The sequence below is a fragment of the Pholcus phalangioides genome, unplaced genomic scaffold (genome assembly GCF_987345545.1).
Source record: "Pholcus phalangioides strain wild (caught in Gottingen) unplaced genomic scaffold, Ppha-v1.0 ptg000040l_1, whole genome shotgun sequence".
NCBI classification, from domain to species: domain Eukaryota; kingdom Metazoa; phylum Arthropoda; class Arachnida; order Araneae; family Pholcidae; genus Pholcus; species Pholcus phalangioides.
Window position 1 is genome coordinate 6,765,149 of NW_028301626.1, and position 144,179 is coordinate 6,909,327.

The following is a 144,179-nucleotide window of genomic DNA, read 5'->3' on the forward strand; positions in this document are numbered from 1 at the left end:
GAAGAATCGATGAAATCATCTGATGCAGAAATGTGGAAAGCAGCTATGAAGGAAGAAGTAGAACAAGTGGCTGTTCAGGAAGCTAGCAAAGTGAGTGACGCTGTCGTTGAAGAGAAACCGGTAACCAGGAAACGAGGTCGGGCAGCTAGATCGGTTTTATACGTTCGCTTTGTGGGCTAAAGCAAGCTTCTCGATGCTGTCCAAGTTCAACAGAAAGAAAATGGGGGCATTTTCATATCTCAAGGCCTGTATGCTGAGAAAATCTTGCATCGTTTTGGTATGGAGCAAGCTAAGCCAGTAGCTACTCCATGTGAAACCACTAAAGCTCAGGAGGGAGCTGATCCTGTCGATGTTCGTGCTTACAGTATCCAGCTGTGACTATTCGCCCGGATATAGCTTTTGCTATATTTTGTGCCTTGAGCTTTCTGTAAACCAACAAAAGATGACTGGTTCGTGTGAAAAGGATTTACAGATACCTTCGTGGTACCACTGATTTGGGCCTGATTTATCGTTCATCTCTAAGATCAGGCTTCTGTGTTTACAGTGATGCAGATCATGCTGGTGATCAAAGAACTCGAAGCTGTCAAACTCTGGAATGGTCTCTTTGAATTCAGGTGCTGCTATCACCGGGTGGTCAAGACTTCAACACAGTGTAGCCATCTCCTCGACAGAAACTGAGTATATAGCCGCAAGTGAAGCTGCTAATGAGCTGGCGTGGTTGAAGCTGTTGTTCAAAGAACTTATCGGATTCTGTGGCATTCCAGTTCTCTATGTGGACAACCGAAGTGCTATAAAGCTGGTGCAAAATCCACAATTTCATCGTAGATAAAAGCATATTGACGTTGGATTTCATTCAGTGCGTGAAAAATGTGAAAATAATGTAATGTCTGTGATGTATGTACCGTCCCGAGATCAAAGGGCAGATATCATGACAAAGCCATTGTCAAGAGTAATTCTTAATTGTATTCGCATAAGAATTGGGCTTCAATTAGGCTTACAAAATTATTATCATACTATGAAAGTGTATGAACAAAAACATTCATAAATGATAGTGTGAATTACTTAAAAATTATGGTATAGGAGCTTATAAGTGCGCCCCTCTATATCGAATCTGCATCAGTTTCAGATTCTACTTCTGAATCACTAGTGGAATGTTCACTGCTTTATAGCCACTACATCCATTCGATTACAGCCGCAGTCATTTCTCGGCGTTATTAGGCTAACTACACACTGTTTCTACCCCCCCCCCCCAGATGGTCAACCATCAAACGACTCTCACAAAGGCCCCGACCGGCGCCAATAAAAGCATCTTTGTTGCAGAGTTTTTTTAACGATGGTGGACATCGTTAAAAATCAATAGAATGTTCCGTCTTTTTATTTTCAAAAAACCGAAATCAAGCTATTGAAATGTTCTTTGCGGTCAGCTGGGAAGGGTGCAGCAACCTCCAGTCACGTAAAGAACCTCCTTTCTTTTTTTCCTTCCTGACCACTGTACCAACAAACATAGATAGCTCTCTAAAGAAGATACTCTCCCCCCCCCACACACACACTTCTTTAGGGGATGATGGCTGAACTCTTGTTTTTCCAACACCTTCAGTAATCTGAAATGAGTGCTGGACGCCTACTCACCTCCCACCTTTACTTGTGACAATATTATTTGGGAAGGCGGCACACTGTAAATAGGAAGGTTAGACAATCATATTTTTTTACTTCAACGGCAGTCTGTGTGGTAAAAACACAAAAAATAAACAACAATATGGTTTAATAACTATATGTTATTTACGGTAGAAATGACACATGACACTTCTACACGTTTACGAAACGTGAATTAAAAAAAAAAATTCTCCCCTCTTTCTATACTCCAAAATTCGTCGCCCCTCCGAATTTGGCGCACTGAGCTATAGTCCGCTTAGCCCCCCTGTAAATTTATATATACAGTCAAACCTCGTTAATGCGTCACTCTTGGGAGAGCAAAAATATGACTTAGTAAGCGGAGTGACTCGTTAAACGGAGTAAGTCATAGCTGTGCCAATTCCTGTCCGAGGACAATCGGGAATTCCCAAAAGTGACCCGATTAGTGGAGTGACGTGTTAACCGGGTGACGCACTAACGAGGTTTGACTGTATATATATATTTTTTTTTTTGACCCACCCCGTTGTTATATTATATATTTTTTTTTATAAAAAAAGGTTGAATTAGCTAAGAATTGAGCACTCGAATAGACGAGTTTATACTTATAATTCAACATTATTTTCAAGTATCAATTAGAGCCAGAGTTTTTACGAAAACTTGACAATATTGGAAAAAATCACCATTTGACATCACAATTTTTCCCCAAGAGAATTAATTTTTCGGAATTTCATTTCTGTTGATTTTAATCAAAAAAATATCCTTTGAATACCAAAAGAAATTTGAGACCGATTCCATACATACTCCAGTCCAGGACGAATTAAGCCGCGAAAAAAGCGGAAGAATGACTTTAGAAGAACGCGAAGTGACCTTTTTGAAAATGAAACCGAGCATTCTATTCGATTTTTTGACCACCGCTGAACAATGTTCAGAAAACCTAAGCCGCTCGTCAATGAGAATTCCCAAATCGATGACCTTAGTTGCATCCGGGATAATGACACCATTCAACTCGTAAGAGAACCGTGGGTTGTTCGAACCAAAGTGAGCGACCATTCACTTATCAATGCTAAACGTCATGTTCCATTCATTTGCCCATTCCGCAATCCTGTTTAAGTTGGTCTGGAGCAACTCCTTATCGTTTTGATTCCCGATTACCCCCCATTAGCTTCACATCATCTGCGAATTCGCTAGTAATCCCGTCGATACACTGATCGAGTTTTTATGGATAAAAAGTGAAAAAAGTATGGGGCCAAGGACACTTCCTTGAGGAACTCCACTTGTGACGCATGTCCATCCAGAGAATTCCCCGTTCACAATAACTCGTTGCGAAGTATCTCTTAACCACGATTCTATCCCCCAATTCCAATTTCGTGTAAACGCTTCAAGAGTTTACCATGTTGGACTCGATCGAATGCCTTCTGGAAAAAGTAGTAGCAAGGTAAACAACATCTACATTCTTGCTCTTACCCAAAGCCTTAATCACGTGATCATAGAAGCAGAGGAGGTTAGTTACACATGACTTCCTCTTTCTGAACCCATGCTGATTATCCGACAATACATATTCTCGTCTATCCACTTCACAAACTGCCTTTTGATGATAATTTCCGAAATTTTCGAGAGGGAGCTCGTCATACTCACTGGACGATAATTGGACACAGCTGCTCTACTACCCTTCTTAAATATCGGAACAACGTTAGCAAGTTTCCAATCCCTTGGGACCATACCCTGAGCAACACTACTCCTGTATATCTGTACGACTGGCCTCAACGATTCATTAGCACATTCCCTGAGGACCCTGGTATATATATCATCTGGTCCTGGGGCTTTGCTTGCACATATATCTTTTAGAAGATTTAGGACCTCCACGTGTTCTACTTGAATATCGATGAGGGTTTTATTACCCCATGCAACACCCGTATATCGAATATCATTATCTTCATTAAAAACCGACGAAAAAGTCATTGAAAGCACTACACATGCCTACATTGCTCTCTAACCTAGAGCCTCCTATCGAGAGGGGGCCAACTGTCCCCTTACATACATTATTGACGTATCGAAAAAATGATTTTGGGTCAGAGCCAATGTTATCTGCCAACCTAGATTCAACTTCCTTTTTACTATCCCTTATCGCTTTCTTCAACAGTCTTCTTTTATCAGGAAACATCGATAGGTCACCTCGTCCACTTTTATACTCTCTGAATGCTCTTTTCTTTTCAAGATAAAGGTTCCGCACGCTATCCGTGAACAATAGAGGAACTTGGAACTTTAAAATTCGGGATTTTCACGAACCTCCCAGGTCTTCTCTCTGGGTATCAGAGTTAATAATTATATGTTATTCACCAGTGACGCCGGAAGTCAGAAATGATTGGTGTTGCTCAAAGTATATGTGAGTCATTTCTCTGTACAGACCATAATATTTATTTTTTGAAGTACAGAGCGTCCCTTTTTTTTCCCGAATCTGTTTGATTTTAGCGATGACCCGTTCTTCAACTTACCTCCGTAGTAGTAGTAAGATTTTTACTTCAGTAAAATGTAACAAACCTATGCAGGAGGGGGTATAGGGGTTCCGTGTCTGCCCCAAGACCAGTGCCGTGTTAATGCATGGGCCCGGGGCCTCAAGAGAATGCGAGCTTCACAAAAATGAGAACCAGTTAAAATTTTCGAGAATTTGCCAGGCCTGGGGTCCATAATGCTCTAAAGACGGCCCTGCCAAGACAATCAAAAATTTAAATTATTATTTTTTTGAATAAATTAGAGTATTGAAAGGAAATATATTTACGAACTATATTTTTCAATATCTGTTAATTTAAAACGTTTTTTGAAGGTAATGAATTCAAAATGTCTCTGGGACGCATGCCCTGTGCCCCCCCCCCATAATATTCACATAAAACTGTGAAATTCTACTTATTATAAATCGATAAAGTGGTGGAAAATGGGTTATTCATTAACAAATGATAGTTTTGATCATCAATTCTTTAAAACCATTACAATGCGTATTCTGAAATCGAATAGTTCTATCGTATGTATTTTACAGTTTTTAATCAATGATTGGATTGGATTGTTGTGATGATTTAACTGAATTCGCGTTTCAACTTCTCCCCGCTAATTTAAATTGACAGCCATCACCACACAGTAACGTTGCTGGTCCTTTGAGTATAGTGTTTCAGAATATTGGGGAAGCTTACATTTTGAAAACAGAAAGTACAAATGCATAATGCAGGGGTTCTCGAACTGTGTGCCTCGGCACCCTGCAAAGGTTTTCCGAGGAGACTGTTAAACTGCTCTGGGGAGCCGCGGATAAGCATTGATTAGGGAAAGAGGTGCGGTTTCCGAAGTGGAAACGCAAAAAAAATTAGGAAAACCTTTTTGCGCCCTCTCTAGGAGGGCGTTAAGTTCGGGGTAAAAGGGCGAAAAAATGGGAAAATGATTTCTGCCCGCTCTAGGAGGAGCGCCAAATCCGAGGTAAAAGGCTAAAAGAAATTCGACATATGTTTTGACATAAAATATCGCTGTTCCTTTGAACGCATCAAAACGAAGCGATTGAAACAAAAGTCTTTTTTTAATTAGGTAGGTCAGGAGGCCCAAATATAGGTCCCAGTCAGGTAGAGATTTTGTCTCGAGCCGACCCTGAGGGCAACGTATGCGTGTGTGTGGGAAAATTTTAACAAACCATACATATACACAGCTGAACATCTTTTCGGAGTTTCATGGATCTTGTTCCAGATACCCGGTGAGTAACGGTAAAGGCTCCTATGAGACTTCTAGACAGTGTCTCTGTCTAGGAGACCTTGGCAAGGTGTGGCCACAACGAGATTCTAAAAAGACATCTACATCTTTTTCAAGAAACTAATGAATAACGTACGTCGGGAATTCAATTTGATTTTTTTTCCAACCGACTTTCAAGAAGGGCCGAAAAAACCTCAATGTAAATTCGATCGAATGAAAATCTGGTGATCTTAGGGAATTTTCGATTTTAATTTTTTTTGTATTAGTTTTCTATGAGTGTTGTAAGAATTTTAATCATCTTAAAGAAAGTCATTCTGAAGGTAAGTCATTTCCCCGATGTTAATCTTGAATAAAAATTAAACAAAACCTATGGAATTTCGCTGCTTATAATCTGCAAACTTCGCTAGTGTGAGGAAAAAAAGGCACCACGTATAGTCCGCAGCGGTATATAACCCACATGAGAAAATTTCATTTATCAGTATAAAATCGCTCGCAAGGGGGGCTGGGGAGTGTTGTTTAACGCGGTTTTGTAGAGGAAATGTCAGTTTTTGTACCGGCATCCACTCAATCTATTAATATTAAAAAAAATGTTAATTTAATGTTAAGTTTTTGTAAATAAATTTTTAACATAATTATAATTAATGAAACCAGTCTTGGAGAAAAAAAATAAAGCAGTAGATAAGACGCAGCGGTTTATCCACACTAAAGCCACTTCAAAGTTAAGACTCTTCTCATGTGCAACTTCGACCCACAATAATAAATTCATTTCCGACGTTTTGTTTTTATTTCAACGTAATTTTTTTAAACGTGTAATCTACGGACTATACGCAACAGAATAGGTAGGCTAATTGGAACTTTCATGGAAATATGGAAATAAGGTAGTGTACCTCACATATTCAGAACAAGGAAGAGTGGGGGCAGCGTCAAATCCATTTCGTATAAGGGAAATTTCGGATATGTATCTTCGTGTATTTGAAATGAGGTTTTTTGAAGCTGATGAATTAAATGTATATTATGGTAAATGTGTGTGTGCGCGCGCGTTGAATGGGTAAAATATATTGGTAATACATAATCACCAATCGTCTCGGTAAGTTTGATAAATTTCGCAACATTACCGGCGCGATTATGCATAATTCCTTTTAAGCCCCGTTCACATGTGCAAGATTGGGGGTCGCTTTGGTGATAATTACCGGCATGGCAACTTTTTTCCGCTCGTAGGGAAGAAAAACGTGGGAGAGAAGCTCATCAAAAAAAAGCCCATCTTTCTTGGGGTGGATTGGAGGTCGACATCGACCTTCTCTCCCATAAATCATTTGCGCCGCGAAAACTGCTATAAACTCCTTCGTCAACCATCTTGAATCAATCACTTCCGTTCAACCTACATAACCAGTGGATGACTTCCGGAAAGAAGAGGTGGGATTACCGGCATAAACTTAACGTCTTGTGAACGGTTTGTAGCGAAAATCCCCGTTACAGGGAACTTCCCGGGATGTTTTATTGTAAATGTGAACGGAGCTTATAACCCTGTATGCACAAACGTGCGGGTTGCTTCTTTTCACTTAAGATTTTTTTTTAACTTCAGGGATGTTCAGCCCAAACTTCAAGAATTGTGCGTTATCGTTGAAATTAAAGCCGAAGTTCCTGAGGTTAAAAAAAATCTACAGAGAAAAACAACCCCTTCCTAATGCCGTCTTAACGCATGGGCCTACATGGGAGTGGCCCGGGAGCCGCAAGAATAGAGGGGCCTCACGAAAATGAAATCTAGTTAAAATTTTCTAGAATTTACTAGGTAGGGCCTCAGATAAACCACTTGGCTCGGGGGCCCATGATGCTCTTAAGACGGCCCTGCCCCCTTCCCCAGGGCTGTAGCGTGCTTTCTTTCTTGGGCAGACTTTTCTTGGAGCGTCCTTGAAATGGTTATGCTCAGAAAAAGGAGGAGTTACAAGCGCCTCCCCCCCCCCCTCATTCAGCTCATTTCAACCGCCCAAGTTGCCTCAAAATAGTTACGGACCTGCCCAAGTTGCAGGGCTCGGTGCTTCAGCTAGTGTTTGTCTTCCCCTTCCGTTTCTTAGTACTGGGTCTGAAAGGGATAATTTCAAATGAAGTTCACGAGTCTTATAAATATCACTTTTTTTTTAATCACTTTTATTATCAGTTTAGCCTGTACGTGTTGCGTGCACTACACCAATTTTACCATAAAACTCAAAATATGTATGAAGAAGATGGATCCTTTGTGATGAGTATCCTGCATTAAATGTGTGACGTTTTGCTTTTTTAAGGTTTTTAAATCTCTTAATTAAATCAAACAAGTTGGTTTTTATGCTTTTTTACAAGTTAAATAGCAGTAATCCCATTCTAAAAAAAGTTTTTCCGACTTCTTCGTCCCTTAATATCCAACCAAGTGGTGTGCGGGGGGTGGGGACGATCACCACACCAAGAGTCTGAAAATTCACTGACACATACATCACTCTGGATTTTCGCCTGGGGGGAGGGGGACGCTGACTACTGTTTTTGCACCGGGTGCCACTAGGCCTAAGACCGGTTATAGCTAGATGGCTATCTCTAGCTATAGATGACACGCTGGTTCTATTCATTCCCAGAACCACTCGAAGAAGGATCGACATAACTACAGGTTTGTATCAGAGGTCCTCATTGAAATATCGGTAACAATTCGACGGATCACTTACATCCGTGATTTTTAAAATTTTGCCGTCCATTTCACCCTTGTCTCAACATTTACCCACTGCTCCCCAGAATACTTCAAGTAGCGCTTCAAAGCACTAAGGGGCCGTTCAAGTATTACGTAAGCAAATTTTTAGCCATTTTTGACCCCTTGTCAGCAAAATTTCGTCATCAGCTCTGTCCCTCTGAATCCAACTCATATTTTCAGAGAGGTTGGTTGATGACGTAAGCATTATTTAAACCCCCCTCCCCCCCCTGTCATCAAAAGTCAGCAAATCGCAAACCCCCTCCCCCCCATCGATGACGTCGTACTTGAACGGCCCCTAGGGTGGGAGTATGTTTGTGTATGTAGCTGTAGTATTTCATATTATGTTCTTTTTCCGTATCGCCACTAGATGGCACCACTTACACAATTATTATCTATGTTATTTTTCCCGTGAGGCAGATGTTTTTTTGTATCGGCTCGAGTCAGTCGTACTTTTTACTCATGTCTGATTAAACGTTCATATAATTTTAACCTTTGCGTTCTCCATATATATCGACGCGTTCGTCGTTCGTATACACCTGGTATGTATCTAGGAATGTAAGCTTTATTTACACATGCCCCGGATAAAACAAAATACGAGACAAGAATATTATCCAAAAGGCATCATGAGCTGAAAGGGGTTGAGAAACGCTGCCCTGTAGAGGAGGTGCTTGTACGGTTTTGCAGTAGCAACCAGTCAGAAAAATTTATAGCAGCACTACGCACAACAAGCATTAACAGAATCAAACTTCACGTTAGGTTCACAACACGTACATTCCGGCATATACCAATTCGTTAGTAATTCTATAGAGAAATGTATATGAGGTGCATGTACGATGAAGTGGTAATACAGTAAAACCTGTCTTTAATGAAACCTGTATAAAGCAGAACCCTTTATTTAATAGAAAAAAATTTTAGTCCTGTGATTTTAATGCTAAAATACACATTAAAAACCTAGATTGTACGGAACCTGTCGAACGTGGAAATGGAAAAGACAATTTCATGTTCTTAACAGAGAATTTCACACAAACACTACGAATGTTTTCCAAACCCATAGACCAAGGGAAATACACTGAATGTTAAAGTGCTCCACCAAAAATTTTTTATGCATCATCCCCTCCTACATTAGCAAAAACTATTTCGTACTTGATGCTGTGAGTTTAATGCCATATGTAGTAAGGCAGTTACTTCCTGAAATTGTTAAAAAAATCATTTGGAAAAGCAGGCTTTACCACAGGAGAAATCAGTGCAAAGGTTGAATTTCAAAATGATATATGCAAAACTTACAAAAGTGCATGCAAGCTGCTTTCTATGATACATAAGCATAGACGACAACGTACAAACTGAACCTGACACGGCAAATATATACATTCCCATTAAAAATTTTGGAGAAAGTCAAAAAGAGGAGGAAGGTGAGATGAATGTAGTCATTTTCCGACCGTATCAGTGTAGGGTGAAGTTTTATGTAGATGGTGTCAAAACCCTCAAGGAACTGCAGAAATTCTGCTTTATAGCAGCATAATGACTGGCATTTTTTTAGGATTTCTGAAACAAAATTGCTTACTGAAAGTCAGACAGCAAAGAGTGTAAACTGCATGCAGAAAACACTTATTGACCACCGGGAAATAAAAAATTATTTACAGTAATTTTTAATCCCTACTCAGCGATTCAAATAGCTGATGCATGTAATGGACGGTTTATAGTATAATGTTGGAGTAAATGCAGTATGTATGTATTTTTAATAAATGATGTATATCACACACACATCAAGTGATATTTATTTAATAATTATTACTTACTAATAATTCATTTATTTTGAAATTATTTTTACTTTATTTTCAATTAATTTATTTTTACTTTATTTCAATTTTTTCAAGATTGTTTTACATAATTTTTCACATTATATCAATTGAACCTTTATTAACCTGTGTTCAACGGAAAAAAATCTTGGTCCCTTGTGATTCTGTTGAAGATGGGTTTCACTCTCTGTAGTAGCAACTAGTGGAATTCATACACAACTTAATTTCATCAAAATGCAAATAAATAACAAAGATATATATACAAATATTTTAATGTCTTCTCCCTCAATGCTATACATTCTGGTCGAGAAACGCACACATGTACACACAAATAAGCTTTCAAATGATGCCTTCAATGATAATAACAAGCAAAATTATAAATAGACACAAAATATTCACAACAAACGATCCAAAATGTGTCGCACTTGGATAAAATAAATAAAGGAACACTCAATTTACTCAACTAACAAAACAATATTAAGATTACCTAACTTCCATCGAATACTTATACATTGTTTATATACAAAAACAGATTATGTGAAAATGGATAAAAATGAAGAAATTCACAATTCATTGTTATCACATTTTTATGCGATGAAAAAATACAAACCATACTAAAAATACTTCAAAAAGGCATTTGAATATTGGACGCAGTCCACCTCTGTTTTAACCTCACCATGGTACATAATTTGCAGATTTTTTTAAATAAAATTCTACAAAATAATGGTGGGCATGATGGTACCAGTGATATTGCCACAGTATATCTCGGCACTTCATATCAGGGTTCTACCATATCTATGAACTCTTACAAAAGTTTTGAGATTAACACTTTATAGACATTTCTGTTGCATATCTGAGCGATGTGATGCAGCAAGAAAAAGTAATGTGGCAATGTCTGGAAAATATATAGTAGCGTGCTCTGAATTATGAGTTCCATTCACCCGACAACCGCAGCAAAATAAAACCCCTTGATGGCATAGGTATTTGCTGAAATTCCGATCTGAAAATTCCAGGGGAAGGGTGATCCTAGAACCCTGAGGATACAAAGTATATATATATATGTGATAGGATATACTTTCCAAACAAAATTTCTTGTACTTAAACTAATGAAGCTGGGAAGGAATGGTTTGATGCACGTATGTAGGCTATACTAATGCACATACTTGAATTTTTCCCTGCCTACAGAAGCTGCCAGTTGCCAGCAGATTGCTGATGAGTAAAGGAAGTGTAAGTAAGGGGAGTGTCCGATTTTCATTTAACTGGAAATCTGGTCTCTCAGGAACATTTTCAGCTTGGGGAAGAGCCAGAAATCACACACAGCCTTGTCAGGAAAGAAGGGACCCCTGACAAAGCAAGCACAGGCGTGTTGTGTTTGGCCAGGACAGACTGAAGTAAAAAATGTAAGGAGTAGGCGGGTGCCTTATTGTGGTGGAGCTGCCAATTGCCTGCAGCCCACAGGTCCAGCCATTGCATCTCATTGTGCCATGAAGGCAACTCAGAATCTTTTGCTAGTACCCCTTGGTGATTGTTGCGCAGTGTGGTACCTACTTGTGATGAACGTCGTCACTGGAGTCAAAGAAGATGGTCAGTATTACTGTGGTCTTTTTTTCTCGGACGTGCAGTGCTCCCAGGTTCACAGAGGCCTTCTGAATCTCGTGGTATGTTTCTATTTGGGAATCGCCAAGCTTTACACAAAATTTAATGAAGTAGCATTTGTTAATGTTTTCTGCCATTTTGTCAAAATGAAAATTAGACAGCACTCAGTTCCTCACTCATCAGCAATCTGCTGGTAACTGGCAGCGTCTGCAAAAACTTTTAATGTGGATGAGCCATCATGTTTACGTTCATAGATTTGGACGGTTTTGACTACCAATCACACAGGATACAGCGGTGATGTAATATCCCTAAAGTTTTTGCATATAAGATGGAGTTTGGGGGGGGGGGGTTACTTTTTAAAGAAAAGAAGCAGTGGAAGCAGGAAAACAGCAAATTCAATTCGGAAAGCAGTTTGTGTATGAGTAACAAGTAAAAACTATTCAAACAAAATTTTTTTGTAAACTTCATGCACGCAAACTTCATGTACTGAATTTTCAAAAAAAAACCAAAAAAAAAAAAAACCATCACAATCTCTGACTCTCAAACTGAATCATTGGCAAGCAGTCATTTCTGGTAAGGTAAGGGAGCCATAAAAAATTGATTTGCCCAGGACCCCCATTTATCCAATCATAAAGCACAAAGGATGAATTTACGTTTTCAAAGCATCTTCACTTCATGCGCACCCCTCCCCCGGACAATTGAATCCTCTTTTCCAGCATGTGTTTGCAAAAAATCTGCATATTGGTGATGAAAAATTGGTGTGTGTTGCAAAATCTCTACCTCCTCCTATATTTTCTCTTTAGACATGAAGAATGCCCGCATTGAAATTTACTTTGGGTTACAACAAACTTGGAGGTGACTGGAAAGATAAAATAACAGGAAAAAAAAAATTAGTGAAAGAAAAACGAGTTCGAAGCTCCAAAGATAATCAGAAATTTCATCTGCAGCTATACTCATGTGATTCTCCCCGTTCATATGCATTTTGGATCATAAAATCCAAGTTATATAAGAAGTACTTGGTTATGTTCATTTTCTAAGCTCTGGATTACTACATGTAATATGTTTTCTCTAACATTTTTGTGAAAATCAAATTTTGCCCCTTTATTCTGCTCATATATGTTTTCTTTCCTATTGAAGAGTAGAATTTAACATTAGCTCTATGGCATGCTGTTCGGGACAAAAAAACCAGGTTGTAAAAAAAAAACAATGTTCCTAAAGCGGAAGTTTGTAAAATTGAGCCTTAACTGTATTTTCAAGAAACAAATGTTTCCCAATTTCAAAAATGATCTCACTTTCTTCGAAACACGATTTTTATTATGAAATCGGAGAAGGATGTTTCAATTTTTAAAACTAAAACTAAAAAAAACCACTGAACGGGACATACAAACAAGAAAAAACCCACATTTTATCGAACTTGTGTATAGCAAAAATAACAAAAAAGAAAAACATTTATACTCACAACCATCTCGTGCATATATTTCACTAGTATATAATGTCCCTTAATAAACCGTATAAATACTATACACTGTATTTACAGCATACGCAAATAAAACACCAGAAGTTCTGGGAGAAATGTCAACCATTCATTTTGATTCGGTGTAGCAAATGTTTTTTTTATGCATAATAAGTTAACGGAAAACCAACATCCAATAATAACACTATTTTACATAAATGTTGTTACAGAACTGATCCACAGAAGAACCAGGATTTTCTCCTTTTGTTTGCCAGTCTGTTAACTTTCACGCATCTATCACCTGGACACATATTTCAGGTCTTCTTTCAGTTTGACCAACATAAGCTCCATACAAGCTGCCGCATCTTCATGACTGTCATGGCCATCCACTAAGATGACCAAAAAAAAAAAAATTACATGTTATCAAACAAACTATAATACACAATGGAAATACAAGGATTAAGATTACGGCTTGACATCTCAGAAGCCAGGCCACCGTGATAACTAAAAACATTGACACCTGAAATATCAGAGGGTATGGAAAAAATCAGTTTTTGATTAAAATTAACTGATTGCTTATTAATTAAAACAAATCTTGTTGATCATTAAGAATGCATGTTTCCACATCACCCAACTGCTTTTTGCCCGTAATTGCTCAAATTTAATTCAGCATTAATGAATAAACTACAAACAAAAAATATGAACACCAAAAATCTTTGTTTATGTAACATGAAAGATCATTGAGCCCGAATAAAAACCTCACGGATTAAAATTTTTCTTGTAGAAAGTGCTTTTATTCACGAGGGGCCCACCCAGCCTCAGTGTCACCTACTACAGATATAGAAGGCTTCCGCACAGGTTGCTCAGTTCATCTGTAATATCATTAAGACTATCTAGCAAGTTTGCCACATTGGTGAGGGACAATGCAAGGTTATGGTGTCGCAGGGAATTTTTCTTCAATAGGGTTGTTAATAAATGGAATAGCTTACCCCCGGAGGTAGTAAATTGTAACACAATTGACACGTTCAAAAAGAAATACGATAAACATGTTGGGGTAAATCGAGAAGCTTGATCCATACTTAGAATAAGACAACCATAAGTATTCTTTATGGGCATTGTATAATATTTTATGTGTTTATATTGTTTATAATTTTCGTTAATTGTATTTTTAATTGGGTTGCTGTATTTTTGAATTATATGACATCCATATTTTTATGGGCATCTTTTTCTCAGCCACCTCGTTGGGCATTTTGCCTGTTGTGGCGTTGTATTTGTATTTATTTGTATTTGTATTTTGAACCATAGCATCCTATTTTGTTTCCTCTTATTTTGGTGTAAAATCTTTCTGGTTGGCTCACAAATACAACATGGTGATTGGATGTGGGCATAGAAATCTGCTATTCTTAGCCAAATCATATCTTTTCCACGCAACAATGATACTGGCATGAGCAGGGAATATTTTTCCCTTAATATTCTGAGGGAAAATGAACTACTCGCTAACATCACAAGCAGCGTGTGGAAGCCTTCTATCTCTAGGAGGTACTGACCCACTCCCCATCAAAGTGAATGAGTGGTTGCAACTCAGTATCACATATATGGTACAGGTATCTTGATTCACTCGATGCACAACCAAAGGGTCATTCAGCATCCAACTAAATAAAACAAATTCCATTGACAAGATTGTTTCTTGATTTGTGGATGTGTTTCCGACTTGCATGATGGTGCTTAATACTTTACCCATTTTTATTCTTTCACATATTCAATGAGTGTTGATAAAAAAAATGAGCGACCTCAAAATTTGAATACAAAAAGTCAAAAGCCCAATGATATTTATGTTGCTACAACATCTATTATTATTTTGAATCAGCAATCAGTACAAAGAATTATTCCTCTGTTTTTTAATCAGGGCAACCATAGTGTCACATTGTATCGCCGCAGAGAGCAACAGGCCTACAACTGTAAAATCTTCAAACATTACACTTCGCTCATAGTTCAAAAAATATGTGGCAGATGGCAGCACTATAACAAGCATTACACAGAAACAAGCTTCATGTTAGGTTCACAACAGACACACACATCCCAACATGTACCAATTCGTTAGAAGTTCCACAGAGGAATATGGACGATGTTCATGTGTGGTTCAGTAGTGTTATATTGTGATGCACTGAAAATACTTAGTGCATTTTAAGTTCAGCTCCTTTAAATTTTTCTGCAATTTCTTCCACGCACAAAATGTAGAAATGGTGCAGCTTTTTTTTCTGCACTATATCTAAGGATTAAGTCTATTTCTCCCAAAGATCTTCTATACTTCTTTTAATCATCAAATTTACCATGTATCAGTACCATACCAGGGTACTTTTAATTCAATATCATTGGAATTATTTTTTATTTTTTTATTTAAATCGCATATCCTGAAATTTTATGTGCAGTTACTACTTTACAGCACACAAAACTTTGGCCATATCCCCATATGGCAATTTCCAACCAGTGGAGTTGGGTGGGAAATGAAGGCACTATCTATCGGTTGTTGCCTCAGGCTCAGTAGGTAAAGAATTTGCTTTAAATGTTCTTCCCCAGATTTTAACCTATGGTCCTTGATGGTAATCCTCATGACGGAAGATGAGCATCTTATTACAGGGGTGCAAGTGCCCCTCATTCATTTTGGAGCAGCAAACTTTAATTTTTGGAGCAGAAAGTTCAAAAATGGAGCAGAACTAAAAACTAACTATATCTACAAAATAAGATTTAATTTTTATATGAAATGCCAAAAGTTTTGCCAAAAATGGTTGGAACGAATAATTCTAAATAAATTTCATTCACAAATTAAAGTCCATTTAAATTTTTTCTGAAATATCTTATCTCTGTCACTACTAAAACATGCATTACTGAAATGATGAATAAAAATTATTAGACTCTTTTCAAATTAAGCACCATGGATGCATACTGAAAACCTAGGCAGCAAGAATTTCTGCTGCTTCAACACCAAAATCTTGTTTGTCCTGATATGGCAAAAAAAAGTGCATGCAAAATATAATAAGGGTTTCCAGGAAAAAAAGTTAGCTTCTCACAGAATTTAAAGAAATGATTAAATTAAAAGCAAAATGCAAAAAACGAGAAAAATATTTAAAAAAAATACCTTATTTACTTAAACAATATCTCAACATAATAGCATGTTAATAAATTTAAAAAAAAATTTTCTGCTGCTTTCTAAGCCTGAAGCCTGTTACAATATTTTCTACACGAATCACGAGTGGCTTTCAGAAGTTCAGCATCTTAATGACAATTTTTTTTAAATTTTTCATGCCTTTGAACATAAGATGTTGTGTGTCTAATTCTTTTAAAGCTTTGGATAGACAGATTTTTCACTGTTCAAACAGACTTTTGTTAACACTGAACTCTCTTTCACTGTCTGTATTACCATGTGCTAAAGATAAAAAAGGCTTCACCAAAACTGGCAAAATTTTGAACTTTGGGCTGCTTTCAAGGTTACAAAGTTTGAATATGTCTGCCCAATATCTATCTATTCTTTGAACTGATTTCACTTCTTGTAATTCTTTGCATTGTAGTGCAACAATTCATCACTCATAATTGATAGTTCTGTCGGTGATACAATGTTAAGTAACATCCTAGCAATACGTGAAGGAGTAATGTACCATCCCAGCAATGCATGCGAGGGAGTGCAAAAAACAAGAGAGGGTGCAAACATTTCATTCTCTCCAACATGTTTTGGAAAGGTAGGGCATTTATATATAATTGGTATCTCATAGAAGTTATGTATATATAAAATGAGCACATGCTCCTAGTACAAACTCCTTCCTTTGACTATTGTTAAGAGCATGCGCCTTCTTCACCAACGCAGGGGCGGACCGTGCGGCCATATTGGGCGCCGCTCTAGGAGGGGTGCCAAATGGAGTTGAAAGGGTGAAAAAAACTTTGTCTATCAAAAAAAGCATGGTCAGTAGCACCAAAAATAGGTTCTGCATGGGTAGAGATTTTTTCCTTGAGCTGGCCCTGTTCACCAAATCCGGATTTTCGCGATGTGAAATTGTAACGATCGGCAACCGCCGACGATAAACACACGACCGCATAGTGGCTAGACGACAAAACTATGGATATTTTAGCTGGAGTTTTTACAGATCCCGTTTTTTCCCAACGATCTCCGAAAAAATTCGGTAATTTAAACGAGTAAACCAATCCCCCTTTTCGATTCTTCGCAAAGGCGCGTGTGCAATCTTGCGGGAAATAAAGCGAATTCACGCCGTAGATACGCTGTCTCTGGACGCAGGTTGGTAGCGGAGAAATTACCGTTATTTTCAGTATATAACCCGCAGGAGAATAAACGCTCTCCGAAATCGGAAAATTTGTCATATTTCATTCAGGGACTTTGATAGCCCACGGGTTATACCAATAACGGTATAGGACCGTTAATGGACTACTTCAAAGTAGTACAACTACTTTCCAAGGTCACGAGACGACGTGATTGTGGTAGATGGTGGGAAGTGAAAAAAATTGAAAGTTTCCCCTTCCATATCTTTTTCCTTGTCTCGGAAAGAACGCGTTCCGTGCACAAAAATTTCATGCTTCTTTTTCCTAAATTCCGGGTATTTGACGCACTACATGCATTAGCGGTACCTCCGCGAACCACAAACAAGAATTGGCGCAAATGCGCAGGGATTCAGCGCACCATGTAGCAGAGAACCGTTTCAGCGCAGTTTGGCGCAATTGGCGCAGCTCTTGCATCCCTTTTATTACTGTGCAACTCGGACCCCATATGTAATTACTGCATTAAAGCCGGAGATCGTGAAATTTTTAGAAATTTTTTCAGTGTGTCAACCATCATCAGAGAGTTAGGTATAAATATAAACAAACTTCTTTAAACATGCTCAAGAAATAAGGATATTGTATTAGAAATTTCTTTAGAGCTATAAAATTTAATAGAGCAGTTAGAGACAACAGGGGAGAAAAAATTGAACTTACTGTCATTCTGTATAATTCTGTTGCATTTTTCAGCCATAAGAGTTCGAAGAGCCCTTTTGTAAGGAAGTCCTAACTTGTGAGGGAAAACAACAGAGGTATCTACAACTGTGTGGTGGATCAACTACATGATGACAAAAAAAAAAAATTTGTTTAGTGCACAGGAGAAAATTATTTTCAGCAATCAAATCACAATTAGGAATGGGACGAGTAGTGATTTGGCCAAATATTTGGTTTATGTTTTGACCAAATACTGAATATTCGGCAGTCAAATATCAATTTTCTTAGAATTCATTACAATTATAAATAAAATTGTTGTTAATTGAAAATAAAATTATTGAAATTTTCAAATGATTGAAATTGAATTATAATTATGCAATTGAAAGAATTTTATTGCCCTGATACTAACAATCAAATTTAACGATGATATATTTGTATTTTAAAGACTTGTCACAATTTCACATCTAATTAAGAAAATGTTAACCATTATTTGCATCACTCTCAACTAGTAATGTATCATAAAATATACGACTCATTTTCTTGTTTTTCCTCCTCAGATGCTCTTTTTTCTTTTGCTTTTTCAGTAGCTTAATATAGTGATACTTCAGCTTGGCTAGTAACTAATATAATTTGTTTCAGAATAACATTTTTAGTTGATCTATGAAATGATTTCGTTTATATATTTACACTTTATTTACAACGGATAATATTTACACAATATAAACGTAAATGCTGGTAGAGGAAAAATGTGGCCCGTGCATGGCGAGACACAGACACGCGCGTCAGTGAGTAGGACAACATCAACCATAAACAAACCGAGCCAGACGCCTTTGACTCCCGATTTTCATTGTGATGCCACTAGCAGAAAATACACTAATAATTATACAAGCTGGGAAGATACGCCAGCGCCATCGTGCGGGCAGCACTACAGTACCCCCCTCGCAGTCCGAAGGACGAGGACAGAAAAAAAAATTAAATTTTAAAAGTCATGTGCTTCGATGAACGTAAACGGTTTTTCCAAATATTTTTGCTGGTCGTTGTCTTTTTTAGGATGCGTTTCGGAACGATGGAGGAAGTTTTTGGCACGGATACATCTGTGTTTTTGTTGGTTGGCTGAGGCACACTGCCGGTGAGCAGAAAGGCAGGTTTTAACCTGTCGACCGATACCGTGGAAGGTTTTCCTTTTATGAGAAGGCAAAATGTCTTCTCACCACGTTTCAGCACTTCGTACGGTCCGTTGTAAGTGGGGGCGAGTGCTCGTTTCACTGTGTCTGATCGCAGGAAGACGTGGGTGGTGTTCTTCAGTTCCGAATGTATGTACAGTCTCTTTTCACCATGCGCCGTTGCAGGAGTTGGTTGTAGCTGCTGCATCTGGTCCCTTAGAATGGAGACGAATTCTGTGGGACACGGTACGTTGTTACTACTGTTGGTGATCAGATCGCCAGGCAATCTGAGCTCTGTGCCGTATACGAGTTGTGCTGGTGTGGCTTTGAGGTCTTCTTTGTAGCAGGATCGTAGCCCTAACAGGACTGTTGGAAGTGTGTTCACCCAGTTCATGTTTGACCTAGCTATCAGAGCTGCTTTCAGTTGTCGATGAACTCTTTCTATCATTCCGTTAGCTTGAGGATGGTAAGGTGTCGTTCTGATGTGCTGAATACCAAGTAGTTTGGTGAGTTCGTGAAAGATGAAGCTTTCAAACTGTCGACCTTGGTCTGTTGTTATTTTCTCTGGAGTTCCGAAACGACTGATCCAACCAGAATAGAATGTTGAAGCAACAGTGGCTGCTGTCATGTCCTTCATCGGTAAGACTTCGACCCAACGGCTGAATCGATCGATGCAGATGAGGCAATATGTGTAATCTTGGGATGACGGAAGTGGACCAATGATATCGATGTGAACGTGCTTGAAACGAGCGTCTGGCATTTCTATTTTTCCTGGAGCGGAAACAGTATGTTTGTGCACCTTTGACTTTTGGCAAGGCGCACAACATCGAGTCCAGGTGGTGCAGTCTTTCCGAATTGAAGGCCATACAAAGCGATCGCAGACAAGACGTGTTGTGGCTTTGATGCCTGGGTGACATAGATTGTGAAGAACATCGAAAACGTGTCTTCGAAGAGTATTCGGTATATATGGACGTACTCGATTGCAGGATGTGTCACACCAGAGCGGTTTGTCTATACCAACTAAATTGCAGATGTTGAGTTTTAATGAGGAGGAATGCTTGAGAGAGTCAAGCTCGCTGTCGGTCACTTGAGCTTCTGCGATCTTGGAATAGTCTATTGATGGAGGGCATGCAATGGCTTGTATTCTAGAAAGAGCATCAGAGACTTGGTTCTGTACGCCTGATACGTGTCGTATGTCGGTGGTATGCTGTCCGATAAAGTCAAGATGTCGTGTTTGTCGGGGAGATGTCTTGTGAGGCTTTTGACGAAACGCAAACGTCAAGGGTTTGTGGTCTGTGTAGAGGATGAAATGTTTTCCTTTGATCATGTGTTGAAATTGCTTCACTGCCGCATACGCTGCTAATAGCTCTCTGTCGTAAGCGCTATAATTCATCTCAGCTTTGATAAGCTTCCTGGAGTAGAAAGCGAGAGGTTGCCAGTGCGAGTTGACAAGCTGTTGTAGGCAAGCTCCGATTGCTGTGTTGGATGCGTCTACCATGATAGAGAGTTCGGCTGATGGATGTGGAAAAGCAAGAAGGGTTGCAGAAATGAGTTTTTTCTTGCAATCTACGAAAGCTTGATTTGATGTTTCCGTCCACTCGATCTTCGCGTTGCTTTTGGATTTTTTTTGAAGATATAAACATAATGGAGCTTGTGTTTCTGCTAACCCAGGAAGGAATCTCCGATAAAAATTCAACATTCCTAGAAAACGTCGAAGTTCTTGGATGTTTGCCGGTCTTGGAAAATCTTTTATCGCCTTCACTTTATCATGAAGAGGAGAAATTCCTTTTGATGATATTCTGTGTCCGAGAAATGTGACTTCATCTTGGAAGAATTCGCACTTCAGAGAGTTGATCTTTAGACCATGTTCGGCCAGTCGTTTGAAAACTATGTCCAGGTGCTGTTTATGCTGTTCAGAGTTCGCTGATGCGATGAGGATGTCATCTATGTATCCCGCTGAAAAATTGAGACCAGCCAACACTTGGTCGATGTACCTCTGGAATGTCTGGGCGGCATTGCAAAGTCCGTAGGGCATGAAAGGAAATTCATAAAGCCCGAAAGGCGTGATGACGGCAGTCTTGGGCACGTCAGCTTCTGCCACTGGAATTTGTTGATACGCCGAGACGAGGTCGATGGTCGAGTAGATTGCAGTCCCGTGAAGCATGTGGGTTAGGTCATGGATATGAGGAATGGGATATCTGTCTGGTGTGGTGATCTTATTTAGCTGACGGTAATCACCGCAGATACGCCACGCACCGTTAGGTTTCTTGACCATATGAATTGGACTGGCCCATGCACTGTTTGATGGCCGACATAATCCTTATTTTTGCATGTCCAGAAATTGCTTTTTGGCGCAAGATAACTTTTCTGGAGAGAGACGGCGAGCTTTAGCAAAAATTGGCCTACCTGTTGTCTCGATGATATGCTCACAGCATGGTTTGGAGTTCAGCGAAGATTTGCTGAGCAGGCTTTGATAAGTTGTGTCACCGTCGAAAAGTTTGATTGAGTGCACTTCTGACTTCTTTAGTTGACAGTTTGCAGTGAGTTTCGTCCTCATGTCGAGGAGGCATCGTCGTCGTAAGTCCGGAAGCAAATTGAAGTTGTACAAGAAATCGGCTCCAAGAATCGGTTTCGGTACCGCGGCCAAGAGGAAAGTCCACCTGAAGTCTCTGCTGAGTTGAAAATCTAAAGTGACTGTTCGCTCACCATAGACGTTTATTGGAGACGAATTTGCAGCGGAAAGTTGGAGAAGTGGTTGACGTTTGTCCGTGCTGCATGCTGGGAGTATTGAAACGTCAGATCCAGTGTCTACAAGGAATGAAATGTTGGTGCTCCGATCGACTACAAATAAGCGACGAGATGTCGTTGGCAGGGAGCACGTCGCGACTACTCTCCGCCCTCGTCGTTTTTTGTAAACCTGCATGGTGAAGTGCACCTTCTGGCTTGATTGCCAAATGTTTTATGGTACCAACAAAATTGCCTATCCGGAAACGTAGGTGGTGATGTTGATCTCTTTGAACGGGAGAAACGTGAGCGCGAAACACTACGGGAACGCACACGCAAAACTGTTTTCAGTTCGCGGCGTAGTTGGGCAATCTCTCCTTGGAGTTGTGCGATCGTGTCCGATTGTTGACTTTTGTTCACCGCGTCTACAAGGGTGGGCTTGCTTCTTGGATCTTGTCGGCCAGCTCTGCCGTTTTGTCAAGGTTTAGTGGGCTCACGACAGCGAGTATAGATCGAGTAGATTTGGGCAGTTGTTGCAGGAAGAGTTCTGTCAATAGTTCGTCCGAAACGCTGAAAGATTCCGCTCTTCGTTTTAATTCACGGAGAATGTCAGACAGTTTCCGATCTCCTAATGGCTCACCAGCGAGAAGTTTCCTAAGCTGTGTAGACGAGGATTCACTACAACGTGTGACTAGTTCGTGCTTTAGTTTTTCGTATGGCTCCGAAGTTGGCAGGTTCATGAGAATGTCTCGTACTAGAGATGCGTTATCTGGAGGAAGGTTCGCGACAATGTAGTTGTATTTTGTTTTTGACTCTGTTATCGGTTTCGGAGCGGCTAACTCAAAAGTGCTTTCACACATCACGAACCATAACGGTACATCACGCATGTTGAATGGCGGTATAACTACGGCACTCACCTCTGCCATGGTGGTTTCTTTTGTTTCACGTCCGATGTCGCCAATCTTTAGTTGATCTATGAAATGATTTCGTTTATATATTTACACTTTATTTACAACGGATAATATTTACACAATATAAACGTAAATGCTGGTAGAGGAAAAATGTGGCCCGTGCATGGCGAGACACAGACACGCGCGTCGGTGAGTAGGACAACATCAACCATAAACAAACCGAGCCAGACGCCTTTGACTCCCGATTTTCATTGTGATGCCACTAGCAGAAAATACACTAATAATTATACAAGCTGGGAAGATACGCCAGCGCCATCGTGCGGGCAGCACTACACATTCATTAGTTGAAACCTGAGATTTCCATAGGTTTCTATGGAAAATAGTTCAACTTGTTCCAGGAACTGCCCAAAATTTCAAAGCAACTTTCATAAAACATTAAGAACCATTGTAAAAAAAGATGAATACTGACCAAAGGTTGAAATAAACAACTTTACAATTGAATTAAGGAAAATTTAAAAGGAACATTGAAAAACTAAATATCTTTCTACTTTACACTATATTCCCTATGCAGTCGGGTTCGTGAGACAATGGGGAAAAAAAGCTGGCATGGTATGTAATACAGCTAGCTCATTTCTCTCTCACACATGTAGATGGAAAAAATAAGTTCCTGGAATGTCCAGACTGTTCAATTTGGTATTAAAATTTGATGTATGAACTGAAACAATTCAAGTCTAAGGAATTTTTTTAAATGCATTTTCTCTTAGCGATGTCATGCTATGGCATGAATCTTATATTTATTTGTAATTTTTGATCAATCCCTTATATTTGGGATAGACAATTTTTAAAGCGAGATGCGTATATTTTCCCTAAGAGCGTGTGTTCTGTACCACGTTAAGAATGGAGAAATCTATTTTTAGCAACAATTCCAGGAAATCCATTTAAAGTTTAAGACTACCAGTGTGTCTTCCAAAAGAGGTTTACAATGAAACACGACAAACTGGAGAAAAACTGATGCCTGACTGTGCCATCGCTGCACTGTAGTGATCATCCTAACTGGTTTCAAGTGCCTTTCCATACACTAAAGGTGAAACACGTAGCCCAACGTGATGAGAAAAACCTGTCAAAAAAATTGCCAAATTCACCAAACACAGAGTCATTGTAAGGTTTTCCCCTGCCAACGTATGCACACTTCACCATGTAGACGCGAAAGAGGATCCATGTTTTTCAGGACCTCTGGGTTCCCGGGGCTCTGCATCAAAAAAACATTTTTTGCAAAGTATCTCCCAATTATGTTTGTTCTTGTGCTCAAATGTGCCTGTCCAGATGTGTGTGTGTATTCATTGCGCTGATAAACTCACCAATAGTAATTAATATGTCTACATTCACCGAAAGTTATCAATAATTACCAGCATGACGAAATCATGATCAATGGCTTTTAAATAATAAACGAACTCAAAAATTGTGAAAGAGGTTGGCATCTTGTGTGCCTCACTCTCCGACTGTCTGCAGGCTGACATTTTGCGCGCAGTATCATCTTTACAATCGATATGACTTTCGTGAAAGGGCAATAGTTTGTGTCGCCAAGATGAAAGGACAATAGGTTGTGTCGTCGAGATTAAAGGATAATAGTTTGTGTTGCAGAGATACGGAGCAAAAGGTACCTAAATTTTTTTGAAGCGCTTCCTTTTTTATTTGTATTTCTTAGTATAGCTTTTTATTATTATTTTGCGCTTTTTTTTTATTTAAATTAACCAAATTAAATTGAGCAGAGCACCCTAAGTCAAAACTCCTAATTTTAATATTGAATATATTCCCATTGTTGATAAGGCTCATGATATTGATTTCGTATATTTAGATATTTGGTTGACAAATCATCTAGCTCACATATGTTAGGTCTTGCAAGCACTTATCAGAATGAATGTTCCCCCCCCCCCACTTTTTTTGTGTGTGTTTAATAAAGTATAATGTTAAATGTACTCCACTATCGATCTGACCCAATATGATCTGGTATGTCATCTTCCCTTTTTCCCATTTCCAGATGCACCTCATCAAGCTAACATCACCATCCATCAAAAAGTAAAAATTTCAATTGTATTTATTTCTTCTTCCATAACACTTAATCATACATTATACATCAAATGCCTCAAAATTGTTCTGAATGAGATGGATATTTAGGAAGCAATTCTGAGGTAGACAAACATTAATCTGCCTCAAGTGACAGTTACTCATCTGATTTATTTTGATTGGCACAAAAATTTAGCTCACGATGCAGCTGTTTTATGAAATACATCCTTCAGTGGTGATATTGACTTGTGTAATTCATGCTCCCTTTCACCTTATTGTTGTAGGATTCTATTTTCAGTTTTATATTTTCCCCATCCGAGAAATTCACACTGATGTAACCTCACCGAGGAGATATACACCACAAAATGAAATATAATCAGTAAATTTCAAACTTATGTGAAAAATTCCAATTAATATGATTTTTAAAAATTAGTTTAATGTACTTAGATTTACACTGATATTCGGCAAAACACCTAAGAAACATTCAGCCAGGCCGAATACCAAATATTCGTCTCATCTCTAATCACGATGATTGCCAAAATTAAAATACTATTTCATGTATTTTCTCTCTGCTAAAAAGCAAAAGAAAGCCTACTTCATGGAAAAAGATATGGCATTTTATGGGGTGTGTGTGTGTGTCTTAAGGCGTGTATACACTAGTGCGCGGATCGTGCAATGCAAGGGTTCGCAATCGGTTGTTCAGTAATTTGTACGGTGTTGCGAACGATTAACGAATCATTCTTGATCTGTTTGAACCGATTCAATAGGAGTCGGTTTTTTCGACGAACACAAAGGAATTCTTCCTTCTAGTTTGGATGGCGTCGTTATCAGTTTGCGTGTTTGTACGTGCTTCTGAGCCTATCTAGAGCCTTCATTTTTTTCCCCTCGTCTTATTTCGCGAAAGTCATTTAATTTAATAGTCATAATAATTGAAATTCGTCATTTTTGAGTCATTTAAATTCGTCATTAACAGCCATTCAAACTCGTTTATCATATCATGTTCCTCAATAGTTGTTACCGCCGCTCAAAACCTACAGCTGGTGTTGAAACAGCTCTTGGATGGAGCCATCATTAATGATGATTTGTTTCGGAAACCATACCCACTGAATGCATTGCCAATGCTTGGGAATGCTTGCATTGCACGATCCGCACCTTTAAACATACGCACCTTTAAACATTCTAACTAATATTTTTTGCACAAGAGAAGCTCCATCATTCTTCTTGTGCTTCTCAACTCTCTACTGGTTATGCGTCTGTAAAATTCAATACTTATTTTTTGTGATTTGTGGTTTTTCATTTACAAGTGATACTTTCACCACCTCAATTAATTTCAGTTGCTAAATATTTTGTCTATATACAATTGAAATTCTTTTCATTTTTATGATCATGTGTTATTGCAACTGCTCCATTATAATGACAATACATTAAGTCCCACATGTTTTCCCATGCTATTTTTATCCAATATAACAACCTAAAAAGACAATTTAATCTAATACAATGCCCTAACTCAGCACTGCAGTGCCTCTTTTCTGCAAAGAAGTGAACAGAATCTGCCTTTGGTCTCATTCACCCTGACCTTTGATATTGGAGAATGTACATAAGTGTGTGCATGCAATTGATTATCAGTTTTATAATTATACTCCAACCTGATACACTTTCATTGCAACTACATACATTATAACAAAATGAAAATTTTCCATATATGTGGACAGAACAAAAAAATTCTTTCTCTTAAGAACTTATTTTTTTCCCCAACTTTTGATATAACAATCTCTCAATATATTTAACATTTTCCATAGCATGATGACAGCTGTTATTATCTTTTATGCAATTCTATGCCTTCAGGACAACTATGTAATTCTCACCCTTCAGGAGTGAACTTGATAGATGACTGGGAAAGCATAAATGCAAAAACTTACAGTCAAAGGTAACTATTTCACACATTAACGTCACTTATTCATTAAGTAGTAAGACACCATTAAGGCAGCAAGCACCACCAAGCTACATAAAGAATTTTGAAAACCCCAGCAATAGACTAATTTTAGTTGATTTTTCAATAATGATAATATTTAGATTGGAATAATTTTAGTCTTTCATAAAATAGATAATTGAGATGCATCACCTTCAAGGCTTTGAAATCACTTTCAAGACTGTGACCAATGAGGATTGTCTTATCATTAAACATACACAATAGAATCGCCTGCACATCACGTATCGTAGTTGTAACCCCCACTAGGTCATCCTCTGTGATTCCACTGAACCTGAAAAGGGGTGAAACAGAATATTTTCAGTTTTAGACACATAATGACATTCAAAGCAAATACAAATGTAGATGACAATATTCAATAATTTGCATGAAAAAAAAATGAATAGAATAGACAATTTACAAAGATGAAGGATAATAACACGAGTTTCAGAACTCAATAACTACATGATGTTTTGGTTAAGGTATTAAGCTTTCCAAAGATAGTCAGAAATTTCACCTGTAGCTATTTAAACTGATGCAATTCTCCCCCTTCACCTGCGTTTTAGGTTATAAAATCATAAGTTGTAAAAAAATACCTGGTTTATGTTCTTGTTCTAACCTCTGGATTACTACATGCAATATGCTTTCTCTAACATTTTTTTGAATATCAATTTTTGCTCCAGTATTCAGCTCATGTTTTCTTACTGGGAATTTGTATTCAAATCCCAAGGCTTGCTGTACTACTTACGCTTCCCTTGAAATCTGCTCTCCCTCTCTTCTTTTTAGCTCTGAGAGCAGGGGCTCTGTTGTATCTTAATTCCAATCCAATAGGGGCCATTAATATATTTATTTTCCCTTTTGTCATGTCCAAAGCAGTCCATGTTTATAGCATTTATTTGATAACAGTCGTTCAAACACTCCCAGAAATGTTTGAATGCATACAAATAGCTACATCTTCAGAACTGGAATTAGGTTGTTTAGGCCAGCAACTTTTTCCGCGGCTTGAGAGGATGGCAATGGGCGAACCTAGGTAGCTGTGCATGAGGTTATTCTGAAACAATTCTACTCCCTCAGAGATACAAGAGTAAGCAGTCTTTGGACAGCCATTCAGGATGGCTACCGATCATTACTTTCACATCCATATTTTTTATGGGCATCTTTTTTCAGCCACCTCATTGCGCAATCTGCCTGTTGTGGCCCTAGTATTCAAACTCTGGATTAATATAACTTCAATGATTCTTTTTGGCTTTTCTAAACCTGCTTCAACATTAAAATTAATACCGAGAATTATGCCTATATTTCAAGAGGCTTACAAGTAAAAAGTTATGCTTTCCATGCTGACTTATAGACTTGCTTTGCTTCTGAGCCCTCACATTCGGAAAAGCAATGGTTTGATCATTTTATTGACAAATTTTAATATTTTCAAAGTTTAAAACATTATTGTGAGGTAGCTGGTCATTCAAGTTCCACCCTGTTTAGCATGAATACAAAATTTTGTAAGATTGGTCAGAACTTATAGATTCATATATATTAAGGACATACATACAAACACACACCCAGAAACAACCAATTTTATGTATATAGATATGGTAAAGTTTAAAAAGTATAAAAAACCTTAGGTGCAATAAACTTAATCAAAGACTTCAATCAGAAATTTCTTACATGTTTTGTAATTTCTTTCAACACTATTTATTGTTTTCTAGATTTAACTAGCACAGCATGCAAAAAATTTGCGCAGAATCAGTGCGTTACTCAAGAATTGTGTCTGTTTATGACTGAATATTGAATCTCTAAGAAAAACAAACTTACCTCGTATTGTAATCTAATACCCTGTGTTCCGGCTTCACAAAAGTTTCAAAAACAGCCTTCAAATCTGGATTTATCACAGTTACCCGAGTAAGCTCTATACCAGCTGTTGTGTAACACTGGGGGAAAAAAATTGACCAGTCCAATACAATTCACTCAATAGTTCATTAGTATGATTAGGATTCAAAAGAAAACAATGAAAATAAAATTAACACATTAACAAACCGCTTGATACAAAGTCTATCAACAAAGTCCCTAGTTTGAAATGCTCACTTTATTAAGTTCAAACTAAAAAACTTTATTTTTTACATACACAGACATATGTATACATTGACTTACCATTTCACAATCTAATGCATACACTCCATAATATTTATCAGGTGGAGGAGTTTTTGGCAAGGTTTTAACGAAGCCTCGAGTAATGTGATATTCAGATCCTTCAAATACATGACCCTGACAATATAGGCAAAAAAATTAAATGTTACAACAGATCATTAAAAATGAAAGATTTTGGATGCTCTATATATACGTAAATATTGCTCTGATTGAGCTCTTATGATGCTGCCATTTTTATAGCATAACACTAATCCACAGTATTTTTTACTTCCTCTTTTCTCTCATTTAACACAAAAATGTTTGTGTTAGATGAGAGAAATCTTTTCATTCTTATAACTAGAGAGACAAGGGTCACGACTAAAAACAAAAATTTATTCTGCCACCCGGGCCAGTATCACAATTTTGGCACTATCCTCCTCCTCGTAATTGTGAATGGAAAAAGAGTAAACTCAGTGTTTCCTTTACTGGCCTGATCCAAGCACAACAGACCCTCCTGCCCTCCCCTTTTTGCAGTCCTGCTGAAGATGCATGCTCACATCTGCAAATTTGGTACCTGGCATTATAAGGTAAAGCCTCATGCTAAGTTCTATTTTTCCTAACAAAAAAAAAAAAGAGTGTCAACTACTAACACCACTTAATGAATCAACCATATGCAATACATTTGGTTATCATACACTTCACACTCTTTGGTTATCAATACATCATAACACTTCACTCATAGTTAGAAAAACTAGTGGCAGATGGCAGCACTACACATACCAAGCATTACAGAGAAACAACAAAATTTCACGTCAGGTTTCACTACACGTACACTCACATTCCAGCATGTACCGATTCTTTGGGGGGATCCACGGGGGGGGGGGGGGAGTGTGGGCGGGGTGCATGTGTGGTGTAGTAGTAGTAGGTAGGGTCTCCAAAAAATGGCTCGGGGATCCATGATGTTCTTAAGTCAGCCACCTCGTTGGGCAATTTGCCTGTTGTGGCGTTGTATTTGTATTTGTATTTTTTACATCATCTCTATCAGATTTTTGGTTTTCGTTTAATTGAATATTTCATCCTGAGTGTTATCAACTAAACTAATCATTTTCAACTACTGTAGTCAAGCTCTGGTTCATGTAGAAATGAGGTCACAGGCTTTTTAAACAAAAGAATTTCACTACTTTGAGAAAAATGTCATAGTATAAGCTGCATATGCAAATTTCATCCACTAATAATAAACCTTAATCACTTCATGCTCTAAGTGCTGATACACTCATCAGAATAAAAATTTGAGCACCAAGAAAGAGTCGTCCAAATGAAACAAAATTTTATATATGCGAGTACAAAGTTGATATAAGTAATTACATAATTCAAGCAAAAGAATCATTTAAAAAAAACTACAAACGAATAAAGGCTCTAGTACTCTGTTGGGCTCTAGCTTGAATACACGATGCAATATGGGAGGGCATTGAGGCATACAGGGCTCATATGGTATCCTGCATCATCTCATTCCACAGATGCTCCACGCATGATGACGGTTGTCATCACTGCCCAAATTGAATCTCAATTTGTCGCTGAAAATGACCCAGTTCTATTCAATTGCTATCCAATCCTGTCAAGCTCGACAACACTCCAAACAGGGGTGGCAGTGAGTGGGTATCATTGGTAGCACACGTAATGGGTGTTGGGATGCCAAATGTTCTTCAGCAAGGCGCCTTGTGATGGTACGGACAGATACAGGGGCCTGTAGTGAAACCTGTGCTGCCTGTGTCAGAATAGCGAACAATGAAGTAGTTGGCACTGTGCATGCTTGTTGAGTGATGTAACAGTCTTCTTGGATATTGGTATGCTGAAAGCAATCCTGAGTCTGACCTCTCTCTCATCCACTATTCCCAACACCTCCTCACAGTAGAGCCAGATCGGCCTAAGTGGCGGGCTACTCGCCAAGCTAACCACCTGGCTTCCATCATCCTGATGATTCTTCCCCTCTAGAACTCGGACAGCCGATTATATTGTCTTTGATGGTGGCGTAACGGCATCCCTAATGAAAAAGCATCCCTCTGCAACAGATTAAGTACAGGCAAAATTCCTCTGCATACCTTTTTTATATGCCAAGGAGAACAAAGTTCAATGCCTTCTGGTGGCATTACACATTGCACAATCATGCTATGTATCTAATAATTTTCATATCTGCCAGACACGTATCTTCATGCCAAGTTTCGTTACAATTCGACAATTACTTCTTGGTATAACCGGTCAGTTTGTCGCACTCAACTTGTCTCACTCAACTCACCACGCCTCAGTTTGTCGTGGTACAAATTTGTCGCAGTACAAGTTTGTTGCGTAACCAATTCACTATGGTCTCAATTCGTCAAGGCGTCAATTTATCGCAGAGTCAATCCATCACAACATTGATCCTTTGCTGTACATGTGTTCCACACGATCTTGTACATAGGTATTTTGTCATACGTGAAATAAGAAACATGAAGAAAAGTGCACTAAAATAATTTTTTTGTCATTTTGAAAAGATCGAAATTAGAATTTCTATTCATATTAATATTTTATTATTTAATTATTGTAATTACCATACATCAATTATATTAAAAAATTTAACAATATATAAAAATTTAATAATTTAAAAATTTTCAAATGTTACAAAATTAATTTTTGCTTTAATATTCAATAAGTCAATATTCTTTGGAAAAATTCCGGTGTTTATGATATTTCCCAAACTACATTGGTGTAAGAAATTAAGAGAATTTGCAGACTTGGTCGATTATCTCTAGAACTACAGTACCGATTTTAATGAAATTTGATATGTACATACATTGATACAATACAAAACAAATAACTATTCAATAATTGTAATACACACGCATGATCGCGTGTAACACTCGTTGGAGTCGGAACGTATGAAACAGCGGTTGCAGAATAAACAAAAAAATGGGTTAATAGGGGGTATGGTCCCCTCTTACAGATATACAGGTCTCGCAGAGTGATTCCATACTTGAAATAAGGCAGTTTATCATTTCGTGTGGCAATTGGTCCCACTCGTCCAGCAACGCTGTTTTCATTCCCTGGATGGTTCCCGGAGGGGGGTTGCGAATAGCAATTGCCCTTCCCAGAGCGTCCCAGACATGCTCTATAGGGTTAAGGTCTAGAGATCTGGCTGGCCAATCCATCTGTCGAATATCCTCACTCTCTAGAAAATCGTTGAGCAGAAGAGCTTTATGTGGCCTCACGTTATCGTCCATTAAAATTAACTCAATGCGCCACCTCATTCCATCATCTAAACGTTGGTGGTTACTCATTTTTACTGTTACAATTTGAAATTAACCGATTGCTGCAAAATAATACCAAGAAATTCGCCGAGTTGTGCTAGTGAATGAAATGCGTCTTAACTTACCCGCGCTTATAAAGCCTGTTTCTCTACTGGCTCTGCCTACACATATGTGTACGCTTACGTATATGAAGTACAAGATTTGCATTTTTGTCTAGAGGCAGTGGTTTTACATTCAGTTCAGTTCTTTTCATGAAATTCGATGAAATATGCTAATTCTCTTAATTTATTTCACCAGTGTACAATGGAGTCTTTCTTCAAGTGCAAACATGCATCCAGCCCATGTGTGGGCAGTAGAGTCTCCACCAACATTTACCACTACAGTATCCCCTGAAAGTATCTGAAATACTTAGTTAATAATTTAATTAAATTAATATTTAATTTTCATCGTATAAGCTGCCTCTTGCTTTCTGCTGGGATTTCTATTTCTTGCTGCGAGGGGAGTTGGAGCACACACCAAGATATATATATATTGGAATGAAATAACTTTTAATTTTCACTGCATAAGCCACACTTCCTGCTTTCTGTCAGGATTTACATTCCTCTCAGCGAGAGGAGTTGGGGCGAACTAAGTCATCAGGCTGATGGCACTTTGAAGTGGACACTAAAATGATTTTTTTTCATTGCCTATTTTTGAGAATTATGGAAATGTGGCGAACCCCAAACCAAATAATTTTAATTTTCCAATTTTCCAAGAGGTGGCCATACTTCATGTTCCTTTCAAGTTTTTCCTTCTGTGTTTGTGTTTTGTTTCCTAGCATTATTTTGAAAGCATTTGAAGGCCCATTCAGACATTTAAGATGGCATGGTCTGCTAATGAGAAACTCATACAATAGCAGTTTGTGCGCCTCTATTTGCAGTAGAATTTTTTTTTTTTGTTCTGGTATCTTGCTAGCTGGTCACTTCGGATCAGCTGCTTCTAATATCGAAAAAACAAAAAAGGGGGCTTTCTTCCTTAGAACGTAAAATGAAAAATTTCAGGTAATTCGGAGAGAAAATCTGGATCTATGGAAAAAGTTAATTTTCTCAAAGAATTTAATCTCCCAAGTTATTTTTGAAGGCGGTTACACAAAGGTCTTATGAAAATAAATTAAATGTATTGCTTGTGAAAAATCTTCGGAAAAAAATGTTTCACTTTTTTTTGCCTAAAAATATAAGAAATTTTAATATTAAGTAATTTTGATTTGAAGATTAAAGTAAATAATATTTTTATTAAGATTTTTTGAGTAATGCAATTGATTTTTTATTTCTATGTAAGTATTCTTCACATTCAGACAACTTTTAAGCAGAATGTGAGAATGAAATAAGAAATTTCATTTGATAATTTTCGGGGTGTTTATTCCCATTTAAAACTAAATTTCGTTTGCGTGTTTCCGGCATTTGTACGACATTTTGAAGAAGACTTGTGAACGTTCACATAAACAGATTTCCACTGTAATTTATTTGAATGAACTTGGCATAGACAAGTCTGACATATTGGAAACTTCTGTTTTTATGGCTCTGTCCAATATATTGCACCTGTCAGAAAATTACCAATATTTTATGAATTGTTAGCTCAATTTTACAAATGAAATGTATATAAATGAATAAAACAATACTACATTCTGCAGTAATGGTGATATCAGAAGTAAAAATGGATTGGTTTTCCAGTCTGTAACTAGGCTGAGGCAACTGGGCCAAAAAAAAAAAAAATAAAAAAAATGCACATTTAGTTTGCATAATAACAACCCTTTCAAGGACCCCAAAAAGGCACACGATGGCCCTGTTGGCGTTACTCGATGTGTCCAGCCGTATGCTGATGTGTGGTCATACGTCTTGCTATGAACGGGGGAAGATGTCTTGTTTTATGTCTCGACATTTCTATTTTTCAGCAAATTGTATTTATTATCTTAGTATGCATAATAAAGCACCTGCCACCACCTAGCCCCCTCATCCAGAGCAATGGCTAAAATTGACAATTGTTGATAGAGCCTGGGATGTAACGGTATGAAATGAAATGTATTATCTTGGTGTGTTCCCCCAACGCCACTCGCTGCGAGAAATGGGAATCCCGGCAGAAAGCGGGAGGTATGGCTTATGCGATGAAAATTAAATTTCCAAAATTTAATTGATCTCAATTTATTATCTAGGTGTGCTCCCCTCGATGACTTCAATGAATACTTTCCTAATTATAAAATAGGGACGGAGAGAGCAGTGCAGTCTTAACGCATAGGCCCACCCGGGCCTCAAGAGAAGAGGGAGGTTCATAAAAATGAGTAGGAGTTGAATTTTTCAATAATTTAACAGGTAGAGCCTTAATAAAATCACTTGGCGTGGGGGACCCCATGATGCTCTTAAGACGGCACTGGGAGAGGGGGAAACATTTCCAATAAATGAGAAAAAAATTAGTTTAAATTTTTGCCTAAAGCGAAAACCTATTTATAAAAACACAGTAAACATTTAAAGGGATTGAAATTCGCTGCAGCAAAATGACTCTGTGAAAAATTTATACCGCGGCGAAATGATTTTGCGAAAATTTTTTATCGCAACCACTGACTCTGTGACAAATTTGTACCATGATAGGTCTGTAGCATGATGAATTAATGCTGCGACAAGTTAAGCACACCAAATTGACCTAGACCCACTTCTTGCTGCAAAAATTTATGGAAATTTTATGGAAAAATTTTATGGAAATGAGTTTAATTTTGGCTTCTCCTGTTGGAGAATGGGAGTGAAAGGGTTAAGAAATTGAGGGGGTAAAAGAAAAAAAGTTGCAGATAAATACGCTGAAGTGTATGATCCGCATCAAGAAATTTTGATGTTTTATTTGACATATAATCACAGCTTAAACACAAGAAAATGTGGAAGATCAGTTTGCGTCAAACTCTATAAAAAATAATAACACCAGTACCTGACCAACACAGCATCCATCAGATTCTGCATCTCCCTGACAACACATGTGTCTGCTTTCGATTGAGCCAGCAACTGCAGGGTGAAAATTAAGACAATCAGTCAATGACTTCATGAGATTGATGAATGCTTTTATATAAGAATGTTACATGATTGATTTTTATGTTCATCATATTGGAAAACATAAAAATTCTTTAAAAAAATTATCCCTTTGAGGGGAGGTGGTTTTGCTGTAAAACCTCCAGTTCAAAAATGTTTTTCTCAATCGGGTGGTGGTTCAGGAGTGGTTGATTTGGAAAAATATGTTTTCCAGCATTCAATATAGCTATTAGATGGCAGCACAAAATATTTTCTTTCTTTTCATTGATTTTATATGTGAACCAACTTTAGCTACAGGAAGATGAAATTTTTTTTTTATTTTCATCTAAAAAATGTTATCAATAACCTGGATAAAACTTATACATTTTTCAGCTGCATACTCTATTATTGGAAGGTTTTAACAGTGTAATAACTAATTACAAAGTAACTAATACATTAGTAACTAATACAAAGGTTTTTAACACACACACAGCTGGCTGATTCGAAGATATATTTATCTATGGACATCATCCTTGGATAAGTTGCCATTCGCAGGTTTTTAGCAGTGTCAGCAATTGTGAGCTTTGGCCTGAATCAGGTCCGATCGTCTATTTACAGTCCCATTCAGTGCATGCAAGCTCCAAGGAAAAATTGAGATATTCGTTGCCTTTGTAGTCTAGTGTGCTCTCCTGGCAGGAGAAAGGACATAGGTTTGATTCCCCGATAAGGCAGTAGAATTTTCTCTTTCCTAAATACATCTTCGCATAAGCCAGCTGTTAAAAACCTTTGTATGGATAGCAGAAAGTGACATCATCCTCTCAGATACTTTCTTATTTACTAACGTCATAAAACCAAGAAAAATTATAGGTGTAATTTATAATATATTTTTCCAAAGTTTTTAGGTGATTTCAAGGGTACACTGACGTACACTTAGATCTACGGAGTATAAAATTTTCTTGTTGCTAAGGTGTAATATGATACGTGTGCAAGTGGGGAGACGGAACTATGTATTTTTGGGGAGGTTGGTGTCTTGCCCTCTTACCAGTAAAGTGTACATCACAAAGACATGCCTTTAGTAACACCAAAGAGAAGCCCCATTGAATGATTACTATGTACAGTACTTGTAAAGTGTGGAACTGTGCTTTTCTCAGAAAATAAATTAATATGAAAGAATTTTGTTTTAAAACTTTTATTGAATAATTCTAGATAACTTTCTGTACTTTATGATTTTAGTTCACAATTTTTTTGAATGTTCACGATTGCTTGATACACAAAATTGTACGAAATTGAATACAAATAAATACTAAATTTATCACTACATTTTAAATAACCTAAAAGATTTCGGAAAATTTATTTTTTATTAATATTTGCAAATGAAATGAGTTTTACATCAAATATATGTAGGGATAATTATCTAACATCTTGAAAATTCATTAATACAGTCAATGCTCGATATAGCAACTACTGTTCGTCCTGTCGAAAACAGATCTTATACTGGGAGGGTGGTTATATCAAAAGCAAAAAATATCTGATAGTCGTTCTATGAAAACATTTGGAACTTATTCTACCCTCTGTTATAACGGAATGGTCATTATAACGAGCATCAATTATATCATGTTATACCGGAACGGCGGCTACACCCCACTAAATTACCACCCACCTCCCTTCTGAGGGATGCAAAAATTAATTTCTCACAACATGTATTTCCCATTTGAAAGGCCCAGACATTACATTTATCAATTTCATTAAATTAATTATCAAGTAATGTTAAATATTATAGAAAATGAAAAGCGCCACCTCAAAGGGTTAAAAAAGAAAACATTAGAGCAAGCAAGACTCAAAATATATCATCACAAAAGAATATCCAAGTTTGAAGAGAAGAAAAAATAGCACTTACTCCTTCTTTTGAAAATTCTGCCCCAATGGAAATCACATTCCTCTTCTTTCACATAGTCACCATCATCATCAACATAATATGTTTTTTTGCACCGACAGCAGATCCGTTTGTATCCTAAAATATTTTTTTGCAACTAATTAGTTCAACAATAAAGTTATGGGTAATGTAATAATTAAAGTATCATAATAACTCTTTAAATGCAAAAAAAACACTATCTTTTTTTATTCAGCCTCATTATTGTCTAAGTTAGAAAATTAGTTTATAAAACACATTTATTAACACTTAAATGACCACATATTATTTCCCGTAGGCTTAATCTAAGACTGGTGATTTTCTCGTTTGGAAATGAAAAACAAATACATATAGGAAATTAAAAATCGAGAAATCATGTTGCCGGTCTTTTACGTCTCAGCATTGAAACACGAGAAATCTTGTGAGCAGTGATTTAAGCATTAAGGAATCATTATCCCTGCGAGGAGTTGCAGTATATAACTTTTCAAGAAGTCATATCATTTGTTTTATTGAAAATGTAATTCTCATAATATCATGCCGATCATTCAATAGATGACTGAGCAGTTAGAGGGATAAGCAAGTAGATCTAATGAGTAAATTGATATTTTTGTCAGAGGGATGTTGCTGATCATGTTATATCATCATTATGGCAAACAATTCTAATTCACCTAATGAAATAATAGAATAAGGTGTCACTTTAAATGCAATAATGTGCGATTTGATGCAGTGACCACAACTATGGCAATTTTCAGTGGTGATAAGACACTAAATCAAAAACTAGTGCAGATAAATTAAATTTGCCCCCCCCCCCCATAGAAATAGATGCCAAAAAAATTAAATTGGTCCAGATATTTTATTGTGATCTGGCAACACTTTTGACTAATCTGCATATCAACAACGAGCCTGCGGGGCTAGTGCCACACCCACCTGAAGCATATATATATTGTAGCGAGTTGACAACATATATGCATATATATATTGCAATTTTGTACGTAATATAATATATATATTACATGATCATTGATGTCTTCTCGAGGTCATCCAAATGTGGTTTGTTGATCTGCGATCGTTCAAATGAATGGAGTTCATGATGTTCTGGTTTCTGTGATGTTGAACTGATGATTTCAATGAGTTTTGGCTGTGCTTCCCCGGGATATTTCGAATGCTGGTATGCATTTAGGATAGATTCCTATCATTTTTGTAACATTTAGGTAATTATATTATACATTCTTTTTTAGTTTTACTAATTTTTCTGAATCATGTTTATACCAAAAATGTTTTCAGAATTTCGGTGAATTTTCAAATTTTTGTTCTCGTTCCCTCGAAATGGCTAGTGTCATATTGATTCAGGAATTTGACATTTCTGATCCAAATGCTTTCTAAATTTATGCCGAGCACCTAAAATTTTCTCGAGGCAAATTACATAGACCATCCGAGTAAAAAGATTGCCACTCTGTTGGCTATTTGCGGCATTAAGAACTTGGGTGTAATTTAGACCTTGGTTTCTCCTAGAAAGGTCTCCGATGTCTTTTTCGATGAAATTTTAAGTTCGCTTCAAAATTACTTTTGTCCGAAATCATCTGAAATTTTTTGATGTTTCAAATTTCACAAACGAGTTCAGAGTAAACATGAAAGTATTAATGCTTATGTTACTGAACTGTGTAACCTTGAGGAGTGCAATTTCGGAGACATGTTGTCCGAACACTTGAAGGACTAATTTGTCTGTGGCATGAAGGACAGTGATGTTCAAAAGAAGCTCTTAGCCAAGTCTAAATTGGCCCTAGAAACTGCAGTTTCCATTACAGTTGCGGCCGAAACCTCGGATTTCCAGTCCAGGCATATCCACTTTAAGAATTCATCCAAGGTTGCCAATTGTGTCGATCATGTTGGATGCAATCACAAAGAAAAAAATTTGTTAAAAAAAAAATTCATTCAGAATTAGGACAGGAAATTTGAAAGCCAAATCTGGAAAATCGGTTTGTTTCTGTTGTGACAGTAATCATAATCAATCGGATTGTAGATTCCGAACAGCAGTATGTCATTCCTGTGGCATTGAAGGTCACAGAAAAAAAATGTGAAAAAAAAATCGGAATAGAAGATCCCCTCATGCTAATGAAGTAGAAGTTCAGGGGGAGTATGTGAATTCATTACAAAAACTAATTCTCCTTTCAAGCAAAATACAATGAAGAGCCAAAAAAAACTGGTACACCTGCCTAATATCGTGTAGGGCCCCGCGAGCACGCAGAAGTGCCGAAACACGACGTGGCATGGACTCGACTAATGTCTGAAGTAGTGCTGGAGGTAATTGAAACCATGAATCCTGCAGGGCTGTCCATAAATCCGTAGGAGTAAGAGGGGGTGGAGATCTCTTCTGAACAGCACGTTGCAAGGCATCCCAGATATGTTCAATAATGTTCATGTCTGGGGATTTTGGTGGCCAGCGGAAGTGTCTAAAGTCAGAAGAGTGTTCCTGGAGCCATTTTGTAGCAATTCTGGACGTGTGGGGTGTCGCATTGTCCTGCTGAAATTGTCCAAGTCCGTCGGAATGCACAATGGACATGAATGGGTGCAGGTAATCAGACAATGTTTATGTACAAGATATACAGAAGACTGGATGTTGTGAAGATATTTAGTATTTGAGATGTTAATTTTTTAAGGAAGGAAAAAACTCATCTCTGCCTCTACCGGGAGTCGAACCCGGGTCCCTCGATTGCCAGACGAGTGCTCTGACCACTAAGCTACAGAGGAGATAGAGATTTTTCGCTAGAGCGTATATATGCCGAACGGAACCGTGCAATGGACGGTGAAACCGATCAGCTAATAGCTCATGGACGACGAGCCACCAGAGGGCTATATATATGACATGAATGTCGCTCTCCACTTGTTAATACAAGATATACAGAAGACTGGATGTTGTGAAGATATTTAGTATTTGAGATGTTAATTTTTTAAGGAAGGAAAAAACTCATCTCTGCCTCTTCCTTAAAAAATTAACATCTCAAATACTAAATATCTTCAGAACATCCAGTCTTCTGTATATCTTGTATTAACAAGTGTAAAGCGACATTCATGTCATATATATAGCCCTCTGGTGGCTCGTCGTCCATGAGCTATTAGCTGATCGGTTTCACCGTCCATTGCACGGTTCCGTTCGGCATATATACGCTCTAGCGAAGGAAAATCTCTATCTCCTCTGTAGCTTAGTGGTCAGAGCACTCGTCCGGCAATCGAGGGACCCGGGTTCGACTCCCAGTAGAGGCAGAGATGAGTTTTTTCCTTCCTTAAAAAATTAACATCTCAAATACTAAATATCTTCACAACATCCAGTCTTCTGTATATCTTGTATTAACAAGTGGAGAGCGACATTCATGTCATAATGTTTATGTACCTGTCAGCTGTCAGAGTCGTATCTAGACGTATCAGGGGTCCCAAATCACACCAACTGCACACGCCCCATACCATCACAGAGCCTCCACCAGCTTGAACAGTCCCCTGTTGACATGTAGGGTCCATGGATTCATGAGGTTGTCTCCATACCCATACACGTCCATCAGCTCGAAGCAATTGGAACCGAGACTTGTCAGACCAGGAAACGTGTTTCCAGTCCTCAACAGTCCAATGTTGGTGTTGTTGGGCCCAAACGAGGTGTAAAGCTTTGTGTCATGCAGTCATCAAGGGTACACGAGTGGGCCTTCGGCTACGAAAACCCATATCGATGATGTTTCGTTAAATGGTTCGCACGCTGACACTTGTTGATGGCCCAGCATTGAAATCTGCAGCAATTTGCGGAAGGGTTGCACATCTGTCACATTTAATGATTCTCGTCAGTTGTCGTTGGTCCCGTTCTTGCATGATCTTTTTCTGGCCGCAGCGATGTCGTAGATTTAATTTTTTACCGGATTTCCGATATTCACAGTACACTCGTGAAATGGTCGTACGTGAAAATCCAAATTTCATCGTTACCTCGGAGATGCTATGTCCCATCTCTCGTGCGCAGACTATAACACCACGTTCAAATTCACTTAAATCTCGATAACCTGCCATTGTAGCAGCAGTAACCGATCTAACAACTATTCCAGACACTTGTTGTGTTATATAGGCGTTGCCGACCGCAGCACCGTACTCTGATTGGTTCCATACCTATTTATTTGCATACGCATGCCTGTACCAGTTTTTTTGGATCATCAGTTTATATTCATTAATGTTGAGGGTAAAAAATGATACAGATGGAGGTTGATTCCGTTATTAGAATAGGAGGTTATTCCACTATTTCGAATCATACTTTCAAGAACCTTTTTTTCCTGAAATCCAAAAGACCTATACTTTGTAAAACAACCATTAGATTGCGATATTTAAAAAAAAATTGGGTTTCCCTCATTGAAAAATGTGAGGCTGAAGTTGAGTTTAATTTTTGCCAGGTGAAACTTGAATTGCTAGTTTCAAAATTTCATTGTACCAATATTTTGAGATTTTTGTGGTTTAATCCTTTGGGTATTTGTTCCACTGGCATTAATGGGATAAAAGGGGGATTAATTTATCAAGTAGTTTTCACACACACAAGTACAAATATATTCTTCAGGAAGGTCTATGCACCTACACAGGCTTGCCAGTTTCTTTACCTCTCAATCCAGATTTTCCACTCGTTTGCTTTAAACCTTGTAATGTGCCTTTAGCAATGTGACCGAAAAGTGAAAATGCTCTAAATAAGCTCTTCTTGAAAGATGGGTTATATATATCAAGAAATTTCGAATCCTAAATGGTCGACCCCTGTCGTGCCCATAATAAAATCATCAGGTGACATACGACTATGCGGGGTATTACAAGGTCACCTTGAATAAAGCAATTAATGTCCACCCTTATCTAATTCCTGCTGTAGATCAGCTGCTTTCAAATCTGAAAAGGGGCGATTATTATACGAAGATCGACTTAGCTCAGGCTTATTTGCAGCTTCCCGTGGAAGAGGCGTCAGCCGAGGCACAAACAATCATTATGCATGACGGTGCATTCAAGGTGAAGCGTCTCCAATTTTGATTCAATGTGGCCCCGGGCATTTTTCAAAATTTGATTGAAAAATTGTTTTCAAATTTAGAGAAGGCCATCCCTTATTTCGATGATGTATTAGTCATGCCCTGAGAAGCAATTGGCTGAAAGATTAGAGCAGGTTTTTGATTAGTTGAGGTCATCTGGATTGAGGGCGAATAAAAACAAATGTCTTTTCGGTGTTAGAGAGGTTAAATTTCTTTGTTATTGCATTGATGGAAATGGTATCCATCCATCCCAATCTAAGGTTGAAGCTATTCATGGGTTTGCAGTTCCCAAAAATAAAGAGCAGCTTCAAGTCTTTTTAGGACTTATAAACTTTCACAATAGTTTCCTAAAAGATAAAGCAACAAAGGCAGAGGTCCTGCATAGGTTATTGGATAAAGATACCGAATTCGAGTGGCGTAAAATTCATAATGATGCTTCTGAATCTTTAAAAAAAACTGACATCAGAGGATGTACTCGTCCCTTTTGACAAGAAACTGCCCGTCACCTTGGTATGTGATGCCTCTGCATTTGCCGTCAGGGCCATAATGAATCATGTTTTTCCTGGTGGTCATGAAGCTCCTATTGCCTTCGCTTCTAGAACACTCTCACCTACAGAGAGAAATTATGCCCAGATTGATAAGAAAGTGTTGGGAATTATTTTTGGAGTTAAAAAATTCCATAATTTTTTATGTGGATGTCAGTTTTTCATATAATTACAGATCATCAACCTCTATTAGGGATTTTTACGAAGAATAAACCTAAAAGAGATATTATATCACCTCGTATGCTAAGGTGGTGTATTTTATTGGATGCATATGATTTTTCTCTTATTCACAGGCCAGGGGAAAAAAATTCAAAATGCAGTAGATTACCCGGAGAAATTGGAAATCTCATCCATTAGAAGTCCTTTTCACTGAGGAATTAGAAGACCCTCCTTTGAATGCTAAAGAAATTTCTAAAATGACTTTTTGTGATCCAGTACTATCAAGAGTACTCAATTGGGTCCTAAGGGGCTGGCTGAATGAAAAACCAGATTTTAAATTTCAAATTTTTTTTCGAAAAAGAATGAATTGTCTGTCCATAGAAATTGTCTTTTGTGGGGCAACTGCATGGTCATACCAGTCTCCAGGAGATCCCATGTGTTGAATGCCTTGCATCTCTGTCATCCAGGAATAGAAAGAATGAACGCTCTCACTTGTTCCCATGTATGGTGGCAAGGAATTGATGACGACATAGACTGTTTCATAAAATGTTGCAGTATCTGTCAACAGACTCATCATTCCTATCTCAAAGCTTCTGTACATCCATGGGAGATTCCAAGCAAGCCATGATCTCGTTTGAAAGTGGACTTTGCAGGTCCATTCTAAGGACAGCAGTTTTTCATCATAGTTAATGCATTTTCGAAGTGGGTAGAAGTGCATCACATGCATTCCACATCGGCTGGTGCAACCATTGATGTTCTTCGAGAGATCTTTGGAACTCGCGGTATTCCAGATGTCATTGTCTCTGACAATGGAGGCCAGTTCGTTTTTCAGAGTATAAGCTTTTCTTGCAGCGAAATACCATATGAGTGCTGATTTCTCCCAGAAAGCCTTCCAGTAACAGTCAAGCTGAACAAACTGTGCAGACAGTCAAAGATTCCTTTCGACGTATCATGAGTGGAACATGGAAGAAGAGATTGGCAAGTATCTTGCTTTGACATCTTGCTTCTTAGATAAGTTTTTAGATGCTGTTTGATGTGTGTTGTCTGCCTTTCATTTTGATCTCATTTTGGGTGACAAGTATTGTGTTCTGGTTAAGAGATCATACTTTCCACTACTTCCAGATACAGTCTGTGGGTGAATTGTATAATTCAGAAGAATCTTAAAATTTGCATGATGGTTTCTGTTTTGAAAAAAATTGTCACTTTACATTTTTATAAACTAATTAGAGGAGAATATAAATTTAGTATCATTCTAAAACAATGGGAAATGACATCTATGCTCCAGCTGGATTTCTAACCCATATTTGTTTAGTTTATGGTTGATGTCCTACTCCACAGGATTCTTCAACCTGTTTTGAGTCATTGTCCATGTTCATCCTTAGAAGTGCAACCATTCAGCAACTTTGCCATACGCTCAAACTCAAATCAACATAATGATAATCCTTGAATGGAATATTAAGTATTTGATCAGTGAGGCAATCTATAAATAACTTGCAGATAAAATATTGGGCCACACAGTGGTGATTATCTAAGCACCACAGTGATTGCAAGAAACTAGTTGAAGATGTGAGTGACAAACATTGATTTCATCAGAATACTTTTCACAAATATTTGAAGCTGGTACTGACAGCAAATCAGAATGAAAAATTAATCCACATCTGAAATAGTTGCAACAGGACTTACTATCATTGCACAGCATTTGCTTATTTGAGTACACTCCTGCCATGACAGCTCGACCAACCTCTGTTGCATGTGCAACTGGGAACCCATTTTCAATCAGTTGATCTTCCGTCATAATATATTCACTCAACGCATTGTACAATGCTATGCCTATGAATAAAAATAAAAATGTTAGATTGTTTTTGAGCAAAGGTCAAAAGGTTTTACACTTCACCAAATTTAAATTGGTCAGCATATAATATTATAAGGAGATCATACCTATATATATAATTGATTTTATGTCTGTGTGTTTGTGTTCTCTATACAAATCTACAATTTTAGACTAATCATAGCTAAATTTGGCAAATTCTTCCATGCTTCCAGTATATAGAGAAAACCAGACAGCACTGGGTATTTTTGCTGCTATAAAAATAATATGGCATAAGGTGGGAGATATTAATATATATATATTTGAATAAGGATGTAATAGTCCTCTTTTACGCTGAGAATGGCCTTTGAATTACTAGGGTCTATTTTGTTGTGGCGAGATACAGAGGATAATTTATCTGGGGTTGCTAGTGTAGTCTTGTTTTTTTTTAATAACAAAGTTGTTTTTACCAAGTCCTCTGTTTTGTTCTGTCTTGGCACTACAGACTAATTTTAAAAATAGTTCTGAAAACGCTAAATATAAAATAGATTTGAGTCTATTTTCATCGTAACATATCCATGGCAGAGAAATTCTTATTTCAGTCTCAATCTAGTCATATTTATTGAATATGTGTATATTTAAATTTTTGTCTTCTCTTTGAGGTCGGTTTCAATAATCATGTTTCGGCGATTGCTGCGGATTTACAATGTTACCAGATCTCCAAGATTATTCGACTGTGTGTGTGTGTAAGGGTTATGTGTTATGTAAATTCAGCTGTTATCTCTTGAAGCTGAATGAATCCTGTGGACCTACAAGGTTGGGAAATTTCCTTCAGGTTACCAGTTGTATGTTGTTCTTGCTTGCTCTCACTTTTGTTTTTAGCAGTATCAACTAAGTAACAGAGAAGGTGTCTAGTGCACTCATTGCGATGATGTCTAATTCAGAAGGTCGAACCATTCATAACCACCCTCCGATCACCATCTCACTGGTTCTGATGTAGATGATAGTGTTAGTACTATATTCGACTGCCATTTTGCCAATCTCTTGGCAAAATGGAGAGAAAATGGCAAAGAGAGAAAATCTTGGCAAAGAGATGTGACGGCTGATTGAATCCATTCTTGCAGTAATGAGGTTCCTACATTGTACACTTATGTGAATCATGTTGCATCCAAAATGAAGCTGATTAGCTGAAAATCCGGGCAGCACCAGGTATTTTCGCTCGTATAAAAATAATATGGCATAAGATAGGATATATACAACAAAAATACATTTGAATAATGATATAGTAGTCCTCCTATGCTGAGAATGGCCTTTGGATTACTAGGGTCTATTTTGCTGTGGGAAGATACAGAGGAGAATTTGTCTAGAATGGTTTTGGAGTCTTTGCAAAAATCAGTTTTTTTAATCACAAAGTTGTTTTCACAGAGTTCTGTTTTTTTCTGTCTTGGCCCTACAGAGTAACTTTTAAAAACGGTTGACCATCTTTGACATGGATGTAGCTGAATTTCTAGTCTTGTGGATCATTCATTCATTCTTCTAATTATTGCATTGGTGAGACTGATTTCAATAATGACTGCTATTTTAATTCAAATTTTATTAACATAATCATTTTTAAATTCTGGCATTGTACTTATGATTATTGAAATTGATTTCTGGAAATTAATGATAGGTTGTTGCTGTAACTAAAATATATTTAATATAATAAATGTTCAGATAGAAAAATCAGTGTCATTCCTTATTGCCATCTGCCAAAAGTTCAATTTAGGAAACCATACTGGGAATGCAATTAATGTTGCATCGTTTTTAGAAGATTATAACATAATTTTACGGAAGAAAAATTTTCTCTCATAGCCTTTAAATATTAAATCAATAAGAAAAACATAAAAAGGATTAAGTTTTTGCCTTAAGAACAAAACACCACATCACCTTTGAGCGTGAATTCCTGAGTTTTGTTTTTCTTTTTTTCAATACTGAAACTGGTTTTCTGTGCTCGAGGACCGGCTAAAACAGTTTGATGAGACACAGTTCCTCTTTTTGAATACTTGTCTTTGACACTACTAGTTGTAGATGATACTGCTGGAGCAGGCGGTAGCGAATCATCAGTGTTGATATCTTCTGGGATTTCTGCCGGGGGACCTTCAACGGCTCTGTGACGCAAACGGTTCAAGCTTATAGCAGCAACATTCAAGTATATGGTCTTGTTCGTACTACGTTCATATGCTTTCTTCTCTTCCTCCAAGGCCTGTTAACACATTAGATACATTTTTATTTATGGGGGGAAAAAGTGCGCATAATATATATGTTACTGTGCATAAACATATATGCTACTGACAAAGCCTGAAATTGGCCAGTTCATTGCAAACTATTACTTACAAGATCAGAAAACATATTAATGATATTATCAGGAACATGCTTCCAAACTTTGAGTTCATTGCATTGATGGATGATAAATCATAAACAAACTGAAATTCTCTTTATTTTAATAATATTGGTTAGAGAAAGACAAATTCAAAATCAAATTTCTCAAAATTTGACAAAAAAAAAAAAAAAAAACTACATACCTACATTATTCTATAAATAGTTTTTCCTCCCAAATTTTGCCTTTCCTCTCGTCACATGGAACTAATCCAATACATATACTATATATAGCCATGTATTACACATTGGCAACTAAAAAAGTAAATGTGGTGCCTACCAGACCATCTTACATACTTGCAAATCAAACAACCGAAAGGGATCTCTCCAGCCACTTCGCGAATTGGCCAGATCATTTCTGCAAATCAGACTTCAACCAAACCTCTTACCATTTTACGAATTGGCCACACTTCGAGCTATGGCAGTAACATATACACAAAAAAGTGCACATTCCCAGTGCAAGATATATTATCATGAACAAAACGGAATGAAAAAACCTTGAAATAACTAACATATTTGGCCAACAAAATGTGCATTGCCCTTACCATTTCAAACGCTTGATCCTCAGTGATGCAGAACTTCAGACATTCATCTATGAAAGTATTTAAGTAACGCTGCCTTACATTGCTGGGAACTTTAGACCCATATTCAGAAGGTATGATCGGCCTTGGCTTTGAAAGCTGCAAAAAAAAAAATATATATATATATATATATATACAATATTGCTTCATTAATTTAAAACATTCTGATTCAAATTTTGTGAATGGCGTATGATTTTCAATACTTGTGTAATACTCTAAGAGACATGAATGAAGATTTTTTTTTTTTTCACTTTAGAACTACAGTGAAACCTCACTACAATACTAGATATAACAATAAATCCTTCTACAACAATGTTTTTTCAAGTCTTGTTTGGAAATGTCCAACTATAATGTTCAACCACTGCCTTTCAATATAATGATACTATCTCTACAACGATATTTTTTCTTGGTCTGCTGAGTATTATTATATCAAGGTTTCACTGTATTAAAATGAAGACGACATCTGAGATTCTAGAAAATACATATAGGATGATTCCAAACTCACGGTACAAACTTTAAGAGATGATATAGCTCATGAAACAGGGTTGGTAAAAAAACACATTCAGGCCACTTTTATGAGACCTTTGAAAAAAAAACCACTTACACCATTTTATGCCATTTAAAGATATACCATCAAAATATACCCCAAGAATATAAAATGTGATAAAAATGAAAAATTTTGGCTAATAATGAACCAATATGATATTTTTCAAGGAAAAAATTATATTTAGGCCACTTTTATTTGACTTTTTGAAAAAAACCGAACTGGTTTTTTTAAAAAAACCACTTGGTTAAAACCATGGTTTAAACCAAACAACCCTGTCATGAAATAATCATTTTCTGATGCAACTGAAACATGAACGTGCTAGAAGGGCACCTGGTTTGGGATAACATAGCATACTGGATAAATGTTTATTTTTTTTATAAGTCTTCACAGCAAGAATTCTCTATTAATGTCTGAAGGAAATAAGTTTTGTTTGCATACCTTTCATGGTCATTTGTTGAATGTTCACTGACAAATTAGCACATTTTTCACAAATACTTTCACCTATAACTTGCATTAATTGTATGTAGAGACCAGGGTTGGCATGTTTTTGACACATGGAAGTTTTTGAGAGCTTAAACCGCAGTTTAAACTGTCACATCAAAAACCTTTGTCCAAAAACCTCAAATATTGCTTTTTAATATAAAAATTCCCATTGGAAATACGCAAATTAATTGCATGTAATTCTTAAAGTGACTATGTTATATGAAGAATAAATATTTAATATGATTCTAAAATAATTGCCTACTCCCTACTTTTGCACTAATATATATATATTTTGTGCAAAATTAATTTTGCACAATATATATTTTTTTCCTATAAAATATACAATTTGAATAAAGCATAGCATAAACACGGAAGGGAAAACTATGGAATGATTTGACATTCTCCGATTCAAAATGATTCTTGACCTTCTAAAATTTCTTCAACTGCTTATATATGTGTGTATTGATATAAACCATCTGCTGTACTTTTTTTACAACAGATAAGTGTTTAAAAAAACATTTATTACATCATATATGTAATGGTGATTTCTGTTATTAAATTATGTAGATAACCACTGATACTTTAAAACCATACTCTTGTTGCGCATAACATTGAAATATATCTAGAGATTAAAATTCAAAATTGTAGGACTAAAATGTCATTTAATTTGACAATGCTAGCTAGATTGTACATGAAGCTTAAGAAACTTCAGTAACTTATCCTTAGTCAAACTTAGTTATTCTTGTTTTTGCACTATGATATGGTAAATTTACCATATCATATTATAATGCATATGGTTTTCCAATTAAAGCTGTATTCAAACATGCAAAAAAAAAAAAAAAAAAATGCTTCAAGGCCTATCAGCTCTGCTTTGGTTGGAAATATTCTTTAAAACTCTGTGAATTTATACAAACTGAGCTAAGAAATTTTTAGGGGAAAATAAATGAGTTTAATTAGTGTATTAACAGATGCTTTGTGAGAATTTTTATGTGGAATAAAATTTTGGGTGGATCAGAAAATTAGGTATTTTTCCTGAGTAATTATAATTCTGAATATAAAGACCTTTAATCTACTTAAAAGTAAGTGTTTTGTTATTTAACTTATCTATCAGGTTACAAAAACTATTTGACAACATTGGCAATAAGTTTCTGACTGTTTTAATACTGATTTATAATTTCTGAAGTCTAAACCTAACTAAAACCTAACTCTGTGATGCCCCCTATCATACATATTTTGAATAAGCAGCTCTATTTCACTTAGCAAATTGAACACAGGTAATCAGTAGCTTAGATAAAATGAACCACAAAACTATATTTTATGTGTTCTAGACTTATGTTGAAAATTTCAAAATTGCAAATTACAATTGACTGTTTTAATTATTGTAATAAATTAATGTTTGAAAATAAAACATTGTAATATGCAAAAAAGTAAGTTTTTCATCATGCTATATACATATTGTGTTCAAAACAGTATCAAAAGGCATTCATTTAGGTTTTTGACAGTTTAAACCAGTTTTTGATGCTTGTCATGTCAAAAACCCTGGTAGAGATACATATAGGTCAAGGTACGAAACTCAAATAAAAAATCTAGCATTAATGCCAAACAATTTTAAGATACGAAGCTTCCACACAACACTCATTAAATTTTAATGAACACACAGCCAGCAATCAACAGTTCACACAGACAAGCACAATCATACATGAAATAAAGGTAGAATTCAACTCACAGTTTTGGGCACATGTGCGACTCTTTTGTTTTTTGGAAGAGACTCTTCCACACAAGAGGAAGTGCTGCTAGCTGATGACAACATTGATGCTTTATTTTTAACAGCTTCGATCAGACTACCAGAAGGCAACGTTATGAACTTTTTGGGACAATCGGAAGACTTATTTACGGCACTGAGGAAAGATGTGGGACCCTGAGAGAGATGGGGGGAAAAGTTAATATAATACACACATCTAAAAAAATGAGCAAATGAGAAATCAGAATTAAAAAATATATATTTTACCAAATTTTAAAAATCAGCAATATTGATGCATAGTTCATGAGAGACAGCACCAGCAAGAACATTAATACATGCACACACAGTTCTTACACCATAAATACATTAGGGCCATACATACATTCCAGCATGTACCAATTCGTTAGAAATTCCACTGAGAATGTGTAAGAGGTGCACTATAGTTAAGTAGTAGTCCATAAGAAAGAGAGAGACGAGGACATGTGTTATTGCCACCTGTCTCGTAACATTTTTCTATTACATGTACACAAAAAATTATGGTGAGAAAGTTATATACCATGCTAACTTTCTTCTCATTTTGTTTGTCATACATCTCTTTTAGCTGCAAGTATCGATTGTGCATCACTTGAACAGGATTTATCATTTTCCTTGGCTCTTGTTTCTGGTCAATAGCCTAAGAAAAAAATTCATAAAGGTGAGAAAGTATTGAAGCATACACCTACTAGAACTCAAAATTTTAGAATTACCCATAGCAAAACAGATTCTTCCCAGCGCTCTCCTCCTTAGCACGTCTTATTTTTCCCACTAATGATTAATACAGATTAACACTCGATATAAAAAACCATCTTATAAAGATCTTGTAGATATGACAAACAAAAATCTTAACTGCATTCCATAAGATGTTCTCTTATTAGATCGGATATAAAATGAATAAATTGGATACAATGGGAGTTTAACTGTAATATTCCAATAGATTGGGGTCATGCCCAAACCCCTTCATCTTCACTCATCACTAGTTTAGACAATGGAATGACATTTTGATTGTGATCATTGCTTATGTTCTGGCATTCATTCATTCATGCTTACAAGACAGTTCAACCTAATAAAAGCGTTGAACTTTGACTGAATACAAATACAAAGAACACAACAGACACATTGCCCAACGAGGTGGCAAAAAACTTATAACCATAAAAAATATAGATGTCAAATATAACCAAAATACCCAATATAAAAGCATACATCACCAAAAATAAAAATAATAATCTATGATACACTGCCCATAAAAAAAGATTATGGTTGTCTTATCTAAGTATGGATAGCTTCTCAATTTATCCAACTATGTTTATCATACTTCTTTTTAAACGTGTCACTTGTGTTAAAATTCATGACCCCTGGATGTGTGTATGTTGTTCCATTTATCAACAACTCCCTATTAGGGAAAAACTCCCTGCAACACCACAACCTGGAATTTCCCCTTACTAAACGATACGGATGTCCCCTTGTTGAAGAACTTGATTGACAGAGTATTAATAATTTATGGTCCATCCTATCAATCCTGTTGAAAAGTTTGAACACTTTGATCATATCTCCTTCACACCTGTGCTCTTCTAATGTAAACATATTCAAAAAATCAAGTCTTTATTCATAGCTCAAGCCTTGTGTGACAACAAGAGCATGTGAAAATCTCCTCTGCAACCCCCCCCCCCCCACCCCAACCAAGTCTGTCTACCTGTAGGTATGGTCTCCAAAACCTTATAGCATACTCCAATCTAGGATGAACTAAGCCTCAGAAAAGCAGAAGAATGACTTTAGAACAGCGGTTCCCAACCAGGGGTACGCGAGAGACAGTAATAGGGTATGCGAAAAGAAAATGATAATGGCGGCCACCCATCTAAAAAAAAAATAAAAGTATTAAAAAAGATTAAAAAGAATAACTAATATTGTCAGTTGTAATATATTGACCTCCCTATAAATAAAATTGTCTATAACAGAGGGGTTGCATCCGCTGGAAGGATCGGCCTCACTTCCTCTTGTCCACGATCCCTCTATGATTCTGATTTGCGCATTCATCCTCTCGGCTTACTTCTCTTCACCATTTTAGATTTGATTGTTGACACATGCCGGGCTGTGCATTAAAACAAAGAATTAATTTGTGTTGTGTTTAGCTTTTGTTGTGGGCGTGTTATTCCCACAATTTTCTACATCAACTTTTCTACTAAACACCTACTATTCACAAGATTTGCGCTATGGATCAGAGACCTAAAAGTGGATCTGTGCAGAAGCGGAAGTTGACAAACACCGAAATGAAGTACGGTGCACCTGTAAACATGAAAAAATATTATGAATCTGCCTAAAGTGATTCTGTAAAAGCTACCAAGACCTTCTACTACATTAGCTATCGTATTGTGAGACGAGGAAAAGAATCACACTATTGGTGAAAATTTAATTTCACTGTGCATCAAAGATGCTGTCAGATGCTCATATAATGAGTTTATACCTCTGTCAAATAATATGGTATCTCAAAGAATACAGGGCATGTCAGACGATGTTGAGAGCAATCATAAGTCATGTCAAAGGTTGGGAATTTTTTTCTATCCAAATCAACAGAAGCACTGACTTTGCACAATATTCTGTGCTACTTGTAATTGCTAAGTACTTGAAAGAGAATTCGAAGAAAATCTTTTTATTTGTTACTCATTGAATGATGACTAAGACTGTTAAAGACTTATTTGAAGCAATTGATCATTATTTCGTTAAAAAAGGAATTCAATGGTCAAAATGCATTGGGCTCACTACAGATGGAGGAAAATCCATGGAGGGTTGCTACTCAGGCCTTTGTGCACATGTAGCAGAAGTCGCCCCCAAAATGAAATGGACTCACTGCTATATTAACACACACAGCCCTGCATCGAAACCTTGGCCTCTAAATTTCCAAAACTTTCTTGATGAAGCGGTCAAATTGTCAACTTTATCAAGGTGAATCCCACCAACTACAGGTTGTTTAAATTGTTGTGTGAAGACATGGAAAGCCTTCACAACACTTTGCTTTTTCACACCGAATTAGGTAGTTGCCACAGGTTAAATTCTGACGCGGCTGTTTGAACTTCGGTATGAGGTAGCCCCATTTTTTTGGAAGTGTTCGAAACACTTAACGATTTCTTGTCACAAGCTGAGCGAAATTTAAGTCTATCACTTGAAAGGATTAAAATCCTTTCAAAGAAGAGTATTTTGAACTGGCTTCATTGTCAATTAAAGAAAAGAAGAAATCGCTAGAGCTCACATTAGATACCACTTTGAAGATCCTCTTCAATGGCAGAATGATGAACCTAGTCAGTTTTTGGGCTTGTCACGGTGACAAATACAACTTTCTAGAAAAGCCATAATGTTTTTGTTGCTGTTTGTTACCACAGAGTTTGTTGAACGTGTTTGTTCTTCGTATACTTACATAAAAAATAAATATAGAAGCAAATTGAATGCAGTTCCGCATGTATTTATCCTATTTTGAGCCGAATTTTTCAGAACTTTGTAATTCAATGCAGTCCCAAACATCACATTAATTTTTTTCCCCAATCTTTGTGTTAATTTGTTTTCTTACTTCAAATATAACAAACTATATAATGAAAAAACAGACCATTTAATACAAAATTCAGCATATATCTCTTTTAGCGAAGTTTTCGGAATTTGAAATGAGTGAAACAAATTGGGGGGGGGGAAGATGCCTGGAGGATTTGGGGTCCGGAGTATGCGGAAAGGAACCGAGACAGCTGGAGGTGCGCAGAGTGAAAAAGGTTGGGAACCGCTGCTTTAGGAGACTGCGAAGAAAACTTTTTAAGAATAAAACCTGAGCATTCTCAGGGATAGCATCCGGAACAGTAATTCAACTCGTAAGCGAAACATGGGTTGTGGAAGCCGAAACGAGCGACCATGCGCTTATCAACAGTAAAGGTCATGCTCCATTCATTAGATTTGGTGGCATGTAAAGCAGAGCTAGACAAATCCCGGATGCTGGGTTGTCTAGAAAATTGATATTGGTGTTTAAAATTTTCTATAAGTAACTGCTAAATTGGAGATGATAGCATGTCTTTTAACATAAGAAAAAGATATTGAGTTGTGGAAAAGCATTAATTAGGACCATTTTGTTCAAGCATAAGCCATGCTTCACTCATAAGAATTTGGCTGGTGGCTAAGTTTTTCTTCACATTGTCAAATTTCCTAAAACTGAATTTTTGAATTGTGTGGCAACAAGCCTTCAGCAGACTGGAAATGCTGGGGTGAAAATTCCCATGATAATGTTTTTTATATATTTTTTTTAAATTCTTCCAGATTTTTCTGCCAAAGCACTGATTGTTCTGTGACATACAAAGTAGTTTTCTGCATATTTTGCTTTGAGGGGGTGTCAAACCCTGGTTACAACCAATAATATATTAAACTCTTGAGTATCCACTCTAGTTAAAAATTCATACATAATACTTCTCAGTGATTCCAAAGCTGCACAAAAACATGTTTTTGAGTGTGGCTACACCAAATCTAACATTAAAATCTCACATGATGTGTTAGTCACACCTCAAAACTGGTTTTTGCGTACATTAAAGAGTAAGTGGAGTGACATTGCGTCAAGGAACAGAGCTAAAAGAACAAAGCCGTCATCTATCAAGGACTTTCTCAAAAAATTGAAAACTGTGAATTTTGACTCTTTCATCTCAAGCCTGCCTTTTGCCATTTGAGTAATCATTAGAGCTCGAAAGTTTAGGCACTAAAAATCGTCAAAATAAGAAGGCAAAATGGTACTAAAAATGCCTAGAATAGGCACTAAAAAAAAAAAGGCGTTTATAATGTTTCGAAGGAAGAAAAAATAACTACAAATAACCAAAAGCTAAGGTATTAGGGGCCCAAAAACTAGCTGAAAATCAATTGCATTTAATCTGTCTATTGCTTTAATTACAGTGTATAATAATGCATTATTAGCCAAGTTAAACAGATTTCAAGTCCAAAAAAAAATGTTACCAGACCCACAGGATTTGGCCAATTTCAGGGCCGCTATCACTAGGCGCAGAGTTGGTAGGGATAATACAAATACAACGCCACAACAGGCAAAATGCCCAACGAGGTGGCTAATAAAAAGATGCCTATAAAAATATGTACGTCATATATTTCAAAAATAAATAATAAATAATGATCTGTGGAGTTATCTGGACTTGCGAATGATTCTTGTTTATTTGTTGTATCATTTTTATAGTTAAAACATGGCTATCTTGTTCTATTTTTGTAAAAAGAAAAAATTAACCTTTTTTTATATTACCACGCATGCAGGACTCCTTCAAGAGTGGGGCCCTGCATGACTGCATCTATCACACACTCCTGATGGGAACTCTCGTCAATTTAATCGAATACTAAATATGTATGCTTAATAAATAGCAATGGTTGTTTGCAGTGCATTTATGGTGCAAAAAACAAAATCAAAACATGGAATCCCAAAGCCCTGTCTGCTCCTACCCCACGTTGTGTGAACCATGACGTCAATTCAAGATCTCTTGGGACAATCATCAGTTTGCTATACGCACACAATGCAGCCCAATACCTGGGCGAGACATATTATGTGAAGCCTGTAGGAAAACAAATTTCAAATTTCCCTCTGATTTTCTAACACGGGCTGTGTTCATCTGAAACAAAATCATTCATGTCTAACACCATCTGCTCAAAGCAAAATTAATGCATGTCAACAGCAATCTCTCAGATCACTTAGTTGTGTCTAAATGGGGCTTGAAAAAGGGGGCTTTCTGATGATAATTAATACTGACAATTGGAAAATTATAAAAAGGGCAATTCTTTTGAAGTTTTTAATGCCCAAAATATCTAAGTTTTATATTTTACAGTGTGGCCTCAGAAATTCACTAATACAGCATTTCTCAACCTATGGTCCGCAAGGATGGTGTAGGGGCTGGATGGAAAATTATTCATTTGTTGTAATTAATATTATAGTAATATCCATATATGGTTTCACAAATAAAACTTGTATTTCATACTTAGGTTCATTTCCTCATCAAGGAAAATGCAGGAACTTGCAATCTTAAATCCGGGGTATCTCTAATTTGCAGTCTAAAAATGATATTTATGACAATTTGCATTACTGTAAAAAGGAATGAAGGGTGGAGAAATAAAAGGTAGTTAAATATCGAAGTAAACAAAAATTTGACGGAAATGACCCAATTACTGTAAAATGTGGGACGTCGCCAATTGTCTTTAAAAACATTGCCATAAGTCAGCAAAATCCCCAAGCGTAGTTAAAATTGCTGAAAAACTGAGGGAAAAACAGTTTAACTTGACAATGTTAGATGAATATTTGTATTTATACCCAAAATTATCATGTTATAAATACAGTGTTTATTAACGATTTTAGTGAACATTATAAATTTGAATAAACATCATTAAAAAAACAGGACAAAAGTAAAAAAAATTAATTCAGAACCACCAAAAAAAAAAAATAAATAAATAAAAATAAAAAATAAAAATGTCCCATAATACAAGATGCAAGTGGTCCGTCAAATTGTTTCAGACATTTGGGTTTCATACATTGGGTTTCTGTATTTTTGAAATATATGACATCCATATTTTTATGGACATCTTTTTCTCAGCCACCTCGTTGGGCATTTTGCCTGTTGTGGTGTTGTATTTGTATTTTATGGGTCCTTAGGTTCAGAAAGGTTGAGAAAAATTGCACTAATAAATTTAAAACTATTTTAGGCATTTATGGCACGAAAATTTCAAAAAAGTCATTTTTACCAAAAAAGTTTGAAAATAGGCAAAAAAGGCGTTTATGGCATTTTGCCTGAACTTCCGGGGACTCTAGTAATCATTTATCAAACATAGTTAAAAATAAGTTCAAATAATTTTTTCAAAAAAACAAGTGTATGTTTTTTTGTTTTATTTATTCTGAAAGCATATGTATTCACACTGTACAGTGAACATGGTTTCATTTCTTCCAATCAAGTTAGACATAATATAACATATCTTAAAATATATCCAAATATTTTATTCTTGGACCATTTATTTTGTAATAAATTTTTTGAAACGTACAGTTCAGTACATAACAAGCATTCATTAAGTACTCGTCTGTATTTGGAGGTAAAGAATATTAATAAGAGTGGGTTTCTGTATAAAGAAGGTGTTTTTTATGAATGGGGGGGGGGGGCGAAGGTATTGAGCATTTGTAAAAAGCTGACATATCCCGCTTTTCTGTTATCTGGCCTACCCTTCAGCCACAATAGGCAGAATAGTCCATAGTGTAGTGTAATTAAAAGCATTAACCTCATAAGAGAAATAAACTCTGAAATAACATAAACTTTGAAGGTATAAATGATTTTTTTCCTACAAAGCACCCAAGGCTTTCATTACCATTATCACAGACATAAAGATTGCTCTGGTTGCTTAGTTGTTATATTTTAGAGTTCTTACTAAATCCCATGAAGTGAAAAACATCTCAAAGAATCAATTCTGAAGTAATCCAATAGAGGCCAGTGATTAATGAAAGCCAGCAAAGCATTTAATAAAAATTCTAATTCAAGTCAGAAGATATTAATTCTTGCAAACTTATGTTTGTGTAATCCAAACTGTGTTAAGAGCATCACGGGCCCCCAACCAAGTGATTTTTCTAAGCCCTACTTGGAAAATTCTAGACAAATTCAACTACTTCTCGTTTTTCTGAAGCCTCTCTTCTCTTGAGGTGTCTGGGTGAGACAATGGATTAAGGCGGCACTCGTGCAATCCTCAACATGCTCAAATGTCACCAAAACCATACAGAGCAACTAAAATATGTATTTCTATTCAGTCATTTATGATAATACAGTGGAAACATGCTTACCCTCTTGAAATCAGAATTATGAGCCACACGTTTCTTTGATCCAAATGATGTATCATTGCAACCTTCTTGTAATGCCTAAAAGAACAGGAAAATAGCGGTGAATGCAGGTTTTCAGAATGCAATAAAATCCCTCTTTTAAGAACACCAGCAAGACAAATAAACTTGTCTGTAAAAGAGGGGTGACTGCAAAAAAGTTGGTTCTTATTGAAGCCTTTAAAATAGAACTAAATTATTATTTGGTCATAAAAGAAGGGATTACTAAATAAAAAACACTTGTACATTAAAATTTCATTTCTGATTTTTTTGGAAATGGACAGTTCACTACAAACCCTTGCGGCACTTTGACCGATACCAAAATTATTGCTAAATGAATGGTCGATTTGGTTGATGAAAATACAGATGATGTTCCAGAGTAATAACACTTTGAAGGCTCAAAAAGCGAAAGATATGCACCAATCCAATCTTACAGATTATTTGAAATAAAGGTATGTAAATACAATGGTGGAAAATAAAATCCCAACACCAAGAAATTACTTTAGAGGAATGAAATTTAATCAAAGCAATTGTCTAGGTAACATATTTATTTGATTAAAGTTTCATGGTCACAGGTTAAAGTAAGAGCAAGAAGATCCATTTCAAATGTGAAATGGTGGTACATTAATAACCACTGTAGTTGCCACGATTGTGAATGAAAGCATGCAAACGTGCATGCATTGTGTCATACAGGTGCCATATGTCATTTTGTGGGATGGAGTTCCATGCCTGTTGCACTTGGTCAGTCAAATCAGCAACGTTTAATGCTGGTTGGGGATGACGCTGGATTTGTTTTCCAATAATGTCCCATACATCCTTGATGGGAGAAAGATCTGGTGATCTCACAGCCAAAGGCAACATGTCGACACCCCGTACAGCACGTTGGGTGACAGCAGCGGTATGAGGACGAGCATTATTCTGTTGGAAAACACCCCCTTGAATACTGCTCATGAATGCACAATCGGTTCAATCACCAGTCTGATGTACAAATTTGCTGTCAATGTGATAGGAAAAACGATGAGAATACTCCTGCCGTGATAGGAAATAGCTTCCCAGACAAATTGGTGCCATGCGCTCACCTGGCCTCCTGCTTACCAACGTACGACCATCACTGGCACCAAGACAGAAATGGCTTTCATCTAAGAACACAAGAGATCTCCACTCCATCCCCCAATGAGCTCTAATTTGACACTACTGACGTCGCAGATGGCAGTGATTTGCAGTTAGTGGAATGAACGTTATAGGCTGTCTGGCTTGGAGCTGTCCCTCAAGTAATTGATTTGTTACAGTTCGCTGTGTCACTCTGGGGACAACGGAAGCTCTAATTTCTGCTGCAGATGCAGTACGATGTGCCACAGCCATGCAGCGAATACAGCAGTCTTCCTTCTCAGTAGTGGCTCGTGTGCGGCTGGACCCCGGTCTTCTTGAGAAAGTGCCTTCCCGTGACCACTGCTGCCAACAATTATGCACAGTGGATACATCCCTGCCAAGTCTTTCCACAATATCATGGAAAGAAAATCCACCTTCTTGTAGCCCTATTACATGGCCTCGTTCAAACTCAGTAAGCTGATGTGATACTGCCTTCTTAGTCTCTTTAAAGGCATTCTTGACTCAAACGTAGCTCACAACGTCCAATTCAAACGGTAAATAACGCTCTCATGAAGTTTAAATTGTGTATTTAAAGCAAACGTGATTTGCATGATCACAGTGGTGCTACTAGCGCCACTGTTATTCGTCTAGTGAGAAATTTGAATAGTCGTCATCTTTCAGATATGCAAGCACGCCTCCCAAATTTAATTTATCTAGCACAACTCTTTCTTGGTGTTGGGATTTTATTTTCTGCCAGTGTAATAGAATTAAATGAAAAAAAATTGTATTTTAATATATTTGCACAAGTACAATTGAACATAAACTGCATGACTTGACAAAATAATTTAGCAGTGATTATGCAGTAAAATATAGCATTTTAGTTTTGGTTAAATGAAATTTTCTGTGTGTTTTTCATTTCTTACACAAAAACTCTATTTCTCGAAAACTATCTCGAAATTTTTTTCTGGTTCAGTCAATTTTGAGACAGTAATGTTTGACCGTCTGACATTCCTGATCCTCCACAGCATGGCCCAACCTAATAGGGTAAAGGGCTTATATCCTTAATGGGACAGCATCCAGGCCTTGTCTGGTCTTCAGAGAGGTTTGACCATATATCGGGTTCATTTTGTGGAATTCGCAAGTGAAAACACAACAGTTTGGTGAGAGCAACTTCAAAAGGCTTTCGCTGTAGATAACAGCCAGGCTGTGGATTAACAAAAGAAAAAAAGAAAGTGTGTAATACCATGATTCACTGAAAGAAATCAGAAGTAGGCCTAGGTCCAGGGCTGGACAAATCCCAAGCGTCAAGTCCCCATGGACTAGAAAATCTGCATTGGTGTCTAAAATTTTGTACACATATGACTGCGAAATCAGAGTCTGGGGATGGCTCACTTTTCTGAGCTCACAATAAACTGTCTTTCAGCATGGAAAGGGCTCATAAAGTCTCAGAAAAGTCGAAAAAACATTATTTAAGACACTTTTTCTTGCCTAAAATGAAATTTGGCTGGCGCCTGAATTTTTTTTCTCATTTGTGAGTCCTGCTAATTCTGAGAAAAGCTCTAACAACAGTGCATTGCAAAATGGCTCTGAGCATAACATTTGCACATAAAATAAAGACAACTTTTAATTTCATTCTGTGCACAATCTTATGCTATTGAATTACAAATCATACACCTAAATTTAAGGGGAAGTAATTCATCGCTTTTGTGATTAACTGAACATTTAAAATTTATATAACACTCACCAAACTGAACTTCGGTTGAGTATTCTTCCTGAATGTGACAATTTCTTCATACTTCTCTTCATTTTCACTTGAACTCTATAACATGAAAGAAAAAAAAGGTCACTTCTCTCATAACAACAAACGAAGGGAAAAAACCGTTTGATTAGAGAATTGCAATCACATTGATTTTAGATTGACATGCTCACTTCAAGCTTAGAGTATTTTCTACACATTGAATTTGAGAACATGTGAAAAAATGAAGTCATGCCTCAATGAGACTACTATGGTAGGTATTAAATTTTGACATTTGACACATTTGAGCCACATTTGACATTTTAGCTATGCCTGCAGGTAACTAAGCTTTACTACACGTGATAAAAAGAGCTTGGCAGGCCACAAGTATCCTGCCCCCCCCCCCCATGTAGTGATTTGTGCCGGTTTAGTTCTGAAAAACCATTTTTTTCTAGACTTTTTTGGGGAGCCATTGAGATGAGGCCAAGGGAGTGGGGGAAAAAGTTTGAGAACCGCTGAACTAAGAACAAAATAGGTCAGAGTAAAGAGTAAGCATGAATATGTAAGTCTAAGTCTGACACCTACCCATAAAAGTCCATTTCTATTTGTTTTTTGGATCATCCAAATTTCCTCGAGACGGCTTCGGTCCCGTTTATATCTCAGACTAAACAGACTACTGTAACTGAATTTCCAAGTGGGTCATTCCATTTCAAATCACCCAGCAAAATGCCAAAATGACACCCATAGTCTCAGATTTCAATGATTTTTTTTTTTATTTGTTGTTTTTACAATCCTTATAAACCATGAGAAATATTATTTGCATATCTCTTAAACTTTTTGAGGAAAAAATGTTGAAATTTATCACAAAATGATGCAGATGACTTTTCCGAGGCTCAATTTTTAAGTGGCATTGTTTGAGGAAATAAATCGTCACTTTTCAATTTTCAATATATTCAAGTGAAATTTTCACTAAAGTGTTCACAAAAACATACAGAATATGAATAAAAATAATTCATACGCTTACATTTGAAATTTGTATGCAAAAAAATTATGTAAACTTTGTTTTTGTGGAATTTTTCGTTAGGAAAAATACAATTTTTCAAACATATTTTTAGACCAGAGGCACAGCAGTTACCAAAACAACTTTTATTTTAAATTTCTCCTAAATATATGAAGTAAAATACTGGAGAAGAAAAATAATGGTTTTTTGAACGTTAATATGTTTATTTTGGCTCGCAACACAAAATTCATCGAAATAAGACTGGATCGCTCCGATTTCAAATCATTCAACTAGATACTGAAATGCAACCCATCATCCCAGATTCCAATTATTATTTTTTCTTTATAACTTCTACCATCCTTGTTGGCCATGCAAAATTTCATGTACATATCTCAAAAAATGTTTGAGAAAAAAAAATGTTTTCTAACCTCACAAATGACGTCTCTAAGGCTAACCCCATTCAAGCAATATTATTTGTGAAAATCTATACATATAAAATTGATTTTCTGTGTGTCTGTGTCTGTGTGTGTGTGTTCTCTATACAAATCTACAATTTTAGATAGATGGTCGCCAAATTTTGCATATATACCAAATGGGACCTGACTTGAACGATAGGCTACTTTAAAATTTCATCAGCCCAGGGCAAATGCCCCAAATGGGCGAAAAACTGTCGGACAACAATGGTTTTTGGGCCTCAACAATCACTTTCCGAACGTTTACTTTGGTTACTGTGGTTCCCTAGCAATGCGTTTCAGACGTGTATATGCCCTTACAATGGTTTGTCACTTCTTTAATCCTGTTAGTATATGTATAATAGTTCATGCCTTTATAACGGTTCGCCACTTTCTCAATCCTCCCAGTAATGAGGCTTTTCGAATAGACGTCATAATCATCATCAGCATCAGTTTGAGGGTCAGGCAAAGGATGATTCCCATAGAAATCAGTGTTAAAATTGCCGATTTTACTGTAAAAATGCGGAAATTTGGTGGGGTTTCCACCCCATCAATAATTTTAAAAGGTGTATTTAATCCTCGATTTTTGAAATATTCAGTTCGCTTAGAGATATACGAAGCCCAGGAGATTAAATACGAAGTAATTAGCCAAACCTATACTTTTGAGTTGGATATTCGAGCAATATTATTGATTTCATTTATATCTTCTCAAGTATGAAAATTAATGTCTCCATATTGTCTCTTTTGATATTTATTTGCATAAATTCATGTGGGTTAGGATATTTTAAAATTAGTTATGAGCCAGTGAAAAGTGCATCGAAAAAATTCCACAGCTTTAACTAAGGATTTTTGGAAGCTGGAACAGACACATGGATAACTTGAAGTTCGGGGGGGGGGGGAACGAAATACCTAGCGCCCCTTAAAAAAAGAAAAATATATATTCATTTCTACGTTTCTGTGTAAATCTATATTTGTTTATTTATGAATCGCGCAGGTCGCCATATTGGTTAACTTGGACACGGTTTGTATGTCCCTCAAGAAAAAAAGAGGGAGATATCACGTGATCCAAAAAAGCCTCATTGAAGAAAACCCGGGCAGCGCCGGGTATTATAGCTAGTATATCATAACTTTGCAGATTTTCAATACATTCAAATAAAATTTCCACTAAAATGCTCACAAAAAAATGTAGATTATGACTAGGAAAGAAAATTTAAACCTTTGCATTAAAAAATTAGATTGCAAAAAAATCATTGAAATTTAATTTTTGATTCTTTTTATGATAAAAACACAATGGCTCACCTTTGCTTTTTCATTTACAAAAGCTCTCCTGCTTTTCGCACAACACATTCAGTGACATTGAACTCTTCACAGATTTTTTTCCTTATTCCATGAAGCAGGGGCCAGAGTTAAAATTTGGAACTTTTCCCTTGTTGTGATGGTTAAACTGAGACTTTTTTCGAATTAACTCTATCAAAATAATATCATTTGCTTTCTGTTTAATATCTTCATTAAGTGTGCTTTAAGATTCATTTTCTGGTAATTCTTCTTCAGAAACTTTACAAACCTTTGAGTTTAAAGTGTTATAGGCAGATTCAAATTTTCTTTTGGCATAGTTTGACCTGCACTGTGGAGCCACCCTATGAAGTTTAACTGATGACTCTTCTATGTTCTGTAGAGATGAATTTATTTCTTCAAGTGTTTCTTGTTTAGAAATTGACATTTCCAAGTTAAATATTTCTACATCAATATCACTGTTCATCTCTTCACAGTATTCAGTTTCTTCACCTAATTTATTGATGTGTTTATTCACTTTGTCCTTAATAGCATGGCATATTTTTTGCCCTAGAATTGATTTTGTAAAACCATCTATTTCATTTATTTTCTGTGAAAAATACAAGTTTAATATCTTTAAACTTTTTGTTATTTTTTCTCATGACATTTAAAAGGATTGAAGCATGCTTTCGGGTATATTTCATACTTCTTTGAGAAAAAAGCTCTATGATGCTTACACACAGTAGATAAATGTTCAGAACTTTTGCTCCACTCCTCAAGATTAAAAGATTGATGTCCGATAGGTTCAATGATGTAATGGGTAACTGATTTTTCACTTTTGCATAACACTTTTTATGACAGTCAGACCCAGTTTCTTTTCCAACACTATAAATTTCAAGTGTCTTTTCTGACATTTTGCTTTGAATTCCAAAATATTAAATACTAGCTATAATACCCGCGTTGCCCAGGTTTTCTTCAATGAGGCTTTTTTGGATCACGTGATATCTCCCTCTTTCTTTGAGGGACATGCAAACCGTGTCTAAGTTAACCAATATGGCGACTTCCTGCGCGACTTCATGAAATAAACAAATCTAGATTTAAAGAAACATAGAAACAAATATTTTTCCCCCTCTTTTTAAGGGGCGCTAGGTATTTCGATCCCCCCCCCGAACTTTAAGTTATCCATCTGCCTGTTCCAGCTTTTAAAAATGCTTAATTGAAGCTGTGGAATTTCTTCGATGTACTTTACGGACCAATGATTAATTTTAAAACATCCTAAACTATGAATTTATGCAGTTGAATATTAAAAGATAATACGCGGAGACATTAATTTTTGCTTGAGAAGATATAAATAAAAAGTTGAAATCAATGTTATTGCATGAATGTACAACTCAAAAGTAGGTCCGGCTAATTACTTCATATTTGATCTCCTGGGCTTCGTATATCTCTAATCGAACTCAATATTTCAGAAATCTAGAATTCAATACAATTTTTAAAATTATTGATGGGGCGGAAAATCCCACTAATTTCCGCATTTCTACAGTAAAATCGACAATTTTAGCACTGATTTCTATGAGGATCACCCTTTTCCTGACTCTCAAAGCGATGCTGATGATGATTATGACGTCTATTCAAAAAGCCTCATTACTGAGAGTATTGAAAATGTGGCAAACCATTATAAAGGCATAAACTATTATACATAACTGGCAGCATTAAAGAAGTGACAAACCGTTGTAAAGACATAAACACGTCTGAAACTCATCGCTAGGGAACCACGGTAACCCAAGTAAACGTTCGGAAAGTGATTGTTGAGGCCCAAAAACCATTGTTGCCGGACAGTTTTTTGCCCATTTGGGGCATTTGCCCTGGTCTGACGAAATTTTAAAGTAGCCTATCGTTCAAGTCGGGTCCCATTTGGTATATATGCAAAATTTGGCGACGATCTATCTAAAATTGTAGATTTGTATAGAGAACATACACACACACACACACACAGAAAATCAATTTTATATATATATAGATTTAGCTCAAATGGAAATAATGGTATCATAAGAAATTTGTTAACCCTGGAGTAGGCTACTTTATGGAGCACATTCTCCGTCAAGATCTGCATGATCATAATTAAGACTTGCATCATTTGATGGGGGAAAGGCAGTTTAGTTCTAACACTTTTGTTTTAGTTTTCTCAATGAAGAAGCAGCAGTGACTTTATCATCACCTGCTGTGATGATAGTCTTGTAATTAAATAAGACACCAGCTGTCCTCTGAATGGACAAAGACCAGTGTGCCATAGTTTATATCTTCACAGAAGCTATTATATCTTTTACAATCATCATCACATCAAGAAACACATCTAATATATCACCACCAGGTATTATATACATTAGGTTTTAATTCTACTCTCTTCCATCTGCCTCAGCTACAACAATCAGGTTGTATCTGATAATTATTTCATTCTTTGTGATTTGATGCCTCATATTCTGGCTTTTTATCAGCAATTTTAAATTATTTCTTGGGAAAAATCTATAGGCCTGCATTAAATATTATAATGTAGAATTTTTTGCCACACATATATAACCATTTCATATTTATCATATATATATTAAATATATGTTTATTAAAATATATGCTGTAAAAATCAAATTAAAAAAAAATTTAACACTGTTTTGGTAAAATAACTTTATAATTAAAGTTAAAAAAACTTCAAAATACACCTATATATGATTAATAATATTATCTGGGTTTATCAAATACAAAATAATTCTTTATGCAAAAATATAACATCAGATTGCAAAAGTTTGCCTTTGTTGCATCATAAGAAATATTTATAGATCAATTAAAAGTGAAAATAATTATTCTTTTAATTATTTGGAATTTGAACACTTTTCTAAGAATCTGAACATAAAGGTTTAATTTAAAAAATTATTTTATTCAATAATAAATGACTTTATTGTAAGTATGAATTTAAAAACCAAAATATTTTTTTTCACCAACTCTGATTTGACACATTACATTAACATTTCTAATTTTCATGAATTCATTTAATCCTAGAATTTTAAAATTTATTAATTGTTTTGAATCATTTGCATTAACTACTCATGAAACTTAATTTAGTGAATACTGTAATAAACATATAAGCGTACATGAAAAATAAAATGTAAATTTGTTTTTAGTAAGCATGTATCATTATATTAAATCAAAATGTACAAATTAATTAGTCATATAAATACAATTGTGTTTTGTTACTCATATGTATCAACTGTCAAAATAATGTTTGTTCTTCTAAAGTCTTCCTTCTTAATAAATTAATAGGATTAAATTTAAAAAAAATTGAAAATTCATGCTGTACATCCAAAAAAGTGTTTAAAAAACTGTGTTAAAAATAAAAAAATTAATAATTAGTACAAAAATTAAATTTAAATGACTTTTTCCCTCTAAGGTTTACATTTTCCTTTCTATTCATAATCTGCATTTTTTTGTGAGCATTTTAGTGGAAATTTCTTTTGAATGTATTAAAAATCTGCAAAGTTATGATATATTTTCACAAATAATATTGCTTGAATGGTTAGCCTTAGAGACGTCATTTGTGAGGTTAGAAAACATTTTTTTTCTCCAACATTTTTTGAGATATGTACATGAAATTTTGCATAGTCAACAAGGATGGTAGAAGTAATAAAGAAAAAATAATAATTGGAATCTAGGATGATGGGTTGCATTTCAGTATCTAGTTGAATGATTTGAAATCGGAGCGATCCAGTCTTATTTCGATGAATTTTGTGTTGCGAGCCAAAATAAACATATTAACAGTCAAAAAACCATTATTTTTTTTCTCCAGTATTTTACTTCATATATATAGGAGAAATTTAAAATAAAAGTTGTTTTGGTAACTACTGTGCCTCTGGTCTAAAAATATGTTTGAAAAATTGTATTTTTGCTAACGAAAAATTCCATAAAAACAAAGTTTACATAATTTTTTTGCATACAAATTTCAAATGTAAGCGTATGAATTATTTTTATTCATATTCTGTATGTTTTTGTGAACACTTTAGTGAAAATTTCACTTGAATATATTGAAAATTGAAAAGTGACGATTTATTTTCTCAAACAATGCCACTTAAAAATTGAGCCTCAGAAAAGTCATCTGCATCATTTTTTGATAAATTTCAACATTTTTTTTTCTCAAAAAGTTTTAGAAATATGCAAATAATATTTCATATGGTTAATAAGGATGGTAAAAGCAAAAAATAAAAAAAAATCATTGAAATATGAGACTATGGGTATCATCGCTGGATGATTTGACATGAAATGACCCAAGTGCATCTGAGGACCACCAGTTTCATCTTCACAGGCCATGGACCATAGGTTGGGAAACATTGCTTTAAGTGGTTTCATTTCATTAAACTCACGTATTTATCATGTATCAGTTATAACAAATATCGGGTAATGCAAATTTGTTCATGTTCCCATGCAATTTTGTTATATCCAGGCCCGACTATACAATAGGGTGGATTGAAAAATCAAAATGTGGATAAAAGAATCGGCTTGGGATGCAAAAGTTGTCTTTTAATCATACTAGCATAAATTAAAATTATTTTCATATTCAATTAATGTCTTCTGATGCCCCAAGACACTTAAATATTTGCCAAAAATCCATTTTTATGTAAATTTTGAATTAAAAAAATGAGCTAAATAATCAATTTCACAGGGAAAATAATATAAGCAGAAAATGGAAAATCATTTATTGTTTATTATTAAATGTATAAAATTATTTAATACAGTAAAAGTTGGAAGGAATGGTGAAAATATTCATGCCATACCCAAGCAGTTGAAAGATGCATTCACCTAGTGTCTGAGGCATTGGAAAGTGTGTGTGGGGAAAAGACGGCTTCATATTGAATGAGATAAAATAAAGAAGCCATAGCCAACATTTTAATACCAAAAACCATTACAACAAATATGCAAATCCTCAAATTAATAGAATTAAAAAAGCCATTTATATAAGTTCAATTTTTAAAAGTTTTATGATTTATTACTTTGATTTTTCAAATTTATACTTCACATATTATTATAAAATTATTATTTATAATTTCATACTTTAATACCTGAATACTCTGCAAAATTGATAAACATTTTTTATTAATTTAAAATTTTTAATACATTTTCATAAAACTGAATTTTTAAATATTTTTGGGGCGCTAGGGCCACCAGAAGATATGAATGAATTTCAATAAAAAAATCATGCAAATTTATATCAGGGGTGCAAGCACCCCTCATCCGTTTTGGAGTAGCAAACTTTCATTTTTGGAGCAGAACTAAAAACTAACTATATCTGCAATATAAGGAGTAATTTTTCTGTGAAATGCCAAAAGTTTTGCCAAAAATGGTTGGAACAAATAATTCTAAATAAAGATTTCCTTCACAAATTAAAGTCCATTTAACTTTTTTCTGAAGTATCTTATCTGTCACTACTAAAACACACACACACGCATTACTGAAATGAAACTCTTTCCTTTGACTATTGTTAGGAGCATGCCCCTCCCGCCACCAATGCAGGGGCAGACTATGCGGCCATATTGAGAAGAGGTGCCAAATGGCGTTGAAAGGGTGAAAAAAGCTTTGCTTACCAAAAAAAACGTAGTCATTAGCGCCAAAAATAGGCTCTGCATGGGTAGAGATTTTTTTCTCGAGCCACCCCTGTTCGACAAATCCGGATTTTCTCGATGCGAAATTGTCATGATCGGCAACCGCCGGCGATAACCATACGACTTCATAGTGGCTAGATAACAAAACTAAGGCTATTTTAGATGGAGTTTTTACAGATCCTATTTTTTCCCAACGATCTCTGAAAAATTTTATTTAAATGAGTAAACCAATCCCCTTTTTAATTCTTCGCAAAGGCACGTGTGCAATCTTGTGGAAAATAAAACGAATTCACGCTGTAGATATGCTGTCTTTGAATGCAGGTTGGTAGCAGCGAAATTACCATTATTTCATGCCGTATAACCTGCAGGAAAAAAATGCTCTCAGAAAGTGGAAAATTTGGCATATTCATTCATGGACATTGATTGCCCACGGGTTATACTAATAACAGTACAGGATTTTGTTTGTACTTCAAGATTGTAGAACTACTTACCCAAGGTCATGAGACCACAAACAAGAAATGGTGCAAATGCGCAGCGATTCAGCACCTTGGCACATCATGTAGCAAGAAAACGTTTCGGCACAGTTTGGCGCAGCTCTTGCACCCCTGTAATATGCCTAGGACAGAACTTTCCCATCCCATGTTAAAAGTAATTTCAAAAAAAATTTTTTTATAAATTTTCATGAAAATGTCAATTTTTAACTAGTTTTGGGGGACTCTGCCACCAGAAGATACGAGTGGATTCCAATAAAAAAATTATGCAACATATATGTATCCAAGACACAACTTTCCCACCCCCCGCCATAAGTAATTTCAAACATTTTTTTTAAAATAAAAATTTCAATTTTTAACTATTTTTGGGGCGCTGGAAGATATGAATGGATTTCAATAAAAAAATTATGTACTAACTAATACAACCAAGACACAACTTTCCCACCCGAAGCCAAAAGTAATTTCGAAAAAAAAAATTTCCTATACTTTTCGATCCACCCTACTGTACAACCTGAATCACAAATATTTACACTCATAAAGAAATGGAATAATTTGCATATATTTACTTCATTTTTGTTCTTGGCGGCACTTTCCAATGAAGATTCTTGAAATATACGGAAGCACTCTTCATATGTGTCAGGATCCATGTAATCAGCATCGTCCTCAGCATCAGGTGGGACGCTCACCATATCGTCTGAATCTGAACTTTCTTCTTCTTCCTCCTCTTCATCGGTTTCTTCCTTTGTTTTCTTTTCTTTCACATCTTGGTACTTCACATTCTTTTTCTGGTCTTTTTGAGCAGAACGTGAATCGTCGCCCTTATTGATCTGTCCCGTTTTCAAATTCTCTTTGACTTTCACATTTTCGGAATGTGAACTTGATTTCGATTTGTTCACTATACTGCTACTTGATATTTTCCCGTCTTGAATTTTCTTCCTGACATTTTCATGAGAGTTTGACGACAATGAAGAAGAACCACCAGATGACTTGGAGCTTGACTCGCTCGATTTATGTTTAGGCTTCGACTTGTCTTTGTCTCCGTCGGTTTTGTTAGATTTTGTATGATGTTCTGATTTTTTGTCTTTTGACTTTGTGTCCTTTGAACTCTCTTTGGATTTATGAGTTGAATGTTTCTTGCTTTCGTCACTGATTCCAGATTTTGCTTTTGAGCTGCTCTCAACCGACTTACTTGACGATCTCTTTGTTTCGATCTTCTTATCCGATTTTGAATTCTTTTGATTGGTGCTTTTAGTTTTATCTTTCGTTGAAGTAGCATCTTTTGATTTCTCGCCGTGTGGTTCCTTCTCTTTGTTCTTTAATTTGTTGTGTTTACTGTCTATATGAGAACTACTACCAGATGATTTCTTGCTGTTTTTCTTATCATCTTCTTTCGATTTCTTGTTCTCTGATGAACTTGATGATGATGACGATGACTTTCCTTTAGCATTTTGTTCTCGTTTGTTTTCTGAAGGTTTCACGGAGTCAGTCTTTTTTTCAGACTTTTTGAAACTGACTGGCTTATTCTTGGACGTACTTGTATCAGAAATTTCTTTAAGTTTTTCTTTATCAGCCACACTCCCAGCGATTCCCGTATCTAAAGTAGAAGAGCTTTCTTTTGGCTTTAGCTTATTGCATAGTACTTTAATCGATTGGGGTTTGCTGAAGTTCTTTATGAACTCTTCGTTTTTGTTAACGTCGCCTAGTATCTTGTCCACCAACGAATACTGGTTCTCGTTTTCGGTCGTTTCTCCCTTCGCCTCTTTCGAATCGAAGTCAGAAGTCACGACAGAAGTTTTAGATTCTAACTTATTTTGTCCTTTGTTATAATCGTCTTCAACGTCGTCGTCACTGAACCTGGCATCGAAGCCAGCCGAATCTTCATCAGAGCTTTCAGATAAGTTTTGATTGCCATCATCATCATCGTCATCGTTGGGCAGAGCGAAAGTCACTTTCCTCTGTTTCACCTCCTCTGGGATGTATTCTTCATACTTCTTGCGTTTCCTAGCATTCAGGAGCAATGCAGAATCTTCTTTTGGTGGCTCTTGCAATTTGCAAATTGGAGTCGGTTTGTACTCTGGTATGGCTTTTTCTATTTTTATGATAGATGTCACCGGCTTGAGAATTCCCTGAGGCTTAACAGAACCGCACTTTTCCACGGGTGTCGGGATGTACGTAGCAGGGCCAGAAGAGTTAGGTTGTTCGAGACCCAAGGTCGAGCCTAAAACATTGAATAATTCTTGTTTCACATCTATTCTTGAAACGGCTGCATCTGAAAAAAAAGAGGAATAATTTATGGAATTATTACATTTTTTTTTCTTAACCAAAACTCTTCGAAACTTTATTTCAACCTCTGACAATAGATATGTAGTCGTTCTTGTGGATTTGTTCGGTATTTCTGTGAAAATGTTTTCATTAGGAATGTAAAATGCAACAAAACAGAATGCAAATTTTTTGCATTAGCCTATAGGGCTCATTTCAGTATAGGCACTGAAATGAGCCCTTATCTGACCAGAAATTTTCTCCAAAATAAATTCCCGCAAAAGTGTTTTTTCCACAATTTCTTCCCAAGATCGTTCTGCAGCAGTATATCAGTTTTCAGCATATTTTGCTTTGGAAGTGTAACGTATCAGGATCCAAACCCTCCACGTTAATGGTGATCTTGTCATTATGTGGGAAATTCCTCCTTATTTTAGAGACCTCTCAGCTACCAGAAACCACCCGAGGACCCACGGGTGCACAGGCAAGGGCCAGAATGTTCGCTTAATTTGGCAGTCTGCAGGTAGGGTCTTACGACTGTCGAACGAGAACAGGTCAGAGGTCGGGTTTCTGACGTCCCATATAAATAAATTTCCCTCAAGACAGCAATGTCATCATTTTCGTGGGGAGATCTGGTTCGAATTCCCGTATAGTTGGGACGAGGGTTAAGTGTATGTCTTAAAAAAATATTTTCTTATTTTTCATTAAGGGACCTCCCAGTAGAGGTATTACAATGTCTCGTTGTGTGGGAAATCTTAAGAGGTGTATTCCCTTGTTTTCAGTGAAGTGGGGCTGCAGACCTCCGTCGGAACACTTACTTTTTCAGTTTTGTTTATTCAATGTTGACGTAGTAGAGAGAGTCTGATGAGCTCTCCGGATTGCGTCATGTTGCCAGGTTTCAGATATATTTTCTTTGTGTGATATTTATTTTTGTAAATGCATGAATATGTAAATGTGATGTTTTTGTTGAGGCAGAAAGGCCTTACGAGGACATGTGGTCCTAAATTTTTATAAAAAATTTATGTGTATAAATTCTTCCCTCCTTGGCTAACCAACTCTTTTCCTTGATAGTACTCATTCAACTAAAACCCTCTAGTTGGGCGGTTGTCCGTCATACAACCACTTCATTTGGCCTTAGGCTGGGAAAATTACCCAATAGTTTGTTCATTATGATAGTTCAATTGCTTAAATCTGTTTCCTGGCAGATCCGGAATCAAAAAGTTGTTTTATTTTCATAGATGAAAAACCTTCTATAAGTGACGTTGGATGAAAAATAACAAAGGAGCTGGCCTCGTCAAGGGTATGTGCAATAACGTTTCATCTTGTCAATTCGGCCCTCAATCAAGAGGCCCTTGGTGCTGATCCGGCCCTCAACCGAGAGGTGCCCCTGGTGCTGATCCGGCTCTCAACCAAGAGGGCCCCCCCCCGTGTTGACTAGGCCTAACTCTGAGAACTGAGTAACTGGGCTACACTGAAGAGACTTCCTACATCGAGTGTCCGGCCGGCAGTTTATGGACGTATGGACGTTATGGTGAACGGGGAATTCTCTGGTTGGACAGACGTCACAAGTGGAGTTCCTCAGGGAAGTGTCCTTGGCCCCATACTTTTTTCACTTTTTATCGATAAACTCGATCAGGGTATCGATGGAATTACTAGCAAATTCGCAGATGATGTGAAGCTAATGGGGGTAATCGGGAATGAAAGCGATAGGGAGTTGCTCCAGACCAACTTAAACAAGATTGCAGCATGGGCAAATGAATGGAGCATGACGTTTAGCGTAGATAAGTGCATGGTCGCTCATTTTGGTTTGAACAACCCACGGTTCTCTTACGAGTTGAATGGTGTCACTATCCCAGATGCAACTAGAGTCACCGATTTGGGAATTCTCATTGACGAGCGACTTAGGTTTTCTGAACATTGTTCAGCGGTTGTCAAAAAATCGAATAGAATGCTTGGTCTCATTTTCAAAAAGGTCTCTTCGCGTTCTCCTAAAGTCATTCTTCCACTTTTTCGAGGCTTAGTTCGTCCTGGACTGGAGTATGCTGTAAGGTTTTGGAGACCATACCTACAGAGGGACATAGACTTGGTTGAAGGGGTGCAGAGAAGAGCTACGCGTGTCCTTATTGGCACACAGGGCTTGAGTTATGAAGAAAGACTTCATTTTTTGAATATGTTTACATTGGATGAACGCAGGTGTCGAGGAGATATGATCGAAGTGTTCAAAATTTTCAATGGGATGGATAGGATGGACCATGAACTTTTAGTACACCGCCAATCGACTGCTTTTACAAGGGGACACCAGTATCGATTGGTGAGGGACAATGCAAGGTTATGGTGTCGCAGGGAATTTTTCTCCAATAGGGTTGTTAATAAATGGAATAGCTTACCCCCGGAGGTAGTAAATTGTAACACAATTGACACGTTTAAAAAGAAATACGATAAACATGTTGGGGTAAATCGAAAAGCTATCCATTCTTAGAATAAGACAACCATAAGTATTCTTTATGGGCATTGTATAATATTTTATCATGTGTATATATTGTTTGTAATTTGTGTTAATTGCATTTTTAATTGGGTTGCTGTATTTTTGAAACATATGACAACCATATTTTTATGGGCATCTTTTTATCAGCCACCTCGTTGGGCATTTTGCCTGTTGTGGTGTTGTATTTGTATTTGTATAAATTGACTGATTATTGACAGACCACAAACCGGTGAGATTATAAAATTCTGTCAATTTTGAATCAAGGGTTTTTATGTGTTGAAAAATCTAATATTTGATTTGTGTAAACGTTAGTCCAAACTTAATAAATAACATTTTCATGCGAAAGTTGAGTTGTGTTAATTTTCCACTTGTCATTTGCTTCTACAAATTGCTGGATATTTCGAACCAGGCAAGCAACTCGCACAAGGGACGTTGCAGGAGGTAAAATGATAACAATGCATGTAAACCAATCGAACCAAAAGCTACGTTTTGGAAAGTATGGACCACTTCATTGGTATGAAAAAGTGTCGTGGGCCACTTAAGTGACCTAGAACTGTGTGTTCAGTCATGTGACTTAAGGAGCCATTGAAGTATTATGTCAGCATCGATGGGATGGGAGGGGATTTGTGACTTTTGATGGTGCAGGGCGGGGGGTTGAATGATGCTTACGTCATCAACCATCCTATATAAAAATATGAAATATTCTTAGTGGCATCTTTACTTTGAATGCCAAAAAATAGAGAAAAACCTTTCCTTATTTTGTGAGCATCTGAACAAACATACCCTTCCCCCCATTGATGTCCTTTATAGACACCTCCTTCACTACTCTCTAGATCTCTCAGACCTCTACCACTTGGGTTTCACCGAAGGTGTGAATGGTGATGATGGTCTACTTTCACACTCCCGCAGGGTTTAAGCTAGATAAAAAATTCCTTCAGCAAAAAAAGTGAAAATGAGGGGAAAAGTTTTAGCAAAATGCTACAATGCTAATGATTGATGGTTGGATGCATTGGCATACGTAAAGGGGGTTTTGGGGTTCTAACCCCTCTTCAAGCCGAGATTATAGTGTTACTTTGCAGGGAAAAATATAAACCTCCCCCCCCCACCCCTTGAGAAGAAAAAGAAATTGAAAGCCCCTCCTTGAGATAATTCTGATTACACCTATGGTTGGATGTCTACTCGTTTCGTACCTCCTGTATGCATTTTTGCGAAAGTGGCTACTACTTCTTTTGAATTCTAAGATTTTCTTTTGCATTTTGCGAAAAATGCGACCGTAGCTTAAACCCAGCACTCCCGTCCTATGTATATTCTCAAAGGGCAATCCCAATCAGGGGTGTATGCAGAATCGAGGGGAGGCACAAAAGACTTACGGTGTAATGTATCCATAGACCCCCCCTCCCCACAGAAGAGTCCTTATCTAGTCATTTTCATTGCTATTTATTTTTTCTTGCCTTTGTTGTGCCATCTGGGACCGATCGCGTGCTGCTAATCGGTCTTCAATGTTTATGTTTTCAGTGTTGTCATCCTGAAATATTTTACTTCCCGAAAACTTGTTTCTATATGTAAATTATTTGACCTTGAAGCTGATTGGTTTGTCTGACACATGCGGCTGAGAATTTCCCCCTTAAATATCATCGACAAATAAAGGAACAGTTCAAGATACAATTAAAAAAACTATGAATTTTATTGAAATATGAGCAGGAAACGGCACACAAGCCGCATGTTGTCAGCTTGGTCGCTATGATGATACTGAGTTACGCACACAGCTTCTCAAGGTGACAGCCGCTCGCCAACAGTATGCTGCTGCCATCTAGTGGCCGGAACAGTTGTGAACTAAATAACCGATGTTATTGTTCCCTGCTGGGGTCTGGTTGAAATGCTTTTAACTAAGTTTTAATTTTTCTAAAGAAAAATCTAAGTTTTGCAGTTCAGCTGTGACAGGCGACTGTCGCTTCTGATGGGTTTTTGAATAGTGAAACTCCAAGAGGTTTTAGGGGGTATCCTGCCCATTGACTGCTGATGGTGATGCCCAGTTCTTCTCCACCTTCTGACATCTGTGTGGTTTGATCCTAATGCTGGTCATCGATCATTTGAAGATCTTCTAGAGCCCCAAAGCAGAATGTGCCAAAATCTGTGACGTACATCGCAGAACAATTTGGAAGAATTTTAAGAAAAAGTGCAAAAAACACTATTACATATATGAGGATTTTTACTGCAGAACATTTCCAGTCAGCCAAGGGCTTGTCGCAGAACAGTAATAAACATTCTGCTTTGGGGTTCTAGAGGACGCCAACTGCCAATGACCTGAACTACCTGAACTACGGGACTCTGTTCCTTGGTTCGTTCCTTCATCTTGATTGGACTTGTGCCGTGTTTACAACCTGAACTTAGAGCTTCTGAGTTCTCAAGAAGAGATTGGATTCTCAGCTGACAATGGACTGTCACAGGTGAGATAGCAATAGTAAACTGAACTAAATATTGGAACGTAGATCTCAATGAAATATTTTGTTTTGAATCAAAATTAACTAAAAGTTTAAATTGTAAATGTAATATCTAAAAATATTTAATGAAAAAAAAGTAATTGAGATGAACAAAAACTTGTCCGTATTTCCTTCTTGTTGTCTCCTTTAATTAAGGATATTTCGAACCGGGCACGTAAATCCCGAGGGAGGTTACAAACTTCAGGTAGCGGGGTCACAATAAATGTTTTTAAAGAGAAGTCTTTGCCTTCAAACAGAATTGAAATTAAGAAAAATTGATCAAAATAGCATATAAAGGTATTTTCGTCTGATATTTTAATTAAAAAAAATATTTTCGGCATCAAAATACAATTTTGATTGTCTGGGGTGCTCATGTCCCACGCCTCCATAAGTCTCTGATCCCAATACAAGTTGCGGGGAGGGGGGGGGGCGGAGCAGACAAAATTTTGCTGACAAGGGCGGGTCAAAAGAGGCTAAAAATCTGCCAACATAATTCTTGAATGGCCCTTTATCTGTAAGTATGCCGCAGTTCACTCAAGTTATCTGGGAACGTACCACGGGCGAATTAGGTACACTGTAACTGTGCCCCATGTCACTCAAGTGATACCTCAATAACAATATTTTTTCAAGTCTTGTTAAGAAATGTCTATTCTGATGTTAAAACTGCTGCCTCTCGATGCGACAATATATTTTTTTCTTGCTTTGCAGAGTGTGCCGTTATATCAAGACTGTACATAATTTTTTGTTATTGAGGTAAAGTTCAAAGATATTGCTTTTGAGGTTGAGCTGAACATGATGCTCAAAATTTTTTACTGCACTGGCGCCTAAGTTGGATGCGTTCTACACCACGGCTTGACAAATCCCAGGCACCAGGTTACCCGGACGACCGAAAAATTGGCCTTGGAGCCTAATATTCTGTATGAGTGATGACTGAATTAGAGCCTGAGAAGAATGTGAAAATTTCTGAATTTATGCAAGTGTGTCTACCTACATGGGGAAAGGTCACTGCGCCAGTTTTTTCTGGGGAAAAAATATGGTAGGTGAAAAACTATAATACACAATCCCTTATTTCTTTGGCAAATTTTTTTCGGTGACTTCCTTTCTAGCTCATTCACACATTTTTCCTGGTCAGTAATGGTTGTCCATTTTCTTTCGTTGGTTTTTTTTTTCTGCCAGCTATTACTATTATTTTCCTCGTCTTGTTGATTGCCATTTTTTTTACTGTTACTTATTGTTAAATGATGTCACCCCATAGAGGGCGCTGTGGTTATAATATACTTTTGTATTACAGTATTAACTGAATGATTTGAAGCTTATTTTTCCTTCCTTCCTTGTACAGTATACACTGTTCACATTATCCCCAATGGAGTATGTGGAATATTACCTTTGATTTTTCTTGTTGGATAATTTCTGGATATCGTTCTCTCTCAGGTTACACCTTTAATGCTTCCGTTTTAATTACTATCTGGAGTTTTAATCCAGCAATCATGTTTTTATTGACCAAACCCAAAGAGACTTTTATACCCTGATCGTTTTGGGTGAAATGGACTTTAGATACCCTTCAGAAAGTCGCTAAATGTGGCACCAATTTGACTGTACATGAGGGTAGGACCTAATTAACGCCACAGCTCACAATTGCTGACACTGCCACCAGATGGCGACTTATCTGAGCATGACGATGTCACTCGCCCCATCCATACGAAGCAAGTGAGAGGATGTGGGTTCGATTCCCTACAAAAGGGAAGTTGAATTTTTCCTCTTTCCTAAAAATATCTTTACATCAGCGAATGTTAAAAACATTTGCCTGTCTTCTTTGACTGCTAGCGTTGTAAAGCTTCTTGATGAAATATTAATTAAAAGGGGGAGGGGGTAATAAAAAATTACATATTCTTTCTGATTTAATCAAATGCCGTCCAGATGTATCGAGCCGATCTCCCCTTTAAAAAGTCTCGCCACAGAGAGCAACAGACATACAAACAGTATAAATGTAATTCAATCATAACACTTCACTTCTGAAATATGGATGGCAGCACCGAAAAGTCGAACACAACACTACATACATATCAAGTAGACAATAACAATGGCATGCAAAGAGAGCGGATGGAAAAGTTGGGCGCTGCTATCATGTATTGATTCACAAATATCCCAATACATTTGCATTGTAATATAAGCCGCTGCATTTCATATTCACTATTTATGTTTGGGGTAAGGAAACGCGACAGAGTTAAAAGCAGAAAACACATCTATGGTTGCAGGTGTAAAAATTTCATTATGTTCCCTCTTATGTCTCATTTGCATATTTGCATGTAGTTATGTTGGCAATAGGACGAAACATTTTCTACACTATAGCATTGTTGAGCTTCGTGCCATTTTGCTTTCATCATGCATTGTATATTCTGCTCACATACAGTCAGGTTTCAACACCAATTTTTTTTGCCAATTGTTCACGGTATTGAACTGCTTCTTTCGGGCCGAGGCCTAGCAACTTCAAACCCTGCAGAACTGATTTTCCTGATGAGTTTTTCAATTCCAAATTTTTTCACGATTTTAAAAAATTTGGTAGTGCCAGTGTACCATCCATTCAATGCGTGCATGTGTGAATTATTTTGATTCATTAAATGGATTATCACAAGTGTGCATGCCCTAAGGATTATTTCGATTTATAACATGGATTATTACTGTACTGTGGAGGAAATAGGATGAAAAAACAGGCGAGCAGTAAAAAAAGTTTTTTTTATTCCCCTACATTATGTGTTGGATTGGAATAGAATTGTAACCAGAGGTCTTGGCGCCCTAAAAGTATTTATATTCAGTTTTCATCTTCGTTTTATTTAAAAGAGTCTGGATTTTTTCATAACTTTTTATCACAATGAATACTTATTTATACATTAGGAGGGGCCGTTGTAAGAGATATTGGTTCTTATGTCAAAAATCATGTTATTGTTTATGGAATCTTAGCCGGCCCCAAGCGATTGCGTAAAACAGGCTTCGTTTTTCACATTCATGAAATTTAGTACTAATAGCATTTGATGTATTACCTGGCCTGGAATGCCTGAAGTGGCAGTGTGGCCTCTCACACAGGCCGTTCTTGAAGAAAGGACAATTGACGTCCTTGAAAAAGCCCAGAGACGGCAACATTTTTAAAATGTTATTAGTTCACGCCCCGTGTGTTCAAATGTTCACTTCATCATCCTTGAATGGATGTTTTTCCCCTGCAGCAATGGAAACCAATCCTCCTTCAAACAATGAAGAATGTTATTGTACGTAGATCATGGCTTTAATGAAAACATACGTTGTTGTTTTTATAAGTGGCTCGAAATACTAATACCCAATTTCCCGCACCGTTCGCAGTGCAGGGATACTCATTCATTTTTGTTTCTAAAATATTTCTCCTCGTCTCCCGATAGTAAACAAAAAATTATTACAACAATGTTAGTTGCCTTCAATAAAGAAATATGACTTGACTGCACTGGAACATGTTGCAACATGTCGATACAATTTTTTTTAGATGAAAGTAATGGTAGAGGCCGCTGTATGGAAAGATCGATTATTTCTCGTGACCATAAGACCTTATTTTTACGAGATACCATGGAATTTTCTCTGTATTAATATTTTAATAAAGAAAATATTTTCGTGACAAAGCTGATTCGAATTTGAAATCTTTGCTGAAATTGCGCAAGAAAATAATTTTATAATTCATAAATTTTATTGATATTTATAATTAGGCTGTGCGTGACCATATCTTATAGAGAAAAATACAGGTGATTGCGATAACAAATAACGGGGCATTGCCAGTTGTTACCAAAAAAGATGCCAACTGTTAGCAAAAGTACTAGAATTACAAAAAAAATTCTTTCAGACCAGTGTGTTCCTTGACCTTCAATATCAATTTCATTCCTGCATGTTTAAAGCCACTACTTATGCATCAAGGAGGTGCTGCCATCTATGTCCCAAAAGATGAAAAGAGACGTTATATGCACAACAGATATTTCAGAAAAAATATTTGCTAACTGCTCGTATGGAGCAATCCCCGAGGAGCGAACAAGGGTGCATTTATAAGACGCCCACCTCCATTTATTTTCAGGCCGGACCCACGACTAAAACGGCCATAAAAAATTGTGTGCCGCGGGACCGGCGAAAAACTCTCTTCAGCTCAAGTTCGTTTTCAATCAGTCACTTACAGCAAGACCAGAACTAAAAGGGAGTGGCAAATTCGAGGGAGTAACTACTAATATTCTGCATAGATTTTACAGTTGAGGGGCAGAAAGATCCTGTATGACCCCTCTTTCCTCCCCAAAAAACAAATCCTACTGTAACTGATGAATTGTCCACTGCATGGCACGTTAAGTTGTTGTAATTAAGTTGCTATTGAAGCAAATTTGATTTGTGAGGATTTAAGTAGACTGATCAGAAGGTTTTGCTATCCATTTATGCAAATCTGATTAATACCATGGCAAGTTTTATTATTTAATGAAATTGATATCGTAGCAGGCCAGAACTAGGGGAACTGACCCCGGCTACAAATTCGAGAAGGGGGGGGGGGGGGAGAGAATACAAAAACATCAACCTTTCGCATATTGGAAGGGAAAACCAAATTATATTCAACGTGGGGAACTGTAATGCAGTAAATGCAATGGAAAGGAAAATCCACTCACACCAGTAGTAGCTAAGAGGAGATAAGTGTTATATAGAAGAGGTTAACACAGGTGTTGTTTGTTTCGCAGTGTGAATATGTTGACTATATTTACATTTTCACTCGTGTTAATTGTTTGTTAGCTTGGTGACCTAATTTTCTTGTTTTAAAATTCCTCGAGTTTTGTGTGTGAACTGTCCTGACAACTTTTGCAACGTATGTGGTAAGGCAAATTCCTTTCTAGTCAGATACAAGCGATCATGCCACTGATTGAAACGGCATATCACCAATATTTTCGTTTTTAAATCGAAGACAAGATAAATTATGGGCAGCGCATATTTTTTACAAAACGTGTGACAACAACTAATGAACATAAATGGCGTATGATGGCGACTCACTCCTTTAATCATTATCCTGATGAGTGGAGACATTTCATAGCTTTTTCAAGGAAGAGTTTGAGAGCTGTTTTTCTTCCATAAGGGTAATAAACTTCCATCCCCATTGGGTATGTTGGTCGCATGAAAGAATCATGATAACATGAGAGTGCTACTGAATACTATAAATTACAGATATTTTCAATGGAAAAATCTGTGGTAATCTCAGAGATACTTGATTAGATATTGCTCTTCTAATGAGATTGAAGTTGGGCGACATCAAGTATTGTTGATTCATTCGTAAATGGAACAGCAGGGTTAAGTACTTCATTTTTACATTAAAAAAGCCTGACCTGCAAAATAAACACACATCAACCTGGTACAAAATATAAACCATTGGTTGATTCTAAAAAGATTTTACTCCCTCCTCTATACATTAAACTAATGTAAAATTCTGTGCAGAGCATGCAACAAAAAAGCAAAGATTTCAAGTATTTGCCATCAATTGTATCTTAGTAGGCCCACAGATTAGCAAACTTTTCAAGGACAATCAGTTCCAGATTGTTCTTCAGGCTGACGAGGAGGCAGTGTGGAATAGTTTTAAGAGTATTTGTTCAGGATTTTTTGGGAAACAAGTATGCATCCAATTACGAAGAGCTGGTGGATGAGATGCTCTTGTGCTACCCATCGAGCTTATATTACTGGAGGGAGTATGACGTCAGCAGTCTTCACCTTGGCAGTGCTGAGAACGTTGTCCGCAACATAATTTGTCGGAAGACCATGTGACTTGGTGAAAACACACATAGTCCCTCGTTATTTTCTTATGGCATAAATAAGAGTTTAAAACAATAAATGAAAGAAATAATTTCAGCATTGATGAGATAATTCCAAAATCAATGAAAGCGCTAATTCCAGCATTAACGAAAGATAATTCCAGAATTAATGATTAAAGACAATCCCAGAATTAATGATTAAAGACAATCCCAGAATTAATGATTAAAGACAATTCCAGAATTAATGAAAAACAATTCCAGAATTAATGAAAAACAATTTCAGAATTAATGAAAAGCAATTCCAGAATTAAAGAAAAACAATTCCAGAATGATGAAAGAAAAATTCTAAAATTAATAAGAGATAATTTCAGTTCCAAAATAAATGAAAGTGATAATTCCAGCATTAATAAAAGATAATTCCAGAACTAATGAAAGATAATTCCAGCATTAATGAAAGAATTCCAGCATTAATGAAGGAATTCCAAAATTAATGAAAGAGATAATTCCAGAATTAATGAGATATAATTTCAGAATCAATGAAAGAAATAATTCCAGCATTACTAAAGGAAATAATTTCAACATTAATGAAAGAAATAATAATTAATAAAGGAAATAATTTCAGCATTAATGAAAGAAATAATAATTAATAAAGGAAATTCCAGAATTATTGAAAGAAAATTCCGAAATTTATGAAAGAAATTTCTCAGCATTAATAAAAGAAATGATTCCAATATTAATGAAATAAATAATTTAGCCTTTTTCATCTTAAGATGAGTTCCCTATCATTTTTTTTATTCTTTAAAATGCAATATTTAGAAACTCAATTGTACATTTCAATGGGGAAATTGCTAGGCACTGTTTTCACCAAGTCATGTGATTTTGTGTCATGTGTCGCTGCCATCGCGGCGGCTGGATGTTCCTTCCAGTAATATAAGCTTGATGGTGCTACTACAAGATTGAGGTTCATGTGTCTCTGAGGAATAACTTTCTCCATGTGTGTGGTCACCTTGACTTCTTCCCAAAGAACTGTGACACCATCAGTGATGAATACAGTGAGAGATTCCATACAAACATTGCTGCCATTGTGAAAATGTAAACAAAGGAAATGGAGAAATAATGAAGGGAAAAATAGAGCCCAGCAATGTTAAGAGATTACTGTTCAACAGTCAAGAGAGAGAGAGAGACTCACCAGAGATACAATATAAACCTCAAGCCAAGAGAAAGAGCCCAACTTGAAATTGCAATAAATGTAGTTATGTATGTACTGGTCCATGTATATAATGATAGTTTTCATAAAAGTTACCAATAAATATATGTAAAGTTTTTGCAAATTTCACCTTATAACCATAAATTGTATATTTCATGAATTTCATTGTCCCACATCCCATATTTCAAATACTAGAGTTAATGATTTAGAGATATGATAATATTCTGTTCCCTTACAGTCATAGAAATGTAAATAACTTCGTTTGAATACATTTACAAAGATTTCATTAAAATATGTTGAACAGTGTTATTATTGCCCAGCCACAGCAAATTCAATCGAAGCATTGAACGACGACAGTCATTTTTTATTTTCAAAAAATTCCAGCACCACCTTTTCATATGAAAACATCAAAACAGCAAAGTTGAGAAGTAATTACTATACAATTTTCTGAATTGGAAAAAAAAAACAGATATTGCAAATACCATTTCGAGAGATTTAATTTTCAGAATGTGTGTGTGTGCGCGATTTATAACAACCTCTTCACTATCACTAACAAAAACCAAAGAGCGATGCAACATCATCTTGTTCCTCTAACAGCAATAGATACATACTTTACATGTGAATTTTTTTGCACATTGTAATTATTCATCATGAAAATGGGAGAAAGAAAGTTGAAATATTCATTATACACAAATTTTATATGTACACCCAAAACATCTCAAATCACGAGGTCATTCATGGGGCAATCCAAAAAAAAAAAATCAGTGATTCTAAAACAATGTGCCCAGACAAGTTTAGGGTGCCAACAGAGGTGTATATACAGGGGGTGGGGAGGGTCGCTGCGCAGGCTATAGTCCAGGGTGGCAAATTTGAGAAAGGAGTGACCAAGGAAATCAGAGTAGAATGGGAGAAGGGCAGCAAAATTTATATAATAGTCCACAGATGGTAAAACCATCAATACGCATCTGCAGAGAGACAGAGAGACTTGGGTCAGTGAGTGATCTACAGAGTTTGCAAGTATGTGAGTGGTGAGTGACTGAAAGAATGACCTTAGAGCAATGTTTCTCAACTGCCGGGCCCAGATATCATTCATACTGGTCCGAGAGTGGTTAGCTGTTTAATTTTTTCTCATTCATTTTCTGTTGGTTGTGTGTTTGGCTGAGCCTTCGACTCACAAAAATGAATGAAACCGGGCCGCAGGCTTGAAAAGGTTGAGAACCACTGCCTTAGAGATCGAGGAACCAGGTCATTGAGCGACCAAAAAAATTATAGGAGATTTTATGAACATGTGAGTGACCTAGAGTGTGAAAGAACACGTGGGTGAGCAAACAAAAGAGCAACGAATGGAATGAGAAGGCATATGATTAATCAAAAGAGAAACCTAGAGAGTGTTTGAGCATTGGAGTGACCTAGAAATTGAGGGAACCGGTCAGTGAGCACCAAAAGAGTGAGGGGACCAAAAGAGCGATTTAGAGCAGTGGTCACAACTTTTAGAATCCCGCAGCCAGGGTGGATTCTTTTTGACTGGAAGGCACAAACATGACCAATGGGAAATAAATAGGGGACACCGATGAATTACCCAAGGCTCAGTTCTATTGATGCTAGGGCTGGGTACCGGGCTGCATCCTGACGGGTGAGAAAAATTGATTTAGAGTGCATAAGCATGCGAGTGACCAAAAAAGTGTGCAAGCATGTGAATGATCAAAAGAGTGATCTAGAGAGCAAAGGACCAAGTCAGTGAACTACTAAATGAGTGACTAAGAAAGTGTGCAAGCATATAAGTGACCATAAGAGTGACTTAAGGCCAAAACACACTACACTGACACGATTTTACATTATGTCAGAGATGTTGTGAATTCTGATTCATGCAAATTCTGTGACATGGAATTCCTCCACCACAGAATTTCTATGAATCAGAATCCACAACGCTTCTGACATGACATGACATGAAATCTTTGTCCAAGTTGGATTTGGCACCCTGTGTAGCTGAACCGATCAAACAGCACAGGAGCCGTCCTGACTTCTGTGTAAGTTCTAAAATAGTAAGTATACTCTATTCCCGGGGAATACCAAAAAAAAAAAAAAAAAGGACGAAGATCTCACACAGTATGATTCTTATGGATGCCATCAAAGTATACTCTATCAAACCAAATTTCCAAACAATGTGCCACATTTTTAGGGTACCACTAAAGTATTTCAAGATCAGATGTTCCAATGATTCCAAAATAGTATGGAGCATTTTAGGATGCCATCAAAGTATCTTGAAATTGGAAATGGGTGCTCATGCACCAGAAATTTATTTATTCAAGTCACTCCTGAATAGCGCACGAGTGGTGCAGTGGCATAAGATGCTTGCCTTCCACCATGAAGGTTACCCATCAAGAGTCATGGGTTCGAATCCCCAAGGAAGAATATTGAAAAAAGAAGTTCATTATTTACTGAGCCTGTAATGACCATCGATAGATGGCGACTTCACTTCCTACCTAACTCTGCTAGTTGTTAGTTGCTGTATGGTGATATGACCAGAGTTGGTGTGCGGTAAAGTAATAGTCACTCCTGAATAGCATGTTGCAGCATTTCAAGGTGCCACTTAAAAGGCATAATTTTAGACAAGAGGATTCATGTAGAATATATAAAAGGGAGCACATGATAGTAGGTGCTGGTGTTATTTCCCAGATATTTTTGGAGTTGAAATTAAACTGAAAGTGACTAAAATTACCGACTAGTGTGCCACAGTCTTTCAGAATGTCATTGTCTCAAGATTTACCAAGTGTTGCCAAGGTACAATGTTTGGGATCCTTTATTCCTTGCTTTGTGTTGTGAGGTTCAAATCAAACTTTCACATCACTGTGAGGGGTAATACAAAAAAAAAACTGATATAGGAAATAGAATCCTGACTGATCTTCACCTATCCAATAATGGAACGAATCTTAAAAGCATGAATAAAAATATGAAGATAGATGGCAACAGTAACGATTTGCATGGTTCATTCATTATCGAGCAAACGTTTTTACAATTCATGATAACACACATTATTATACATTTATATATATATATATATATATATTGCATTTATGTACAGAAAACTTTACAATATTTACATAACTTCATTTCACTGAATGCGAATAAGAGCATTTTGTTCCTTCAATGCAAAATAATTAACCACCAAAGAAATTTACCAGGTGTACAAGGATGAAATGCGGATTATTTTTCAAAAAAAACACGTTAGAATGATAAAAAGTGCTTTATTCAAAGTATGCTCTATTGATTGTTATACATTTCCCCCATCTTTCCTGAAATTTGTGAATACCAGGCCAGTAAAAATCTTCCCCTTTTGCTGTGAACCATTCATCAAGCTATTTTTTCACATCTTCGTACAAACCAAAGCATTGCTCAGAAAGTGTGTGACCCATCAATGCAAACAAGTGGTAATCGGAAGGAGCCAAGTCTGGTGAGTAAGCCGCATAGGGTAGAACTTCCAGCTGAGTGCTTCCAACGTGCCGCGATCCGCTTTTGCTGTATGTGATGGAGCATTGAACATTGTCAAGGAGCATTTCACGTTGTCATGGGGCATTGCGATTGGAAACAGCTTATTGACTAACGCCCAATGGCTCTGCGAGTTGTTTTTGTGTCTGTGTAGTATCATCTTCGTTCAAAAATGCTTTAATTCCACATCTTATTTTTTTTTTTGGCGGTTTTCCATGTTCCTTGTTTGCAACACCGAAGTCGCCACTTTTAAAACACTGAAACCATCATTCACACGTATCTTGAGATGGAGCATGTTCACCATAAGTTTCTCGAAGTAATCGGTATGATTATGCACACACTTTTCCAATTTATCACTCATGCGCATCTGACACTTGTTGATGACACAACAAAATTGCGCAGTGTCAAATCTTTATATCACAAACTGCATTGGTGCACCATCTGTTTTCTGAAATCCGCATTTCATACTTGTACACCTGGTACTTGATCAAGCTCCTATAAGTCGGGGGGGGGGGGGTCTTCAACTTATGGCCTGTGGGCCATATGTATCTCTTCGAGCGAGCTATTCTGTGTTGCCCTCCGACTTTTTTATGAAATATCCAAAAACCATTGAAAGATGATTAAAGGAAATAAAAGTTTAATTGATGAAGCCCATATCCTTAATTTTGGAATCAGTGACAAAAAAATAATCAGTGAAAGAAAAATGATTTCAGAACAAATGAAAATTTTCAATTTTGGGGGCTATAATTCCTCATACAATTATAAATACAGCAGTATGATGGTGTGGTGGCCCGCGGGCTAAATAGGAAGTTTGAATTTTGCTGGCAATATGTGAAAGGTTGAAGACCCCTGCCATATAAGTAATTTCCTTTTTGTTTACATGGCTGGGAAAATTATGCTATCCTACAAGCAAATTACTAAATGTGAGATCACATACAAGATTAGCCCTGTATATTAGAGGAGTTTTTTATGCACTTGTGCAAAAATTCCCTACTCACTTTATTTGCTTGACCTTGTATCTTTAGATTTCGGTTGGACTTTAAAAAAAAATAAAAAAATTAGGCATCAACATAACGTTTTAAGAGCCAAGAATAATTTTTCAGAGAAAAGGGTTTCAAAGTTTTTCCCTTGACTTTCTGAGGACGTTCTTAGTGCAATGATTCTTAACCAGGGGTCCATGGCTGCAACTAGGATTTTTGCGGGAGGGGAGGGGGGAATCACAAACATTTTGACGATCACTAAAATTCATTGACCTTAAAGATTTAAACTGCGTTTTTGTTCCCACCTCGAATTCGGGGGGGGGGGGTTCAGTTTCTCAGTTTCTTCATTTTGACATCATATATGTGTGTTATGTTCAAGCATTTCACTTATATAGCATCAGACATGTCTTCACTCATTCAAATGAAGCTGTGAGCTTATTTTTTAAATAACCAAATGACATAAAATAATTGAAGTACCAATTTGTGAAAAATCCCTTATCCAGGTACTCTCAGCCAGTAACATAAATTACAGCTCACGACATTGTGTACATCTGAATTTTCATGACATTCACAAAAAAAAAAAAAAATTTATATAAATTGCATTATATACCTGGCAACCAAATTATGCAAAAATAAAATAGATATTTCTTGCACGTGGGCAATAAAAAATTATTTACTAAAAGTATTCATATCTCATTGAATAAAGAATTATCAAATTCTAAATTCCAACACAGTGTCTCATGTACAGTGAAAATGTTTTGTGAATATTTCGTAAAAATTGGTTGAAAATGCCACATGTTATAAATGAAAAACAGGTAATGAAAATTGGAATTTCTATAGAAAACATTGATATCTTTGTGAATGCATGTGCTACTCTCACAAAAATGCACACAAGTGCTGCACAAAGTTAGTGCTATATTTTGTGAAAGTTACAAATCATTTGCATTCATCACAAATTTACATTTACAAATCATTATCATCAGGGCCCCACTCAAAAAATTAGAAAAGTAGGAAAAAGCAGGACTAAAAAGTAGGATGGGGAGGGTATCCAGTAGACAACATAATCATTATAACAAAAAAATCCTAAATTTTTTTATAAATTTTTTCTTCATAGCACTATTTCAGTATCCTGTAAGATTGACTGGAGCCAAAGCAAAATGACAAAAATGATTTGGTTACAAAAGCTATTTTTGGTCAAAGCAGTGTACTAACAACTACAGATAATTCTTTTCTGTTCTCACAATATATATACATTACTTTAATATATATTTCTTTAATTTAAGTCTTCCACAGTCCAGTCTATCAATTCTCTTCCGCAATGCACAGCAAATTATGAAGGCATGTAAGAATGACACTCCTTCGAGACCTTCGGCTTTCAAAAGCACAGTGCAAAATAAGCTCTGATGTTTATTTACATCAGAGATCAAGGTGAAATGGATGATTTCACTGCATTGCCATCCCCTTTTTAAAGGTATCTGTTTACTTTTTACTGTTTAATACCAGTGTAGTAATTTTTGAAAAATGAAGCACTTTCATTTCTAGCTCTTTGCTACTACTACTAAACCAGACATGCACCTCATCCATATTCCTTTGCAGAACTTTTAACGAATTGGTACATGTTAGAATGTGTGTATATGTTTAGTGAAGTTTGTTTCTGTGTAATGCTCATTATGTGTAGTGCTGCCACTTGCAATCAATTTTTTAAACTATGAGTTTTTTCTCAACTCATAGTGAGTGAAGTGTAATGAATGAATAATTGTAACCTTGTAGGCCTGTTGCTCTCTGCGGCGAGACTTTTTAATGGGGAGATTGGCTCAAAGTTAGGAACCGTAGAAAACCAGCTTCAGTCGACCTTCATTACGGCAACTGTGGGGTTTGAACCTGGATCCTCCCGATGTAAGTCTATCACTATGACCACTCAACCACCACAGCGGCCTAGCTCTTTGCTGAGTATTGTATACATCGTGTATGCTTCTGCATGCCCTAAAAATAAAGACGACAATGGAATGCTATTGGGTAGCATCAGAATCACCAACCCTAGAATAGGCCTATGTATCCAACTGCTTTGTAATGCAAACTGTTGTTTCACTTATACACAAAATGTGCACCATAATTTTCAATGACTGCTAGTTACTGTCCAAAACCATCAAAAGCAAATACAGTTTTTTTTCATCCAGACAGAAGTTTTTAATGGTTACTCTACTAGTTGAACCCCCAAACTAAGCAAATGAAAAATTAATAAACCAAATGGTCTACATACAACCCCCAAATAACCTTGAAAATGATACAATTTCTGCTTTGGCAGAATCATTAATTGTAATCTACAACATTTGTACTATTTGGCAATATATCGATGATTCCCTGCTCAATTGCAACCAGTTACATGAATTTTGTAGATAGGATTTGGTAAGAAAATTGGAAAAGTAGGACAAAAGCAGGATTTTACCAAAAAAGTAGGACGAGTGGGAGCCCTGTATCATACAGGGTTGATCAAAAACCTTTTTTTTTTATTTAATTTTTGTCGATCTCCTAAATGCACTAGACTAAATTTTTGCTGGAAATTGTGAGTACAAACATAGGGTTTACATGATTGAAATTTGAGAACGATTTTCCCAGCATTTTTCTAGAAATTTGAGGAAAATGTTTAAATTTAAAAAAAGACAGACTTTTGGAAACAGTGTATATAGGGAACTGTGAAGATATTCGATGATTCACAGCAGAAGTACAACCAAAAGAAATTACAAGGAACATAGATGTGCACGTGACACAAAGGAGTAGCTTAATTTTTTTGCATCACTGACAAATCGCTAATTGTTCAGAACGACTAAACAGTGGACGTCAGCACAGTTCAAAGGTGGATGGTCTATTTCATGAGCAGCATCATTAGAGCCAACGACAAAGCTCATTCAAAAAGACAAACAACAGAAGACAAAGATGTAGAATTCACAAGGCTCTCCCATTCATTGACAGCTGTAATACGCAAACGATGACTGGGATTACAGCAAAATAGTACTATAGAGCATTACTTTCGTGCCATCTTTTATCATTTATAAATCATTGTAATTTATAAATCAATTTTATAAATCATTGTCAGAGACTCCCATTCAAATTCCACTTGATCAAGCCTCACAAGAAGCATTGAAGGTGCTAAAAAAGATATAAATTGCCACGGTAACTGAACTTGCTTGCATCTAAATATGAAAGACCATCTTCTTGTTTCACCATCTGAAATACTAAAAGTGGTGCAGCAGTATATGAATCCTAGTTGACGTGACTTGGAAGGAAACATGTTCATATATATATCTGCCAGAAAAAACCCAGTTCACTATTAGTGTGAATGGATGATTTTCAGCATAACACCCTTCAGTTACAAAATATTTGTTTTTTTTTCTCGTTACACGATTCACATTAACAAAGAATTATGTTGAATTGACATGCCACATAAATTTTCTGCTGATGTGACAGGAAAATGTTTGCCACACAAGTATTGAAATTTGAGTCCGTCTCGAAGAAAGAGAGAAAAATATTACATGATGACCAGCTTATATAATTGCAAATGTTGTATCGGTGATTTGAAAAAAAGATTTCAATTTCAAGGATCAAACTTATTTTTCTTTAGATAATGCGGCGAAGCTGGTGTCAAAACATATATGAACAGTCAACAAGTTTCGACACCAAATGAAATCGAAACAACAGCAGGTTCACATGTGAATATTTACCCAATTAACCTGTTTTTACTTATGACACAAAATACATGTAATGGTTTGACCATTTCCAAAATGATGACGCTTATCTCTGCAAAAAATTTTGTCATGACGAGCTCTGTGCTCTCACAGAAGCATCGAATTGATCTTGTGGAATGTGACTGGTAGTGTGATATGTTACATTACATCCATCAGGTCATAACAAAATTTGTACGTGAATTTGTTTCATCACAGGTCCAAAAAATAAAAGTTCTCTGTGCAGTTTTTGGTGAATAAAACGGCTAATAAGTGGAGATTATTTAGAGTTCATCCTTGAACAAATTGGTGATAGGATCGATAGACTTCTTCTTACCCAACCACTTATTGTAGATCAACAAAGCAATGTTTTTGGCTGATATGGTACTCATTTCAAGAGCGCTCGCAGCCCACTCAATGGGATTAATGTAATACAAACCTTGATGCAGGATGAAACGAGGGATCTTTTCCGGCGGAGAATAATGGGGATAGGCCAACCAGTCCTTGAACTTCACAGCTCGGACATCGCTGAACAGGAAGTTCACCTGCTCCTCCGATAATGGCAACTTGCTGAACACCTTGTACACCCTGTTCCGGGTTTTCCTTTCGCTTCCGCTAACCGGAAAAGTAAGTCCTATGCTGTTGAATATCAATGAATCATTGTTCGTCAGGACAGCATTGGGAACAGATGACAGCTTGAAAGCAGATGGTTTCAATTTACCATTCACAAAAGTAGAAACTGTCCGGTGATAAGGTCTCTCAAACTTAGCGAAGTCTTTCGGAAAATTCACAAACTTTATGTTCTTCGCATCAGATATCAAAGGCAGAGCAATTACCACAATGTCAAACTCTTCTGTGATTTCGTCACGAGGAGGGTTCTGAAGATATGTGACTGCGTACGTGCTGCTGTTTAAGGTAACTCGCAAGACCTCACCAGTGATGCTTCTGGCGTCAGTTACACCCAGTAGACCGATGGGGACTTGGTTGTTTCCACCTTGAACACTCCAGAGCCCAGACTCCGATCCAGCAAGAGATACAGTACCTAGTTGTAGAAAATAAAATATGAAGTTGAATAACTCTGGTGGAAAATTACAGTCTTTGCAATAGGATAATTAAACTGACTATGAAATGCATTAGATCTGAAGATCCTTATATTTATGTAACATAAATTCATGGCAGTGAAGCAACCAAAACAACAACAACAACAGAAAAGCATGATATGTAACCAATAAATACATTGTTATAAAGAAATTCAAAAGCGTCTTTCCATTAAACATCAAACTTGATTATATATAGCCATTAAAAATGTTACAATGTACATACCAGCAAATGCATTCATGTCAGTCGTCTGGCCATAATTGACTAAAGAGATCGCTTGTACAAGTTCACTGATGAATATATCAGCAAAACCGTTGTCCTTCATGAACTCTGCTAACGAGTGCTTGGTCATGTTCGCCAATCTCGGGCTCATATAACCTAAAAGTTCCTTGACGGTCGTGAATGCCAGACCCTGCTTCTGGGCTTCGTAAACTCTAGAAACAAAAACAAAAATTAAATTTAAAAAAAATTCTGGACAGAAAAAAAAAAGGTGAAAGAGAAAACCAATCAGATCCATGGAATGTAAACTGTTGAGAACACAGGTAAGAGCTTCTAATGGGGGCACTTCTAAAAAGGGGGTTTAGCAGGAAGAAATATTCAATGGTCGGAGCAAGTAGTTAGAACTATCAGGATAAAAGTAAGGTGGTTCCATAACTGAGGTTACACAGTGCTTCCCACTTAGTAAAAGAATTTTTATTCTGACGCTTTTTTTATTTTATTAAGCACTAGCTAATACCCGGCGACGTTGCCCGCCCCGTAAAAAATTTATATACGCATAGCTTATTAATTATTTCTTAATCAAAAAAAATTTCTGCCTCAAGTAAGAAAAAATTACTTTTATTTTAATTAAAAACTTGAGGCAATCGCTCGTGGATACACAATATTTTTTGTTTTTCCATCTGGTGTGTAGATGTACAAATTTTTGGGATTACCACCACGCGAACAGGCGACGAAAAGCTGTCCGCGAGAAATACAGGCTCAAGTAGGTTAATACCTGCCACTGCTAATGACTGGCCTTGCGCTTTGTTGATTGTCATGGCAAAAGTTAAACGAATTGGGAACTGTAATCGCTTGAAAGTGAATGGCATTTCTTCAGCGATAATTGGGATACGTGGAATGAAGACGTCTCCTCCTTCAGCACATCCAGTTAGAATCGTTGCTTCAAGGATGTAATTGTGCAATTTCTTCACACAGAGTCTGCTGCCATTCAGAGTCTCTGTGTCTCCAAATTTCTTAAAAACATTATAGGTGCTCTAACTTTGAGGATCAAGTTGTATAGTGACATACCCAGAATGTCAAAAGAGTTCAGAAATTCTGCAGGATACAGAACTGTCTGCGCTGAGTTTGTGACAGTGTCAACCGATTTTAAGATGTAGAGTCTTCTGGAATAATTTTTAGGATTTTTTCGTAGATCTTGTTCACACTGTCATTTTTCGGTGCCAGAATCGCTCCCTCACAAAGCCACTCATGGTTTCGTGATTTTGTGTAATGTTTGGGAAAAATTTGTCTGCAAGTTCTTGAACTGAATTTAACAACTGGCAAAATCCATTTGGGTAGTAATGTTGGGTCTCAAAATCCGTACTTGGGTCTACGGGAATTCTTCCATTGCCAAGTTTGATCAACTGGTGTGAAAATGATAGCAGTGCTGAGTCATTTTTCAGTTGAACTCACATGTTAGTGGATAATGATAACTTTTTTTAACTTCGTGCCAGAGTGTTGATGATTTGAGGCAAGCATTGAGTTCATCAGCTGGCTTTAAACATTTTTATCCCCAATTTTGTCATCGTAGTAGTTGTCCTCTGTTGTTAACGACGTCACACGTCCAGCTTGTGCAGCGAATATTATTCAAACGCCTTTTAAGCATTTTTTAAATTGAAACTATACCTCTACTACGATGGGCGGTTGATGAGATAAAGGCAGCATTAGCACTTACAGGATACCCTGTATATAGGCTAGCAGAAATACCTGGTGCTCTTCCCGGGTTTTCTTCAATTTCTGGGAGGATTGGAAAACTTACAAACCGTTATAAAGGAATAAACTGTTATAATAACAGAATTAAAGGTGTGACAAACCATTGTAAAGGCATATATACACGTCTAAAATGCATTGTTGGAAACCACTGTAACCGAAGTAAACGTTCCGAAAGTAATTGTTGAGGCCCCAAAACCCTTGTTGCCCGACAGTTTTTTTGCCCATTTCGGGCATTTGCCTTGCTCTGATAAACTTTTAAAGTAGCCTACGGTTCAATCCCGGTCCTGTTTGGTATATATGCAAAATCTGGCAACGATCCGCCTAGAACTGTAGATTTGTATAAAGAACAGACATACATACATACAGACAGACATACTTTCACATTTATATGTAAGATTTGATTTTTATAACCAACAAATCTAAAACCGAAATTTTTAAATACTGTCCACGCCTCTTAACAGTTTAAAGGCCGAACTATGAACAAAGTCACTTGTTGTTTTGAAATTTAGAATTTGAGGTCCTTTTGCATGCCTATACATGGATCAACTATGAAATTTCAAGAAAAAAATTTTTTTCTTTGTTTTTCACGATGTTCCATAAATGGAACATTGGCACTTGGGGAGAGATAAAAGCGGAAACTCTCTCTGGTATCACCTATATTCTAACAATTATTTACTTCTGGAGTATAGTTATCACACGAAATTTTCTATTTTCTCTACTACAAATTGAAATTCGTAACACATACTGGTTTTTTTAACATACAAATGAGTACAGAAAATTCAATTTTTTTTCTAATTTATCTGTGATAAAAGGAGGAAAGCATACATATTTGATGGACCCGTTTGCTATATTGGTGGCATTTATACATAATGTTTTTTTTGGCAAACCGCGCACCATTCTTTCGTCGCAGACAATATGATGGCCATCAGATGACCTGACATCTTTTTTTCAGCTGACAACGTGGACTAGATAAATAATTAACCCCTCTTTCGTTCATAGAATGTTCAATTGTCACATCTCTTCGGAATTCCAAATGTGAAATAAGATCCGCTTCTCGGAACTCTGAATGAATTATCCAACGTGCTGTAATGGTCATATGGCAAATTTGTTCCAGTGGAATCCAGAGCCGAGGTTTTGAGCAGATTCTAGAAAGAATTTTTTTTTTATCCCATTTAATAATTTTTTTTTTCTGATCGCTCAAAACTGTTTTGCCTTTTCTTGAAATTTGAGTGTTTCACTTACGTTTTGCTCCTTTTTTCTGCCCTACATCTTTTGAAGAACACATTTCAGGAGATTTCTAACACCTCATCTTCGTTGTTGCAAACTGAACACAACAAGACTATCTAGGATTGTCGAACTCGGTTTGATTAGTCTGAAGTTCGCAAAAACATACATTTCTAAGAATGCAAGAATAAAAAAGTACTCACCCAATATTTATTTACAAACAATCCACCCCAGAAAGCACACGCCTCTGTGTCATATTACCCAGAATTAGCCCCTATACACATGTAGAATGATAACAACACCCTGGGGTTCGAACGGGAAAAATCAAAGCAGCGCACTGCACATTAGATATCCCTAGAATCCGGCTCTCTTGAAAGGCCAATGTTTCATAAATGAAACATGCAGTTTTGAACGCACGTCACTCTTTAACGTTTAATAGTACAAAGAAACTTATTGATTTACTTTGATTGATACATTAAGTGGTAGAAACACACAAAATAATTTTCAATTTACTTCAAAATTGAAATTTTGGCAAATTTTTATCAAAATGGGGAAAAAATGCCCAAAAAAATGTCAAATTTCAAAATTCTGTCAAAAATGTTTATATCAACCTGAAGTTTCCGAATTTATTTCAAAAAAATACTTTGAACACTCGTCTACATACGATAAAAAACTCGAAATGTTTGAACCAATTTTCATCTGACATTTTTGTTAATAAAAACTATGTTCCATTTATGGAACATTGGCCTTTAAACGGTTAATGCTATCACATTATGACTGAGGGTTTCTGATAACAATAACTGAATGATGACTATATCCGAAAAAGTCCTGTCTGCAAGTACAGTGACCAAACACAGTGCCGTCTTAATGCATGGGCCTCAAGAGAAGGGGGGGGGGGGCATCAGAAAAATTACTTGGCACAGAGCCCATGACGCTCTTAACACTAGAACTGCAGAGTAGGTCAATTTGAGCCAAATCAAACTTTGTTTTCATTCATATCAAAAACTTAAGCAGACATGATAAAAAAATTTCATGACATCATATATATATGAATATTAATTCACAAAAATTTTATTCTCTTTACATTTCGTGCTTCAGAGCTATAAGCACTTATACCTAGAACCGCAGTTTGGGTTATTTTGACCAAACATACTATTCAATAGGAAAAAGAGGGGTGTATACTTTTCTTGGAAGTGGTTACCCTTTCTATTATTGCCGCTGTGGTGGTCGAGTGGTTATAGTGTCGGACTCGTGATGCGAGGATCCGGGTTCGAACCCCACAGCGGTGGTCGGCTGAAGTTGGTTTTCTGTGGTTCCCAACTTCAAGGCGCAAATGCGAGCCGATCTCCCCGTTAAAAAGTCTCGTCACAGAGAGCAACAGTCCTACAACGGTAAATCATTCAACCATAACACTTCACTCATAGTTAGTAAAACTGGGGGCAGATGACAGAACTACACATAACAAGCATTACACAGAAACAAACTTTACGTCAGGTTGCACTACACGTACACGCACATTCCCGCATGTACCTATTCGTTGGGGGGTTCCGCGGGGGGGGGGGGTGCATGTGTGGTGTGGCAGTAGTAGGTAGGGGCTCGGGGATCCATGATGTTCTTAAGTCAGCCACCTCGTTGGGCAATTTGCCTGTTGTGGCGTTGTATTTGTATTTGTATAAAAAAGTATTTCTAAATGACGATAGTGAAGAATAAAGATGGTCAAGGTAAATTTATTGTCTGAGATAATCATTTTTTTCAATGAAGGGATGGCAAGTAGAGCTAAATATTTTTTTCCTTTGTAAATATGACTGAGGATTTGGGAAAGTGAAAGCTTAACTCTAAAAAAAAACATGTAGCTGAAATTTTTGTAGGCAAACAATGTCACAGAAAAAGAATAAAATTATGGCTTGCATCAAATATGTTTTGAATAAATTTCCAAACCTTGAAAAGGATCAGTGTACAACAAATCTCTTTCTTTCAGAGCACAGTGATGTAACTGATCAAGAAATTTGAGAACAAGAGGACAGAAATGCCTCAACCGACACCTTCTTTCACTACACTGAAGCTGACTCAAATGCTAAAAGCCAAAAATACAACCTTAGTAGGGAGGGTGAGACAAAATCGAAGAGCAATGTCATCTGACGCAATGAACATAGAAAAACTACAGTTGTATAGAACATCGCTACTGTAATACAATGATTTTGTAATGAAAATTTATCAAAGAGATAAAAATGTTTTATTACTCAGCACGCTTCATCTGAAGCGATATCAGCAGTGGAAGTCCCAAAAAGCTTCCAGAAACTATTTCACACTACAATTCAACACAGTTTCCCAAAATTGTAGCCGATCAAATGGCCAGAAAATATTCTGTGAAAGTTGCATCACAGGGGGTGGCATGTCCACATTTTCTACAACATCCCAGATCTCACTATAAAAAAGTTCCTGGATTTTGTATAGAGCAGTACAGAAGGCCAGAACTATTTAGCAAATACAGTTTCTCTAAAATCTTATTGAAGAGCTATGTTAATCACACGTGTTGCCCTTGCGCAAGAGGAAACATTCATGGGCTCTTGAACATGTAACTGTTTGTGAACCATGAAAAAAATAAACAAATAAACGAGTCTGATATCGGGTAACATCAAAATGTGAAAATAAAACTTAATTTTTGCATGGGATGTGCAACTTCAATATGCGGTGAATGTGCAAGAATAATGACAGAAAATTGCTCCAAACTGTGCACCATAAATTCCACTTATCAGTAAGAAATCAATGAATATTTGACAGAATAATATTATAGACATTCTCATACAGTGGAATCTCGATAACTCTACATCTATTATTCCCTTAGTTGGCACAATAATGTAGGGGAAACTTTCTAAGTTGACACATGTTTGGCTTAACTCTGCTTCAGTAGACTACAATTTTTGTCCCTTTACCACGACTGATTTTTATGATTGCCTGTGTGTTAACCAGTTATAAGAATTTTTTGATACTGTTCGCGGGTATTTTGCAATCTTTCGTTTCTTTGTTTTCTATGATGGGTCCCTTTTATGCATTGGGGGGGGGGGTATGATTGTGAAGAATGAATGTTTGAAACCTATTGACCAGCTTATCATTTTAGTGGCGTTTATAGGAAAGGTCTTTCATTCTTTTCATGGTCAAAAAAAGTGAGGATATTGTCACCATCCAATAGGAATAAAAATCTCGTCTATTGGGAGTTTTGATATTATCTATTGCGGAGAATGTTTTTGGCGGAACTCAGGTTTAGAAAGTTTTGTTCTTGGAATGATTTCTTGGAAAAGGAGTAAAAGAAAAAGAGCTAAAGCCTGCGGTTAGACGCTGAATATATCATTTGGTTTTCATCACGAGTATCGCCAGCCGTGAATGCAATGGCTCCATGCAAACTTCATACTGTAAGTAACTTTAAAATCAAAAGTTGAAATTTTGAAAAAACTAGAATTAGGAGAAAAACTCAGAATTAACTTGCCAAAGAATATGGAGTTGCACGGAACACCATTTCAACATTTGGTAAAAATAAGGAAAAAATTTTGTCAGCATTTGAATCTTCTTATGACCAAGCAGAGAAAACTAAAAGAAATCAGACTTCAGTGATGTGGAAGAGGCAACTCTTTTGTGATTCAAATCCGTTCGATCTCCCTCAATCCCATTAACTGGACCAATAGTTCAAGAAAAAGCAAAAAAAATTGCAAAAAGTCTCAATCAAGGTGATTTCACTGCAAGCAGTGGATAGTTGACCCGATTCAAAGAACGCCATGGGATTGTTTTTAGGAAAGTTTGTGGAGAGAGCATATCTGCATCTCAAGAACCTGTTGAAAATTTTAAGAATGATGTTCTCAAACCAATGATAGAAGAGTATAAAGATGTAAATGTGTTTAATTGTAATGCGACAGGTTTATTTTTTCGGTTTTTGCCAAAACAAACTCACCTTCAAAGGAGAAAAATGTGAAGGATGTAAAAAGCACAAAGATAGTTTGACAGCTCTTTTGGCAGCAGAGCAAACTCTCAGACGGGTCGGAAAAATTGAAACCATTAGTTATCGGAAAATCAAAAAAATCTCAGTGCTTTTAAAAATGTTGAAACTCTGCCTGTGGACTATGATGGCAACAAAAAGGCATGGATAACATCAGAGATTTTCGAACAATGGTTGAAGAAGCTAGATAGAGAATTTTCAAAAGAGAAAAGATTTATTTATTTTGGATAACTACACCGCTCATCCAAAAATATACTTGATTATTTTCCATGAGATAAATATTTTTTTATACATTTTGATTCTATTATGAAACAACCCTGAATCAAAACTAATAAGAATTAGCATTTTATTTAATGTAATTGTTCGAATGTGTATAATTACATACACAAAAGAGATCGAACAAAAATTTAGAGTGAAACCCTGATAACTCGACTACCGCTTAACCTTACTCAACGTGATAGGGAAGCTATCACGCCTGTCAAAATGACAGGGTGAGGTTTCGCCACTATTTCTCGTGCCCGTGATATTTCCGGGCTGGAGTGTTTGAAAGTAACGCACCAAAAAGATGAAAAACAATCCATTTCTTATACCCAGAAAGTTTTTTATTTCTTATTTTACATACCATATGACAGTACCAGACTATTTATAACATTATCTACTGTCCATACAAACGACATGCTAGATGTACAGTGCCGTAGCAAAGTCGGGAAAAACCTACAGTTGTAACAGATCACAACAAAAATATGGGAGCAGTAGATATTTTAGACCAATATCTTGGAGATCACTTTATTGTTCGAAAAAGGGGAAATAAATACTGTAAGAAAATATTTTTTCATCTGTTAGATCAAACTATTTTGAATTCCTATCTTATTTACAAAAAACAAGGTGGGGAAAAATCCAATTTGATGTTTCGTTTGTCTTTAGTAGATGAACTTATTGAAACGTATCGGTCATCAGACACTATTCCAAAAAGAGGCCGGCCAAGCTCGGAGGATAACCCCTAACAGTTTGATTGAAAGGCATTTTCTTAGACAAATACCTCCACATGATAAGAAAAAGCAACCATGAAGAGAATGCAAAGTTTGTTGTTCGAGAAGAGATGCAAACAATAAGTGATGTAGGAAGAAAACTCTGTACTACTGTCCAGATTGTGATGTTGGACTTTGCATCTCATGCTCTGAAATTTATCATACAAGGAAAAATCATTGATATTCATTTGTATTATGTATAAGTTTCATAAAATTTTCTTTTAATGTATTTAAAACACATATTTTTTATTTTTTTCTCCACGCTGGAAAGCCAATATTCCGTCACAATAACCCTGATTGTTGGTTTTTCCTGAAAATTTGAATTTTCTTTATTTCAAGTAAAAAAAAAATCCAAAAATTAAAAATGAATACATATAGTGTTCATATACTTATTTTTATACAATTTTCTTGAATAAAAAAATAGGCACTTTTATTACTTTTGAAACCTTTCTTGAAAATTATGTGATCGTTAAGGGGTGAAGTCAACATGTTTGTCAATACTTTTATGGTGTCGAGTTACAGAGAGTCTACTGTACTTAATTTGGTGTGTGCTTATTTTACATCTTTCTCATATTGTGGGATTACTGAAAAAGTTTTTGTAATGAACAGTGTAAACAATGTATACAAAATCTTATTTTTAATGAATTACTTCATTCTTTAGTGAATTTTAAAGCCATTTTATATTCGTAAACAAATATAGTTTCCCGTTATGAATACACAATTAAACAACATTGAATGAAAGTAGGGGAAAACCCAGGAACCAAAAAGAAATACCTGTTTTCCCTATGAAATGCTGTTTCTTCATGGTTTGGGCCAATTTGACCCAGTTCGCAGGTCTAGGTATACCGAAAAAGTGCTGCGGTTCTAGTGTTAAGGCAGTCCTGACCATACATCCCGTTAGTTCGAAAGGGTAGTATGGTAAATAGGTAATGTTAAAATGGGACAACTGTTTTCCTTTCCCACATAATTGGTTGTGAAATGTTCAATCATTCTATTTTTTTTTCATTTCATTTCAAAATGGGACGTTTCCCCCTTGAGCTAAAATCCAGCATTTTTGTTATTCAATCATTGTGAGGCATGACAATGGAGCTGTCCAATGTATATCAGGAATTACAATATATTGTATTTTTTTATGTAAAGTCTCTCGGAAAAAGAAATTTGAATCTAGTCAACTGAAAGAAACTAAACAAAAGAGTTTTTTTAACACCATACATTTGCCTTTACTATAGCAAGGCCCATTGCAAAAGTAGCTCCACATGTACATGGATCACAGCAAATACTACAGGGTGATTGTAACATTAAGTACAGAAATGTTTGTCAACAAAAGGCAGACACCTTCTGGACTCCTCAGTCCAGAAAGTGTCTGCACTGTGGTAAGGATAACTAACAGGGCAAACATAAATATGGTTAAACCTTAGCTTCAGAATGTGCAAAATAAACTTTCAACAGGGAAAAAAGTTGACGCTATCCGAAGTGCTGATAACTGTAAAAGAATTTTTTCCCCATGTTATGATATTGGTCTGTTCTGTTCTTCACAAAAGTGATAACAATACCCAAATAACAACATTATCTGTGACTAGAATAAGCTGCACAGCGACTGTATGCATTTTTGAAAGAAAGTAAGAACATGATGTATTCTACACTGGTAGATTGACACTTGTGTTAGTGAGTAGTTGTAACTACCAATTCAACTAATTAAAATAGAACATATATGTTATAGAAATGGATTACCTTTTGGGTTTGATAATACGATTAAATAATCGACATTTGGGTTTACCCAAAATTCCAAAAAAAAATTCAATTTTTACTTTACTTTCAACGGCCTCTTAAAGAAATACAAAGGCCACGACGGGCAAAATACCCATCAAGATGGCTGAAAAAAGATGCCTATAAAAATATGAATGTCTAATATATCTTAACTATATCAAAACACAGCAAACCAATAAGAGCAATAAAAAACCAATAATTATGATATATCTTAACTATATCAAAACACAGCAAACCAATAAGTTTGGAATTTTGGGTAAACGCAAACGTTGATTATTTAATCGTATCATATATGTTATAGCTGTTATACATGAATATATGCATGCTACATGAATAGCTCTTGCACATAACACAGTATACTGCATTTACTAATGTTCTAAAGAAAAAAAACTATGATTACATTTTCTTGAAGTATTGACATAGATAAGATTAGTCTGTTTTGTAGGGTTATTATTATTTTCTTGAAAATTAATAGAAAGTTCTATAATGCTCATTTTCTGCCATTTACTCCAACATTTGTTTAAGAATAAGCAAAGCTTTTCAGGCATCAGCTGCTGATGGTTTAGGTACTTTTTTATCTTGATAGGTTTTTACACTCCTTCACCAGATACAAAGTTGCATGTTTGTTTCAAAATATTCAACGGTGCTGTCAGAGATGTGCCTAATTGTGAGGCAGTTTCTCACTGACTTACATTTTGCAACTCATTATACTTTTTAAGAATCTCTTGTTTACCTCTCACATTAAAATCTTTTTGCTTAGACATGATGCCTGCTCTCGAAGATTGGGTTAAATGAATTGCTGTTTACTTATAGAAATTTTAGTTTCCCACCCTTTATAAAAACCAGTTTTGACTATCTGAAATTTAGCAAACCTTACAAATCCAACTCCACCACCTCGTTCAAGCTGCTTTTGTCACTTCTCCCACACACTTCTTGACTACACTTTTTTTTAACGTTGAATCAATGAAAATGTTTCCAAACAAAGTCCAGGTGCCAAAATTGAGACAAAATATTTTGCAAAGTCAAATTTCCTGTAGATAAAATTCAGTCTCAATTTTTTTACTTTTTAGAAGCAACACAGTTGATTTCATTAAGCGGAGGTTTTATAATGTTATTGGTACTGATTTGATTCCATTTTAATAATTTGATTTTATAAAGCAGCAATTACTGTACTAGGGAGCCTCTTCAAAGTTCAAGTTTCATATTACATAGATTTCAAGAGTTTTATCACAAAAGTTTCCTGCAATTCAAAAAGTTGAGAAATATATTGTTGCATACATACATATCATCAAAAACGTTTGCTAGCTGAATCTGTATTCATTAGCCAAAACAGAAAAATCACGAAAAAATCTTCATTAGTCAGAAAATTTGTAAGTCAAAGCATTCATTAGCTGAGGTTTCACCGAGAATCAATTTTTTTTTCCAACACTTGTTACAATTTTACATCTAATTATGAAAATGTGAACCATTATTTACTCTCAAGTATTATAATGCATCATAAAATGTACAACTTATTTTTCCTCTCTAGATGTTCTTTGTCACTTTCAGTAGCTCAATACGTTTTTTGTCTAGGTACATCCTTCAGTTAGTAAATTTGTGTAATTCATGCTCACTTCCACATTATTACAGTAGGATTTTATTTTCAGCTTCATGCTTTGGTTCTACTAAAAATTCACCCTGACATAACCTCTTGCACAGAAAGGGATAGATATGCACCCATGCAATAAAATACAATCACTAAATTGTTAATTCATGCAAAAAATTTTAATAAATTTAATTTTTAAAATTAGTTTGTTGTACTAAGATTTACACAGATATTCGGCCGAATACCTAAGCAATATTCGGCTAAACTGAATATTTGGCAAAAGGGCTGAATAGGCCAAATACCCAATAGCAGCTCAATATTAGTCCCATCTCTAGTAACAAGTACATATTTGTGGTGATGGACTGTTTCACCAAGTGGCCAAAAGCATTTCCTGTTCCCGAAATGCTGGCACAAGTGTTGATGCAGAATTGGGTGTCTCGATTCGAAGTTTCCTTGCTGATCTATTCTGATCTAGGAAGAAACTTTACGTCATCAGTGTCCCCCAGGATGTGCAAACTTCTGGGAATGGAAAAGGCGTGATCTACTTCGTTTCATCTGTAATCTGATGAGATGGTGGAGAGATTCAACAGAACCATTCATGGTCCCCACATCCTGGAGCAGGGTCCCCAAGACAGACCTTTCATGGGCCCTTTTACAGTGAATTTATAGCATGATAAAACAAAAAATGATGGCAATTGTCCCGAGCCCCAAGGCCCCGTCAGCCCCACCCTTGTGGAGGCTATGAATCATCTCTTGCTGTTCATGTCAAAGTACCCACAAGATTGGTATTCAAAGTTACTACTGCTCTTGCTGGCTGATAGGAGTGCTGCCAACGAGAGCACTGATTTTTCACCATCACAGATGCTCATGGGAACAGGATCTTTGGCTGACGAGTGACCTGCTGTTTGGGAGACCACCAGATGCTCCTCTTCATATGGAAGAATATGTCAGGGAATTTCAAGAGCCCATTAAGGATGTGCATAGAATCGCCAGAGACAGGATCGACATCAGCTCTGAGAAGATGAGAGTTTGTTACGATGGGCAAAAGCCACATCTCATGATTTCAAGGAGAGAGACTTTGTCTGGCTTTGGAATCCGAAACGTCGAAAAGGAAGGTGTCTGAAACTAAGGAAAAGAGGGTGTTCGGAACGACGGAAAAGAGGGTGCCTGAAACTCCCGACTTTATGGGAAGGACATCATCATCTTAGGAAGAGACAACAATGCTGTGACGTGGATTCAAAGGACACTGAAATTCAAGGTGGTCTATGTCATCAGACTTGCTTATTACAACAAGGACTACGGAGGACTCACCGATTTGAGGATTACATTGCCTGGGAGGAGCAACTCTCAGAGGGTGGGGAGGGGGCAAAGTTATGAAGTAGACATTTGAAAAGGCTTGGTTAACGCATAAAAGGTTCACGTGGCATGCAATTGTGAGAATAGAAGAACAAGATTCTAAAGGAACTCGGATGAAGAAAGAAGAGGCGTATGTTTTGATGGTGTAATATGGCTTTGTCGGCGCTCACATGACCTTTACTCTTATATAATAATGGTGCATATGTTATGTTTTATTATTGAGTTTGTGTTAGATGTTAATAAATAGTAGAAATAGTAAATCCTTATAATAAGTAGATTTTGTTCACTAAAAACAAACTATTGTTACTTACACACGTTTTCGGTGCCGATGTATCATGAACTGTTTTAGGAAGAAAAGAAACTAGTTTGAAAAGTTGCCGCTTGGAACGCCAATGTCAATGGGGGCGCATGTGAATTACTCCTCATTTGCATGCTTAGTGATTTGGGAGCTATATATAATCATGTCCGTGCTACAAATCGGTCTTCAGTCTCAAGTAGCAATAAACTTGCAAGTCAACCGAACAATTCGGCTGGTCCGACGTTCCTGTCACAGAAGTTCCCATCAGTTGCTCTTCAAGGATGTCTAATGCTTGTCTCAATCTTAATACCTTCGCAGATCTTGCAGACTACGATCTGGTTTTGGCTGGCTTGGTCTATAGCTGTGACCTGATACCGCCTCCTCGTATGATGCAGATATCAGTGATCTGATTCTACTTCTTGATCGCTGAATTTCACGTGTGGCTCTGCCAATGTCCGCGACCTGATGCTGCTTCCCTATCAATGCCTTGGGTTCGTCGCCAAGTTCCATGTGTGACCCTACTGACATCTGTGGTCGAGCATCATTTCCTGATGACCATAGTCGAATGTCACTTTCACCCCGGCATCTTCATTATAAGCATAGTTTGAGTTTTTTCCTGCTAATGAAGGGTTTTCCTTGATTTAATGTTTTGACTAATGTAATGTCTTAATTTGTAATAAAAGTAATAAATAGTTGTTGTTCAAAACTGTTTAGTTCATTGGCAGTTAGAGACATGCGTTGCAATGACTGCTCTAGATGAAGCAAGACTTCTAGTTTCTGTGAATAAAGATGTTTCCTTGCTCTCAAATCGTTTTCCCTGTGAGGTTTTGCCCATCTTCAAGTCCCTGGCAAAGAACCCTGGGAGAGATCCGCGCAATGGGATGAATCTGGTGACAGAGGTTCGATGAGACCCGCTGGCAAAGCGAAAATATTTATCAAATCAAAATTAACATACTTCCAATATACACTCGTGTGCAAAATGAACAGAATTAGCACATTATGTCGAATTTCTGAAAAACTAGTGGACAGATTTTAATGAAATTTGGTAAGAGTACACAGTTATAACAGACAAAGAGATGCACCATACAAAAGTCATAGTATGCACGCATGATTGTCAATAAAACTTATCACTGCAGGAATGTCCAAAATCCACATTATGAGATCAAACTGAAAATGAGTCTAATATGGGGTAGGGTCCCCTCTCACAATCAGACAGGGCGCACAGCATGACAGTATGCTGGACATGAGGCAGTTGAGGAGTCCCTGTGGCAATCGGTACCACCCCTGCAGCAATGCAGTTTTCAGTTCTGGGGTGATTCTCAGAGGGGGATGGCGAGATGCAATTTGCAATTTCCCTCCCAAGAGTGTCCCAGACATGTTCTATAGGGTTTAGGTCAGGAAATCTGGCTGGCCAATCGATACACAGAATATCCTCACTTTCCAGATAATCGTTGACTAGGTGAGCCCAATGTGGATGAGCACTGTCGTCCATGAACAGGAACCGAGGGCCAACTGAAAAGTCAAACATAGGGCTATAAGATCTCCTCTCTATCTCCTAGCAGTCACAGACCCTCTGCCAAACACATGGAGGGGTGTGCGGCCATCCAACATGATGCCTGCCCAGACCATGACACCTCCACTATTCACAGTGGTTCATTTCTCTGATGTGGGAGGGATGGTATCAGGTGCCAGGCTCTCTCTAGATGAGTGTATGTCGAGCATCAGTGTCCAGGCTGAATCTCAACTCATCTGTGAAGAGCACTGTGCTCCACTGAAGTCCAGTCCAAGGCTGATGTTGTTTGCACCATGATAAACACACTCTCTTGTGTGCTGCAGTTAGTGGGATGCAAACAGCGGGTCTTCTGGCATAAAGCCCTCTCTCATGAAGCCTTCAGGCAAGAGTAAACTGTGAAATTCGAGTTCCAGTGGCAGCATGCAGCTCACATTAGAGCTATGATGCTGTAGCAGTCCTGTGATGCCGCGCTGAACATGCCAAATAACGATCCTCATTGGTCGTCGTGGCTCTTCGATGACCTTGTCCAGGTCTTCTCGATATGGATCCAGTGTCCTGAAACAGTTTCAACAAATTGCATTCGACACTGGGCGTAACATTGAACTCTGTAGCTACCTGCACTTGTGATTGCCCTGCCTCCAATTTACCAATGATTCTCCATCTCATTCCTGTCATCCATAGATTTGCGGCTACTAATTTTACCTCATAGCTTATAAAATTTACCAAACTCTTGCAAGAAACATAGTGAATGTTGCCAAGGAGTACAAGCATACAAATCATGGAAAACGCCTTGTGAACTTATCATTCTTTCCGTGGTCACAGCTCCACCCACACACACGTTTTTACACACTTATGTATTCGACACTGAATATTTGCATATTTCTTCAGTGCCATTATTAGTACCTTTGGTTTAGTACTTTTTGTGAAAATAGACACAATAAGCAAATTCTCTTAATTTTGCACATGAGTGTATCATTATGAGATATGCTAGTAAATAGGTTCTCAAAGTCATAAGTTTCAATAGATTGTATATTCTCTTTACTTAGGAATTCTAAAACGTTTTTATTATTGTTAACAATGAATCTTTTATTTTCAGTATATATATTGCTAAGAATTTTTTTGAGAATGTGAAAGAATTTCAAACCAGCCTTTTGATTAAAAGTATTAGTATTGCACGTAGCGAATCTACATTTAATGGGAATTTTATGAAATTTGACATAAATGATTGATTGATTGATGACCGCTCATGCACAGATCTGTTGTGCAAGACAACTTCCTCTCTTCACCCCCTAGAAGGCTGGGTCATTTCGGAGAGCATGAATATTCATTCAACAAATGAAATTATATACATTCTATGGAAACAATTCATCAGAAGACATTGAGCACAATAAAACCTCGGTACGTCATCCCCTCATGTTATCGAAAAATTCTGACGGCTAAAGCGGAATGACGACTTAAGTGGAGTGCCGTCAGTTTTAATGTGCAATCTTGTGAAAATCGTAAAAATTTAAAGTAATATGACATTTATTAAAGTATGAATCAAAATAACAATATTAATAAAATTTATAGATTGCAAAAAAAAAAAAAAAAGCTATTTTTTGCATTTTCTTATTTCTTATTACTTAACTTATTGTGGTAAAACATACTGGCATGGACGGAGATACAGGGGGGGGGGGCACAGCCCCCAGCATCAAAGGTGAAGTCGACTAGTCTAATGTATATGTGTATATGTAAATTGACATCTTCTTGCCCCCCAGCAAGAAGAGATCAGAAGGTCATTATATGACCGTGCCCCCCCCCCCAAAATTCCAAGTCGATCTCCGCCTATGTGTACTGGTACACTTTGATTTACACTAGTAATTTTCAATTTAGACTAACAGAGCAACTGTTAGAATAGGTAGCTTTTCTTCATGACAGAGCTCTATATTGCACATTAATTTTACATATACATCAAATTTAATATATATATATATATATATATACACACAGACAGAAAATCAATTTTATATATATATATAATTGATTTTCTGTCTGTGTGTGTGTATGTATGTTCTCTATACAAATCTACAATTTTAGATCGATCGTCGCCAAATTTTGCATATATACCAAATGAGACCCGACTTAAAAGATAGGCTACTTTAAAATTTCGTCAGAGTAGGGCAAGTGCCCCAAATGGGCAAAAAACAATGGTTTTTGGGCCTCAACAATCACTTTCAGAACGTTTATTTTGGTTACCGTGGTTCCATAGCAATGCGTTTCAGACGTGTATATGCCTTTACAACGGTTTGTCACTTCTTTAATCCTGTTAGTATATGTATATGTATAATAGTTTATGCTTTTATAATGGTTTGCCACATTTTCAATCCTGCCAGTAACGAGGCTTTTTGAATAGACGTCATAATCATCATCAGCATCGTTTTGAGGGTCAGGAAAAGGGTGATCCTCATAGAAATCGGTGTCAAAATTTCCGATTTTACTGTAGAAATGCTGAAATTTTGGGGAGTTTTCTGTCACATCAATAATTTTAAAAATTGTATTAAATTCTAGATTTCTGAACTATTGAGTTCGATTAGAGATACACGAAGCCCAGGAGATCAAATATGAAGTAATTAGCTGGACCTACTTTTGAGAGTTGGACATTCATGCAAAAACATTGATTTCAACTTTTTATTTATATCTTCTCAAGCATGAAAATTAATGTCTCCGTATTGTCTTTTGATATTCAACTGCATCAATTCATATAGTTTAGGTTGCTTTAAAATTAATTATGGGCCATCGAAGAAATTCCACAGCTTCAATTAAGCATTTTTGGAAGCTGAAACAGGCAGATGGATAACTTAAAGTTCAAGGGGGGGGGGGGATCGAAATACCTAGCGCACCTTAAAAAAGGAAAAAAAATATATATTCGTTTCTATGTTTCTTTAAATCTAGATTTGTTTATTTCATGAAGTCGCGCAGGAAGTCGCCGTATTGGTTAACTTAGACACGGTTTGCATGTCCCTCAAAGAAAGAGGGAGATATCACGTGATCCAAACAGCCTCATTGAAGAAAACCCGGGCAGCGCCGGGTATTATAGCTAGTATATATATATATTTCAGTGTTTCAATTCTTCATCAATAGTTCATGATACAAATGCAAATATAACGCCACAACAGGCAAAATGCCCAACGAAATGGCTGACAACTACAAAGTAATCTCGAACACTTTTCACTTGAGGGAGGGGCTCTGGGCAGGGATAAGTAAACAGAAGACACACACTTGGAAAAGAGTGTCTGATTTTTTTCAACAAAGATAATTAATTAAAAGATAATAATTTAAATTTCAAGCCCTAAATTAGTAGGGCCCATGCAGAAATGAGATCTAGCTCGATCAGTCCCTAACATTTCAAAAATCTTAATCTGCAAATGAACTTCTCCGGCGTAACTATTGTTACTTGAACTGTTCCATTTGGGTATATATGATTTTATGATAACTTTTAAGAATATGGCTATGCTGTTAACAAGCTTTTTTAATGAGAGCCATAAAAATAGTCTGTTCTTCTTTCTCAAACTTTTTCATAATGATGAGTTTACCAAAATTAGCGGTGAGTAAATGAGGGTTAATAACATTGTTGTCAGTTCGAGCCCCACCGTCACCACAGTGATGGTCGGCTGAAGTTGGTTTTCTGTGGTTCCCAACTTCAAGGCGCAAATGCGAGCCGATCCCCCCGTTAAAAAGTCTCGCCACAGAGAGCAACAGTCCCACAAATAGTACAAATATTCAGTCATTACACTTCACTTCTGAGATATAGATGGCAGCACTGAAAAATCATACACAACACTAGATACGCACTCAGACTGTTAGGTACACATACTTACACTTCCGGCACACCTCACTAGGTAGTAAATTGCCCATGGCGATAGACCTGAGTTGTGCTCGGTATTTAAAAAAAAAACAAAAAAAAACATTGTTGTCTATGAAAGCTGGAAGGGCCTGAAGAAAAATTCTGTTTACTGTAATAATGAAATATATACCAACAAAAAAGATTAAACACATTGTAGTGACCGATCATAAACGATACTCTGTGACGTCATGATGTCACGTTTTCTCGTTGTAGCGCTTTTCGCCTTGTGATGGATGGTAACCTAGCAACGGATGGCCAGAGAGTTTTTCGAACGTTTTAATCAGTTGATTGTATTTCGTCGTACAGAAAGGATGTCGCGTATAACTTGTCCGTGTGTGTGTAAATAAAATGTTCATGTCTTTAAGAATGAAATTTACATCTTCTCATTGCCGTCGCCTTTACTGGTGACCCGGACGTGATCCCGAACCTGCCAAGAACTTATCGCCATGGCTGAACAGCAAGAAAGCGATCTTCGAGTTCAAGCTGTCCACGCGAAACTGCCGACGTTCTCGAAGGACAAGATCAAACTTTTTTTCGTCCAGCTTGACGCTGCCTTCAAGATCAACCATGTTACTGCCGAAGGAACTAAGTATAACTACCTAGTCAACTGCCTAGATGTGGAGATCTTGTCAACGGTAAGTGACATTGTTTACGATCCTCCCGCATCGGATCCGTTCTCGAAACTCAAGGAGAGACTTCTCGCTGTATATAAACATTCAGCCGTGAAAGAGGTCAAGATATTGTTAGAAGACCTATCCCTAGGTGATCAGAAGCCTAGTACGTTGCTACGTAAAATGCGCGAGCTTTCGACAGGGCGAATTAGCGATGAGACTTTCCTCAAAAATTTGTGGCTTCAACGGCTACCAAAGAGTATACAAACAGTGTTAGCTGCCAGCAGCGAAGAACTGGACAAGCTAGCCGAGTTAGCTGATCGAGTAGCTGAGCTCACCGAACCCAATTACGGTTATGTAGCAGAAGCCTCGTCTTGCTCGGAAATAAGAGACCTTAAACTGCAAATCTCGGAGCTGACTAAAAGAGTTGAGCAGTTGGGCAAATATCCGAGGAATAGCCGGAACCGCTATCGAAACTCCAGTCGAGACCGACGTTATTCTGGTTCAAGGAATCGCTCGCGATATCAAGACTCCGATGAAAACTCTAACGTGTGTTATTATCATAGCAGGTTCGGAGATAAAGCTTTCAGATGCAAGTCCCCCTGTGCTTACAACGCTCAGAATATTCAGGGAAACGGTCCAAGCCCCTCGCAGTAACGGCATGCGGTGGCGGCGATAACAGTCTTCATCATAGCCGTTTGTTCAGAATGGAAAGGAAAAGCGGCATGAAGTTTTTAATTGACTCTGGAGCTGATATATCAATTTTACCTTACAAAGGCAACGGCAAACCGACAACTTTTGAGCTTTTCGCTGCAAATAGTTCCCGTATATCTACCTACGGTTTGAAACTCCTGGAATTGGACTTGAACTTACGGCGAAATTACAAATGGCATTTCACCCTCGCTGACGTTGAGAGACCAATTATCGGATCGGATTTCCTTGCTCACTTCGGACTCATCATCGATATCAAAAACAAGCGACTTATAGATCCACTCACTTCTCTCACGTGTAAAGGTTTTCAGCATATCAACAACCGATTTTCAGCAACCGATTTCAGCATATCAATCTTGACATAGTTGGTCCATTACCATTATGCCAAGGTTCTCGGTACCTCCTAACGATGATAGACAGATTCTCCAGGTGGATCGAAGCCTCTCTAATGCCAGACCAAACTGCTGAAACAGTCGCCAAAACATTAATTGCCACTTGGTTTTCAAGATTCGGCATACCGCACAGGATCACCACCGACCAGGGCAGATAGTTCGAGAGCCAGCTTTTCCAAAGCTTGAGCAGATATCTAGGATTCCAACATCATAAAACGACTGCTTATCATCCACAAGCAAATGGGCTGATCGAGAGACAACACCGATCGCTGAAAACAGCCCTGAGATGCCGTATTCAATCGAATCCTGCTTGGGTTGATGCTCTTCCATTCGCCCTACTGGGTCTAAGAGCAGCAGTGAAAGAAGACCTGGGATGCTCTTCCGCAGAAATCCTCTACGGAACACCATTGCAGTTGCCCGGCGAATATTTTTCGAAAACACCAGACATTATACAATCCGATTTCGTCCATCAAATACAAAAGCTAATGTGTTCAATGAAGCCGGTGCCTACAACAACTCACGGATACACGCCGACGTATATTCCTAGTGATCTGCAATCCGCGTCGCATGTCTTCGTACGCAACGACGCACCACATCCTGCCTTACAACCAACATATCAAGGCCCGTTTCCTGTCAAAGATCGCAGAGAAAAAATTTTCGACATTGGCATCAATGGGGCAAGCAAGAGGATCTCCATTGATCGTTTGATTCCAGCTTTCCTTGGAGATAGCTTTAAGGTACCTTCAGAAGTGCCCATACAGCCATCCAGTACAGCGTTGCCAGCACAAGCAGTACCAGCAACTGTGACTCGCTCCGGTCGTCACGTCCACTTCCCCGACAGATATTCGACCACAAATTTCGTTGACACTAGAGGGGAGTGTGTAGTGACCGATCATAAACGATACTCTGTGACGTCACGATGTCACGTTTTCTCGTTGTAGCGCTTTTCGCCTTGTGATGGATGGTAACCTAGCAACGGATGGCCAGAGAGTTTTTCGAACGTTTTAATCAGTTGATTGTATTTCGTCGTACAGAAAGGATGTCGCGTATAACTTGTCCGTGTGTGTGTAAATAAAATGTTCATGTCTTTAAGAATGAAATTTACATCTTCTCATTGCCGTCGCCTTTAACATGCTAATTTGCACTAATTAGCAATGCGCTATTATATACATTCTGTGGAAAGAATCCACCAGAAAACATTGAGCACGATACAATCAAGATGAACTTCTTTCAAAGAAAGAAAGCAAAGTTTATAATTTACCGATCAAAATCATCCAAAAGTGACGAAACAACAGAATTCAGCCGGAATATGTCCCAGCCATAGCGCCAGTACAAATGACCCAAAGTGACAAGAGACCATTCGCTGTCTTGAAATACAAATTTCTCGCCATTATATATTCCCCAGAGACTTTCATGCGGAGTTCGCGGCTTTAAACCTGGAAATAAAAAACAAAGGGAACATAAACTTCATGTTGAATTGTCTCTAACCCATTAACATTCTCGACTTTCGCCAGAAATCAGCAATGGATACAATTTTTTTTTTCAGCTGCAAATAAATTAAAATATTGGCATAAGAGTTTCTAACATCTTGAAGTTGCTGAAAATGCCGAGCTGCAAGCTGGAAAATATGGCATAATGCCATCATTCAAAGGAGCGAGACAATGCCAATTTGATTTCACCAAGGCTAAATGAATGAATGCCAGAACTTTGCCACTGAAGTTATCCCGTTGCCGAGATCTCTTCCAGCCCAGCTTGGTGGCAGTCTGGAACACTTTATTTTGTGTCAAAAAAGAAAAAAAAAGATTAAAAAAAACCATACGAAATTTTTACAACATTTCCCCCGCACAATTGAAAACTGTCACGATTAACAAATTTTGTGGTGATTACAGATGAGATGGGGTTGGTAGTTGGAGAAAAGTTTCGGGGTTTCGTTAAGATGGATGAATGTATACATATTAGAATGGAAGTATGTTTTAAAAGCAATTGAGGGCCTCCAATGCCATCTCATCTGTTATCTTATACTTGACATATTATATGCACAGGATACAAAAAAAGAAAAAAGAAATGAGAATCTTATTGTGAAAAAATATATATATCCATCAGAGCGAGTCATCTCGCTTAACACCTTATTGGTAAGCAAATGGGTTTGACAACTTGCAGACTAGAAGCTAGCATCAGTTTCAATGGGTTAAGTTCGCTCGCTCCGGTGGATCTGATGAAAATATGCAAAATAGAAATATTGTGTGGGAGAATATATACAATTAGGATCACCCGTGCCATCTTGCTTAGCACCTTACTCGGTGAGCAACATGAATACGACAATATGAGTATGCACGTGTGTTGTGGACATGAAATGCATGAAGAACTTAAATACAGTATCACCCTAACCCTGTTTTGGTGAGCAATGTGGGCCTGGTTTAAATGAGAGATTGTCTGGAGAAAACCTTAGCTAAGGATCAACTTCGGTCTTCGTGTTTTGGTTGACTCGCTCTGGCTGGTTATATCTATATTAAAAAAAATTTATATATATAAAATATAAACTATGTGTAATGGTTATTATGAAACCATTCGTGTCCTCCGACCTAGCACTTTCGCTAGAATAGAAAAATGAAAAGACACTTGTGGTTATCACATTTACATCATTGTAACGGGAATGTCATAAAAATTCCTGTTCAGGTCCCGTTAGTATATATGCTATATCTTGCACATGTAATGGTTATGTATTAGTAGTGACAGTCATGTGGATATGATTTTTGTTGTTTTTATCTATTTGTTCCCCCTCCCCTATTTTCGTAATATTTAAAACATTATTTTATAAATCTGGTGGACAGATTTTGTATTCGTTGCCATGTATATATCTGACAAGGCTTGTAATCCTTGCTGCTGTATTTGTGTTTTGAGACTCAGTAAAAAAGTTTACGACCCGTCATTTTAGAGGCTATAGATTCGTTAAAATGGGTTTTAAATAAAAAATACTAACCGAGTAGTTTCGAGAAATCCATAAGATATTTGTTCCGAGGATGTATGACAGATGCACCAGATTCATAATACTCGCCAGCGACATTTATTGTTGCGACTCTGCCCCCAATGACTTCTCGCTCAAAGACGGTAACGCTGACATTTTTGGCAAAAAGTTCTTTCAGGAAATAGGCGCAAGCTGTACCTCCCATTCCTCCACCAATGATAGCTAGAAGAACAAATGACAAAAACACATGTAATAAAGAATAATATGATGTAGAACAAGTACTTTAATAATAGTCAAACTTGGCTCATGAGGAAAGACCTGGAAGCATGTTGTGGCAATCTGTTAGATTTGATATACGGGTCTGAGGATTGGTCTCAATTCTTCAACATTTTGTGCTGCTTTCAGCCTGCAAATTGTTAACTACATAAAGAAAATTTTTTAGGTGCCATGACGACCTGAGATTTGTCCAGCCCTGCAATAAATCTTTGGAAGCACCAGAGTTCACATGGGACAATGTGCTGAAATAACTGGGTGTCTATCAATTATCTCAGTATCCGGCCATTCAAGATTGATTTGAGTGTATTTAGCGCCTAAAGTAATTCTCTTTAGTACCTTTCTGCTGATGTGCCTCTCAGAGATTACAACATGAAAGAAACATTGATACACCCCCCCCCCCCCTTCAAAAGTTACCAGTCACTCTGTATTTTCAGGAGGAAGGGAAGTACGCTGCATTGAATATTCATTAGCTATTTGAGAGAGCCTAACTAGTCTGAGTCCCCAGGTTTTGTTTTAGTGCCTCCAGCTACGCAAGTAATACTATAGTGACAAAAATTATGGGCCTTGGGAAACAAAGAAGAATGTAGGGTGTCTGCCGCAAGTTCGTTTCCACTTGCAATGAATTTTCCAATGAGGGTTTATATGAGAGCACGTCAGTACTTTGAACAAGAACTTACCAGAGGGCCTCTTGCTGTCAGCCCATATAAATAATCATCAACAAATTAAACCTGCTGGGGCTTCCGGTTGTCGTGGCGGCAGTGACCGGCCGGGCTTGTGCACTATTTCTGGCTGGAGATTCCCGGGGTTTTTGGGATTGAATCACTGGAGGCCCAATCAACAGCCAATGGGGAGGGAATCAATGGAACAGGGAACAGGCATTGTGTCTGTAACCAAGACTTGAGACAGGTTTGGGGGAGTAGGGCACTCACAAGGAACTGTCTCATGGGCACCCCAGGTCTAGCTTCTTGTTCCTCTCAGCATGGCCCAACTCACCAAGGTAAAGGACATATCTCTAACAGGACAAAGGGCCTCTTGGGCAAGCACTAAGGGAACCGAAGAGACACCCTTGGAAAATATCACATATATAGCCCTGCTGGCTATATTTTCCCTACATCTTACAGACCCATGGGGATGACAAGGCTACCTTTATAAAGTCGAAACTCGTTATAACGACCGATATGATGAGTCCTAAATATTTTAAAATAACTTCACTATAAGTTTTCAATTTCGAAACAACTATCCGATATAACGTCGGTTTTTTAAGGAACGATAAGGGTCGCTATAATGAGCGTTGACTTTAAACCCATTAACCGACTAGCGGTTCGAGGTGTTGGCACAAAACCACTTCAAAAATGCTTGGTCTCCAGGATTAAAATAGCTTTGAAAACGTTTTGGCTATTTTTCCTTCCTCCCCGCACGCACAGCAGGACAGCGAGGACTCTTTGTGAGATTTGATTCTTTGTACTGCCTTGATTGTCACAGAGATGTCTACAATTTTCGCGGAACAACATACCCTCATTGTACTGCGGTTGATAATGTACAGCGTGAGATTTCACTTCTAAAAAAGAAGAAAAAAGAATTTTTCTCTTACATTCAAATACAATAGTATTAAGAATGTCTAAATAAGCTCAGAACGAGTCTGTTTTGAAATCTAGGTGAATATTTGTAAAGGAAAAAAGAAAATAGAGCATATCTTCTCTTTTTCTAAATAACCTGGATTTACACATAAATGGGAATTATATACATACAATGCTATGAGCCACAAAGGATAATTGACTTTCCGAGTTGACCACACACATGTGGCAACAGCGATTCTCGCTCAGTACCGTGGGGAGCCCAATAGCTTTGGGAGTGTTTGTGCGAAGAAATGAGAGAGGCGTGTGCTGAACCATCATTGTCATGTTTCAACAAAGACGTTGAGGGGGGAAGGAAAATCGGTTTTTTACGTTCAGAAACTTTTAGAAACGGATTTTCTGAATCGTGTTTTCACATGCAGAACCTTTTTGATGCAGACATTTTTACCCGTATATCTACGTGCAGATCCATCGGTCGGTTAAACAACATTATCGTACTGGGAAATGGGGACTCTGGTCCTCCTTCCCTAGATCCTGGGGCCAGGACCCCATACAAAGATTATCCACGAGCCCCAATTGCGTGCATTCATAGTTTAAAAATATACATGGATAATGGAGAGTTCATTTCTGTCCTTCCCCCACCTCAGGCCTTAAACAAGGATTTAATGAGTTTATGATAAGATTAGCGTATCACAAGAACAATAGAGAAAATATACAAGGTAAATTATTGGAATCGTTCACAAGCAAGAATTTACCGATCCTTTGATGAGTGAAACTCGAAACCATCGTGAAAACTGAAACAGTCATCGTCACTACCAAATAGAACTGATGAGACCTCATGATGTTTCTGTTATTTTTAAAAATCTAATACACAAACACCGGCCATTAGCATAAAGTAAACAAGGCTAGACTCAGTTCTTCTTCTTCCTCAATTATACAGGGCCGTATGCCAGCGGGCCATCTCCTGTTTCTGCGAAAATAAACGACTCAGTTAATGAAAGTAAGGCGCAATTCTCAAACTCGAGGCATGAAAAATTGCAAAGAACTATATAAAATTTACTTAATTTATTATTATATAATCACAAAGATTATTACTATACAAATTATTAGTTTAATGAGTGTGAGTTTAACTTTCAAACTGGAACCTTACCTTTTAGCTCTATAACTGAACTTGATCAGAAATAAGAAAATGTAAACAAAAACACGATGTCCCGGAATCAACAAGGTCGGAATTTTCGGTCGTATTATTACGACAAGGTCGGTTTTCGGGTCGTCGAAGAGAAAAAATCTCTGGAGAAGCTTCTGAACGAGAAGCCGATTGACAAAACAAAGTTGTCCAAGTTTTGTCTAATGTTCTCGATACCGTCTATGTATAGGGAGATTGTGTGGAAGATACTGTTAGGTGAGTTGGTGTCTCGTTATTAGACATTGTTATCGAGCACCCAGTAACTGTTGAAGATTGATACAGCAAGTTATGCTTGAAACTGGATGAACCAATGATGTAAACAACACTTTAAGGTCTGTTTACACGCGTTAAGCGATGTAGTAGTTAAGTTTGTTTACATGATGCAAGTGATTTTAGTTAACTTAATTTTAAGTTGTCAAGTACTTTAAAATGTATGTAGATGTTAAGGGCTGTTTACACGCCGTTAAGTTGTCAAGTGATTTGGTTGAGAAGTGCCGGATTCTATTTTTTTAGTTAAGCAGGCCTATGCGCCAGTGGGCCTCCTATAAAAATCTTCCAATCCACTTAACGTGTGGCCACTTTTTTTTTGAAAACTTGCCAACTTAAAATTTAGTACACAACTAAATTACCTAATGCACGTAAATGAGCCTTCTATTTTAAGTTGTCAAGTTTTAAAAAAACCAAATCCACTGTAAATTCACTATGGAGAGGCTCTGCCGAAGATCTTGCAAGGAAAGGGTCGGAAGGTGTCATCCTTGAAAAAAGTACATTCATCTTACCCAGCCAAACACAAAAACATAAAATTAGCGTTGGAGTTCAATTATTAAAGCCGCAAAAATATCTTATATATAAATGTGAAAGTATGTATGTAGGATGGGATACAGTTTTGGACCGATCGTCGCCAGATTTTGCGTATATACCACACAGGACCGGGATTGAACTGTAGGCTACTTTAAAAGTTCATCAGAGCAAGGCAAATGCCCAAAATGGGCAAAAAACTGTCGGGCAACAAGGGTTTTGGGGCCTCAACAATTACTTTCGGAACGTTTACTTTGGTTACAGTGGTTTCCAACAATGCGTTTTAGACGTGTATATATGCCCTTACAATGGTTTGTCACACCTTTAATTCTGTTATTATAACAGTTTATTCCTTTATAACGGTTTGTAAGTTTTCCAATCCTCCCAGAAATTAAAGAAAACCCGGGAAGAGCGCCGGGTATTTCTGCTAGCCTATGTACAGGATATCCTGTAAGTGCTAATGCTGTCTTTATCTCATCAACCGCCCATCGTAGAGGTATAGTTTCAATTTAAAAAATGCTTAAAAAGCATTTGATTTGCCGCACAAGCTGGAGATATGACATCACTAACAACCATGCGCGTACGCAGAATTTTCTCGAGAGGGGTTTCAGATTTTGTTTCCTTCTAAAGGTAGATTTTTACATTTTTCCTGCAAAATGACACTATAATCTTTGTGCAGGGAGGGGGAGGGGGTTAGAACCCCCCCCCCCCTTGCGTACGCCAATGCTAACAACAGAGAACAACTACTACGACAAAACTCAGAATAAAAATGTTCAACGCCAGCTGATGAACTCAATGCTTGCCTCAAATCATCAACACTCTGATATGAAGGTCAAAATTTATTATTATCTACCAACATGCAAGTTCAACTGCAAAATGGCTCGGCACTTCTATCATTTCCACATCAGTTGATCAAACTTGTCAATGGAAGAATTCCCGTAGACCGAAGCACTGAACTGATTACGTTCCCAAATGGATTTTGCCAGTTGCCACACAAAACTCAGTTCAAGAACTTGCATACAAATTTTTCCCAAACATTCAATAAAATCACAGAAACCATGAATGGCTTTGTGAGAGAGTGATTCTAGCACCGAAAAATGACAGTGTGAACTAGATCAACGAAAAAAATCCTAAAAATTATTCCGGGGGACTCCACATCTTACAAATTGGTTGACACTGTCATAGACTCAGCACAGACAGTTCTGTATCCTGCAGAATTTCTGAACTTTTTGGATATTCCGGGTGTGCCACCACACAACTTGACCCTCAAAGTCGGAGCACCTGTAATGCTTTTAAGAAATTTGGAAACACCAAGACTCTGCAATGGCACCAGACTCTGCGTGAAGAAATTGCACAATTACATCCTTGAAGCAACGATTCTAACTGGATGTGCTGAAGGAAGAGAGGTCTTCATTCCACATATCCCAATTATCACTGAAGAAATGCCATTCACTTTCAAGCGATTACAGTTCCCGATTCTTTTAAATTTTGCCATGACCATCAACAAAGCGCAAGGCCAGTCATTAGCAGTGGCAGGTATAAACCTACTTGAGCCCTGTTTTTCACCCGGACAGCTTTTCGTCGCTTGTTTGCGTGTTGGTAATCCCAAAAATGTGTACATCTACACACCAGATGAAAAAAACAAAAAAATATTGTGTATCCACAAGTGATTGCCTGAAGTTTTTAATTAAAATATTTAAAAATAAAAGTAAATTTTTCGTACTTGATGCAGAATTTTTTTTGATTAAGAAATAATTAGTAAGCTATACATATATACCTTTTTTTACGGGGCGGGCAACATCGCCGGGTATCAGCTAGTTATTAATAATTGCAACAGTTGGCTAATTATTGCCTCTCGAGCTTCTTGGCGATGTCTATGAAGAACTTCTTTTTCAACATTTTTCACCACCACTGTGGTGATTGCGTGGTCATAGTGACGGACTTGCATCACGGGGACCCGAGTTTGAGCGCCACAGTGGTGGTCGGCAGAAGGTGATTTTCTGTGGTTCCCAACTTGGATCACAAATGAGATCCAATCTCCCCGTTAAAAAATCTCACCACAGAGAGCAACAGGCCTGCAAACTATAAATATTGTGTCATTTCACTTTTGAAATATAGATGGTAGTACTGAAAAATCATACACAACACTAGATACATACTCAGAGCATTACGTGCACACACTTACACTTCCGGCACAACTCACTTGGTAGTAAATTGCCCATGGCACCTGAGTTGTGCTCAGTTTAAAAAATTTCTCCCGTAGAAACTCTATTAACAGTAGAACCTTGTTTATGTGATGTTCAAGAGGCAGAGCCAAAACATCCTGTTAATGTGTAAGTCTTTTAAACAGACTTTTTAAAGAAAATGTCTCTCCCCCCCCCCACACACACACACAAGCTTACAAAATATTACAAAATTCAATGTGTTTAATTGCATCTCCAACTCTTATTTAAAAAATATTTTAATAACGCTTGAGGGAAAAATAAATTGTGAATTTCAAATCACTTAAAGAAATAATATGTAGTTGGAAAACATTACCTTTTGTGATGCAACAGTGGGTAAAAAATTGCAACAAAATCTTCTCGACTTGGGAAAATTTCCCATCGTGGACTCTCATTTCTTTGGCAGTAGATAATTTGCAACTAACAGCTTGATCTTTGATTTTGTTTCTTTGCTTTACAATCGTTTTCAAAGTTGCCACAGGGATATTCAACTGTTTTGCAAGATCAACTTTCGTCATAAATTTAAAATTCTTTTTGAATTCTTCCAAAATTTCCAGTTATTTTTTTAAAGAAAGTACTTTTCCCTTTTGTCGACATTATGAACAGTAGATTTGACACAGAAAACAAACAAAGCACCGCAACAAAAATAAATTCCATGGGAAACGATCGAAATAACTTATTGTGTGTGAGTATCGTATGTCTCTTATCGGCAGACTTGGGCCTATACCCTCCAAATGTTTAAATTTCTTAATGTGTGGACTTTCTTACCCTTTAAGGATAATGCTGAAAACATTGGGAGAAAAAAAATTTGGAAAGGCCATATGGGTGTCAAAACTATTGAAACCAGTTTCTTTTCGTCTCACCGCATCTGCGTATTCTCAGAAACAAGCAATAAACAAATCGCTTAAGAGTCCACTCTAAATGATCATCAGCTAGTTCACTGGCCATTTTCATATATGTCGGCAATCATCCTAAAATGTATGGCTATTGCGATCACAATATGCAAGAACTAATGCAGTAATGTGTTTTAACTGTAAACAAAAATTATATGAGTTTGACAAACATGTTTTCAAACGATTCGGTGTATGACTATAAGTGAAAATGTCAAGTAATTGAGGTTTTGCAGCATATAAATGAATTATTTTGACATTAGAATGTATAGGAACATATTTCGATGCAAGCCAAACTTTGTATAAATGTGAAAGCCATATAACCGTATACCGAGCGACGTGCAAATGAGGTTCCACTTTATTTCTTTTTTTTATTTCTCTATCTGTGCTGTACCTAATCATATGTTGTTTGAGTGACGTAACTCCAAGACCGTAGCATTGTGGGATTTATGGTCTCTATTGGCGTTCAAAAAATTAATACTTAAAATTTTTTTTGAGTGACCCATAATATTTCTGCTGGATATTTTCATATTTCTGTGCATAATTATTGAGTAGTAGAATTAGTGGTAATTTTTTCGAAGCTTTTTGAGGATGACACCTTCCGACCCTTTCCTTGTCGGTCCAGCCCCCCCCCCCTCCTCCCCCCACTGCCAGATTTGCGGATCATTCTTCTACTGTTTCTAACATAGATTGATTTTTAGATTGTTTCAGTAATTTTCATGCCTATAACATTTGAAAAACATTTGTGGCAAACATATTCTTCTACAAACTGGAGAATTGTCTCCTCCAACCACTTTGCTGCTATATATTTCCGAGAAATCAAAGCTAAAGGGAGAAATGGAGTGTAAATAGTGGGGCTCCTGATTGTCTTACTTTTCAGTGTTGTTATTCGCATTGAAATAACCATCTTTGTTACATTTTTTACAGATGTGGTATCCGTGAATACAGGAAGCCACCAAGCAGTGATGGGCCATCGAGAAGGACAGTTCAAAGATCTCCGGGAAGCTCTCGAAGTCACTCGAAAGATTAATGAGAATACACCTGAGCCATTGATTTACACATTAATGTATTTGATTAGTCTCGGGAGACCCAGTTTCTGTTTAGAAAAAGAAGTAAATATTCAACATTTTCTCTGTTTGGCATGGTTTTCGTATTTTATTTGACATGAACTAGAAGTGAACCATTTTTTTCTACCTCTTTACATGTTTGAACACAGTTTAGACAACACATCTTTAACAGCTGTCCTCTAAGAAGCATGAAATGCTTGTGCCAAAGTTTATAATTAAATTACCATTTTTAGATCAGGGATGGCCAACAGCGGTCCCTCAGGCTGCGTGTATCCCATGAGGTGATTTTGTGCAGCCTACGACTAGGCAAAATTATTGTGTATTAAATTGATTTTCTTATCATTATTTAAGTCATCATTTTCCACAGCAGACCTGATTAACAGACTATTTGCTTTCATTACTTCTAGTGATGGTAGTAATTAGTTATGTTCTCTCTCTCTCTCTCTCATCACACTGCCTTTTCATACATACGTATTACTCTTAAAGTTTATTGGCATTTTTATCCCATTTCTTTCCTCCATCTCATTAGGCAAGTTGTGGCTTCTGTAATTGTTGCTGAATGTGTATATTTGGTGCTGTCTCACAGTGATGAAACTTTTTCAAAGTGGATGCCAACACAAAATGACACCTCGAAATTACAACTGACTAGGCTACGCAGACCTTAATGATTTCAAAGAGCAGAAATGTGTCATATGGGATGGGTGGGTTCATATTGTGCCAGTGAAGAAATGAGTGCCACACCCAGGCACAAGATAGTATGACACCCAGACACAATGACTTTTTGTGTTGAAAAAAAGTGATTATGAATAGCTCATCATTATGAAATGAAACATCTTAATGCTTTATTCGTAGGAACAGTTTTACCTCGTTTAAAAGTTTTATTTTGGTTGTATTTGACATTCAAATATTTTTATGAGCATTTTTTTTAGCCACCTCGTTGGGAAATGTGCCTGTTGGGGGCCTTTGTGTTTGTATTTAGAATTTTATAACTAACATATTTCCTTGTAATGAGGCAATCAGTCAAATTCACTTACTAAGTCTTTAAGATATTGTGAAAATAATCGTTGCTTGAGGCCTCCAGATCATGTGAAGTTCAAAGTGTTTGTCACAGGCTTGAGAACATTGCAGCTCATTTTCAACTCTTTGCAGCAAAGAACCTGCTGATAAATTACGCAATGGATAAATTGCAGTTCAAGAATTTTCCGAATGCATTTCCTTCAATTTTGCTGTAAGTCTTGAAGCAAAGTTTTTGTCAGCCATTGCTGACATGAATCGTTTCTCACCACTTGGAGTTGATATTTTTTCTCAGTGCATAATTTGATACATTTTGCCACGATATCTGAAATATCTTCTCCTTTTGTGGTTTCATCAATAGAAATTATTTCTGAAAATTCTTCAGTGATGTACAGCGATTGCTATCACAAACTCTTGTCATTTAAGCAACTTCTTTAATATAGAAGAGTTGATCCACTTTGCCCAAGAATATTTAGAAGACACCAACGAATAAAGCAAATACACTGTGTATTTGCCTTATTCGTTGGTGTCTTCTAAATAAACTTCTTTAATACCTGAAATTTTGTTAAGCGCTCTTGAAAAACACTGTACATTTGAGGATATTACTTTCAACTGGTCACGTAAGACAGGCTATCGCTGCTATTATTCTTTTGACTGATATGTCTCGGTATAAAAATGATTATGAAATACTTGCACATATTGAAGACAGACATTTTCTGCAGCATTTACCATCCATTTCTTAACCAAGGAGCCATTGCTAAAATGATTGGAAATTTTCTGTGAATATATATAGCTGATTTCATATCTATAGGGACTCACACTGTCGATTCATTCGGATTTATGATTTTTCTGAAGTAAATGCTTCATACTTTCTATTTAAAAAAAAATTGGATCATGGAACGGCTCTCAAGCCGCTGATAGTTTGTTCGAGGTTGCAAGTTTGACACCCCTGGTTTAGATCAACATCTCAATCAAACACTCTGTTCAAGTTGCTTTCAGGGATTGACATTACACTGCTGATTTGAGTTTGTACAAATAACAGTGGACTCGCACTAATCTGGCACATATCAGACCATAGTATGCCAGATTACAAAAATCGCTGGATTACTGGAAGTTAATTGAAAAAGCCCATTTAAATGCAGTGAAACCTTGATATAATAATATTCCGTGAGCTAGAAAAAATTGTTGCAGAGGGATTATCATTATCTTGAGAAGCAACATTGCCATCACGTGCCACCAAATTTATGTTGTTGTTGACATCTTTTCTAAATCTGCATTGTTAGTACCATCAAAAAATGGGCTTCAAAGTATTTGTTCATCGCGAAAAACTAATTAATTAGTTGATTAATGAAATTCATTGTGATGCTTTTGTCCCTGTAAAGAATTTAATCATATTGCACTTTTGAGTGTTACAGAGAAAGTGGCTATACCAACAACTTTATCAACCATGTGATGGAAAAGACAAATGTTATTAGATGCTCTTGGGGGAAATGAAAATAAGTGACGAAGTTTAAAATAAATTTTGAGCAAAATATTAAATAAACATTGGTGTAGTGATTTCAAAATATCGTAACAGAGGGATTTATTATAATAGAGGATATTGTTGTATCAAGAGGTTGTTCAACATTAGGCTACATTCAATTCCAAACAAGATTTGAAAAATAAAATTATAGAGAGATTTATTGTTCTATCGAGTATTGTTGTTGCGAGGTTTCACTGTAATATAATTTTTTTTGCACAGACATACAGTGACATGTTTTCCTTTTCTATGTCCAAAGAAAACCATCCTAAAAACATTGGATTACTGGATGAGCTGGACTAGCATGTGGCTGGATTATCAAGAATCTGCTGTATGTCAGCATCACCAGATTGGTGCCCTTCTCCTCCGACGATGAGCATAGATGGCCTGTGACTCAGAAAAAGTTGAAGAAGGCCAATTCAGATCAGTTTTACCTGAAACCTTGGATGCCTGCAGCTTCAGTTGATTCCTTTCTGTGAGTGGGCCCAGTAATAAGCACTAATGATGGGAAATATAATAAACAAGGAATCACTCATGACCTGGTTTGACTGATATCATTTAGAAACACTAATTTAGACCATGGAGCACTATATGATAGAGTTCTTGGTAGGCAGAGGAGCTCAGAGAACAATTTAACATCCACACACAAGGTCAGGATGTTAATCTTTCTGCATCTACCTACCTCAGCCTAAGGAGGTAGCATTAGTCTCGAGGCCCTCCAGGTATTGGCTATGTGCATATTTATGACTCTGTCTCTAGGTTTGTTCTGGAGTGTAAAAACAAAGTGAACATTCCCTAGTGCTAGCTGGATGAGTTTGTTTGATTCAAGCATCCTCAAATACCTCTCATAGTTGTGATAAAATAAATCAGTTCACTTGTGATGTACAATTAACCATCTGTTTTACGGACAATGGCAAGACAAAAAAAAAATTGTCCATAAAAAAAGGATGGCTGTTATTCGAGGGTTTGAAATGCATACTTTTATTATAAAAGGGGAAATTATTATTTGGCCATTAAAGGGGGGGTGGTGACCACATCTGAAGGGTGTCTGTTAAGAAGTGTTTTACCATTCATTTAATGCAATGCACATTTGAAGACAATTCAAAATCATTCAGACTCATAATCACTTTCAGAGAAAATCTAAATGATGGGAAAAATTGAATCATGTTGTGACGCCATCTAAATTTGTTGCAGAAAAAATGTAGGGCTTTGTTAAGATTTTAGCCTGTGATTTTTTATTTAGTATTTACTATTTGATATGTGGGAATATATTTTTTTCAGATGTCTGAACCATATGCCCAAAATCTCATTGCCATTGCTTCTGCATTCACAGGAATCGGATCCACAGAAGTGAATCGGTACTGGCTCTTCAGAAACTTCATGAAATTTCAGACTAAATTTACACCTACATTGAAACCTCTGGTTAGTTTCATTTTTTTAAACCTGATGTTTTGAATCTTGTGTTAAATTAATGATGGACTGGCCATTTCAGGTTTGTTCTGGTATGATCTATGCCACAATATTGTCTGTACTTATTGGGAAACATTCTGGCCTGTATGTTGGAAGTTCCGCAGAAGAATTTGTGTGTGTGGTGCATGCACAGTTTAGCAGTAGCAGCATTATTTATTTGGATAGGGTGAGATGGGTGGGGAAATACAGCAGGGGGGGGGGTAACCTTTCAGACATCACGGGTCAAATTTGAACTATCCTTGAAGTGTGCAGGTCACCAAACTGTTGTATTTATAATTCTGAAAAGAATCCATACACAATGCTATTTAATTATAATGCTTTATTTAGGCATATGCTGTTTATCTGAGTTTTGCTATGATTAATTCCCAATGATTCTTCCAGGTAGAGCAGATCGAATCTGTAATACGGACGGAAGACCAGGAGCTGTACAGACATCTCTCCTCTTTACAAGCATTCAGGATATTGCCATTTGAAACTTGGTTCAACAGATATTTCGCTGATGTTCTTCATGTTCAAGCTCTAGAGAGGCGAGTTTCTTTCCCCCCCCCTTTATATTTTCAGTAAGATGGAGGGGGGGGGGTGTCTGAGATTATTTAACTCCTTCCCATCTTAATTTGAGTCAAGATTGGTTATGCATGATTAATTGTTCTTGCCCTTTCTAAGTGTAACTTGGTCATAGAGAGATTTAACAGATTGTGGTTTTGCACATTACCACTGTGGGATCATGTGTGAATCTTGATGGATTTGCATTGCAAAAGTTTTATATTTATACAAGTTTTTTTTATTTTTTTACTGCAAGTGGCACTCTGTTGGTCAGTTGAAGTTAGATTTCTACGATTTCCCAACCTCAAGGCTTGAATGGGAGCGGGTTTTCCCATTTCAGAAGGCTTCTTTGCAGAGAGCAGAAAGACCTTCAGCACAAAATGTGCATAAAGGGCCATTCAAGTATTACTTCAGCAGATTTTTACTCATTTTTTATCCCCCCATCTCCCATCACATATTAGAATCAGAGACATACGCAGAGGGTTGGGGGGCAGAAGGGACTCGTGTCTTCCCCCACCCCCAAGACAATCAAAAATTTATTTTTGATGCAAAAATATTTTTTAAGAAGTTGAAATATTGAAAGAAAATACCTTTATTGTTGTTATAGTCAATTTATGTTAATTTCAATGCTATTTGAAGGCTAATAACTCAAAATTTGACTTTAAGAAACACATTGTGCTCCATGCTCTAGGCCAGTGTTTCCCAAAGTGGGCAATGTCACCCCCTCATGGGCAGTGGAATGGTCCAAGGGAGCAATAGAAGCTATGGATTTAACAGAACTCTATGGGTTCACTTGAGTTGGGAGGCGATGAGAGAGAAAAATTTCTAAAGGAGGGGGCGATTGAATAAAAATTTTGAGAAACTATGCTCTAAGCCATAGTTTCCCAACCTTTTTTATCCCTTCTTCAGAAATGTTTTTCTCCCATTGGCCCCTCCAATGCCATCTAACCCATAAGATCCTATGTTATACCCGTAGCTTCTACAGTTACCCCCCTGGAACATTCCATTCCCCCGGGGCATTAACGCTGACGTTGGGAATCACTGCTCTAAGCCTTTTGTGTCCCCTGCAAAGGTCAATCCTATGCACTCTCCTGATTGGGATTGTCCTTCAAGAACATACATTGTGAGTCCGACCACCACCGTCCAACACTCTGCAGTGAACTTTGCTATGAATGCACAGGGATCATTTTTCACATAACAAATTGGACAGTGAACAACACACTATATTTTTTAGCTTGTGCTTTTAAGTCCTCTTGCCATCAAAAGTCAGCAAATTTGAAACCCCCCAGATGCTGATGTAATACTTGAATGACCTCTAAGCAGTCAGCTTCCCCTTGGTAAGTGATGTGTTGTACTGTTGAACAATTACAACGAAAATTGAAATTACATTACCACGCTATGTTTGTGAAACATAATAGGTTATCACCTGGAGTCAGTGTCTGACCACACACAACATACATTTTTTCAATTTTGAAATACAAAAATTTATATAATGGAGAATGAGAGCATATTGCTCGAATACGAAACGAATGCCCGTTTTTCTGATTCTGTTTTCATTTTCCATGCATATAGTTTTAAAATTATGCATTACTGTGCACTCTATAAATTTGCCTGCATGCCCTCTATCAAGCAATATTTTAATTAATGTTTTATCATGTATTTTGCAAAAACATGATCACATAACCATGGCTCTTACATGTTTGTGTCAAATAAGCCCTACTTTTGGTGCATTAGAAATACGACAAATTTTCAGCAGAGCACATTGCTATGGCAAGAAATCTTCCTTTCCTCTCACGACCTCTCAGCAAAAAATATTTAAAAGCCATTCGGAATCAGTGAAAAAAGGTCCTGAGTATAAAATAATATCAGAATATCATAGTGCAGAAAGAATTTTATGAAATGTATATTTGTTGTGACTGACCAATTTTCCTTTCATTTCTTCAATGCTGTAACATTATTCATTATTTCTAGGGTATGGGACAGGATCATTGGTGGATCGTGTAAGATTCTGCCATTCGTAGGAGGTTCGATATTGATCACGCTCCGCAGAGACCTGCTTAAGTGCCAAAAAGGTGAAGAAATTCTCAGTGTGCTTAACAAGGTGAGAACACAACAATTTTTTCTTCTTGGGTAATGTTATGTTTGATAACAACATAAGTAACATTCTTCATTTATTGTATAAGGTAGCTATGGGCAAACTACAGCTCGCGAGGCTAGATGCGGCCCACCAAGTGGTTCCATCCAGATTGCCAAAGGTGTCCAGGTAGAAAAGCATCAATACACACAACAAAATAAATGCCTAAGCTGATCATATTTCCTTAATCAAAATATGGGAAATAGAAAATCAGTATCCATGTGCATGACATCGCCAATTATTGACAAAAAATTGTCAAATGCAAGTTCAGTTGCTAATTATAGCCAAAACAATTTCAAAGGCAAATGAAGCTGCTAAATAATCACTAAGCTGTTTGAAAATTGTCTATGGTGAGACATAGGGAGCTTCCATAAAAGAAGCAATAAGTGAAAATTTATAATTTACCAAACAAAATGTATATGTTTAATACATATGTGAGAAAGATATGTTTAATGACTAATATAATATAACATATTTAACTGGGCCATGAAAGAAAATCTTAATTCTTGATTTCAAAAGTTCCTGGCCTGCGAACTGAAAAGTTTGTGCACCACTGGTATGAGGTGGTGTAAAAAACATTCTGGGACAAATGTTTATAAGCATATCACACACGGCACATTAGTGTCTGTCAACACAAAGAATCGCAGAGCTGAGAAAGCATTTTGAGCTTGACTATTCTCGATAATAAACTTTGAAACTACCCAAAATGACAAGAAATGACTTGTGCTTGCAAAATTTTAAAAGCGAAAGTAATACCATGCTACTCAGATGCCAATCCTTTCAATAAGGACCAAGAACTTATGGACTCTGGGGGTGAACTATCTCTGCGGTCCTTAGCCGAAAAAAAGTAGTTAAGCCCCGATTTGTCCTTAGATGGCCAGTAGTTCGACTTTTCGGTACTATCTCTAAGCTAAGGACTTTTTTTTAGTAGTTACTTAGGACCGCTGCTAAGGACTGCCTAGCACCAGTCCTAAAGCAGCAAGAAAAGTAGTTCACGGCGGCCATCTTAGAAAAGAGGAAATTTCGGCTCTGGCCACTAGTTCTCGCTGTGATATTTAGTGATGAAATATTCTGTTTTTTTTCGAATTAAACAATTTTTTACGATAATAATGACAGACATAACTTAGATTATATCTTCGATGTCATCAAAGTTGAAGTGATTCATCGTTATATCCTGCAAAACTAGATGTTGACATCGGCGATCGAAGCCACGACGAAGTGCTAGCATGTTCATTACTGAGGTAAGAATTATTTTATTGCTATCGAACTATATAAGAAGAGTGTTTAGAAATATTCTTAATATTTTTTTGCTAGGTAAATGCGTTATTTAAAAATATAAATGAGCAATGTCATGCAATCAATAGGGCAGTGGATCCCACTTGGTAATGTTGAAAAATATCAAATAGCCCATCTATACTTTGGATTGTATTGAAAATATTTACATGGCAAATGAAACATAAATCTGCAATTACGATAATATCAGATTGAAATTTTACATTCTATGTTTTTTGCCGTATTAATTTTTTTCAATGATAAATTATGTCTAAATAAATTGAGCATGTGTGTAAATAAATAATTTGAATATTGTTGGCACAATAAAAATTGTGCTTGGATGACTATGCTATGAATAATCGCCTATAAATAAGGAAATTGAAAATTTGTGTTTTAGATCAACTTCCCTTCAATGCACAAAGTAACTAATAAGCTACAATTCATTGATAATAAATTACAGCACCTAAATGACAAAAAATTTAATTATTTTTTGTGATGAGTAATGGTGAAATTGAAATAAAGCATGGTAAAAATTGGCAGTAATGTTAAATATTAATTTTTGTAAAACTCGTGCACTAAAGGATTAAAATATAGATTTGATATTTTGAACTGTTCAAATGAACAATATTGTAATACTTAGTGGAAGTTAAATTTTGAGAAAAAAATCATGTGCCACTTCCTGAAAAATTGCACTCTGTAACTCGCTCTGAGATGAGGAATATTTAATAAGGAATCATTATATTGTTTTGTTGATATGAAAAATGAAATTTGTACAATGGGACTAAAAAACAAAGTTGGAATTTCAGGCACAGTTTTTATTGAGGTATATACATTATAACTAGAGGAAGCAGATTAGTGTTCGAAACGTATTACTACTTCAGTATTTGGGTTATGGCCTTGCTGTGTGTGTTCAAATTTAATTTTTTGTCAAAAATTGTTTTTGATTTTGTGTGTATGGGTAAACACAGAAAACAAATTTCCGTGTCGAATATTTAAGAACTTTAAAATATAACATTTTGAGATGTTATGGAAGTGAAACTTTTAACAACCATTTATTTTTTAACAATGTTGTTTGTAAACAGCTGAGAGATTATATATATATTAGTGTTTATACATTTGTGAGACTTTTCTAACTCCGAAAAATTTTGTTTCCCAGGAACTTGGCTGTAGGTAGCTACGAAGTTATGTGAAGGTTTTCAAGGTTATTATCAAACAATTCTCCCAGAGCAAACAAAGGTAATTTTAATTCTTTGTATTTGACTTTGAGCAACAGTTTCCATTATTATTTTCATGTAAAATGAAATATTTCCATGCATGATTTAATGACATAAATTTTAACAATCATCATTTTCACTGATTTCATTTGTATCAACAACCCTAGTGGAACAAATACAGTCGAACCCGATTTAACACCACCATCCCACCCACAGAATTTTGACGTTGTATCAGATCATAATCATAATAGCGTTTCGGAGAGGCTGTATTACATAAATTCACATGTTTATTAAGAAATGTTGTATTTCAGTGTCTTATTTATATTGCACCATGAATAAAATAACCTATTTATACACATTCAATTTTAAGTTGAGAAAATTCATAAAAATTGTAAACTGTACAATCACTTGAATATTTCTCAATATAAAACTCAACAGAAACATACTTCCCTCTGAAATTATTGTAATTTCAGCAACACATTTTATATGTGCAAAAACAAAATAAGCAAGGGGGAAAGGTGGCATTGTTTTTAGTCCATACCATATTGGTTTCTCTCGAGAAATATCTTGCTATGAGTAATTATCTTTATAATAATTTTTTCAGATACCATTGAAAGAACAACTGTTTTTGACATAATTGAATTGAGGAAATTAAGATAGACGATTTCTTAATGGCTATCTATACCACTCAAAATTTGACCAGTGCAAGTAAAAACATGTACTGTTGAAAAACTTGTCTTGGCTATATAAATGAGAGGGAGGACATTAAAAAAATACTTTTAGAAGCTTTACTAACTGAAAAGCAATATTAATTCTTTGAAAAACGTGTTATATTTACTGATGAGCAAATTTTGTGAATGGAAATATTAAAACAATATACTTGACGACAAATAATATCATACTTTTTAACTAGTGAGACCATACAACACTGCAAAATTTCTATGTTAATTTAAATAGGGGTTCCCCGATCCACAAGAGGTTGCTAAGGATGTGTTGTAGAGCAAAGCTGAAAAAGTAGAGTGAAAATATATAGTAAGCTGCGTGCCAATAGGTTTTTGCACTTCATCTGTCTGACCAAAATTTTAGGGTAGAAACATAATGTAGAAACAAAAATTGAAAAAGGCGCGGGCCAAATTTTTTGGCAGCCAAGCATATTTTTAGAAGAAATAATCTGAAGTAAAAAAAAATTATATTCAACTTTTTCAGCACTTAGTGATGATCTTCACATGTTGGAAGATTCAGACATAAACTCCAAATATTTTATGATCTGCATAGAAAATTTTAGGTGTCAGTATGAATTTTTTTTTTTGCAATGTTGGCTCTTAAGATTTGCCAAGCCCTAGGTAAATACATCTAGGCATGAACATGTGCATCTATGTGGAACACCAGGCCTCCCTTGCAAAACACAGTTTACACATTTTGGATCCTACTGTGATAAATGGTGGCGAGTCAACAAAGTGCTATTGTGCACGAATCATCTCTACTTATGCAAATAAAGACTGTTATAATTTGAAATCAAATATACAGTACATTTAAAGATTGATAAGCATAATAAAGGTGTTTTTTTCTTCCTCTTTCTAATTTCAGGTAAATCAACATTTGAAGATGCAGATGAAAATTAATGAATCTCAAAAAATTATATTCTTGAAAGATGCGATTTCTAAGAAAAGTACAACCAATAAATTGTGATTATGATAACTCTCTATGAACATATGTTTGAAATAAAATGTTTTTGTATGACAAATCATATGTGCAAGTTGTTATTTAATTCATGTTTCTATTAATCAATTTCAATCAATCAATCATCTTCTAATCAACTCAAATGAAATATATTGTCAAAATGAAAGTTATCAGGTGAAATTATTTGTTGGAAGCTAAATATGAAACAGATAAATTGATGAAAGATCTTTAATATAGACGTATATATATTTTAAATATTGAAGTATTCACTTCCATTAACAGGTAAGTGCTCATTCATAGAAAATCGTGTTCTGATATTTTTTAATACTGAGGAGAAACCTATAGTTTAAAATATAGAACTACAATACGCAGCAAGGCAGTTAATTCTTTTAATTATAAATTATCAATAATTTAATATTTTAGTTGCTCCAAAAATAATTTGCAATTCATTGTTTCAATGAATTTAAAAGGAATAAAAATGGATAATAAAAAATCATTTTTAACAAATTGGTCTTAAAAAAAAGTGGCACTCAATATTAAAAATAGTATTCAGCTGGGGCCTCAAGTAGGGCCCCTGAGGCGAATAGGGGGCCCAAAAATCTACAATTATTTTGCATAATAACCCTTTCAAGAAGAGCCCCCCCCCCCCAAAAAAAAAGGGAAAGTCTGTCCCGGAAAGGCACACTACGACACCATAGGCTCAACTAGTGCCGGTAACCTTAATTTAAAATTTTGCATTTCATCAGTATGCGACCCGCTTATATGCAGCTGGGGTCCCAGATACTCGATTTTTCAAGTATCCAAAAGTGGGATTCATGAGCTCGGACAAGAAAAATACCGAATCTTATTCTAAAAAAAGTCGCAAGATGAAAAATGCAACGTCTCATACGTTTACAAAATAATTAAACTAGCTGGCGATGTTAGAGTAAAAAAAATTGCAAAGCACGGGTGACAAAAATGTGTGGCGAGTCCCTCGGAAAAAAAAGTTTGTTTACAATCAGTTGTAAACATGAAATCGCTGCCACCACCCACTGCGGAAAACCGATTGTTAAATAATTAGTAGTAGTTGTAGGATTCAAACGGCATCCCGATTGGTTAGCGATCTGTTACTCTCGAAACCAAAAATTTTCTCTCCCTCTAACTACTGTTTCACGTCACGTGACCTTAAGGACTGGTAGTACATAGTACCTCTTAACTACTAGTAGTTGAAGCGGTCCTTAGCTGCAGTCCTCCGACCTGTAGTTCATTAGGACTAGTAGTTTCTAAGGACTGCAGAGATAGTTCACCCCCTGGCTGCACTTTATATTCTATCTCCTGTATGATACAAGGTTTTTGACTAGCACATTTGGAGTAGAACATTTAATTATCTGCCAGCCTTGAAATTGAATGGTCTGTTCACTCATCTGATTTAATGACAGTTTTATTTTTGACTGTATGGTCACGTGACCATAAAAAGTGGACCTGGATACCATCTTTAGTGGAATTAAAGACCCCTAATTGCATGAAAAACTCTTCCCTCCACCTGGATACACTAACCATAGGCATTCAATCTTTTGAGTTTTCTGGACTTCATTAGAAGGTCTATTCACACACAACAGTTGTGGCTTGTCTCCGTCCCAAGAGATATGTCTTGTTTCCCCTGAACATGATTCTGGGTCATTTAGGTCCCACACCAGTGCTCACCCCCGATTTTATTAAATACAAAATACAAATGCCACAACAGACAAGATGCCCAACAAGATGGCTGAAAAAAGATGTCCATAAAAAATATGGACGTCGAATACAAATAAATACAAATACAACGCCACAACAGGCAAAATGCCCAACGAGCTAGCTGAGAAAAAGATGCCCATAAAAATATGGATGTCATATATTTCAAAACATACATATCTAATATCTTTCAATACATATCTAATCTATATCAAAAATGTGTGTATTGTACGGTCTTGCGCTTTTGTTCATATATGTGTACTTTTTTTAAATCTAGCATTTGAATGCTTTTTATCAAAGGGTCCTCTGGGCTAGCGGTTCTCAACATTTCGAAGCCTGCGGCCCGGTTTCATTTATTTTTGTAAATGGAAGGCCCGATCAAACACATGATGATCAACACATCACAGAACATGAATGGGGGGAAAGGAAACGGCAGATTGGTCGCGGCCCAGTGTGAATGATGTCACTGCCCGGCAGTTGAGAAACACTGCTCTAGGCACCCTAAAATAAGGAGCTTCCCAACTCTTTGTATAATCTGATCATTGCCTGCTGTTTGCCTGCCCTCGCCCATACTTTTTCAATTGTATCAAAATATACACTCTCTCCAAGTCCTTTAGGTCCCACTTCCAGGGCCCCCGATTCATTTTTTACTTATTTGTCTTTTACAGTATCACAATTTTGTGCATGTGTATTTGTACTAGTAACTTTGAATCTTGTATTTGAATGCATAGTTTCAAAGGGTCCTCTAGGTACTTGAAAATAGGGGGTCCCTGAACGCAATGTATAATCTAATTTTCTTATGTCTGACCTCACACATTTTTTTTGTAACTGTATATGAATGCACATACATGACTAGGTGTCCTTTAGATCCCATAATATCCCAATCCTTATTATTTTTGCTCCTGGTAACTCAGAGAATTTTCTCTGGCATGACCATGCCCCCTGCAGCAGTGAGCTTATATCACGTGAGCTAGGGGTTCTCAAACTGTGCAGAGTAATGTCAACCTGTATGTAAATAGATCTTGAAGAAAAACAACCTTGGGCTGCATTTGGTGACTCTAAAAATTAAAAAGAAAACAACTGAGGATAACACTTTGAGCAAATGCCGTAGATCAGCAATTCTCAAATTTTCTGAAAACAAGGACCAGTAAAATGTCTGAAACAATTGGGACCCCCATTATAAGACATTCCTGTAATTTTGGTTGTTCCGATTTTTTTATACAATTCGTCCCGTTTTTTCATCAATGCTTATTTAAATTTGTAATAGTTACTAAACTTGTGGATAAACACAGCGTTTTCATAATACAGTATGTCCTTTCACTTTGGATACCTCCCTTTATTTGGCAGTTTTGAATGGAACCAGCTATAATCCTATATCAAAGCATATCCACAATACTCTATATCTTGGAAATTGGACACGCTCTGGATTCTTATCTTAGACAAGTGCAGCTCATTGTCTGCTGATTATAAATAAATATAAATACAGGGCCACAACAGGCGAAATGCCCAATGAGTTGGCTGAGAAAAAGTGGATGGCAGCAAAATTATAAGTATTAAAATGTAAAATTTAAATAAGTAAAATAATAAGTAAAATGCGTAAGTGTTGAATACTTAACAATGTATATGAAGTTGTTGTGGGAAGAATAGGTTTACCCACCTCTCAGGCAGATTTAAAAAAGATTTGTTGAAACGACTTCATTGTTATCTATGAAATAGGGGTGTAACAGTCAGATTATGGTATTTTTCTTGTACCTGAACCAGGCCCGCCAATTTGGGGGGGGGGTGTCAGGGGGCTTTGAAAAGTCAGGGCCTCCTGGCTTTTGAAAATACACTAAAAATGGTATATATAAATACATTGAGTACATGTTCTTTGCCCCCCCCCCCCCTTGAAATGATGGCCCTGACCTGAACATCCCTTCACTTAAGATTTTTTTTTTTTTACATATATATATCTCCTTTTCAAACTTTTTATTCAATCCTCAATAGTGTTCTCTATGTGAAGTATCATTTTAGACTTCCTGCAAGTGTGAAGGTGAATTTTAACTTTGTATTATGAGTAAACGAAAGTTAGTGTAATTAACCATTGAATAAAAGAGCTATTGATTAATTTAATTACTGCATTTAAATTGCATTTTTAATTGTAAGGTATTGCTATTAATTAAAGAGATATTTTGTGCACAATTATTGTCTAACACATATTCAAAAGGTTAATGCTTGTAAGTATAGTTAGTTTTTTTTGTCATATTCTACTAGTTAAAGCCTTTTAATTAATGCTGTAGAATATTTCTTTGTACCTGAATATCTTGGACACTTCTCTAACTTGGACGGATTCTAATGGAACCATAGGTGTCCAACTTAGACAGGTTTTACTGCATATAAATTATGATAATTGCAGCAAAAAATATAAATACAGTCGAATCCCGTTTTAATGAATACCATTATAGCGAAAATCTAGTTTTAATGAACACTTTTCTAATCCTTCAAATAAGTTTACATAAGAACAATGCTAGGTAACCTGGAATTCCTTTATAACGAAATTTCGATATAATGAAGTGATTCCTCTGGTCTCTTGGCGTTCGTTATAACAGGATTAGACTGTATATATTCATCTCGCATATTTGTCACGTTCAAAGTTTTTTTCCGCAATTTTAATAACAGCTAGTGATTGTGCCTACTTCTGGAAAGTTTTTTATGATAATTGGCAATGTTCTGTATTTTAGCCTATTTAGGATGACGATTTACCTAATTTTTTTTTGTTGCAGTAAAATATGGTCATTTGAATTTTTTTTTGTGAAATACATTTTTTGTTTACTGAAATTTGTAGCAGCCATTTATATCTTCACCATTCAGAAATTTTTTTAGTGATCAACAAATTGCATGTAAGGCAATAAATGAAATGGCATGTTAGAGCAAAACTTACTGATATCCCGCATTTAGGATCAAATTTTACACATTTTCCTTAGGCCGGTATTACACTATAAAAGTTTGATGAAATCCATTTTATAAAACTTGAAAAATTTAACCAATAAGGTTATTGGTTACATTCTAGAAAATGCAACCGTTGACCTTATTGGCTGCATTTTTCAAGTTTTATAATAGGACTTTTATCAAACTTTTATAGTGTAACACCGGCCTTAATGATGTATGGTGAACCTAATTATGAAGGTATAATTTTTTTATTTGAATCCTTATATGAGTATTACTAATATCATAGACAACAGTTGAACAATTTTTAATCCAGTTAAAATGAAATTGTCAAGTATGCCTTTAGACCAACTGTTCCATCTTCGTGGACCATAGATTGAGAAACACCAGGGCCGTAACATGCTTTTATTTATATCGGTTTCAAAATTGCATGTTGGAACTGTTCTGGGCTGCATGCTGCTAGCTGGTTAGACATTCCTGTGCTGCACACTTCGATGATCTGTGCTCATGCTTGTTTGTGAAGTCCAGATACAAATGTGTAGACATACAGCAATAATGCTGTGATATGCTTGCAAACATTTGCCCAAATGCTAATGAAAAGTTTTTCCCAAAATTCTGTTATTTGAATTTTCGAAGTGACATCCTTTGGCAGAAGTTCAAACTAATTTTTTTCCTTAAAAAAAAAATCTGCGTGAGAATCTTACGCAGTAAAAGTGAGACTTCTAGGTTCAATATGACTAGATTCACCTCAATTGAATTTAATTTTAATTATTTGAAATTGAATTTAGAAATTTTAAATTTAATTAAATGTTGTAATAATCCGCACACGTGTGGCAGATTTGTTCACTAAAAATTTCTGGTGATAATCATGGTTGGCTTTAAATAAGAGGAGGAGGGTGTTATGGGGACTGAAATCTAGTACAGGAGTGAAGAGTAAGAAAAAGTGAAGCACTCTAAATGTACATCATTATGAGAATGGAGCCAACAAAACTTGCATTTGCTTTCGAAATATACTCTCGTGTGGCCAGGGGGTGCGGTGTTGTGGAGTATGAGGATAGGCAAAGGTAATAAACATTGTCTTTATCCCACACAAACCGTCCAAACCAAACTTTTTTTTTTCTTCTTCTTCTTCACGTATCACCAAGGGATCAGCATGATCCGTCCAGGGAACTTCCTTCCACCCACTTTATTTTTTTATACAGCTAAATGTCTATTGATACCCCCTTCCCCACCACAAGTCACCTGCTTCTCGGGACTTCACATAATTCTTCAATTTATATGAATTTAGGAAATATTTAGGAAATCTCTCACAGGACACCTTGTGTCTGATCATTATTGATTACTAGGTATGTTATGAGTTCAAACTTTTATGGTATGAGTTCAAATTTCAGTTTCATACCCGGTATCAAATATTGTATGAAAATGATTTAACATGAAGCACATTTAAAACATGTTATCAGCATTAGAAAAACTCTTTCCATACTCATTATTGAATTGTATACAGATTTTCTCTTTTCGTTAGAACACCTTGAATAATTTTTGTTGAGTAAATTTAGACACATTTTTGAAATGCTTTGTTCATTTTCTATAAGGTGTCAGAAAATATGTCAGACGTTGCTGTCAGCAAAGCGCTCGATTTGTGTCACATCACATCATGATCATGTTGAGAATGACTTCCACAGATTTTCTTTGCTGTTGACCATTTTTACATGCTGGTATGTAAGAGTGACTTTGTAAAAAAAAAAAGTTTGTATGTATTTAGAAATTATGTTAAAATTTTTTATACCGATAATATATTTTTTGTTCTTCAATCCAAAGTCTCTTAGATTACTTTTTAATGTTGGTTGGCATTTTAAATGTTTGTTGTGGTTTACATTTGTTCAAAAAACATGTAGTTTCTTGTAATTATAAATTCAACGTTACATGCTTTATACAGGTTGTCCCAAAATTGTTTGCTCAACAGATCTCTCTGCAACTTTTGACCTTTCAAACATAATTTCAATTAAAAAAATTTTCAGATGTTGTGGTTGCTCAAAATGCTTTAAATTTCCCAAGGGGGTTGTACACATAAAAATATAGTGTCTACATAGAAAGCTTATTTTTCTATGTGCTGAAACTTCCAATTAGTGAAATTCAAATGCGCCTCTGAGAAGTCATTTACAAAAGAATTGCATATTTTCAAATGCAATATTAACAGAGATATTTGATGTTGAAGTTTCCAAGATTTGTTGCCAATAATTGAGGGTTGTGGTTTACAAATTGCAAAATGTAAATAAATTCAAAATTGTAAATATTCTGTACTTGTCAAAATAATTGTCAAAAAATTTAATTGCTTTGTTTTTGTGAATAAAAAAGTAAAATGTTGAGTTCATTCTATTTGTGTACGGTTCCTAAAAAATAGCAAAATTTGAGCCAATGAAAACTTATCAACACAATGATAAGTTGCTAAAACAAATAGTGATTTTATATATTTAATATCTCTTGAAAAATATTGTATTTAGAAATGAAATTTTTTGCAAATGACTTTTCAGAGTCGCAACTAGATGCTTTCTCAGCCAGTGCAAGCACACATTTTGGCACTAACGTTTAATTTAGAAGAAGCATTTAAATTGTTAATTTCCCTCCAGTCTATAATATCCAGGGCACCAGACCCACCTGTTTCAATAGTTGCAGCCCTGACAGGATCTACATTTCAATGATTGAAATTTCCATCACGCAGGGAATGTATAAAAAAGTTGACTTTTTATGTATACGACTCCTCAAAAAATTTTTTTTAATTTTAAGTAACTTTACGTCATTTGAAAACTTTTTGTAATTGAACGTGTGTGTGTTTCTATGTGTCAGTTGCAGAGGTAGCCTCTCTTAAAACAATTTGGGACAGCCTGTATAAAAATGTAGGTGTTGATAACATCAGATAAAAAGGGAGTATCACAAGTAATACAGTGAAACCTGTCTAAAACAGACACTGTATGAGAGGAAAACCTGTCTTGAACAGAGCAAAAAATAGTCTAGTGGATAATTGAAGACTGGAATTAAAAAGGCTAAGTTCCAAAACGTAAATTCCATGGAAATCAAATGTAAAGGGAAAACTGATATATTCGAAGATGCATCAAGTGCTACCTAATGGGAGCTACAACAAACTAATCAATTGTCAGGGAGCTTTCAGCGTTATTTCATTGCATTGGCATTAGAACTTACATTCGTTTTTGCAAAAAAAAGAAAAAAAAAACCAATGAAAAAAGGAAAATGGCATTTACAGCCTTTCTTAATTCCAGTCTTGAGTTAATGTTTTTTTTCAATCATGGGAAATCTCTTTAAGACAGGAATTGTCCAACGTGAAAACAGAAAGCATATTTAGTCCAGTTTTAGATTAAAAAACCTGCTAAAATGGAAATAGTTTTAAGTTTTTGTCTTTTGGATGGGAAGGAAGTTAATTTGTACTGATCCCCCTATTGTTAGAAAACTTTTACTTCTTAGAAAAACAATGAATGCTTATTATATATCTGAACTGGTGCTAGAAATAAGGGGTTGGGCTTGGGGTAGAAGCAGATTTACTATTAAAAATTTAATAAAAGACTGTTTAGCATCTATGATTGAAATGGTGGTCTTTGTTAAAATAAAACCATTCCTGTTTCTTGGAAAAATGTTTACAATTTCTATTGAAACAAGTTTGGGACAGGAATAGGCAAGAGAGACTAAATTATTGTTTACAATTTAGTGATATCATGTTTCAGCATTTCATTCAATGTAGAGATGGTGACCAGCCGCATGAAACACATCTTGGATTCAAACACAAAAATAGAGGTTATAGAGGCAAGGAAAGCAATATTTAAGTGCTACAGAGATGTAGAATCTTTCGTTTACAAATGTTATTATTTTTTTTATTTTTGACAAAAGTAAGTGTTCATTTTGTCACTATTCTGGAGAACGTTTTATGTTGAAGTTTAACTATTGGCACATTAAATATGAAATTTCA

The 144,179-nt window shown here is 36.6% G+C and overlaps 3 protein-coding genes and 1 non-coding gene across 5 annotated transcripts; 1 reads left to right on the forward strand and 3 right to left on the reverse strand.

Moving 5' to 3' along the window:
* Positions 1-11,144: 11,144 nt before the first annotated feature.
* On the reverse strand, positions 11,145-80,613 carry LOC149065416 (uncharacterized). Its single transcript, XM_089254123.1, has 16 exons — positions 80,186-80,613; positions 70,493-72,195; positions 61,079-61,153; positions 58,213-58,287; positions 50,911-51,027; positions 50,340-50,531; positions 47,548-47,682; positions 46,514-46,829; positions 44,464-44,610; positions 37,038-37,151; positions 35,064-35,137; positions 28,858-28,971; positions 28,522-28,637; positions 26,869-27,007; positions 17,888-18,008; positions 11,145-13,299 (listed from the first exon to the last, which is right to left on the reverse strand). The coding sequence occupies exons 1-16, from the start codon at positions 80,283-80,285 to the stop codon at positions 13,208-13,210; spliced, it is 3,630 nt and encodes a 1,209-aa protein (XP_089110249.1). The 5' UTR covers positions 80,286-80,613; the 3' UTR covers positions 11,145-13,207.
* On the reverse strand, positions 39,726-39,797 carry TRNAA-GGC (transfer RNA alanine (anticodon GGC)). The gene has a single exon. It is a non-coding gene; the product is annotated as a tRNA-Ala (tRNA).
* Positions 80,614-89,250: 8,637 nt separating the features above from the next.
* Positions 89,251-119,510, reverse strand: LOC149065418 (prenylcysteine oxidase 1-like). Its single transcript, XM_089254112.1, has 5 exons — positions 119,315-119,510; positions 116,725-116,931; positions 115,006-115,180; positions 93,643-93,851; positions 89,251-93,361 (listed from the first exon to the last, which is right to left on the reverse strand). Exons 1-5 carry the CDS (start codon positions 119,397-119,399, stop codon positions 92,604-92,606), a joined length of 1,434 nt encoding a protein of 477 aa, XP_089110238.1. The 5' UTR covers positions 119,400-119,510; the 3' UTR covers positions 89,251-92,603.
* Positions 119,511-119,736: 226 nt separating this feature from the next.
* Positions 119,737-142,014, forward strand: TBC1d7 (TBC1 domain family member 7). Of its 2 annotated transcripts, none has more exons than XR_016195648.1 (6): positions 119,737-119,961; positions 124,583-124,767; positions 128,537-128,677; positions 129,107-129,252; positions 131,240-133,910; positions 135,476-135,624. XR_016195648.1 is itself a non-coding variant. In XM_089254214.1 (6 exons), exons 1-6 carry the CDS (start codon positions 119,766-119,768, stop codon positions 141,859-141,861), a joined length of 864 nt encoding a protein of 287 aa, XP_089110340.1. In that variant the 5' UTR covers positions 119,737-119,765; the 3' UTR covers positions 141,862-142,014. The 2 variants fall into 2 exon arrangements, 1 of the variants encoding a protein (XP_089110340.1); XM_089254214.1 differs by lacking the exon at positions 135,476-135,624 and adding an exon at positions 141,796-142,014 and having other exon boundaries at positions 131,240-131,369.
* The last annotated feature ends 2,165 nt before the right edge of the window (positions 142,015-144,179 follow it).

What these genes read in the sequence shown, in the direction of transcription:
- LOC149065416 (XM_089254123.1), bottom strand. Translation starts at nt 80,285, where the DNA reads ATGTTGCCGTCTCTGGGCTTTTTCAAGGACGTCAATTGTCCTTTCTTC. An exon ending in GCAAATGCTGTGCAATGATA is followed by an intron (nt 37,152 to 44,463) that starts GTAAGTCCTGTT and finishes AAAATATTTTAG; the next exon opens with GATACAAACGGATCTGCTGT. An exon ending in CAGAATTTTCAAAAGAAGGA is followed by an intron (nt 35,138 to 37,037) that starts GTAAGTGCTATT and finishes TTCACCCTGCAG; the next exon opens with TTGCTGGCTCAATCGAAAGC.
- LOC149065418 (XM_089254112.1), bottom strand. Translation starts at nt 119,399, where the DNA reads ATGAGGTCTCATCAGTTCTATTTGGTAGTGACGATGACTGTTTCAGTT. An exon ending in TTTCACTCATCAAAGGATCG is followed by an intron (nt 116,932 to 119,314) that starts GTAAATTCTTGC and finishes TTGTTCTTCTAG; the next exon opens with CTATCATTGGTGGAGGAATG. An exon ending in CTTTTGGATGATTTTGATCG is followed by an intron (nt 93,852 to 115,005) that starts GTAAATTATAAA and finishes TTTTGTTTCTAG; the next exon opens with AGTTTACGAAGCCCAGAAGC.
- TBC1d7 (XM_089254214.1), top strand. Translation starts at nt 119,766, where the DNA reads ATGTCCCGGAATCAACAAGGTCGGAATTTTCGGTCGTATTATTACGAC. An exon ending in CACCTACATTGAAACCTCTG is followed by an intron (nt 128,678 to 129,106) that starts GTTAGTTTCATT and finishes TGATTCTTCCAG; the next exon opens with GTAGAGCAGATCGAATCTGT. An exon ending in TTCTCAGTGTGCTTAACAAG is followed by an intron (nt 131,370 to 141,795) that starts GTGAGAACACAA and finishes ATTTTCTATAAG; the next exon opens with GTGTCAGAAAATATGTCAGA.